General features: G+C 41.6%; 2 protein-coding genes across 2 annotated transcripts; one reads left to right on the forward strand and one right to left on the reverse strand.

Annotated features, from left to right (window-relative positions):
• The first annotated feature begins 2,394 nt into the window (after nt 1-2,394).
• On the forward strand, nt 2,395-28,085 carry STAT1 (signal transducer and activator of transcription 1). Its single transcript, XM_086466067.1, has 24 exons — nt 2,395-2,423; nt 4,373-4,501; nt 5,124-5,268; nt 6,522-6,620; nt 8,562-8,657; nt 9,408-9,486; nt 10,582-10,673; nt 11,276-11,427; nt 11,701-11,859; nt 12,878-12,970; nt 13,393-13,452; nt 14,656-14,685; nt 14,772-14,865; nt 15,736-15,777; nt 16,314-16,397; nt 16,935-17,033; nt 17,525-17,660; nt 19,085-19,140; nt 20,188-20,282; nt 22,529-22,668; nt 23,958-24,143; nt 24,781-24,856; nt 25,310-25,412; nt 25,999-28,085. The coding sequence occupies exons 2-24, from the start codon at nt 4,374-4,376 to the stop codon at nt 26,020-26,022; spliced, it is 2,268 nt and encodes a 755-aa protein (XP_086322193.1). The 5' UTR covers nt 2,395-2,423; nt 4,373; the 3' UTR covers nt 26,023-28,085.
• A 3,570-nt stretch (nt 28,086-31,655) lies between these two features.
• On the reverse strand, nt 31,656-95,178 carry GLS (glutaminase). The gene is made up of 18 exons (XM_086466220.1): nt 94,844-95,178; nt 86,534-86,630; nt 85,915-86,036; nt 79,691-79,820; nt 78,896-78,975; nt 76,820-76,983; nt 71,729-71,787; nt 64,020-64,052; nt 63,700-63,758; nt 62,530-62,596; nt 61,932-61,982; nt 59,328-59,504; nt 58,041-58,172; nt 56,251-56,343; nt 33,829-33,890; nt 32,804-32,880; nt 32,576-32,639; nt 31,656-32,220 (listed from the first exon to the last, which is right to left on the reverse strand). The coding sequence occupies exons 1-18, from the start codon at nt 95,176-95,178 to the stop codon at nt 32,064-32,066; spliced, it is 1,959 nt and encodes a 652-aa protein (XP_086322346.1). The 3' UTR covers nt 31,656-32,063.
• Between the last annotated feature and the right edge of the window lie 49,001 nt (nt 95,179-144,179).

The raw sequence follows: 144,179 nt of genomic DNA on the forward strand, positions 1-144,179 counted from the left end.
GCATTACAGTTTCTATGATTTTGCAAGGGGTAGGTTTAACATTTAATTAAAAGGCATATTACTTCAAATCAGTTCACTGCTTTACAGGAACACTAGAGTTATTAGTCATTTTCTATAAGACAAATGTATACAGCCTAAGCCTCCTTCAATTAAAAAAGTGTGAATTTTATCCTTATGCCACTATGAACAATAGGGTTCTCTAATGACTAGGGGAGAAGGGAGAAGAGAAAAACACGCTGAAAAGGATGCCTTGGATACTGCCAGAAGAAATGAAACATCTGCTTTTAAGTACTTTTACTAACTGTGCTTATACTTTCACTGTTTTGCAGCAGCAAAGTCAAAAATAACAGCAAAAAAAAAAAAAAAGTCTAATTTTTCTGCACTTCAGGTCTTGCTGCATCGCTGTAATGATTCTAACTAAACAAATGTAAAAACTGTCAGTTACCTTCTACTATAGCTTTTATTTATAGCCACATTGATACCCACTACTTGGTAGCATTTCATACCACAAAGTCTACTAAACAGACTTCCTATTTACTTGTTTCTCCCATGGGCTAAGAATTGTCTCCTTTATATGAGAAAAGGGGATACAAAGGATACCATAAAGGATCCAGGTATCTTGGGGACCTGCACCAAAACCTGGACATTCATTCTTCTGGTCTTTGTTAATACTTCATACGTGAGGCAAGAGAAAACAAGACCGCATGTGTCCAAGTAGCAGTAACAGTGTCCTTAGCAAATAAGACTGTTGCAAGAAAGGTGACATGAAAGAAAACTTCTTTATCAAGAGATACTCCCTGGGAAGAAATTTCCTCAACTAACAAAACACCAGCAATTATTGAAACACTCAGCTGCCTGGGGTTTATAAACATTCTTGGAAGTTTCTGTGACTTGGATGGGAATCTGGGTTACAGTTCATAAACTAACAATCGCGACTGTGTTTGTACCACCCTTCGTTGCACTTGCACGCCCGCTTTGCTCCCACGCAGCACGGCCGGCTGAGAGAACGGCCACCCGCACAGGCCGCTGCCCCAGCTGTAGCCGCCCAGGGCCAGTCCGACACTACGCCGGCTCAGCGCTTCACCAACAGGACCTGAAAACCGGCAGATTTTCTTACTGCAAAGGCGAGGAGCAGGTCGCTTCCTATTGCTTACAGCTCAGGCCTACTTCTAACCTCCAGTGCTTTCAACCCCGATAAACCGTGACGGTGAGGGAAACCCGCCCAGGCAGGGAGAGCCGGGCCAGACTCCGCCACGCCAGGGGCCGACAGCCGGGCCCCAGCCGCCCCCCCCTCGCCGCTGAGGCCGGCTGCTCCGCTGGCAGAGACAGGACGCTGCGGCGGCCGTTGGGCCAGCCCGGGGGAGGGCGGGGGCGGGTCCCGCCGCAGCTTTCGCTTTCGTCTTCCCCTCAGCCGGCCCTTTCTCGTTCCCCGCCGCCTTTCCCCGAAGTCACGTGCTGCGGCTGTTCGCGGCTCGGCGCTCCCCCTCCCGCCGCGCCTGCGCACTGCGGCTGGCCGGCCGGCGCGGCGGGCCCCCTGAGGCGGGCGGGGGTCGCGTCGGCGGCGGGGCTAGGCCACTCGCCGGGGAAGGCCCCCAGGGCCTGACCCGAGAGGGGAGGGCGGGGGCGGCAGCTGGCTTCGGGGGAGCCGGGGGGGGGGGGGGGGGGGGGCACGGCCCCCACAGCGCTGGGAGCCGTAACTGCACCTCAGGGCAGTGGGGAGCGACTGAACCCCTCGCTTCCTCAGACCAGCCCCGCTGGCTAGCTTGCCGTCCGCTGAGCTTCACTCTCCTGGGGCACCGGGAGCCATATCCTAACGGTCTCCAGTCCTGAGAGGGTCACCCGGCTTCCTGCGGGGGACAGCGGAACCGCATCACCCGACTGCCGGGCACCAGCCCCAGCCTTCCTTTCACCTGTACCATCTGCTCACAAGCCGTACTTCTTAAGCGTTTTCCCTCCTCCTCGGCAGCTGCCCGTTCTCTCGAGCCTTTCCGGACTCCTAACGCTGCCCTTCTCCCCACACCGCCTGGCAGCGCCAGAAGCCGGCAGAAACGGAGGCCTAGCCCCTGCCTCCGCCTCAGCCAGCAGAGCCGGACAGCCTTTCCTTAGCAGGTGCAGCCTCCCTCTACGATATACGCGAGGTGCCTCTGCCCGCCAGCCCCGCGGGCCGCGACCCCCTGGAGGCCCTCGCGGCAGGCGGCGGGAGGGAGCACCGCGGCGGGAACACCCTGCCACCCCCACGCGGAAGGGACAAGGGCTGTGGGCGGGGCAAGCCCGTCGCCACCGCACGCCCATTGGCCGAGGCCGCGGGGGCTGGGCTCTGATTGGCCCTACGGCCAGCCCCCACTACGCGGCCCTGGAGGTATTTCTCGGCGACAAGCGAGGGTCGCGGCGCGGAGTCGGAGCGTAGCCTTGTCCTACAGCGAGTAAGTGCGGGTGGGGGCGGGCCGGGGCTGGCAGGGCTGCCGTCCGCCCTCGGCGGGGGGACGCGGCGGAGCGCTGTCCGCCCCGCGGACCCGTTGAGCCGCCGCCGCGGCGGGCTGGCGGGCGGGTGGGGGGAGGGCAGGCGGCGTGCGGGGTCACAGGCAGCGGAGCCGGCTGTCCCCCGTGCTTCGCACCCGAGTTGCCGTCGCGTGGTGCGGCGGCGGCGACCCGGCAGTGACGTGAAGAACGGGATTGTTAGGAGGCGGCAGGGTCGAGCGCAGCCAGGAAGAAGCTCAGCTTAGCTGTGGAAGGCACCCTCGAGCACGGGGGTTGGAGACCCGCTCCGTTGCAAACCAACCACCTCCTTAGGGGCTTCTGGCAGCGCCTCTTTTCTCCGGACACATCTGGACTGCGACGCCCTTGCTCTCACCCAAGGGCAGGTAGAACAGCAAAACGGGTTTTCCATCCTGCAGCACCTCGCTCGTCAGTTTGCCAATGGCAGGCTGAGCCCTGTATCGCAGTATTGGTCTCTAATGCCTGTAACGACTTTAGCTGGCTTTCCACTTTTTCAGTATTTCCCTGCATGCATCCCCAAGGACAGCATTTGCTGCATTATCATATTGCTCTGTACCCGGCCCTTCAGATGGTTCTCTGCCACCACTCCTACATCCTTTCCCGGTCTAGTTTAAGACACAGAAAGATTAGAGTATGCCTTCATGTAAGCACTAGGGAAAAAACAGAGAGACTTAACTTCATGCATTGAGACAAATTCTTCCAGCTTTCCTCACCAACATCATGTTTAACTGTTTGCCTTGGTACCCTTACAGCATACTCAAATGCTGTTTTCCTGTAATCTGCATCCCATGCACATCAAAATCCTCAAAGCCCTCAACTTTAAACATAATTGCATTTTTAACTCTTCTTCACTTCTCACACATAGCTTCTGACAGAGCAGCTAAGGGAACTGGCATACAAACACTAGTGTATTTGGCAGGAAGCCATGTATAGTCCTTCACCCCAGTACTGTCGTATTCCTTGGATAGGTTTTAAAAGTTGCAAATGCGAGTGGACTTGTATCTCACCATCTGTGTTCTGAGCCTGGTCTGTTCCTCAAACATATCTGTACATGCCATTACTGCTACAAGACACTGACCTGCAGCCCAGTGAGGAGATGGTCCCTGGCTGCAGACCAGTTACCATATCACCACTCTGTCATAGAACTGTTCTTGTACAGTTGGCCTTCTCACAGTCTTATTAGTTCATTTTAAGTAGCAAGTGTCTGCTGCAGTGATAATTTAGCCCAAAAATTTGATCATGGGAACTAAAGCACATAGTAGGAAAAAAAAAAAACACAGCTCTCCAATACTTCTCCATTTAAAGTGACTTGAGATCTAGTCCACTTTCAGAGCAGGTAAGTAAGGACACAAACAGCACCTGAATGTGGGCCCCTAGACATTTCTTTGATTTTCCACTCGCACTTTTTCCACCTCGTAGTGACAGAGTATATCTGCACCAACAAGAGGTGAAAATCCACGTACAGGATATCAGTCCTGCAGAGTACAGGTATCAGACACCCAGATCCTCATTCCTATGTCCCTGCTAAGCAAGACAGCAGTAACACTACCAGTAGCCTAAATGCTGTGAAAAGGGGTTCAAAGGAAAAAAATATGCAAGTTCTCATAGGGAAGGGTGATAACAGCTTTGAGTTATTTTCCATGCCATAGCACACTTAACTTGCAATTTTATTTTTTTAAATTAAAACAAGCACAGAAATTGTATTCAGTTTTAGTGATTAGCCTTCTAAAATTGTTATAGCTGAAATGAAGAGGTTTTGTTTGCTGGAAACACTTTCCCTTCCTAATCCTTCACTTTTGCCATTGTTCATGAAAACTTTAAATGAGTTCCATTTTACCAGTTCAGTCCAACTAATTTTTTTTTCCCCTCTCCTCAGGATGACTCAGTGGTATCAGCTACAGCAACTTGATTCCAAGTTTTTAGAGCAAGTTCACCAGCTATACGATGACAGTTTTCCTATGGAAATCAGGCAGTACCTGGCACAGTGGCTGGAAAACCAGGATTGGTAAGCATAGAAATTTGCCTTCAGGTTGTGGGATAAGTGATGTTTTACACACACCAAAAGTATACTAGGTAAGCAAGCTGCTAGGTGAACCTTTGCTGGTAAGACAGTTCAGTAGCTGTGAGGGTGCTATAGCCTGTGCTCCTACCCTTCAGGGCTTTCTAGAGGGGCCTGACACCTAGAGTAACAAGTGTGCTATCTTTTATTTCCCTTGGGTGGTCTGTAACCAAAGTGGCTGTTTTAAGACCAATCAGTTACTACCTTGGCAGCTCAGTCTCTCACTGTTCATAGACTTTGAACTTTTGCCAAGATTTCAGTAGAGCATCTTCAGTTAGAAGAGTGGTACAACATGCACATGTATCAGGTTGACTTCTAGCTTCTTGGTGTGCATGGAATGAGTAAATGAAGTTGCACAGAATGTGGCAAGAATAATGCAGAGAAAACACTTCTGTATCAAGGAAAGTGAAAACAAAGTTGAGCAGATGAACTTGTCTATGTTTGAAGGTAATTCTTATTGCTTTCATATACTACAACTGGAGTTGGGGACTAAAAGTACTCCTGTATGCATTTCTTGAATGCTGTATTGAAAGTGTATTTAACACAAGCACGCCTTAAATTATTCTAGGGAACATGCAGCCAACAACGTGTCTTTTGCTACGGTGTTATTCCATGACCTGCTGTCACAGCTTGATGATCAGTTTAGTAGATTCTTGATAGAAAACAACTTTTTGCTGCAACACAACATAAGGAAAAGCAAACGTAATCTTCAGGTATGCCTGGGGTGTATGCCTATACATTTGGTTGAATTGCTTCAGTAGTGCAATTAGATGCCTCTAAACAAATTACCCTCACACCAGGGATTTTTGCAGAGAATGTGTGAGAATCCTGATTTAAAAGCCAGAATTCAATGTTGCTCCATTTTTTGTTTAATTGGCTACAGTTATAAAGTTAGTTTCATTACCAGTACAGTTACAGTTTGAGAACTCTAGGAAAAATAAAGTTGTGATCTGTAAAGCGTTTGTGTGTTTGGAGCTCTTACTCCAATGTAGCTTCAGTTACCCCACCACGTTCCTCAGCCAGTTTCCTCAGTGTCCTAATAAGCTTCTGATGCAGAAGAAACATGGGGGAAGAAATGCTTCTCATGGAACTGCAGAACTACAGTTAATAGCAAAGGACTTGTCATTAGGCAGCATTTCAGTGCATCATACTGACAAAGAAAAGCAACAGGCAGTGAGTGGCAGTGCAGAACATATCCTTAGTGTACTTAATTACTTTTGTTGTTCAGTCCTCCTCTCCCCTTTGTAGGGCTCTGTGCCAGAGGATCTTCCATAGAGTCCCCTTCACCACAGCCTATTTCCCTTATGTCTAGCTTCTCACCACAAGTTGGTGACTAGGGGACTGTTTTCTCAGGAGATGAGAATATGACCAGGCTGTACTTACCTGATAGTAACTATAGATCAGCAATGGAGATAAGTCAAGAAGGCTGGTGCAGCTCAGCAACCCCCCAGGGCAGCACCATCCTGGGCGAAGCAGGGCAGTACTCAATCCAGAGTATGTTTCAACTTTGCACACATTTAAACAGTTAAGGTTGAATTTGTATCCAGCCTTGACTGTGTGTTCATAAATGGCAGCCAACATATCTCCTTTACATCACTGAGCAAGAGCTGTACCTGTCAAACTAGAACAACAGCCCTTCAAAACCAGCAGCTATACTTCAAAGGTGTAGGAGGGTGGCTCTCAAGAGATGAGCTCTCTTTAGGACCATAGGGTAGCACCTCACTTCCACCAGTAACGTCTCCAGCCTTTTCCCATTGTTCTGTGCTGGGTCCCATCTCCTTGTCCACTAATGAACTAAAATAGAAACTTATTCTTGGAGAAGGCTGCAGCTGTTATGCTCCCCGTAGCTTTAGAGCATGCTATGACCAACATGTGCCACAATCATCTGCTAATCTTTTTGCCAATGCATTTACTGAAGGGCAAGAAATTACGAGTATGAACTTTAACAGACTGTCTCTAATGCCAGGATAACTTCCAAGAAGACCCAATACACATGGCAATGATCATCTACAACTGTCTGAAAGAAGAGAGGAAAATACTGAACAGTGCCCAGTTGTCAAATCAGGTAACAGTCTTAGAATGTCTACCGCAGTGTATCTACCCTTCCCTGTATTTGGGACAGAGGGAGTGAAAGAAGACTGAAAGAGGAAACGGGCTGTCCTCTCTCTGCCCAACAATATGTTTCTTAAAGACAGAAGAGTGAATACTCATATGTACCAGCTGGACAGTGTGGCTTGTTTGTGCTGACTGAAGCATTTGGAGGAGAAATGGCTAGGAAGTAGTTTTTATTCCTTGAGTGATGTAAAAGCTATGTTGTTTTTTTAATGCTTCTGTAGTATGGTCTGTGCTCATCAGATTTTCTAATAATTTAGTAATTACTGCTTGCCTTATTTCTCCAGCAAGGTTTTAGCTTTTTTCTTATGCATTTTACTCCGGAATTTGCTCTGCATTAAGCAGCTGAGCCTTGATACTTCTCTGGACTGTGTCTCTGGGAAAACAATGCATCATTCTCCTTCCAAGTTATCTCCAAGTATTTCTTTTTTTTTTTTTTTAAATGAAGCCCATTTCTTTCTGCTGAACCATAGGTAAAGCTATAGTCTTTCTCATCTGTTCTGACTTTTCATCTTTCTGGTTTTTTGTTTTGTTTTGGTTTTGTTTTTTGTTTGTTTGTTTTTCCTTTGTAAGGAGAACTGTTTTGCAATAAAAACCAATTCTGCAGTTGGGAAAGGCATGCAAACTGTATAGCTAGATGTAATCCACTTACGCAGTAATAAAGCAATGACTAACCAAGCCTGTTTAAGTTCTGATACTGAAATACTTCCCTTTAGGGCAAGTTTTGAGTGCCTGTTGGTAGAGTGGGAAGAGCACTTGGGTACAGGCTTTCAACAAGGGGCCTAATGCAACTGTGTCCAAAACAGCCCCTCTAAAAGTGTGACCCTGACAGAGCCCTTGTAGCTGCAGCACAGCTGTTCAGTTTCTGTTCTGGCACAGGGCATAAAGCACTCACAACTGCCTTTCTAGCACACAATATGTTTGTGTCATCAAAACCGGAAATAAGTCCTCCTATGCTTATTCTTGGCACTAAGTACGACACCATGCCCTACCTCTGCCTTCTGGTAAAGGTACTCATTTCCCAAAGCAGAGAAGATAAAAATGCAGAGCAGGCACAATTGTAAGCATCATAAAAACCAAAGGAGAATCCCAAATGTCACAGTATGCCAGATTGCCTTAATAGCCTGACTTAAATCTGTGATGAGGGGACCTTTGAGAATTTACCAGCATAAATACTTTAGATGACCTTAGCTTAAGTTGAAGCATTAATCAGAGCAACAATGCATACCCGACTGTTCTGTGTTGGAGGAACAGCAAGTTTCTGACACCAATAGTACTGTTAATGTGCGGAACAAATATATCCTGTCTTTCAAATTACTGCAGCTCTCCCTGAGTGACATCATGGAATAAGTTTCCTGAATGTTATGGAGGTCAGCTTTCAAAGAAACTACACAGATACCTAAAAGTGTGCTTGAATGCCCCATAGGAAAGAAATTGTATACCAAGTTACACCATTTTCTTGTACACAGACCTGTCTTGTTCTTGCTCTTAGCCTGTTTCTCCTAGTATCATGTATGGATGAATCTAATACTTGATGTAGATGTTGTCCAGCCTTCAGGGTGGTTGTTTTCTTGAAATACATTTAAAGATACATAAAGCAAACAAAAGAATGGTTTTGTGCAGAGAGGAAACAGAATATGTTTATAGCTTTATATTGCAATGATAAAAAAATGTAGCATCTCCACACAACAGGCATTTTTAATCCTCCTTTGTTTCTTGCAAATTCACCTGAACTCGATTTTATAATATAAAACTTTAGTATGATTTATCAGAACAAGCCATACTTCACCAGGTTGTCTGTCAACAAAAGCCACTAGCTTACATTAATGAAAAAAGTATTTGCTGTTGTGTGTCACACTGGTTTGACTTCTGTTGTTCTGCTTGCTTCCCTCAGATGGAAGTAGGGAGCATACAGAACACTGTGATTGGGATGCTGGACAAACAGAAGGAGCTTGATGCTAAAGTTAAGGCTGTAAAAAACAGTGTAATAGTAAGTATATAACTATTTGAAGTAGTGTTTGTTGATTCACAGATGTTGAAAAGCTTTCAGTACGTAAGACTTTCTAAAATGACAAATAAAAGTAAGGTAGTGATTTGGTTTTGAAGTCTATAACCAGTGATTGTCTGAAAATAGAAAGTAATTATTTGTCAGTAGCATCATAATACAGATTGGGATTTGAATGGTTTAGCAAGATCAAATTTCTTGGGCCTAAGTTTTAGCAACAAAACCATTTTACCCATCTGAAGTACTAGCAACTGAGGAAAAAAACCCTTAAGAAATGATATACTGACTAATTTGTTGTTAACTAGAAGATAGATTTTCATTTAGCATGTAGGTGTTCATTGTCTTAACAGTAAACTTACTGTCATGACAGAAAGCTTTTTTCCAAGCAATACCTAAGAATTTGAAAGTTTGTTTAAAGTGCTGTGTGCTGTTCCAAGTTTTTCCACTGTAGCCTAGGTTCTGCTAAAGTCTGTGAACTTACATGGCTAGACAATGAGGGCTTTTCCATATTTTATAATTAACAAATTTTAGTTAGCTGAGATGAGGGAAGGAGAGTGAGTAGATGGTGATGAAGTTTAGGGATCTTTCCCGATAGAGAGTTCCAGGAAAAGGCATTGCTACAGAAGTGGACTTCATCTCTGTAAAGGGCTGGTACCAGGCAGTTCCTAATCAGAAGTAGTCTTGCATTACATGACGGTATTGAATAATTGTGGCCACCTTCTTTGTGCTTTATAGGATGTAGAACAAGACATCAAGACATTAGAGGATATGCAGGATGAATATGACTTTAAATGTAAAACCTTGCAGAACAGAGGTGAGTCATTTATCAAGGACATATGCTATTGTGTATGGCTTGTAAGAGTAAAATCTGCTATCTTATGTCAGGAAACTAAGCCTAACAACGTGCAGCCAGACTACAGGTAACGTCCCTCGTTCAATTCTGCTTCATACTGAAACCTAAACTCCTGAAAATGCATTCTCTGCATCTGTCTGTTCTGACAAGTAAGAGCCTCTGTTAACACAGCATTCCTTTGTCCTTTACATCCCTTGTCTACTACAAATAGCAAACCCTATAGACTCTGACCATTCAACCATACACCTAAATGGTTACGTGTAGGCTTCTCTTCGCCATCTTGCATTTCACAAATGCCTGCCTGCTTCAAGTTTTATCAGCCCTTGTGCGCCAAGGAAAGCACATGCAGCTGCAGTCCACGCTGGTTTAATTATATAGATCTGTCTTTTTTGACTACTTTATTCTAAAAAAGGCTTCCATTTCCAACACAAATTGGCAGTTGACTGAAGGGGGGACATGTTCAGAAGATATTAAGGGGAGCATCGAGTCTTGATCTTGCTCTTTGTATGGCAGATAGTGCTTCCATGAGGTACCTTTAACTTAAGGTCAGTAGGCAGAGGTGGTAACTAGGGCACCTGCGTAGTATCTGCCAGCCTGGGCTACCCTCAGGAGGCTTTAAACATCCTCCCTTGAACCAACTTGGCAACAGAAGTAACTGTTAAGTAATAAGAATGACTCATGTTGGAAGTCAGTATGAGAACAAATTGCTCTGTGTGTATCTTTACACAACAACTATTTTAAATCAAGTTCTTGCTCTAAAAAGCAGGCAAACTCATATCTCAATTACTTCATTGGGATAATGGCTTTTCCTTGCATTAGTGCTTTAAGTGTAGACTCTCCTTTCAGAAGGAAGAAAGGAAGAATTAAAAAAAAATCTAGGAGGCAGTAAATGTTTCCTCCCTTAAGCTTTGAAGATATACTTCACTTGACATTAGCCAGGCAGGTCCCCTCCTACCCCCTAGTGTTTCCCCCCCACCCATACTTCCCTGTTCTCAGAAGGGCATGACCTGTTGCACTCCTTCAGCTTCACCTTCACAATTTGGACTTATTTTACAGAGCATGAGTCCAATGCTGTGTCACAGGAGGAATATAAGAAAGAACAGATGAATCTCAAGAAGATGTTCTTATCACTTGACCTTAAGAGAAAGGTAATGCTCTAGTTTTCTTTCAGAAGGCAACAGCACTTCATTTTTAACACATGTTCATTTTCATTGGGTTGACATGAAAACTTTTCTACTACTATCAGATTACCTAAGATTTCATTCTTTCCATCCTGACTGAAAATCTAGAATCTCCGTAAGCAATTAGATTTCTGTTTTAGCAACCTCTATCAAACTCTGTCAGATTTTGCCCCACTTCTGAAAGAACAATGAGAGGGAAAAGTATCATATCAAGAGTCATGTTCTTGAGGAAACACTGATTTAAAAATTTGCAACTGTATTAAAGTGTGCTCACTTGTTGCAGCACTCAAGTCTACAGCAAGCAGACAGTGATCTCAGATACACACTTGGGACATACGTGTATGTGAGACAACAGCTCTTCAGGATTTAACAATACTGAACATGCATTGTTTCTCCACTTAGTTTAGCAATTACTCCAGCTAAAAAGAAGCAGGTCTTTTAGAAAACATCCTCTGTTGACAGAAACTATTACTTTGAGGTCCTTGCAAAGTTTTGCAAGACAGATAGCATTAGCCAAAAGAGTACTTAGTTTTCCTGTATGAAGTATTTTAATTTAATGTTCTCTATAGGAAGTGGTGAACAAAATAGTACAGCTGCTGAACACCACAGAGCACACACAGAGTGCTCTTATTAATGAGGAGCTGGTGGAGTGGAAGCACAGACAACAGACTGCATGCATTGGTGGCCCACCCAATGCCTGTCTTGACCAGCTGCAGAACTGGTAAGTCCCTGGTCAAGGGCTGCATTGGACAGGAACTTGAAGTGTTATGAAGGAGCACCAGATCTGTGAAATATACTGATTATTTATATTAGGCATTTTCACTCTGTCACAGCATAACTACATTTCATTAATTTTGTTACCTCACCACATTTCCAATGAGCAAGAATTGTTCTCTGTGCACTGTCTAGTCCTTAGGGACAGTCACCTGGCTGGTGTCTCAGCATTATTACAATACAAAAACATGTTAAAAGTAATAAGACTCTGTAATTGTAGGTTCACTGTTGTTGCTGAAAGTCTGCAGCAAGTTCGTCAGCAGCTCAAAAAGCTTGAGGAACTGGAACAGAAGTTTACCTACGACCCTGATCCCATCACAAAAAATAAACAAGTTCTGCAGGACCGAACATACAGTCTTTTCAAACAACTCATCCAGAGGTAACAGACAATAACAGTCTTTTTGTGTTTGCATAAGATAAATACATACTAGATTCTCCAGCCTTTTGTCCACAGACACATCCTCTTCATCCCCAGCATAGGTAGGCCAGCCCTATCTCTGTACCATCTATACAATGCAAGTTACCGTAACTGGTAATTGCCCCACATAAGATCAGGATCCCATTCTGGAAACCTACAGTAGACAATAATTCATGCTTCAGAAGACTTGAAACTAGCAGATAAGAGCAGGGGCTTAGATACAGTAGGTAACACCCTGTATGGGGTTTTAAAACCCAGGTTTCCAGAGTCCCATTCAGATGCTTTGACCACCAGTCTTCAATTGGAAAACAGATACTGCTTTCAATGAAGTGAAGGCGATGAGGAAGAGTTGTAGAAATCCAGCTGCTCTTTAGTTATCTGTTAGCTGCTGTTTAGCTGTCCTGCCTGTGAGTGTAGCAGAAGGAAAAGTCTCCATGCTGCCTGGGACTTGGTAACAGTAGAAATACTTCAGGATTCACATCTACACAGCACAATACTACACAAAAGGTGCCCAAGACCAGTTCAGGGTGTATCAGAACAGGTTAGCTAGCCCTCATCAAATCCCCAGCTAGTTTATCTAGTTTTTGGGCTGTTACATAGCACTATAGTCATAAGAATTTAGCAAGTGCTGGGAACAGTAAACGAAGCAACACTTCTCACTTGGATTATGCTAGTTACATCAGTGTTTACACATTGATTTCAGGGAAATTTGAGGTAGTACTTTCCTCCCTCAAGTCATCAATATTTAGGAAAAGCCAGCCCTTATGAAATCACTTTATACTTGCAGTATTTTTAGCCCCATTGATAAAAATGAAAGAAACCAACATACAGACCTCTGTGTAGATTGAAACTGAATGAATAAAGTGTATAGTACTACTGGTAAATCACCATTCTTTTAAAGTTTGCTTTTTATGTAATTTCTTATTCTTTAAAGACAATACTGATAAACCAAAGTGCCTTTAATCTGTTCTTCCCATAGTTCCTTTGTGGTAGAGAGGCAGCCTTGCATGCCAACACATCCTCAGAGGCCATTAGTCCTGAAGACAGGAGTACAGTTTACTGTAAAGCTGAGGTATGTTTTCACCTTCCCCCTTCTTGTTTTGTGGTAAGCCTTTCATGTCACTGGCTTCATACAGCCAAGAGGATTGCACATTTACACAGTAGCCCAAGTGCTAAGGTCAGGAGAAAGAAAGTACCATGTGGCAGGGAAATATCTTCTAGCAAAGCTCAACATGCATTCAGCTTTTACCCTTTACCAGAAGTCAAGGGTATTGAGTGTATTAGCAGAAGACATATGCAGATCACTTCATCATGCAAAAGAAAACTCATTTGCCCATCTAGTTTCCTCTCTAAATGCTATCTTGTACAGAGCAAGCTTGGAGCCTGTATGTGGCCCCGAGGTGCGCAGCTTAAATATATCTGTGGTATGCAATGTGATAGAAGAGAACTTGTCTTTTGCAATTGCCATCATTTAAAAAAAATTTCTCCTTCCAGATTGCTGGTGAAATTGCAGGAATTGAACTACAACTTGAAAGTGAAAGTTTTTTTTGATAAGTAAGTTTCATTTTTCTCATCCCTGCGTATCTAATGGTAAGCAGTCCCCGTGTTCAGAAATCTGAAAGGCAGTCATATTGGCCAGGAGTAGGCTGGTTCTCCATGGCAGCAGGTACATTCTCCCTTTTTCTTACCTGTGCCCTTGCTTTAAATCTCTCTGCCATTAGAGACATGTCACAAAGTACAGGCAGCCTCAGCTTCTTGCCACCAGCTCCACTCAGGTGCACCAAGGGGAGCTTACACCATGAAATCAGTCCAGGCAGAGCGGCACTTGGGCAGTACATGCACTGCAAAGCCACTTCTCTGTTGTGGTTGTTTCTTTTGGGCTAGCCCTAGGTGAAAGCATAGAATTAAACTCCACTGTTCCCAGTCACATAATTCAGTCGTGTCTTTAAAACACCTTACTTTTTAGGAAGCCTCTAGCAAGGAATCTAGCTATCCTAAAGCTTGTCTTTGAATTAGGGGTATAAACAGTCTACCTTTAACATATGATTCTCAATTAGTGAAAAAACTTACAGTAATCTAAGCAGACTACTATCAATCTTTTGTAAGCAAGTTCAGCTTTTTGTAAGCAAAACAGTTCAGATGAATTTAGCACTTGCTTTAAGGGCAGGGAAAGAAATGTAACAGGCTCTCCAAAATCACAACAGTGGCTGTACTTTTAAGAGGGTATTTGTCTTCCCATTCAAGTCTTTAGGGGGTATTCTGTTCACTTGAAACAGCTCTAGGGTCCAGAAACTTTCATGGAATGGGGAAAAAGAAAAGAAATTCTTACGTGGATGTGGGAGCTGAGGCTTTGAGAAGTGCACTGGATATAACACAACTCAGTAAAATCCCAAGCAGTGGGAAAACAAGATTCAAGTGACACAGCAATTTATTCAACAAGTTGTGTTGTTTGAAAGCAAATTTAGAATGACTGCACTATATTTTTTTTTCCTCAGGGCAAGAGTTAAAACCTATATAGTAAAAGAAAGGACTGTCTGATTATAAAACCCCCATGGCAAAATTCAAGCCTCAGTAAAAGACAGCCTGTGTAGCACAATATTTGTTGACTCCTTGAACCAGCTGCCTCTTTCGCACAAAAAGATTTCACAGAAGCATTTTACCAGTGCTCAGTCAGCTGCTAAAACAAACATGCACTTTTTCTCTGTCTGTGGCAGAATCTTTAAAAGATTTTTCTCTTGTCTTTTTTATTTTTGACAGAGATGTAAGTGAGAAGAACTCAGTCAAAGGGTATGTAGCATTACACTTTGGTATATGAATGTAAGGTTCTTTCAATGATTTTGAGACTCAATTCTGTTCCATCCCTCTTTCTGAAGGTTCAGAAAATTTAACATTTTGGGAACAAACACAAAAGTAATGAACATGGAAGAATCTACTAATGGAAGTCTAGCAGCAGAATTCAGGCACTTGGTAGGGGATTTTTTTTTTTGCTTTTATTGACACATCCATTTAATTGTGTGGGTAGAGGGTGTGGTAGGAAGGAGACAAATTGCTTTTGTTATTGAAATCATTGTTTACTTTTGTGTATGAGGAACAGTGATCATCTCTCCTTTTTCTTTGTTTTTTCCCTTTTTGAAATGTTTGGCCTGTTTCAATTGAAATGTAATTGGGCCAGAAATGCAAACAGGTATTTGCTGCAATACAGCTTATGTTGCAATGCATTCTTTGGAGAAGGAAGAAAAAGCAGCCTAGAAATGCTGTTTTGGGCCTTTCAGAGGAAGGCAAATAAGTAGGAAAGCTTGGAGTAGTTTAAAGAGTGTTGAGTCCGGAAGATTAAAGTTGTCTAGGAGCATGCAGCTACAAGAAATTCAGGGCCTTCAGCAGACTATACAGCACTCTTGATCTGCAGACAGAGAGAAGTCAGGCTGGTTCCATTGTTACAACAGGAAAGAAAAAATGCAAGTCCTGAACCAGTGAACATGGAAGTCTCCCTTCCTCTCTTCACTATCCAGAACAGAATTTGGTCTGGAATTTGTTGTCCAATTTTTCATCTGATCCTTCCTGCTTTTGTGCTGCTTCTGTTCTTAAAAGGCCTCTTACATAAAAGCACTACATCATAACAGTGCAATATCTATTTTCACAGATGAATAGTTTGTAGAAGTAGTAGTTACCTACAGTTTAATCCTTTGCCTTCCACAGCTTAGAACCAAATAGATTCAGACAGTGATACAGCAAGTTTGCATACAGTTGAGCAGCTAGAGCATGCAAATGTTTCCATCCTCTCCCACTTTCATTTGTGGCAGAGGTAAACAAGTGACAGGTTTTCTTGTTTGTTTGCAGCAACTGAAAGAACAGAAGAATGCAGGAAACAGAACAAATGAGGTAAGCAGCACTACCCTTGTTTGTTAAGCCTTTTGCGTAATCTAAAAAGGCATTCAGGCATTTAAGACAATGCTCCACTCAGCCCCATGAAGAAACACACAGGATGACAGATCAGTAAGAGGAATTCAGTGTTTCTAGGAAGTGATCCATGTAGGAGGCATCTACAAGCAAGAACTACTGCCAGAATGGTTGTCCCTCTGGACTAACCCTCACTGGCATCAGCTTTAACAGGAGTTTCTGGCAAGGACAGATTTTTTTCCTATGGCTTTTAGGTAGGAGCCAAAAAAACCCCACAAAAGGTACCTAGAGTACCCATTCTAACAGGCAGTTTTAGGAAGTTAGCATTGTCACTTGACTTAGACCTGTAAATTGTTTCTGAGGTCTATAGCAAGTAACCTTGGGCAGAAGATTCCCCCCCCCCATGATAAATTCCCTTACTTTCCCCTCAAACAATTTTCAGTCCCTGAAATGTTGCTGGTGTGTTTTGGTTTTTGTTTGGTTGTTTGTTTGTTTTTTTTTTTTTTTTTTTTTTAAAGGGTCCTCTCATTGTAACAGAAGAACTTCATTCTCTCAGTTTTGAGACACAGCTGTGCCAGCCTGGCTTGGTAATAGACCTAGAAGTAAGTCTTAGATTAAACAGATGGACTTAAAATTGTGTATATCACTCATGCTGACAATTTAAACTTTAATTTTTTTTTTCTAAAGTAGTGGCATATCAAGCACTTTCAGTTATTTCAAACTACATGAATGACGCTTTACAACATCTCTGTATAGACACATACAGCAAGAATGCTGTCAAATCTCCGGGTAAATAAGAGTAGATGTGCTTTGCAAAGTGATTGATAACCAACCCTATGTTTTAAGCTCTTTAGGTGTCAGCTTCCATTTATTTCAGAAGCAATATGCTATGAACTCTACCATAGCTATCAGTGCTATCATAACTGATACTAAATGAGTCTTTATCAGACAAAATCACCTAAGTAGTCCAGTACTTCATCATACTGATGTTTTCACCCCCTACATACAAACATTGAGTGAAAGAGTTAAGACCATGCAAGCAGGGAATTACAATGGAAATGGGTTTGTGGGTGATCTAGAGGAGGACCTCAGCAGCAGTACAGGATAGTCTGACATGTTTCCTTTTGTGTCCCTTTCAGACCACATCCCTTCCTATTGTTGTGATCTCAAATGTGAGCCAGCTTCCAAGTGGATGGGCTTCTATCTTATGGTTCAACATGCTGTCTACTGATCCCAAGGTATTTGCAAAAAAAAAAAGGTATCAGAAATACTGTGTGTAGTTTTCAAGCATTGGCTGTATAGAAGTGGTTGCTGCATGTTTTCCATGTGGATTGCTCTCAGTGGCTTTTAGGTGTAGAGAGGCAGTGACTTCCCTGTCCTAAACAGAGCAATGTTTGAAACCCACATAAGGATAGCATACTTTGTATTCAGTACATGCAGTACACAGTGAGAAGCCATATAAACATTCAAGAATTCAAATACAGTGCGCTTGAGTAATCTAGGAATTCTACCCACTGAGAGAAGATACATCGAAAGCAGAGTCACAGAGATTGCTTTTCCTGGTAAGGGGTGCCTGTCAGAATAGTAGCCTGCTTTTGCAGAGTTGTCTGAAGCTGGCATCCATTCTTAAATCTGCATTTTGTTTTGGCAATACAGTCCTATAAATTCAAGTGTCGTTCCAAAATTAATGTTTATTAACTATAGATTGTATTTTTCCCTTCCATTCTAGAACTTGTCCTTCTTTCTGAATCCACCTTATGCAAAGTGGTCTAAACTTTCAGAAGTTCTGAGTTGGCAGTTTTCTTCTGTAACAAAGAGAGGACTTAATGCAGATCAGCTGAGCATGCTGGGAGAGAAGCTACTTGGTATGGTCTGCTTCCATCACAAATGGCCTGGTTGAATTGAAGCTAATTCTACATTTTTTTCTGCAATCTATTTTAATTTTTCATTTACTCTCACACCTTTTCCCCTCATACAATATCCCTTTATAGCAATAAAATGTTACCTGGTTTTCAACATGGTAGTTTGTAAATGAACATCAGGTCATGAAAAAATCTGCAGTTCTAACTTAGGTGTTCTGTGCATTAGAGCACTGCAGATCAGGGCTGCTTCTGCCTTTTGGAGAGCTACCCAAGTAATGCATATGTTTAGTTGATCTTAAAGGTGGCTGTTTCTTGGCTTTTTTTGGTTTTGTTTTTAAATCTATCTCCATTAATTTTAATTCCATGCACACCCTTGACTATAGTGAGGGCTTGGCTTTATCTGCATAAACACAGTTGCAATATAAAGTGCAAACACTATGGAACTATTAAACTAAATCAAATTTAACATCTCCCAGATGAGAGTGTTTAGTAAAAGCCTAATCAGCCATGAGTTTTGTTTCCAGACTTCTTGTCAGGTTGCCTGATAGTCAGGGCACTTGACACTGCTACTGAGTTTGCATAATAGACTCTAGATAAAAATACTGTTGATTCAGTATATTCCACTAACCTTAAGTTTCAGGAAGAATTTATATTTAAAGGTCTAGGTCTCTAACACTAGCAGCATCAGAAACAAGCTCCCTAGCCCAGTTTATTTTTAGAGAGATGAAAGGGAAAAGCAGCACATTTCTGACTTTATTGAAATCCATAGCATGATCTGTAATGAAAAGAATTTGGCTCCAAGTACAGTCAGGGTCTGCTCTAGCTACTGTAGTCACAGGATAGGATTATATTTGTGGTTTGGATGTGGTTATGAAATGCTGTTGACATGAAAACAAGGCAGAGGGAAACAATTGCACCAAGAATGAGATGAGTCTATGGTTGGGGCAGACAAGAGTTTCTGGGGCAAAAGCTTACAAGCCAAAATTGAGGCACAAAATTGTGTAACCTCAGAAGGATTCTGTAGGGTCTGCTGAGCTCCTACCAAAAAAGCGTATGGGGTGCAGTTTTCTTGTTTTGCTGGAGAAGGGATGTGCTGAGAAGAGATTTCAGTCTCCTTCCTGGAAGCATTTTGAAACTGGCAAGTGCTAAGTAAAGCACAGCATAGAAGGTGTCAGAATGAATCGGTTCCCATTACACAAGGTGTGTTTAAATACATTTGGTCATTCTGATGCAGTGAACTTCTCCAGAGGGGAGCACTGCAAGCTCTTCCTGCACTAGCTGTGAAAATACTGTAGCCTTCCGTTTCTTTTCTTAGTCCAATGGTTCAGAGTTGTTGTAAATAAGCACTCAGAACTTGGTGCTAAGTACTTTCCTTTCAGACTTAAGTAACCTATGGAACATGACTGAAGTCAGTTTATTCTATTCAGGGCCAACAAGTGGAGGATCTCACGATGGCCTTATTCCTTGGACAAGATTCTGCAAGGTATGAACAGAGTTTAAAAGTGAGATGGAAGAGGGAGCTTTGTCTTCGTTGGTTGTGGGGTTTTGGGGTTGTTTGTTTTTCCCAGGGTGCTTTCTTTTTCAGTACTGCACCCTAATTATTTTAGAGCTTACGTGGTTGTGGGAGGTTTTGGTGGTGAGGTTAAAGCAGCAGCAGAATGGGGGTAAGGGGCTTGTAATAGCAAGGAGTAGATGATTTTGAGATTGCTTTTGAGCCATGTAAACTATATGGAAAAATGCATCTTTCGAACAGCATCTTTGTTATTAATGCAGTTGCTATTAATAGAATAGTCCTCCATTTTAACTATTACAGAAAATGTCAAAAAACCCAGGAAGATGAGCAATTCTCCTCTGTCATAGTGACAGGCATTTCCCAGACCAGGGTCAACTGGATTAGGGTGAAGATTAGCACAGGGTGGCCAAGAGGGTGAGCCTGATGGCAGAAAGCCACATCAGGAGATATCATAACCCTGGCTGCAGCAAGACAGGAGGGCTCTTCACGTTTTCATCAGCTTTAGGCCCTAAGCAGGTATAGATAAGCAGACGACAGCAGGCAGGAGCAGACTCCAGAGGAAGAGCAAAGCTCTGGTGACCTACAGGTGCTCAAGTTCATTAATATGGGTGTCTCACAAGAAATTTGAGTCTGAACAGAACATGTCTCTAAGATGTTTTGCTAGCCAGCCGGGTTGAAAGCCCCATGGGACAGTCTGGATGTCCAAGAACTCCAATAAGGACAGTGCCCAGGCAGGAACCAGAGCCTTTGCTCTGCTCTTAGACCAGGTACTGTAGGCTCAGGCAGGCATTTGTCACACTGCTCTTGCCTCAGGATTCAGTACATGCTTCATTCTCAATAGTTTCTTTCCTTCTGGAGCAGAGAAGCAGAAAAAAAAAAAAACAGGGAGGGTGGGAAATAAGAAAGAGAGGAGAAAAGTGCAAGAACAAGTAGACATTGGCAGGATTGAGAGCTTGCTTCCTCTCTGCTTAAAGCTCATGTTTCATCATCCCTGCCTTTCTGTATTCTTAATTTCAGGAAAATATAAGTGATAAAAATTTCCCCTTTTGGCTGTGGATTGAGGGAATCCTGGAACTTATTAAGAAACACCTCCTGTGTCTCTGGAATGATGGGTAAGACCTGAGTGAAGTTAAAGATGTGGTCATTGCCTCAGACCCCTCATTTAAGCTAGTAGTTGCATCCTCAGGTTGTGAGGTTGTTTGTGCAGATATTTTGAATCCAATAAAGTGGAACTTACAACCAGAAAAATCCAAGGCAAATGAATTCTAACAGTGAGGAAGCCTCTAATGAGGCAACCACATAAAGCAAAAACATCAGATGACCAAGTTACAGAACAGGCCTTCGAAGGTTAGGTATTTTTTTTTGCCTCTGCTCCCACTCTAAGTAGGTTCTTTCCACACCGTAGAACAGAGCCTCTCGTGTTTGACAGGAAAGACTGAAGTACAACAAAGTACAAGTCAAAGTGATCGTCCATCTTAAATAAAAAGGCAAGAAAACCTACCCCCAAGCAAACATTATTGTGAGCCTCCTGTAGGTGGCAGCAGCCAGACTCTGAACTTCTGTATCTGCACTATGAGCCCAGAAAGTAGCCTTCACCGACTCTTACTAGTAAGACTCTGCCAGATGGAAAACCAGTTCCATTCGCCCTTCAAGAAAGTAAACTTTTTATTCTGTTATTGCCGATTTCAGAAGTAATTGCTTCCAGAAATGGGTTTAGCCAAGGTCACAATCCTGCATTTTAGGTTTAGCCACATTATGAAACCTAGTCAGCAGTGCACTCATACTAGAGCATGCTAGTATCACAGCTTGCAGGATCTACAACAGCAGCATTGCTCTGCTGCTACATCCAGCAGCAGCAGGCTTCAAATTATTACCTGCTAGCTCCAGATGAGTTCTGTCAAAGCCCTTTATAGTACAAGCCCTGTGTCACTGCCTAAAAGCTACATATTTCTTCACTAAATGGACTCCAGTTCAGTGGGAACTTTTGCCACCATTATTGAAGCAGAATTGTAGTTCTGTCCTATTTGGTGCTGCACCTCAGTATGGCTGTGTGCCTACAGGATTGGTTTTGCCAGTGGCTTTCATAGTGTACAGTCTTGAATAGCATTACTCATTGCTCTCCCTTATAAGAGCAACCCCCTGTTTAGGGTTTAACAGAAAGAAGAGGTGCAAGCTAAATCTTGAATGTAATCAAAACCAGAGATTTAATAGTATTCATTTTTCCTCTCTCAGCTGGCTTTGTTGGATAGTCACAGATCTTTGTTTCTTGGAAAGGCAAAAAGGGAAAACTCTTGCCAGCTGCAGAGATACTCAAGTGGGAGAGGGACAAATCTATAGTATTCATTAGATTAGAGACTCCCCTTGTATACAAAAGAAAAGTATTACAGCCTCAAGAGCACTTGTCTTCATACTTGAAGGATTGAAGGATGGGGAGGCAGAAGACTTATACACAGAATATTTACTGCCAAATGTTACCTAAAGCATGCCATTAAAAAAAAAAAAAAACAAAACACAAAACCCTCATAAAACAGGACAGCTTACAGCATCTGAAATTCTAGGTCAAACTGTGATTATTTAGTAGGTTTTGTGCAAAGAGCACTTTCCCCTAACTTAATGCACAGGACAGTAGTAGTACTCAAAACTTGATTATTGATGAAGTATTTTGAGGAATAAAAAACAGTGCAAAGAAATTTTGACTTTTAAAAAGCAGTTGGGGTTTGACCAGGGTTATGTCCTTGTGCCGTCTTTTACAACTCCCTCCCCAGTACCTGTTCAGGCAATCCATTTCTCACAATTACCACATTGGACTCCTTGCCTACACAATGACATTTGCTGAGCATAGTGAATTTGGGGGGTTGAAGTCACACAAGCTTAACAGCTCATCTAGAAAACATGCACAAGGAATAAAACAAACCCCACATCTGTATGGGTGCAGTCTGGCAGCTAGCAAACTGTTTCATCAGCCAAAGAGGAGAAACAACTGTTCCTTAGTATACTTTTGAAGTTAAAAATGCTAGCTAGGACTTGACCGTATTACACACCTAGAACTTTACTTCTGCTTCCATAGCCCAACTTTGACACCAAAGGACAACCTCAGAAAAAAGTTTGTATAAGCCACAGGCCAAAGGAAGAGTGGTGAGGGAAGCTGTGGTGACCCATGGCTTCCACAGGGCAGTTCCAGCATGTCAGTCCTACTGCTAGCTTTCTGGCTGTTCGGAGGACAATGCCCTCTGTGAGACTCTTAAAAGAGCTGAAGTAATTTTAAGTGACAAAAGCTTTTTAGCTTTCCTAGCTAGCACAGCACAGCTTAGATTTTATGTTGAGAAGAGAACTCAATTTTTTCTTTTCAACATTACAGCTGCATCATGGGTTTCATCAGTAAAGAGAAAGAGCGTGCTTTGTTGAAGGACCAGAGTCCAGGAACATTTTTGCTGAGATTCAGTGAAAGCAGCAGAGAGGGAGCAATCACATTTACTTGGGTAGAAGGATCTCAAAACGGTAAGTCAGTAACAGAGAACATCTTTGCCTTCAACATACAAGCTTATATTAGAACAAGAAGCCTTTATGCTCTTCTCATTCATACTGGGAACCAATACACTACACCACCCTAGCAGCCCCCACCTTACTAGCAACAGCAGACACATACCTTACTTGGTGTAGCTCATAAGCCACCATCCAATGGTGGATTGTTCAAGGTTTCAGCTAGGACTAGTAACACTTCCTGGGTGCTGCTTGTTGAGGACAGGCTACCTAGGCTGTCTCCCCTACCTCCTTAGGTTCTCTCTTAGCAAGACACATTTAGTACACATACACCTGCATCTCCCTCCAAACCCATATCACCTTCCCATCAGAGATTTCTTTCCCAGGAAAAGTTTGCTACAGCCACATTCAGCCCTCAGTATTGTTGTTCTCACCTACTACTTCACCTTCAGTGCAATGCTGCTTTCTCAAACCACTTTCTTTAACTCATGGTTCAACACATTTGTTCCTTCCTTCCTGCATTCTCTCTAGGTAAACAAGATATTCACTTACTTCATTTTCCAAGCAGTTCTCCTTCCTCCCATTTCCAGAAGGTCTGATGAAATGCTTGCTGCTTCAGTTAGCTGGGCTACTCTCATCTTCTCAAGGAAACCTAGAGACTCAAAACCTCCCACTCCAGACTCTTCCCTTATTATACTACTTAAATCAACCTCACCTGCCAGGATGGTGCAGCTGTTGACACTTCACTTGGATGAGCCCAAGACCTACATCAGCTGGGAGAGAAACTACTGAATGTACTAGAATTACTTGTTTCCCTTTATACCTGAGACATCCAAAAGTTAGGCAGAGAAAGGTGATATTATTTGGAGCATTCAGGGAGATGTTACCTGTCTTTCTTTATGATTCATAAGAGCTCCAGGTGGCGTGTTAGGATCAAACTTCCTAATACGTAATGCAGTTTGAATGACATGATCTGGAACAAGGTTGAAAAGGTAGCACAACTTCAATTAGTTAACAGAATATTGCAGTTAATTTCCACAGACAGGTCACCCCAGTCATTCCAAACAGAAAATACACCAAGAGCCATCAGTATATGCTATCTTCCCATAAGCCTTCCTACCCCACAAAACAATTGTGCTCCCTTTGATAGCCATTAAAAATTTACCTGCAGCACAGTAGATGTCATCAAGGTAAGTCTTTTGCTCACATGACCTCTGAATTTGTGGAAGTGGCTTCAGCTTTTCTGGACAGTTGTAGAAAAAACTTTGAAACCACCTTTAAAGAGTTGCTGCTTCTCTCATCTGCAGAGCCCCAGTTCCATTCGGTAGAACCATACACCAAGAAGGAACTCTCTGCTGTTACTTTCCCTGATATCATTCGCAACTACAAAGTGATGGCAGCTGAAAACATTCCTGAAAATCCACTGAGATTTCTGTACCCAGATATACCCAAAGACAATGCCTTTGGCAAATACTACTCCAGGCCTAAGGAGGGTGAGTGCTATAAATGGCTCATACAATGTGTGATGTTTGTTCTTGAGGTATTTGAGCACTGTGTAATTTCAGTGGCACAGAAAGAAAGGGTAGCAGTTGGACTGAATGTCTTGGCAGCCTATCCCGTGCTTGAGTGCTGCTCAGCTGAAAGGTGAGAACAGGCACCTAAGCTTTAGTAGGTTAAAAAAAGGTCTGTTTTTAGAGAGGCACAACATGAGATCTAGTCAGATCAAAAACTCAAATCATAATTGTTGCTGGCCTTCTAATTTAGCTTTCATGTGAGCCTGTGAGATACTTCAGAGATGTAGGTTCCCACTAACAGCTGGAACCATGACTTGTATTTCACTGTTACACAGGGCTGATCCTGGCTGTGTGGGCCCAGCAGGATGTGTTGATACACCTACATCAAACTTTAGGGGAGGTTTTGTTCCCCATTTTCTATAGAGGAAAAGCAAAAAAGGGAAAATGTGACTAAAAAGTGGAATGACTTAACCATAGTGCTGTAAAGTCCATGAGCGAGAGACTTGCACGTTATCTGGGTCACAAGCTTTATTTTTGGTACAATAAAGATGGCACTGTGAAGTAAACTTGCTTTAAAAAAAAAACCCACAAGCTTTTTTTTTTTTTCTCCTTGAAGCACCAGAGCCAATGGATTTGGATGGTCCCAAAGGAAACGGCTACATCAAGACTGAGTTAATCTCTGTGTCTGAAGTGTAAGTTTCCACAGAAATGCTGGAGTTCTAGGAACTGATCATAACTTTTTAGCTGTAGTTCATGTTTCTTCACAGTATTTAAGGTATAGGTGCCCCTGTCAAATCTTTCCTCCCTTTCTCTTTGAGGATCTGATCACACCACATTCATGCAGTGCTGTGTGTGAAACACCATTTTTAGGTAAAAATCCTAGAAACTTGCAGGTACTGGCAAAGAATTTCTTGAAAAGCAAGTTCTTACAGATGTGTTGGACTTACTTGATTAGAATGTAGATCACTGAGTAGTCCCAGTTTTCATTTAAAACCATGCTGGCTTTGCAAAGCATGGCTAATTGCTCACAGGCTAAGTCTCTTCCCAAGAGACCTCATTAGGGGCCCTTCTGGACTCAGAGCCAGACATGGTAGCCCAGCTGTGCCTCACTTAGTGCAGGTTTGTCTCTCCTCTTCTTCTATTAGCCACCCTTCCAGGCTCCAGTATCCAGACAATCTGCTCCCCATGTCTCCTGAAGAGTTTGATGAGGTGTCTCGGATGGTGGGCCCCGCAGAGATTGATACTGTGGTATGTATCATAAAGCAGCTTTTTGTAGGAGGGTTGAGCCAGAACTTGATTTTTTCCTTTTTTTTCTTCCCCTTCAAACACATCAGCCACTCAACATGAGCTAATGCTTTAGAACACATCTCTTCAAATGCATAGGAAAAGCTGGGAATTCAGAGTTAGACTGGGATTGCTGTTGTTCTTTCCACTTGTTTGCGGGGATGGCATGAAGAACAGGAGAGCAAAGCTGCCATAGTGTATCTTCATAAGCTTTCATAGTGTATTGGGGAAGACAGGCAGAGGAGGAAGGAGTAATGCTGTAGTCCTTCCTGTGGGAAGCTAGAGCAGGTGTGCAGCTTGGAAGTGTTGCCCTGCCAATGCTGGCAAGGTACTGCCTGTTAACAGAACAGCAGCATCTCCTTTTGGGGTGTACTTCAGGAAAAAAATTCCAATGAAAGCATGGCTTTCCCTACCCCCATGGCAGTTTGATCCCAAGATGTGAATCTGGTGCTGTTTGGAGAGGACATGGCTGTGCTCTGTGGTTAGCAAAGACTGGAGTATTAGAGGTTTACATGGCTTGTTTAGTTGAAATTTACTTTTCTCGTTGCAGATGTGTTCAGCATATTCAACTTAAAAGACGGGCTTTTTACTGCATCATTAACACAGCTGATTAGCTTGTGCATCCTGCTCTGCAGTCAATGACTTGGTGACACGCTTCACTTCAATTCTTTGGTTTCTCAACCTGAAGGTCCAGTAGCAATTTTTAACTAATGGGAATATAAACAGCACTCTTGAGTAGCTTCCTTACATGCACTGTTTTTTGTTTAGAAGTTCTCTGTTAAAAGAATTTCCAGTTAGCGAGGTACTGTGTCACAGTGGAGGAAGAGAGGAAGGCTAGGAATGAGAGGTCCTCAGCAAGAGTGGTGGGAGAAACATGCAGTTTTTGTTTAAGGGAATTTAGTTAAATTTAACATTTAAAACAGTTGACTCTACATAGAAGGCTTCAAAGGAAAGCTAGTTCTTTTGCAAGGTTCTGTTCAGAAAGCTTCCACCTTCTGTGTAACTATTTCTGAAGAACTTTCATAGCTTCAAATTTTCATCTGCATCACCATTCCAATCATCATCAGGAAGAAGAGAAACACTCTGCAGGTATATGCCACACTAATCCATGTGGTGCTGAAGTTCGTCTTGGTTTTATCTTTTCTAAGGGCATGGCATACTGAGAAAACATAAGCCAAACATTATCTGCATTTCATTTTTGCTTGTTTGTTAAGGCAAGGTCTTCTTGTGTGGGATGTTTAGCACACTCTTTCTCATAAAGAGCACTTCTTCGGACACCACCTTAAAGCTGCATTGGCATACGCTGAGCTTGCAACTCAACGCATTCAACCAAGACTAAAGCCTCTACAGACTGCAGCCATACTGTCTAGCATCATTACTGGACAAAACAAGAAGCTAATCTTAAACAGTGCAAAAGGGTTGGAGTATGTTTTCACTCACTGTGCCTAATCTACCAAGGTGAGGATCTGGTCACTCATTTACAATAATACATGCCCCATTTAGGTTATAACAGGCGGAATGGAACTTAATTTTCTCATGCACTAAACAGGGCATTTATTTAACTGTAGATTTGAATAGCTAGAGGACCCTACAGGCTTTGATAATTAAGTGTTTTTCTAATTAGGGATAAGGCACAGGAAAGTGAAGAAGTTCAGTTTGTACTGAGTCATGGCTGCAGGATATGCAATCTTTAGTACTTAACAGATGAAGTTGTGCTTCCACCAGAGGAGGAAAAAGTGTGTTTCTCAGCATGTTTGAAGATAATTAACTCACAGTTAAGAGGCAAAGTTGTCTTAAGCAGCTGGTCTCTTGGACTAAGGACATGTATTAGTCCGGGCTGCTAATCAACACGCAGCCGAGCAGAGGGACTGCAGAACACTCATGCTGCATCCCACACATTTAGGTACAGGACCTGGGCAACCAGCTCTAGGTGGCCCTGCTTGAGCAGGGGGGTCAGACAAGATGACTTCCAGAGGTCCCTTGTGACCTCAACCCATCTGAGACCAACACTGGTTGCAGCAGCAACTTCTCAGCCCCCTGCTGTCTGTTCCCAGTGCTCGGAGGGTGGTGGCGGCCAGCGTGACTCACGGGGACTGCAGGGCTACTTCTCTACCATTCAGAAATGCTACATCGATCAGCTGCTGCTTAGAAAGTAGCTGACTAGTTCAATTTAGTGTGTTGTGCCCAGGAAGACTGATGTGCTCCCTGCAAAAGCTCCAGAGAAAGAAAATTTGAGGGCCCTAGAACATGTAACACATGTTTAAATGGAAAGCATTGCTAAGCTGACTTGGTTTTGGTGCCCTGGGTTACAGAGGTTAACAGTGCTACAGAATAATCACAACTGGCAACTTCATGCTTTTATCTTACTATAACTAGCTGAATGTGTAGCTTGGTTGCAATACAAAAATCAAACACTTGTTTCTTAAGCTGTATCTTGTACTCGTGTTCTACAAGCAGCAGTTTGTTTTCATTGCTTTTATACTTCATCGACAAGGGTGAAATTTTCTTGAAAGATTTAAAGCAATGGCCTTATTCATGGCTTTGTCTCTACCTGGCCAGTAGTTCCAAAAGCAATGTTTTTTTTCCACGATGGAATATTCTTTTTTGCCATTTTAAATAAAAGGAAACATCAGTTGACACTTTTGTTCTCTTATGTGTGTTGGCTACTTCTGTTACAGAGCTGATGTGCCTGACAATAGTTACTGTGCATCTCATTTTAAACTTGTTTGTGCAACTAAACAGGTACAGCCCTGCAGCCCAAGGCAGCAGAGATGTTTTTCATGCACTGCACTGTTGCAGGTCAGTCTGCATTGTAGAGTTCTTAGAAGGTAGCTCTTAGAATTATTTTTTTTTTAATTATTGCTTGTATCACATCACTGATTTTTTTTTTCTTCCCCAACCAAACTTCAGTAAACTCAACCTGAATTTCTAATTAGAGTTGATCAGTAGGATAACTGAGCTACATCTGAACTGTGAACGATCAAGCCAGCCCACTGCTGCATCATTTTTCTCTGGGGCTGTGAAGTGACATGGTCTCTTGTCTCACACTTGTCAGGCTTTTATATTAACTACACAGACAGAAGAATAATAAAAACAAAGAAACTGCTGGCGAAATGAAGGATAGCAGGGGTGAAGAGTAGGGAAGAGAGACCTGTTGAGAGCACTTGGCCAATCCACTTAAGAGCCCTAGCATTAACAAAAAGCAACTGGTGAGAAGCCACAGCTCTAGAAGTGTAGGTTTAAAACAAACACACACCACCACAACCAGAAAAAAAAAAAGCAAAGCTCATTGTGATTTCCTTTAAGCTTTGCACAATGGAAATGACCAGAATAGGTTTTCCTGGACAGGCTTCCCCATGACCGAAGGCTTATTTTGAAAGCAGTCACACAGCCAAACAGTAAAACCCACCACCACCACCATCATCATTTTGGTATTTCCATTTATTATGCTGTAAAAAGCAACACTATCTGGATTTTATTTCTTAAAATAAATAACTTTCATTTTCAGAACAGTACAGCTCCAGTTTAGATTCATTCATGGGAAACTGCTAGAAATACATTCATCACTGTCTATTCCCCACAATACAGAATCTAGAAGTCAAGATCAGCCCAGTCAGTTACAATGACCAGAAGTACACTGCCAGCAAGTATAGTCACCGATAGTCCAGCTCTGAAGCAAAAAAATCTGATACAATACATTTTGTTCACAAAGATAGGCTAATTAATGCTAAGACTATCACAGTATTTCTGAGTACAAAGCATTAAGTTAGCTTAATGATTTTAGGTTGTGATACAGAAGAAACATATATGACATAAAAACAAAGGAGTGGGGAAATCCTCTTTGGAGCATAAGGAAATCAGCGTTTGATAGATAACCAAAAGCTATTTACGGTAAAATCTACATGTCAGTGTCATGAATGATAAACAGCCAAACCGATGTACTGCATGTATTTATATTTATAAATAACGCCATGTCTAAATAGCTGCATCGCTGAAGTGGACATTACAAAATAATGCATCTTCTCACAATGAGAAAATACTAAAACTAACCAGCAAAAATGCACTGAAGTGAAGACCAGCTAAAAGCATTCAGTATGATTCAGGAAAGCATTAAGTTTAGGGATAGCCACGATCTTTAATGTTAACTCGGTTAAAATCCTTCTTTGGGGTTTGGGTTTTTTTTTAATGTATGTGTGTTATATAATATACCTATCTTTTAAAAATGCCAGTTTGAGCAATGCAAATAAAGGCTGAATCAGGTATTTTTCTGAGAAGCCAAAGGATATGTTTTAATAGGGGGAAAAAAATCCACAGAAGTAGTCAGATTTAGAATACTAAACTAGAATCCATCTGAAAAATATCCCTCTACACTAAAGTTGACAGATCTGTTGCCAGAGAAAACGTGTCAGAATTTAGTTTAGGGTAGAGCAGAGAAGAGGCCTTGTGCTACTCAGTGACTGATGTGGCCCAAGAGCCAGAGGCCATTTCTTTTAGTTCTTGGTTAGAATTTGGTTACAGTGGCTGTAACACAGGACGTGAGAAGAACGGGTTAACAGCCCTCAGAAAAATAGCTGATCTTCAGGGGGAAAGAAAAAAAAAAAAAAACAAACACACCCACACACAAAAGAGCAGCTTAAGAACAGTAAGATTCTTGAGAAAAAGTGTTTGATAACCATGCGAGCCAGCTTCGAAATGCTACTTCAGGGCTTTAGACTTATAGACTCTTCCAAGATTTCATCACCATGAAGACAGTCACCGCTTGTGATGAGTATCAAGCACTTTTCCATGTGATCTGTCCTCCCTGCAGGGAGGCAGTATGGCGTGTTGACGAGAGACTGTACAGGAACTCGGGAGGATTTATTCTCAACTATACTGACCTGCTGGGTCACTCTGGAGAAATTACTTCTCTCTGTGCCTTAGTGCGTACCCATTTGCAAAAGGAGGATAACGTGGTTCAGATCATCTTTATAAAGTGCTCGGGCCATTGTAGAAAATTTGGGCATTATTTCAGGAGGATTTTGGTGCCTTAACACAGCAAATTTGAACTTTGAGATCTACCAATGACTTGTACACTATGTGCTAGGATAAAAATAGCCATAAATCACAATTCTCAAGTACAATCTACTTTTCCAGTGCTGAACAATTTTTGCCTAAAATTCTTGTGCTAAAATTCTTGCCTATGTCCAACAACTGTGGTGTTTTGTGAATATTGAACTCTTAACTTTAAGTGACCGCTCGCTTCTGAGGTTTTGTGCCATAGCGTTGGCAGAAGCAACTGCACATGGAATAGGGACCTGTCGTGACATTGCATTTCTGCAAACAACAAACGCCTGCATTTACATTTCCCACGACAGGGCATGCGTTGAGCTGGTGTCAGTGGCAAGGCAGAAAGTGCCACTGTTCACCACAAAAGGCATCACCTACTTGTGCTCCTGTTGCTGAACTGTTGTACACCAGCAGAATCCCACCGATGCAGTATCCTGCTCCCTGGTTGATGGTAGTGCAAGAAGAGAACATACCCAAAAATTTGGCTTATCTCCTGCTCTGCTCATGCTTTGATTTGCTCTATGCTCCTTATAGCTGTTTCATTCCATTCATGTTCCTTACTACAAGCCTAATTAAGTCAGATTTACATGTAATATTTGGTTTAGTACTTTGCCTTTCACATACTTCCATTCCCCTCGCGGGTTCCAGGTGCAACTGCCAAGAACAAACACCACACGTGAGCCCAAAAGGGGGTTTTTGCAGCTTGTCAAGGCTTGCTGTAGTGCAAATACACCTGCAAGGAACACAACTGCATAGAGTGGAAGCACCCGCTTTCCCCAGGTACAGGGGAAGTACTTTAGCAGCTGAACATGGAGAGAGGAGGGAGGCGACACAAAGGGAACTGAAAGAAACGCTACAAAACCGAGAAACCCACTAAACACTATTTGATGTTACAAGTCACATTCCCCTATGCCATTTGGTCAAACAAACCTTAAAACAGATTCCCTGACACGACAATCTCTAAGAACAAGCCTAGACCATTGACAACTGTCACCTATATACTCTGTTGATATTTATATTATGTAAACAAGGTTCTGTGGAAACTATTTTTTTTAAATTTTTTTCCCAAAGGTAAGTGCAGATCCTTACTTGACACACCCAGCCTAAATCTACATCAGCATCCTCAGCTTTTGAAAAACCTCACTGATGCTCATACTTGACAGTACTCCAGCTCATCTTGGCCATACTGGAAACAGAGGGCTATAGAAACAAAAATTCAGCAGAAAAATTCCTGACCATGGACTAGAGTTCACATAGAATACAAAAAATAAATTAAGTAGTGCACAGTAAAGCCAACAACAGCTAAATATTTTTATACATCAATTATATGCAGCATGAGGTAATATTGCTCACATTATGGAGGGAGATACTTAGTTGGTTTTGCTTCTTTTGAGATAAATTGGATTTGTCCTGTGCGTATAGAAACTCCTGTAACATAACACTGAAGTAACAGAGACTTCTGTAAAATATATACCACTATTGGATAGAAACACACACGCTCTTCATTACTTATGTATACCACAATTAAACAGGTAAGTGATTTGATTCTTAGGATCTAGCTGAAGATGATTATAGTAAGCCATCTAGATTTTTATGAACCGTTCGGTTCTCCTTCCCGTTGTTGGAATCCTCTGATGGAGTGTATTGGACCTGATATTCTTGAAGAATTTTAAATACATCATGGTGTCCAAAATGTAAAGCTTCATCCATAGGAGTGTTATTCCACCTACAGGAAGGGGAAGCACAGTATTTAAGATCAGCACGTTAAGTACAAAAGCACCAAAAATCTAGTTCTTTACATACTGTGCAAATAATTAAGCCCACAGACCACACGAAGTTCAGTAACCATGAAAATACATCATAAGCTGAGCATAACCTTTTAAATAATGGGCTTAATGGCTTCACCATGGTTTTTACTCCTGTTTGCTCTGCAGAACCTACAGAGAACCAGCAGGATCCTGTTCCTTCTGCTTCCAGCGCTCAACACATTCCACACTCATTTGATGGATGCCTCTCCTCACGGGGGCTAGGGAGATGCTGTTAGAGCATCTTTCCTCCAATCTGGAAAAAAACCCACTCACCTGTCTTTGGGGAAAGGATTCACTTTACATGCTTCTAGTAGAAACTTCACAACATCCACATGTCCTGTAAGAAAAGCAGGCTTGTGAGTATATATACTTACACATATCTATGCATACCCATACAAAGTTTTAAAAAGTAGGCACGCATATCTAGAGAGTAAAGGTACTCTAAAGAAAGCTGACCACATTCCAGTAACAGACAGCAGATCATAGATAAGGAGACATTACCTTCTGCAGCTGCTACATGCAGGGCTGTTCGTGAGTCATAGTCTCTCTGCTCCATATCCATTCCTGACAGAGCAAACCTAAAAAAAAAAAAAAAAAAAAAAAAAGAGGTTACAGAGAAAAGACTTATATAATTAAAACAAGTTACAAAACTAGCATGGAACAATACTCCTATGCTAAAACGACAAAACTTCTCCTGCAAGAGGATATGAACGGTAGCAAGAGCAGATTGTACCTTCAGTTATAACGAAAGGGGCCCTTATTCCTTTGGCTTTAAAAGAAGGTAGGGGGTTACCTTTTTTCCTGGTCTCTAGTTGTTACACAGAAAAATAAAATGTCTTTGCAGGAAACATATCTGATTTTAAATCTAACATAGACAAGCTAACTCATACAAGGCAAAGTAAATTTATGCCAGCTGAGGAAATCCAGGGAGGACTCTCAAGTCTGAAAATCCTCAATAGTGTTAAGCTATTGCAAGAGTTCCTTCATTGTGCTACGGTGCTCTGGGATAGCAGAGTTAAAACTCCACACATTTATCCACCCACTAACTATATTCAGATATATACTAGCCAAATTAATATATTTATCTGGTCTCTTACCATTATTACTTTAAACTTTGCCAGATTCTATTCCTGATTTAAAAAGCAAAGCTAGATTTTCTAACCCCTCCAGCAACAATGTGCATTTTCCAGCCTGAATTTTTGTGGCAGAATTGAATTACAAAGCTAGGATCTTCTGCCATCAGTATAAAAAAAACCCAAACAAACAAACTTATTATGGAAATGTATTTCACTATGATCCAAAGAAACAGGAAACAATGGGATTGCAGGATAGCGTGAGGGCACCTTAGCGATAGTTCGGTCTCTTTTAGTTTGTTTTTGTCTGGTGGGTTTGGGGTGAACATAGTCCATCTCCAGTGCAGCTCAGATGCCCCCAAATGGACACGGTGCACATGGATATTCGTAAGTAAACAACAGCAGGTACCAACCAAGCAGCATTCCTATTCCCAACCCTGCAGGGATTTTTACCTCCGGAGTGCAGACACATCCCCCGTGTAGGCAGCGAACAGCAGATTTATCACAGACTTTACCTACAAAGAGAGATGAAGTCCAGTTTATTTAGCTTCTCTCCTCCAAAAGCAAGCAAATGGAAGACCTAGAAAAACCCAGCATGGCCAGTTTGTCCAGTGCTTATGAACTTGTTACTTTTATCCCCTTCCATGGCCGCATTTTGCAGTATAGCATAAAACACTGGAAGAATTTGTTCCAGCTTGCTTTGCTACTGGTACTTTTAGGTCTGTCTTTCCAAGGTTGAAGTCGTAAGGACAGTAAAAGAATGGTAAAACGTGCATTTCTACTCTACTGTGGTAAAAAATATGAGCCATGCTGTATGGACAAGCCATATTTCTCTCTCTGATTGCCCAATGATACCGAGTACTGAATCACACAGACAGCCTCACTCTGCACAATTCATACTACCATAAACACCTCCTAAGATAAATTCATTCCAGAAAAGTAAATTTTTAATTTTTTTTATTCCCCACACACACACACAGAAGCCTCCTAATGCTAGGAGAAATCTATGTTAGCAGAAGGAAAGAAATGGTACCGGCTTTGCTTTGTATTATAGATTTTCTTTGCAGACATCTAATATGAAGGCCTTCTTCAAATAAACAATTTTAAGCAATTCTATCACATAATGAGCCGCTACAAGAAAAGCAAGGTCTCAAGGCAGACAAAAGTAGGATGCTTTTAGATCAATCAACATGGATAAAGTCTCAAGAAAGTAGTGCTTTTCTCAGCTATATTAATTACTCTAACAAGAAGCGATACTGTTGGGCTACACCAACCTTGTCCCATGCACCTTTTTAACACGTCTTGGCTGTAACAACTCCACAAGTTTTAACAAGAGCCAAAACCTACAAGTTAGATGGTTTTACGCATCCCACATCAGCTCCTTTCATGAACTGATAAAGCCACTTCTAGGCACCATTTCACAGTGATTTCCAGTAAACTTTCCAAATGCTGCATTGCTTTTTGAGCCTGTCACTGCTACCAGCCAAGCAAGAAAGACAAAGAAAACTGATGCTGCATTGACCTTCTACAACAAGGAGCAGAAACAAACAAACAAACAAACAAATCACCGCCTACAAGCAAATCTCCCACAGATTTCTGCAAAAACACTGGCCTATTTTCACAGGGCCATAGATGAGCCAATATCTGCACCTCTTATAAACCAAAGTAGTGGAATTGCTTATTATTTTTTACACCTTAAGTATGCACTAACGCGAAGAGGGACTGAAGCAAAAGGAGACAGAGCCAGGATGGAAACCGAGCCACACTCCTTACCCCAGTATCCACAAACTCCTGCAGCTCCTTTTCAGTTTGCACTGTGAGGCTCACAGGGCTTAGGAGCCTTGCACAGCGAGTGAGAGACCTGCTCAGCAGGATCTGCAGGTCTTTACCCCTTCTCAGGAGACTCAGTTTTCCCCAGGCTGCTCCTAAACCTGACTTGCTCCAAAGGCTGGGCCCCTGGGCTCCCTCAGCACTGACCCCAAAGCACCTGGGTCACCTTTAACTGTGGCGATCCTGGTATAATTTCCCAGAGAAGCAGTACAGAGGACAGGCCTGAAGTAATCCTGCTCCTCCCATGAAGGTTTTTTTTGTTTAAAGCTTCTAAAAACAAACAAACAAAAAACCAACCCAAAAACCAGTGACCAAGAATCCCACAGCATGTCAGCAGGGGCTTTGCTCTGGGCGCAGAGCCAGCCATCCCTGGGTTAGCCCACCCACCCCCACAGCCCTTCTCCTGCCCCTGCCCAGGGCAGCTCTTCTGCAGGCTGCCCCTCAGCCAGGCTCACCGCCTCTCCAGCCCCTGGCTCCGCGCAGGAGCTGGGGACCATGGGCCCAGGCTGCCACCAGCACCTGCAAGGATGTGGGGGCTCATCACTGCTGCAGTGAACTGGCAGGTGTCACGGCAGCAGCACCACTTGCATCGCCAAGACCAGCTAAGGGCAGCAAACACCCAAGAGCACTCTCATGAGGCTTTCAGTAGGAAACACCACCGCCACACCAAAATATTAAAGCCTACTAAAAGAACGTACATCTTTTATAGCTGCTGGACTGCAGGCTGTATTCAAACACAAGCACGAAAGGGGAATTTAGTTTGATAATCTCTAAATTTCATCAGGATGATTCAGGAGTTTTCCTTGCTGAGAGAGAAGCCGAGCATTGCTGGTGCCCTGAAGGCAGACCAGGCTGGTTGCACCCACACATTTCAGGTTCCTGCAGGTGCTGAACACTCTCCCTTTTTCACGATGTAAAATGAGCAAATGACATTATGTCTTCAATAAAAAATATTTCAGAGGTAACTGATCATTTTGTCTGGATTTCTTTTTGTTTCCAGAAAATGCAAATGTGTATCAAGATAATAAAATAAAAATAACACGCATTCATTCCTTACAAAAAAACCAGCTTTCCACGTGCAGCTGAGGCCAAGAATTCCTCTGGATTCAGCTGAGCATCTTGCTAAGAAGCCATTTGCATTTGCTATAATGGTGTGACAAAATGTAATTTGGAGATTCCTGAGGCTTTCTAACACAATAATCTTGAGCAATCTAAGAGAGGTTAAACCTGCTCCTTTCTCAAGATAAATAATGTAAAATCCAAGGCCACATTATTATAAAACTGAATTTCTTGACGGATCAAAACAAAAAGAAACACAAGTCCAGACAAAAAAAAAAATCTCTGCCTGTTTAGTTCAGAAGGAAATTTGAGACGAAATATGACTGCTCTCTGTAGAACAGTAAATGTAATGGGATACAAAAAGCAGGAGAAAAGCAAATTTAGCAGGACAATTACAGCAAAATAATTATCTAAAAGAGGGCAGGTATGAACTCAAGCTGGAAAAAAGCAGACAGAGCCTAGCCATCATAGCCAAAACAAACCTCACAGAGGGCTACCTGCCCCTGTTTCAAATGAGACTTTAACGGTTCTACAGAAGAACTAAGTTGGATTTGCTAGCAACAAAACACACCTCGACCCTTAACTGCACCCACCCTATCAGCAGCATAGTCTAGGCCAAAAAATTTACAAATTTTATAAGGTATGAAATGAAATTGCTCAAATGGCAGCCATAAAACCCAAAGATGGACACAAAAAGCAAATTCAAGAATAAAATTTAAAAATCTGCAAATACCAAATATATCTTCAATTTGAAGTAAGAATATACAGTTTCTAGCATCTTCCTTGGTTTTCAAGAGAACATTAATCTAAGGAGCACATATATTAACCATCATGTAAGAGGTTATCATTTACATTGAGAAAAAGTTACTATGTGAAAATAACTTGCTGCCAGGAGCTTTGTATCTGCACAAAATCTCACTTAGGCTGCCACAAAGTCAAGCACAACCAAGACTTCAAAAATGCAACTAAAAATTTTCTACCCCCAGACTCACAGACTACTAGCCTGAAAGAACAGGTCCATTGCAAAAATCAAAAGCCACAAAAACCCTACAGTGGGAACAGCAAATATATGATTGTGGGGTTTTTAACTGTAGTGAAAAAAAAAATGGTGAAGATGAGAGATGAGCTGTACCCATTCAAACTAAGCAGGGCACAAGGGACAAGGCAACTAATTTAAGTGTTCAGAGACTGTCACCGAGTTTCTCACCCAGGGGTTCATTACATTCTTTGTGCCACATTCAACCTGACAGCCACGTATTACCTTTTTCTACTGCACAGAATTCCTTAACTATGAAAATTTAATAAAATGAGAAGAGATGGAGTCCCTTCGCTATAGAGTTGGATCAAACATTACCATACAGCTACATAGCAGCACCAAACCCAGAGCAAAAACTGTCCCACCTCTATCAAATGGGAGATAAACCTGCATGCACCATACAGAGGAACTTAACAACTCTCTTGTCATTGTGCCAGAAACACAGAGCACTACTCACTTATCTGTGATGAAACTCTCTTTGTACAACCACTCTTTCCTGAGTGCTGGATATAATCCTTGTTATCCAGGTGGTGAAACCACCAAGGAAAGGTTCCTCAGGAATATCTGTGTCATGCAACATAAAGATCAGAAGTCCCAGACTGCACACCTTGCATTTTCACCTTCAGGTTAGGAGGTGTTAGAGGTCCCGGACTCAGCTGGATGAAGCTATGATGAACTCAGTGTAGTGCTGGCAACAGTCCTGCTTCACACTGGAGGTGGCCAAATGACCCCGACCTCCAGAGGTTCCTTCCAACTAACCGTTCTGTGAATCTGTGGGTAAGAACATGAGCAGCCCAAGAAAGAAAAAAACAAGACCGTTGTTGCTGAAGAACTACACTGAGGTCAAGTTAAAGGAAGGAAACACTCGGAGCTCAGAGCGGCAGGAAGCCACACTGCTGCGGCAGACATTTCAAATAAACATAGGGGTCTAAAGGGGAGGGGGAGAGAAAAAAAAAAAAAAAAAAAAAAGGAAAACCACACCAACCCAAAACCCGAAAAGCACAAACCAAAGTGAGACACAGCACTGAAAGTTACAAAGGAAAACTGAGCATTAATGTGGCTCCTAGTCTAAAGCTTTCATATTGCAGTTATTTTAGATTAGCTCCTAAGCCTGACTGTGCTAAGAGTTTCGAAGAAGTCTCCTTCAAGCAGCAGGACTCAGACGGGAAGCCAGCTGCACATGAATGGAGGGAGCGTGGCAAAACACAAGGGCTGCCTCAGCGTTTCAGGGAGCACATGCCCCATGCACAGCAGGTACATTGCTGTCCCCCATTTCTCTGTAAACACGTTGTCGAAGTACTTTGGTATGGCATGATAGGTTTTGTTTTTCAATTTCTCAGTGAAAAAAAAAAATCCAATGAAAAAATAAGTTTAACTTCAGTATTAATATGCTGAAGGTACTTATCGCAAGTGAAATTTCAACACAGCTAATTGATCTGAAAGGCTTGACTGGTACATGGGAACAGCCTTGGTGGAGTATTTGCAACAAAACAGTCTTCCCTAGTCTTAGTCTCATGATGGCTAATAGCAAATCCCTGTGCAAGACTGGGATGGGAATCACTTCTCTCAACACAGACCAGTTTAGAGGATTTTTTTTTTTTAACATAGAACAGCATGCCGACCGCTGCCTAGCTCTAATGCTATCAACAGATCTCTCCAAACGCTTCAGAGAGCAAGCTGTTATCGTTATCGGCACTAAGATGGGAAACTGAGGCACAGAGATGGAAATGAACCGCTACGGTCTCGTGGTGAGCACGAGTGACCCGATGCCTTCTGCCCACTGGCTCACACGCTTCAGCGCTATTATAGAACAACCAAAGCCCAAGCAGGGACCAAACCCAAGCAGCTGTCATACCAGCCCCGTGCTCTGTACCTGCCTGCACGCCCCTGACACTACGGGACAGTGACTCCAGTACAGCAGGGCGAGCGTCTGCTCCGTACTCTGCTTGGGGCAGGAGAGAAAAGCTGAACAGCTGTGCATGCAAAGAAAACAAATCCTTTAGAAAAACATTAATTTAGCTCAGAGCTGGATTAATTCTATGAGAAGCTCTTAGCTAAAAAGGATACAATCTGGATTTTAATTTCCTACTGTGTCCTGCTTCCTGAGAGCGCTACCCCCGCCCAAATTCTTTGAAAACATCACAGAATTTACAATCTAAAAAAAAAAAAAAAAAAAATGTTACTTCCAACCTTACTGTTTCTCCAGGTGGCTGAGGAATACAGTCAAGCCGAATAGTTTAAAATGGTGCTGCTAAAGGCAATATAAACAAGGATAAACAAACAAAACCCCCTAAAAACTTTCAAATGCTCTTTACATGGCATTTAGGGACAATGACACAGGATAGCCTTCAAAAGAGATGTTCAAAATATTGGGGGGGGAAAAAAAAAAAAAAAAAAAAAAAAAGGTTGTTTGAATGCATATCATTTCTCAAGAACTTTAAAAAGGTTGTTTGAATGCATATCATTTCTCAAGAACTTTGCCATATCTGACCCTTACTGTGCATCAGACCCAGAGACTTCCAAATAAAAGGGGGGGGGGGAACGACAGTAGAGCTAACTGAGAAAAAACAGTCACCACTCTCTTCTCACATCTCATTTTTTGTGCTTAAAACGGGATGCAAAGTTGCCTTTTGGGAACCCTGCCCTACTGGCCACCTGGCTTGAAGAACAAAGTTTTAAATGTTCCCTTGCACAGCACAGAGGTGTGGAGATAAATCAGAATATAAACTTCAGCTCTTGCAGCCCAGGACTGCCCTAATGACAAGCAAGTGTCATACCGACCCCAGGTCCTGATGCACTGGGATCTCAACAGTGGGTCCCAGATGAACAAGACTCTTGGTGCGTAACACCCGACCACCCAGCCCCCTGACAAATGCTCCCGGCTGTAGGAGAGCTGCACTGAAATGGCAATAAAGTTCTGCAACTCTTCGCCAGTGTGGACTGCACCGGAGAAATTGGACTGACTTGTCTGGTAGCGTCTCTGAGGCACAGTTCTCCACACCTCTAAAACCTACCAACGCTGCAGCACAATTGATCTGCATTTATGATACCTTGGCTATCTTCCTTTGGCACCTGCACCAACAACCAAGGATGACGCAGCACCATTTCCCTGTTTATACAAAAAGTCTGACAGATGTCATTTCAAAACCGTGGATCCTGGCAACACATCCGTTATGACCAGGAGAAAGACGAGAGTGCAAAGTGCTCAGTAACCTCTCCGATGCAGTCCGGGCTCTCTCCTCACCCTGCCGACGGCCGCCCCTGTTCGGCAGCTGGGTCACACGGACACGCTGAACAGACGAGCGGAGGCCCCGCTTGCCAAGAGACCCGGCGCCGCAATGCCTGCTGCAGCCGCGGCCCCGCGTGCCGAGCTCTGGCGCCCACGGTGAACAGCGCACGGCATCGCTAATCCGGCTCAGCGCTGGATTAACTCTGAAATGCAAAAAATAGATTTTTAAGCTGTCTAAAGGTGAGCGTTTGTCTAGTGAACGAGGATTAACGTTTCATACTGGGAAGAGACAGACTACTATAAACTCTTCCTATTCTCCTGACCTTTGCACATGACCTAGTACTGACAAGCAAGGCAGGAGCAAAGAGTTCGTGTGCAGTCCCTCTAGGCTCACAAAGTAATAAAAGCTCCAAAACCAACAGAAATTCAACTGTACAGTGACACTGTTCTACTTTTCCTAAAGCTGATCCCCCGATGATGGTCATCTGAGTATGTAGCAAAAAGCAACCATTCCTCTTGCTCTCCAGAAAAACTGCATGTTTTTAGATGCTTATTTTATCAATGGAAAAAAATTCCTGAAATCTAAGACACCAATATAGATTCTGAAACAGCAGCGGTGACCTTTCAAAACCAGAAAAAGTAAATCTAAAGCACAAATTAAACAATCTAGTCACCCAGTTTTTACACACTGAACTTGTAATTCAACTATGCTGAAGCACAGCCTACAGATTACCTTCTCCCTGCATGTAAGGTTTCAAAATAAAACAGAAAAACAAAACCAAAAAAACCCACAAACCTGCTCAAAATGAATTTTGAAGCTTCAACTTTGAAATGAAATCTAGAACGCAAGTAGTCCCTAAAAGGACAAAAATAAACCAGGGATGAAATCTCAAAGAGGAACGCAGGTGTCTGTACGTTCAGACACTAGACAGGACCACTTACTTTAAAAATCGACCACTTTTGTATCTACAATTCATTTGCAATAAACTTGAATCTGCTCTCCAGGGTCCACTGATGAGGGTAGTGTTGGAAAAAAAAAAAAAAATTAAAAAAACCCCACTGTTCTAGTCCGCAAGAGAGTGTCACAGTTTTCCTTTAAAGCATCATTCCTCAATATGAAGGTAAGTTGTATTTTGTAGGGAAAGAAATCTCAACTGAAAGTCAGTATTTTTGCAACTGAGCTTTTGCTTTGTTTCCCCTGAAATAAAGTGAAAGTTATTACCTAAGTGTAGGTAAAACGTTTACTTTTACTTAAGACTGAACTGTAAACAAATACCCAAGCAAAACACTATGGGTTTGTCAAAAGCACTTAACTATTACTCTGTCCGCCCACTTAAGTTTCTTATAGTTTTTAAAACTGCTAGTTTTCAGTCTGGCACAAACAGATCTCTCTAACATCCAGCGTATCTGAAGAACTGAAACTGGTACTCAGATGGCCCCTGTGCCGGCGCATCACACCTATAACACCTCTCAGGCAGATGTCTCCAAGCACAGCTCAGACCACCTCCATTTCGCAGCCAAGATGTAAATGCCCGTACTCACCCATGTGCCCCACTCCGGTGCAAGCAGCCTGCCAGGATACAACACCCAAACGTCAGTGCTGTGTTTTGTTCACTGAACCCCAGACTGCTTTAGGAGCCACCCAGGTGAGGGTCGGCTCTGAAGCGGTCTCAGAGCTCACCTGGTGAGGTTCTGCCCCCGAGTATTTCTGGGGATGGACAGTCCATGCAGGCACTCTAAGCAGCCTCTGGATTAAGCCACAACATTACCTTGTTCTACAGAAAACTAACAGTTACATAAGAAAAGACAGTTTCTCTCAGTAAGTTTCTGAAGCATGCAAAAATAAGTCTTTTGGCTCAAGAAAGAGTGATTGACAGACCACACCTGTCTCTGCAGCAACCCAACGCCAACTGCCTCTAACACAGCCTCTTGCCCCAACTATGAATGAACACAAGGCTCAGAAGAAGTTCATAAAGTTAGAATTCCTTGGGAAAGTCTTTGTTCCCATTACACTATAAATAATTAAGGGGTATGTGAATAAATTAATGCATACACTTACACACACTAATGACATACGGAAATATTTGAAAATACAAACCAAGGCTGGCTGCTCCATAAAATTTTCACTTCTTCAGAACTTTTCCTCCCACCTCTTTAGTCTATTTTATGCACTACTGATCCTTGTTTCCTCATTGTAATTTGAAGAAAGTACGAAAATAACTCCAGAATCTGCAACTATTTACTCTTCTGTGTTTTGAAACCCACACAGGAAACAAGATTTCATCAATTTTTTGTCCGGTCCATTTTCGAATGCACCAACTATCACTTCTTTTCCTCTAGATGGTGCAAGCTCCTCTTTACAGCTGGGGACAGAGGATGATACCCACCCACCTCCTTCAGTTTTACCAGCTGTGGGTGCAGCATTTATTTTTGGAGCCAAAGCTGCAGGAGTAACTTTCAAAGCTGCTACCATGGAGCTTATTTTTCGAGTCTCCCTCGTGGAATTAAATTCAAATGCTGCTTGCACAGCAATTATTCACACAGCCTGTGCTGTTGGTAGAAAACTAAACTTTGCGAGTTTATAAAACTATAAAACACTTATTTATTCCTCAGTAACCGCCTTACAGTTTTCAACAGCCATGTTCAGACACAACTCGTGTATAGGCTGAAAGCTTCTTCTCCCATGAGGTATGTCTAGACTGCAGCCACACACGAGGCTGTATTTTCATGTATACATACCCAAAGCAGCTTTAAACCAACTGCGCTGCCACGGCTGCAGAAATCTCAGGCAAGGCAGCAAGCCAGTTAGTTATTCACCCAGGGTCACAGAAGAGCTCCTCAGCTTCCCCTGGGCCAGATCAGACGGCCATACAGCACTACAGTCTTTGGTCTGGAATCGCTTTGATAAGTTAACTGCATTTACGACTGCAACAGAGACCTGTGCCAGTGCTCTGTAACCGACACACAGACTCTTACTGCATCTGGATAGCGGAGCTGATTACACAGAAACAAGGAATGCATTATTTTAGTTAATATTATGGCTTTTCCATTAATTTATACTTCAGTAAATGTGACCCAAATGTGCTGGAAAATTTTGCAAATTAAAAGGGTTTTTTGAACTTTAAATTATTGACCTAACTACAGATCAGGATGGCAGCAGTCAGCAGCTGCTAAGATCAGCTACGTAGGCTATGGGGAACAAACTGCTGCTCAGCTAGCAGCAAGTAAGTGTACAAGAGAGAATTTCAAAGGCAGCCCCCAAAGGGCTAGCGTTGCCGTTACTGCCTCTCACCTCAGCATCAGACTGCACTTCGGGCAGAGCACAAAGGAAGGTGGGATAACTTACGGGACAGGTGTTACTGTTTGCTAACAAACAGAGAGATTCAGCAGAAAAATTACATGACCCTCGGAATTATTTTTTTTTTTAATTGTGTATCAAGCTGGACAAAACTCCAGCTTATTGCAACTCAACTTTTAAAATTGTTTAAAGTCCAAATTCAACCTTTTAGAATAAAGCTAGTCATTTTCTTCTTCTGACTTCCTACATTTTTGAGTTGGCTGATACATACTGACAAAAAAAAAAAATTTCTAGGGTCATAAAATCATCTGTTTAAAATGTGAAAATGGAGCGAGGAGTTTTGGCTAGTGTCTTTTCAGGGACAGGAGCACTAACATACAAACAAGCTTGTACCAGTAGCTCAGTATTAGTACTTGTCACAGAAGCTGTGCATGTGGCTGAATATAACAAAACTTTAATTAAACCAAATATATACATTGAAGATTTGACATCCGAAAACAAATCATAAACCCGTTCCTTCAAACTAAGACCAACTGTCAATCTCCTTTACTAGAGAACATATAGGCTAGAATCACAAAAGGAAGAGGGCAGCCTTCCTGGAAGCGAAGGCTGAGCAGAGATGGTTTGCCATCCTCTCTCCCCCACTACTCATCTACCAGTTTCAAATGGATTTCTACCATTCATATTTCCTTCAGATTCAAACCTTTTAGAGATAGGTCAAAAAGCTTCAAGTACTAGATTATGTCACCCAAAAGTGCAAATAATTAGAGTATCAATATCACGTTTTACAGTAAGTAGAGCTTCTTTGCCCATCTCTGCATGAAGTCCTTTTTTTTCATCAGAATACTTTAATCTAGGTATTGAAAACTATCTAAAAATGATACTTGCTACAAACTAGCACAATATCGCAACCGTTTGCCCATCTTTCCTGGTCTGTAACCACAGAATCATGGAATCATTTTGGTTGGAAAAGACCTTTAAGATCATCAGGTCTAACCATTAACCTTACACAACAAAGCCCATCACCAAACCATGTCCCTAAGCACCACATCGATACGTCTTTTGAACACCTCCGTACTATTTCGCATAAAATTTTAAAAGCCTAGGGAAGCAGTTAATTGGCAGCAGTAAGTACTTTTTCATCCAATCACATTTGGAGCCATGAAAGACAGATTAAACCAGAATTCACCTCTTCCAATGCCAACCTCTTGCTCAAGACGGCCATCAAGTGTACACAAATTTCTGGAAAGAGTCTGTCTCACTGCTATTCCTCAAAACAACATCTCTCTACCCGTGAAAAGGCTAATTCATCTTAAATGGTAACTGGCAGGAGGTGCAAGCTCTTCCAGGAGTCAAAAAAATAACCTTTAACTCATACAGAAAAAAAGCAAGAGTCATAGATAGGACTGAGCTCAGTTCTACAACTAACTCAGCCACTGCATTCACAGAGATTATTACATTTAAGTCTTCTAATTTTTAAATCATGAGACTTAGTATCTTGCAAATGAAATTTAAAATACCATCTATTTCCAATATAGTTTATGAATCCATAAGTAATAGTCTACTTCATGCTATGTTCAGTTTTGCTCAAGTGCCTGAAAGACAGTAACAACAGCACTGATTGAACTGTCCTTGAAGATAGCAAGCTGGAGAAGCAGAGACCTTGCTTCATGACAACAAACACTGTGAATTTGCAACGACTTATTATTTACAGTTCTGGCTATCGATTAATTCTAAAGCATTAGCAAACTGATTCTGTTTAAATTACAGATAAGACTATTTAAATAACTCAGAGTTAAATAATTAAACAAAACGTTCATTACATTAAGTGAAACATCTACTTACCTTCAGTAACTGAGATTCTTTCAGAAAGACCATGCCCATCTACTCCACTTCCGAGATGTGTACACCCCATGGGGTGAGCGGAGGCTGTTTTGCCCAGCCACGTTTCTCAACTCCCACACTCCCACTACTGCTTCCCCCAATGGAGGCAGAACCACCAGTCCTTCACCAACACAGACTCCAGAACTTGAGCTCCAGAGGTGGGGACTGGGTCACACAAACCGAAGTTTAGTTGAATCCCTGCGTACAAGCCTCTCCCCCAAGAATCAGGGCATTCAAAATAATTTTTACTAGAAAATACTACGTAGTATTCTAAGAATGTTCAGGGTGCATGGGTGGGGCAGTTTCTCCTGCCCAGTACCATCATTAGGGGCAGACGGTACTCAGCAGGAGACCTTGTGGGATGAACAGTGTACAATTGGTTTTGTCTTTCCCCCTTTCTAGCCGTTAAAACCACCATTAAAGATGAACTGGTTCAAGAGGTATACAGAAAAAACCCACGTAAGTCAGAGCTCAAGATTCAGAGACATCAACTCCATTAGTATTAGACCACAAGATCCAAGGAACAGAAACGTCTCTAATTGGAAGACAATTCCCGTAAAAAGGCCTCAAGACTCCCTTATACACAACTATGGTACACAATACTAAGAAGAGGTACTAGGATGGACACAGTCAATATCACTCTGTTATAGATACCCCTGAACAACTCACAGATGATCCTACATTTTTCAGGAAAAACGGGAATTAAAATTTAATCATCTTTCACTAGACCCAAGACCTAAAGTTGTCCAATTCCACATACGTTTTAACAAAACAACACAAAAAAACCAACCACCTTTTCATGGGCATTCACAAACTCATAAATCATGCCAGCAAGCACAATATTTGAAGATCTAATAAGAAAAACTAAGTTACAATAACTATACTGAATCGGGCAGTTCCTGAGAGCTGTGACTTAACAAGAGGGAGTAACAGACAGATCCAACCTGGCTCCTGTCCTGAAGACAAAAGGCGTCACTGCTGTGTTGTTTGCCATGAAGAGTATGACAAAGTAACCGTAGGTAGCCAAATTATTTCAACAAAAAGTTTACCAGATCAACTGAAACACTTAAAGCACAGAGAGTCATAAAGACTTTCACCCTTCAAGTCAGAAGATGAAGATCAAGCAAATTTTCAGTTTTAGGTGGTATGTGTCTGCTGTCAGTAGTTTGGATGGAAATACTTGACTCTTGCTGCCATGTCCAAAGCATCAAAGCTATGTGGAAAAAAAATTAACGACTCTTTCAAAGGCTTTAACTTACTCCACTGTCAAACTTTTTCAGCATTCCTTATCAGCAATGATAAATTATGATGATTGGAAGTTCCAAAATGGTAAAATAATAATACTTGCAGTAAACTACTACAGGAATCTTACGGTTGTCATCATCTCATGATACAGAGTTTGGTAGTTCCTGTTCAGTCCTTTCATAGGCTAACCCCTGCAAAGAATTCTGCAACCAAGAGCATACAGAATATATACAGAAACCTTAACAAGGGGAATGAACACTGATCAATTGGCCCTTGACGCAGGAAAAAAAAAAAAGAGCCTTTGAAGTAGTGGATACAGACATTACTAACACTGCAAGATTTGGGACCAAAGGACTGGGATCAACGATAAGTCACATGAATAAAGCAGAATGCTGATGGGTGCTTTAGTGAGGCTAGCTGTATTAAGCAAAAGGACAAAAGAACGTCTGCCTTTTCAAGGACCCATTGACTACAACTGATACCCACAAAACCGGGTAATGCTCCCGCCTCCCAGGCTGTAGGTACTTGGCAGTTTATGGACGACAGTTTACTCTTAACTACAGCCCTCAGAGCCGGAATTATTCCCAAAATAAAGGAGGGTGCTCCCAAAAGGTATTTAGCAAGAGACTGACTAGACCCTACAGGCTGAAAGCAGAATAGGGGAAATCTTACAAGAAATTTGCACTCTACTCTTGTTGGGAGGGTTGTTTCTAAACTATTAGGAACAAGTTTCTCAAAACTTTCTTCTAATTTTAGACTATTTATTCAGTACCTGCTTTTTCTTGCATTGGAAATATTTATTAGCTGAAACAGATCTTCTGCCTTCATGGTTTTACCTCCAAACCCTGGGAACAGTCATATTATTCCCCATCAGTCTTTAGTATGTGGGCAAAATGTACTCAGCTGTTTTAGCCCTCTTCTCCAGGTCCTCTATCATAATTCTTAATCCTTTTGTGCAATGGCAAGGGTGTTTTTCTTAAAAACACATTTGATCAGAACAGTTTATTCTCAGATCACGATTACACTTTAATACGGCCTTACAACAATTACAGGTTGGAAGTTTAAAAGACAAGTGCTTTAAAAGAAGTGTCAAGTGCACTTCCCATACAGAAAGCTAAAGCTAGCCATATAAACAAAATCAGATCTAACAGTCCAAAAAAAATTTATATGGAATGAGTAATTCCTGAACAAACAATAAAGTTGCCTGCCTCAAGGAAAAAGCTGGACTAGTGAACGACAACAGGAAACAAGCAACATTATCTCTTTCTATCACTCCACTTGCGTCCTCAGTTCACTGTTTTGATAATAAGCGCTCTGATCACAAGGGGTCCTAATAGTAACGTGTTTCTCTCAGCAAATTTACTTCCACATTTGCACTCAACCCGTTATGCTTTAATAGAAAAATAAAGGGAATATGATATTTTCAAATCCTTAAATCACTTCATTTTCAATGATACAATCAAAAAATATTTAGGATCCAGTAGGAAAATACAGCAGGAAGTGAAAATGTTAGTTACTGCTGACCAAAAGCCATTTTTACCTATGCCACTCCCTAAAGGACAACAGATTTGCACAAGACAGTAAGCTCATCATGCACAGGGAAGACAGAAGTCACCATCTGTCTACGTTTAGCCCGTACTGGGGCTCAACCACAGCAGTTATTCTATCACTTGATGACCTCTCTGCAGTTGAGAAGGGGAATTGGGAAAAGAAGAGGAGATCTGAAGGTTGAAGCAAGGACAGATATAACGAAACAAAACAACAAAGTTACACTTGGCCTAGAATGTCTGGCCCTCAGAGTTCTGGGGAGCAGGAGGAACTCAAGGAGGAACCCCTTTCCTCAGCAGATCTTCCCCCTTTATAACGCCCACAGACATTATGATAGGGGCTACCCCTATAGCTCACTCAGGTCAGCTGCCCGGGCTGACTCCAAACTGCTGACGGCCTGCCTAGCATGGCTGGGCTGTGATTCTGTCCAGCCAAACCAGGTCACCATCACAAGCTGTAGAAAGGGAAAATTCGTTTAGGAAAAAAAAATTATTCGACCGAAGTGGTAAAGCACTGGGACAGGTTACCCAGTGACTTACAGAAACCCCATCCTTGGAGGTTTTCAACACTTGACTGGCAAAGTCCTTGAGCAACACAGCCTAACTGATGTCAGACCCTGCTTCAAACAGGAGGCTGGACCAGATGATCTCCAGAGATCCCTTCCAAGCTCTATGACCTTATGGTTTCATTCTTAGGTTGCTTCCAGTCACTAGATCTCGTGCACTTCATACAAATGGGTTATGATGATCACACCCAGCTAAGTAAAATTGACCTTATTAAGTAAAATTGACCTTATTTAAGAAAAGATAACGTATAAAGATAAATTCCCAATTTACAGTGCGCACAAGAATTTTGTAATAACACATGAAGACTTCAAATTCCACATACCAGCTGTTTGGCAACTCAAGTGACAAGTCTACTTAACAATTGCACTTAGCTATTAAAGAACCTTCCAAAGAAAATAACAGATACTTGCTGGCTGTATTACAATTACTTCAAATTTTCAGAAAATTCAGTAATGTAAAAGAAAGAATCAAATTCAAGCAAATTCACTGACAAATCATGATGCCAAACAGATTAACAGAAGTGCAAGTACAGGGGGAGAGGGGAAAAAAAAAAAAAAAAAAAAAAAAGTCAGACTTTATTCCAAGTCTGACCAAGTAACAATGAAATTAATGTACACTGATCTCGAACAGGAGAAGCACCACTACCAACTGCCCATAATTTACAAAATAATAGTGCTACTTAACTGGAGAAGATCTTCTGTAACTGATCAGATAAAGGGGTCAAATGAAATCTGGAAAAAAAAAATGCTGAAGACAGCTTTCGCCTTTTGCAAGCGTTATCAGGAAGGTACGCAGACGACACTACAGAAGGCACCAGCTATGTCCCAGCTAGGTCAAAAGCAGAGCAGAGCAGCAGCTAAAACAGGGAGTGTTACCTTACAACATATATGCTCCCTCGCATGCCTGCTGTGTAAATGAAATACATGAAAGTACAGCTGGTTGGAACACTTCTGAGGGTAGAAAAGCCTTCTAGGATTCCTTCTTTTTTCCCCTGTCTTTCCTTCAACCCTCTTTCCTCATCAGCCTTGGTACCAAGGTGTCAAAGTATCTATTATTCTCCCAAGGTGTAAATACACCTGTCTTTTCTTTTTTAAAAATTTGTTAACTCGAACAGCCTTACTCTAGGTCATGCATCCATGTCATTACCTAAAGTAAGTTCTGTTTAAACTACTTAAACTGGTGCAAAAAACCCCAAAACAAACCCAAAACAACAAACTTGCCACTGCCACACTTCTGCCAGCCTAAACTCTATGGTAGGGCTTTATTTATTTAAACTGCAGATTCAGATGTAACCATTACGTACGGCCTGCTTCGCACAGAAGAAACACATGTGCATTTTCAGAAGTAACTGAAGTATGTGCAGAGCTGTGCACTCTTAAGTCCTGTTCAAGTGATATTATAAGTCTGCATAAAGCAGTATTAAATATCAATAATAAAATTAACTTCTACCTGAATGAAAACCAAAAGGAAACAGGGCATTTTTGTTTTGCATACAATACAATGCTCTCTAGAAGGAGTAAATGGTAAACTGGAAACCACACTTGATTCAAAGTAGGCAGTTTAGTAATTTAGACTGCAACAAACTATTCAACATACCAGGACATAAATTCCTGAAAAAACAGGCCTGTGCACGACCCATCCTTTAAAAGCACATCATTACACGCACTACTTAGTCATGCATTTTCTAGACTGGTCAAGAAGTGTGTGAACAGACAAGACACTAGCATGATAAAAAAAAACTAATTAAGCTTTAATTAGTTTTCTACTTGATTTAAAGGCTCTTGCCATCTCCCTGCAACTACTATAGATATCTGTGACATTCAAATTCCTCAGAGACTCTGCACTGAAGATAAATTATTAGGTGTATTTAGTCATCCCAATAAGAACTCCGCTGAAAAAAGTCTATGCTTTTATCAGAATAACTGCTTCTGAACTCCCACCAGAAAACTACAGAAATATTTAAACAAAATTAAAAAAAATAAATAGTAAAAGCCTACAAACAATGTGTAGGATACTACAAGATTACATATAAATTATGAAGCTCATAATTAACTACTTGGCTCACCGCTAACTACTGTGCTTCAATGACATGTATGTATCAAGACCAAGAGAAACAAGAACACTGAAAAAAATAGCATACTCTGTCCCCTCTCCCACCCACCCTCTTCTGACTCCATCATTGACTTTTTATTCATCTACCCACCCACTGGTCTTTTGACACAAATGCGTAATGAAATCCAAAATACAAGAAACAAAATAATTCTACAGTAAATCACCTGTGGTTCTTTCTTTCTATCTCCTACTCTTCTACCTTTCCCTGTCTTTATGATTTTTGGAGAATAAACTCATTTGATATGTGACATTTTATGTACAATGAACTAATTTTAAAAACATAGTACAAATAACTGCACTTTAAAAGCCAATTTACAGAAAAGCTAAATTAATAACTACGGCCATCCTCAGTACAGGCATGTCTCTAGTGACAAAATCTTGCCTTGGAATCATCACATTATAAATACATCTACTACTTAGCATCTTGAATAAATTTTCACAGAAAAAAATATTAAGCCTGTGACAAAGGGGAAGTGCTTTGTCAGGAACGCAGATTCAACTAGCTGTTGTTCATACCCCACTGTTGCTAGTACAAGGATGTGGGTTTTGGACCACCTTCCTTGCTAGGCATGATTTATTACAAGGTGTATTTTTCACTTCAAACACTCAGGATCAACAGTTACCACCCTGGCATTGGTACCATTAACCACATATTTTCCAAGTGACTGAATTAGTATCTCCAAAACTGCAGAGATACATAGTGACGTTAATATCCTACTGCACCAAGACATTTTTATTAGAAAAGTAAGTTTAGCTACTTTGATTTTTGCTTTCAACGTTCTGAGATAACAGTTCAAAGAGAAAAATAATTAGATTACTGTACAAAATGTTTATGAAATCTTATGAAGGTTTTCAATGACTGGTTTAACTAAATCTGCTTATTCCAGCTACTTTTCCAGAATTTTATCTTTTTTAGAACAGAGTGCTCACTATCTCACTTCAGTCTCAAAAACGCATTTGAACAAATCTGTTCTCCATTGAGAGAAAAAAAGTACAATAAAAATCAGCTTAAAATAAATTTATTAAACAATACAAAAATAAGCATGCTGGAAATCAAGATACATAAATAACATACAATGCAAATGAAAAACGGAAAATGAGACAGGTAACTTAACAACTGAGCCAAAAGGTACAACACAAATGCTAAAATAAAATTTTAAAAAGCATTTACATTTCTAATGAAATGTTAATGATGCTGAAAACAAGAAAAACAAACAAACAGCTAAAATGCTTGAATATCAAGAATTGCTATTACTGTAGCACAGGTGAACACTAAAACCATTGCAGACGTCAAACATTCAATGACTAGCCTCTGTCACTGCATCCTTTCAGACTCGCTCACTACACAACACAGGCATGGGTACATCATCACAGCAGACCTAACTATGGTCTGAGGTATCTGTGTACCCTGCCACGAATAACAGCCCTCGGCAGACATGGCAGGCCAGAACAAGAAACTGCGAGCTAGGCAAGTTACAAAATAATTGGTCCAAAGGAGTCTCCTCCTGATCCCTCCTAACTAGAGGCTGGCTTAAATTCTGAGAGAGGCTTCAAAAGCATATATTACAGAACTGTAACATATATATATATATATATAAAGTAAAGATTGTGTAAGCTGTATCCTAAATATTCTTATTATGCATATTAAAGATCTAGTAGTTTCTTTAATTTTGTACTTCCTGTGCAGGACTTGCCTCTGCTACAAGTTTTGTATGTAACTGACAAACATAAATACGGTAAAGATTTTTATTGTCAAGTTGAAAGCCAGGATGGAACAACTTTCCATCTTCAACCATGTTTTTAGAATTAGTTTCAAATAGTACTAAAAATCAGAAAAATACCGAGTATAGAATTAGATTAAGCAAATCCTGCATCAGGCATTCTCCTTTTTTACTTATATCAGTAAATCAGCCAGCAACATGTCATCACTGTAAATACTTTCCATTAGCAGCACAGACACATTACGTTCCCTCTTGCAATTGAGGATATTCCAGGTAAAGACATGTAGCTTTGCAGGATCTGAATACTTCTTATGTCTCTGTAACTACCAGTTCACAGTAAAATCCTCAAACAGGTGAGACATTTTTATAATTCAAGACTTTGCCTTTACTTACATTACTTACTTTCGAGATAAGAACAGACAAACCTAACCCTGTCACCACTGATAAAATTAATAAACAGCTACTATTCAGCAATTTATGACTGACATTTATTACTGGGCATCTGCACCACAGATTTACCTCTTTATCCCAGGAGGACTTCAAATTCAACGAAAAATGACGTTCTGTATTGTTTTGCTTAAACATTTTAATCCTAGGCTTCAAAGACAGGAAGCCCATCCTTTTACAATAGACTGCTAGATGAAGATTATTCAGGGTTTAGTCAGAGCTTATTTCAAATGTTTATGCAAAACTAACAATACCTAAACAGAGTAATTAAGAACAGCTTGCTCTCTCAGAGAGATGATTTATGCATCTTCCTGAATTTATAAACATCCAGATGAGTCAAAGAAGGGGCAGGAAAAACCCTAACCCTCCCCTTATGCAAAATTCATATGAATGCACTTTTGAGTTTTACATAAACTAAAAAGGGAGAGGGATTGGGGGAGGGGGCAGGGAGAAGGGGTGGAGGTGTTACTAAGGAATTATCTGTCATTGTCTCTTAAAATCCTCAATGAGCTAATTCGATGTATCATTACTTGGGCAAGTTTTCCACAGTTTTATAAACAGGACTCTGCGTGATGTGTACTGGGAGTGGGATATATCAAATTATCTGCAAACTTACAAAGGTGAAAACTTTACAGAGAATACTTTTTCTCAGATTTTTTGCACCATTAAGAATTTAATAGCTACAAGCGTCAAGAATTTAGCAAGTCTGTGCCCTCTGTCCAGCATTGCCTATTGAGCCTATTCAAAGCTTACATACACCCAGTTCAAGCTACACCCTACTCAAGATACTCAAAATCATCAAATTATGCAGATGAACACATGCAGTTGCCTGCAGAAGAATGCAAGTCCTAAGGCAAGCTGACAGAGGTGCAAACTCACTATCATATTTAAATGTAGCAATTAACAATAACTTTTTAAACACTTGCTCATGTGTAAGTAAATGAAACCTCTGATCATATACATGAACATGCACACATATCAGTGGCTGAAAAATAAGTTAATTTTAAACAGTTTTAATAGTATCTACCTATCCGCTTTACTCTGAATATATTTCCTGCTCACTACTCTGTTACCGCTCTAAAACCAAGATTGCTTACGTTCCTCTCTAGGGTGGAGCACAGCATTATTAGTAAGGCAGACTTCTGAGTCATAACTACCAGCTGGCAGTACAAGCAGCTAGCAAGACACTCAAAATAGTTTGGGAAGAAATTTTTCTGCATTAGTTAACTTGCAAACAAGGCGGGATTTTTTCCCTCCACCTCCCAGACCTCAGCCATTTTTTGCTCTTTTTGTTTAAATGTTAGCATTAATAATCATCAAAGGTCTGATAAAACGAAAGAATCTTCATTAGCATGGCATACCCAAAGGATCCATTTCTGTTCAAAGCAATTTGAAAGCTCATATATAAAAAAAAGGGGTATGGTAATAGCATGACTCAGAACCTATCTCCACTTAACACACCATTATTTAGAAATTCATGAATTTGCTGTATTTTGCTGACATTATTTTACTTTATATTTTAATTAAAATTCTTCTATCTTTACATGCTGACCCTGATCAGAGGACACACTGTTAAGTTCTTGCTTAGCTCTAAAGTTAATTTACTTAAAATTCTCACATATAAACAAAAATAAACAGATATACACAAAAGTGGTATATCTTTGAAAACATTCAGATTTACCTTTTTGGTTTCTTTAAAGTAAACGTATATTAAGTAACTACAAAAGTCATTTAACAGTTTTGGGTTTTGTTGTTTGCATGTGCTTTTTCCCCCCACCGTGAACCTTGACAGTCTTTTTGGTATAGCATACAGAATTTACACAAAACGTATATATAAATGAAACACCAGGTGAACAATATTCAAATCAAAGTTAAATCTAGAGATGCTTGAGGGTTTTTAAAATGAAGAATTTAACGAAACTAGAACCCATTCGTTTAGTTTTGCTCTCCCCGACCTTCCATTCTATACACTATGGTTCTGGAGATGTCCTCGTTTGATTCAGGTGACACTTTTTTCCATACTGTTTCTTTTAAAGCAAGTTCTTGCTGGAGATTCTCATAGTCCATTGGTCCAAAGGAATGCTAGTTGTTCAAGCAACATACATTATTTATTAGTGTATTTGAAGGAAAAAAATCCATACTTGCAGTCAATGCTAACAGACTCAAGTTTTTCACCTCTTCACATAAACTGTTATTTTCTTTTTTCCAGTTATAAAAAATTCAGATTCCAAATTGGGTATTTTAGACATATACATGCAAACAGAAGCACTGTAAAAATCATTCTACTGTATCTTGTATTGAAATCTTCATGCCTTAGTTAAAACATTAATGGTAATAAAAGCAAAGAGGTTTTCCTTATCTCAAGCACTCTCACACTTTTATCTTTCGTACATGTAGCTGTAGTGGATTCAGTTCATGTGGAGAGACTGCTTAGAACGCTTCCTTAGTAACAGGCACTTGTCTACAGCACTGAATTCACTGCCTATGCAACTCTCAACAAGTCATGTGGTCTCAGAGACAGCACTGTGAAAAAATGCTAGACATACATTTCATGCATTGCAGCACAGAACAGAAAGGCTAAGCCCACCAGCTGGTCATATCTTTATTAAAGGCAACCAGTACAGTAAAACTCTCTGCAACTTTTGTCAGATATCATATACTTAGTCTAGCAAGGGAGAAAACTGCATGAAATGGGAGTTACAAATCTAATATGAAATTTCACTATACAAAACCCTGTGATAGTGTGGTCCACTCAGGTAAGTGTCCACTAATTATGTAAACTAGTTAACTTGAAAGCTTTGATGCAATACATGTCATTGAGCAGCTTTGTATTTAGAGAACTTTCCGTATTTCTTCTGATGCCTACAAGCAATACTCACTAAACACACATAATAACTTACCCGCTGATCACCACCTTCTCTGCGAGGATCAAGCTTTTTTGCGAAGTGTCTCAAATTATCGTAGTTATGGAAATTGCACAAAGAAACCAGATCCTGCAAATATTTAGAGAACATACATTATTATTTGCATAGGATAGTCAAATGCATAAGAGATTATAACACTACCACCTATGTTTTACATCATATCCTAGTAACTTAAAGCAGTGATAGGAGAAACTTATTTAATAAATCAATACCAATGTCTGTAAGGCCCTTTGAACGTAATACAATGATACGATTAAGTCCTAATAACACCTTTAAACTCCTTTTTAAAGAAGTACAAAAGAAGTAGCGATTTGCAAAGTATCTATTTTAATATATTTCTACCCCAGCTATATGAAACACTTCAGGAACAGGAAGAACAGTCTGGGCTAGTCTAATACATAAAGCTTCAACCAAAGGACAAAATAAGAAAATGTGTGCCATAATGGATTTTAATTGTGTGAATTACAACCTAGTAATTACAGAACTTTGCTATGCTGTTGTATTTTTAAAAATGAATGTTATGTTCATGTAATTTGCATGCCACGATCATCTATCAGTTTTTAGGTCTTGTTATAAACCAGAATAAATGCAGTAAATCCCTCACCTAATTGTTGTTCTATGATTTTATATTTAAATTATTGAGAGTATTTGACATGAAACTTTAAAGTATTTAAATTAGAATTAGCAACTTCTTAGTACTCTAAATTTGCAGATGTACAGAGGTTAGATAAACAGAAGCATGAAAAACTTTAACTGCTGCTCATCCACATGAGCTAAACCCTCACATACTGCAAGTGACATGCTGTTGTCAATAAGTGAAGACTAGTCATACAAGCGTTCACCCTAGGAACTGAAGTCCATTCAAACCAGTATCACTGCAGCTCAACTGCCATCACTACTTTGGGAGAAGAAATAAAGTGTCTAGTTACACCTTCAACTTCCAAAGCATTACCAATAATCTTACATTTCCTATGAGGCTCTAGGCAGCCTACTATTCTCTTTTTTGAGACACACCCCACCCCGCCATTTAGAATTACTTCATCAGTATTACAAGGCAGTTTTAGGGAGAAAATAAAAAAGGAAGACAACATTTTTCACATTTTCCTCTCCCACAAAACATCTTTATTAATCATTAGGAAATACTCTACAAAATCCCTCCTGCTTCTAATGCTGCTATAAACACGTTGTTCACAGCCCTTTCAAAAGCAAAGGAAAAAGCTATAAAGTGTTTGCCCAACAACTGGATCTGATCTATGAAGACATGTTTTATTGTTTACAGATCGTTTACAAAAAAATAGTTTAAAAAAATCCATCAGAACAGCAGTATTTCATTAGAATCAGCTTCTTTCATTGTAATGAAATAAGAGTTGCATTTCCACTGTTTTGAAAATTGTTTACTTTATGACTGGAGAGGAAGTCTATAAATAGAGCTCTACAGCTTCTAATGCAGTATACAAGAGACCAGCTCTTTCATTACTTTATGAAGTGTTCCTTTTCAAAGCTTTTCCACAACAAATTTCTCCACTGTTTCGGGCATCATATTTTCTCAATGCTCACTAAATTCAAGTGTTATTTATTACTAAAATGCAAATGTCTCTTCTTGGACTTTCACCCTTGGATCAGATGAAACTGGCTAGGTATGGAAGAGTAACAAATCACTATTTAATTCACTTAGATCTCAGCTATACTAACTGAAGCTCAGTAAGCATTAGCTGCAAAAAGAAAAACAAAACAAAACAAAAAACACTAAAGACAATGCTGCTTACGTGACAAAAGTGAATTCCTTTAACACTGTTGCCCATCTTGTCCAAAGGAGGTGACCAGCACATTAAGCCCATGACATTAGGAACAACCAGAAGAATTCCACCAGCAACTCCAGATTTTGCAGGAAGACCAACCTATAGAATAATTAGAGAATTACTGTCATCTGCTAACAATCTTAACTATTGTAACACAATGCATTAGCATTTTACTGAATATTATCATACAGCATTTATAAAACGTAGATCTGGAAAGCATTTCAGGCTGGGAAAGTGTTACTACTTATCTCTTTTTAGATAGACAGTAACATGAAGCACAGTTCATGGCAATCCGAGGTACACGATCACAGTTATTTGCTCTCAGTAACACAGAGAGTCAGTAACGTAGTGAAAAAGGTAATTTAAAACTTCTATAAAAAAGCAATTATTACTAAGTGGTAATATACCAGTGCACCTGTCATGAACAGTTCGCAACAAGACAGTAGTACAAAGCTATACACATTAAAAAAAAATCTTGACTGGAAAAGGTAAAAAAACCCAAAACAAAATTAAAAAAATGAATGAACAAGAAAACTGAAGAGTTCGCCTATGAAATCATAAAATAACCTACTTATTTACAATTTGGATAAAAGTACTGCTTTTTTCCAATAGGAACTAATATGTCATATGTCCTCATAGCTCTGTAAGCAGTAACTTTTAAGTCACACAAAGCAGCACAATCAATTTTATGTCTCTGCAATAAGGAAAAAAACTAGAAGTGCTCAAAACACAAATAAGATGCAGCACTCCTTGAAATACTTACATGTAAGAAACATACTGCTGGAAAATAAAAGCATGGTACATATGCTTTGTATGACAGCCACTTTTATAACCCATGAGGGAAAACTCACAAGCCTGAGTTAGTGAAGAAAAAGCAACTGTCTGCAAAGGCTTTCTGCTGTCCTTTACTCCCATATAGCAGGATTTCTTCAGTTACGCTGTTTCCAGTTAACAACTGCATCATGACCTGTTTCTCTCACAAATAGCCTTCCTTAAGGGACAGTGTTTATGTTTTGACATGAAAAGGATTCCCAAATGTGAAGTGGCAGAGAACAGTACATGCTACAAGATATGTTGCACTAGTAGTGCCATGAATTCTAGGTGAGATTTTCCCATATGGTGTGTTCAGTTTCTAAACAATTCATGTAACACCCTCTCCTCTGCCTCAGAAGCAAGCAAGCCCTGGAACATGGTAAACAATAGCACGGATTAATCTTCCTGGTCAGCTATAATTAATGTCTGAACACTACTTACATGAAAGGCAAACTGCCCTGAAAAGTCATACATGCCACAGGAATGCATTAAACTCAAGGTATTCCGGACTGCTTCAGGACTCAGTACTCTTTCACCAGTGATGGGGCAAAAGCCACCATTAGCCAGAGTTGCTGCCATCACACTTGCCGATTCACACGTTACCTCTATTGAGCAAAGCTTATGGAAAAGAAATAGAGATTATAAGAAACGATACTTCTAGCACAGTAAGGCCAACTACAGCAGGATCAACAATACGTCTCTATAGAAATTACATCTCATAAAATAACACGTATCATAACATTTGTTACAGATGACGCTAGTAGCATCAATATGGTCTGAATTGTCCTACTATAAAGATCCCAGCAACAGTGTTTGTAAGCCCTCTTAACAGTTCAGGACAGTATTTTTCACGGGTTAGTGTCTCTGCTTGATTCCTCCCCCCACCCCCCCTTACATTCCTTTCAGAAGAGGCTTGGAAAACAATCTCAGTATTTTGCATCTGCTTAAATGGCAAAGCCATAGAATAACTGTTTTTTTCCATTTGAGTTTGGTTTGTGGGGGAGGGTTTTAAGCCTTAGAAGACCCCCCCACATTATTAGAAGTATATTTTAAAGCTGCAAACTCTAGCACATGCAAGTCTTAACGCCAGCACTTCTGCTGATGCAGCCTTATTTCACCTTTCTCTCATATATACTTTATGATATATTAATGATACAACCACATGATAGTCTCTCCCAGGATCCCTGCTTCAGTACAGACTATACATACTTCGGTGACACATCAGGAAATGTGATATGATGCCATCACCTGATGCTGTCTCATTTCTGCAGAAACCAAAAGATAAGCTGGTTTCAACCTGAAGCTGCAATGCTACTCTAAAAAGTAAACAAACTAGCACTTGTATTCTTGCTTTTGCCAAACAGTCATTACATGATACTTCATGAAGTTACCTAAGCCAAGTTTGCATGAGTAGTTACTACCTGGAATTCTTATTTTCCGGGTGCCAAACTCAATACATCCTAGTCCAATCAACTGGAGTTGCAAATCAAGAGATTGTCAGAGACGCATCTAAAATGGCAACTGTGTTTTAAACATATGAAGTATTACATAATATCACCTACTTTGAAAAAAAGTGTTTCTAGGTTCTCAGTTTAAGCACCTGCATTTGTACCTCAGTTCTCTAAAATGAGAATAATCCACCCTCACTTTACAGAGATAGTAGGAAAATAAGTTTTTTCCTGTTCAGAAAGTTCCAAATGACACAAGAGACGAAGAAGCATCACAGAAAACCCCAAGAAAAGAACTAAGTAGCCTTTTAAGTAGAATCTTTAGTAGAATGTTGGAAAGTAAGCGTTGTACATGAGACGAAAAGAAAACACAATTGCCGCTTCTATATGACCTGCCCTTTTTCTGAGTATGGAGTGAAAAGTGGATTTTGCAAGGCAAAAAAAAGAGTAACACAGTCATGAAAGTAGAGACCATAATGCACAAAAATGAGGCCAAATTAAAATACATCAGAAAAGTTAGTTCTGGCATTTCTTAACTTATGAATAGCTTTGTATTCAGAAGTGTATCAGGACTTCAGGCAGTGGGACAGGAAGCATTTAAAAAGCATGTTTAAACAGTAAATTAAAATAAATTATCAGTTTTGTTCTGTAGTAACAGAAGTTCAGAGTAGGCTATTAGCTTGTACCTAGTTTCCAACTCAACAAGAGGTCAACTAAGGCTAATCGCATATGCCTTACTTCATAAACAGTCATTTGATCTGAAGATTAGAGCAGGTGTATCCCAATACAAAAAAACCTCAGATAAAATTTTCATTTTAAAAACTATTGTTTATAAATCGCGTAAGTAAGAGCAAGTCTCATGAATCAAAACCAGACCCATTTTGAGAACCAAATTCTTGATTATTTTTTTTCTTTTAAACTATCCCAGAGGGACTGAATCAGTAACACAACTGAAACTGCCTTTTGAGAACTATATGCAGCACAGTTGACTGAATTGTGAATGTTTTAACATTAGGAAACCCTTACTGAGGAAATACCTCACACTTGCCAAGTTCTCATTTTGGGACAGTTACAAATAATTTGCTGACAGTGAAAAAGTAAAAAAAAAAAAAAAATGGGGGAGGGGAGAAGATATGTGACTAGATTCTTTATTTTACTCATAAGCATTGAATTAAAAAGCAGGAGATACCTGTATTATGTCATTTATAGCACTACTTACAACAGAGCATGCATATACTATTTCAGTTATACATGGAGTTTAAAGTACTTCACAGTACAATAAAGAGCGGCAACCGAAAGAAGTAGAAATATTTTGTTAAACTCACTGAAGTAAGAAAAGCCATTTTAAGTTTCTAACTACTAGTATTTTAAAATCTACTGCTAGTTCGCATTAGCAATAAAGATACTTAAGTATATGACCTAAACAAAAGCAAAACTGGATACATCAAATGTACATCATTCATTTCCAGAGTTTAACAGAAGCTGACAAGTTTAACTATAAGCCATTAAAGTCTTCATATCTATGAACAAATCAGCTTCTATTGCTTATAATAGTAATTCTAAACCTATAATGAGTCACAATTTTAAAGTCAGTTACCTGAAAATAGAAGTCAAGTATAGCAACCATATCCGTGCCTTCAGGAAAGCACTGAGGAAGAAAAATAAAGAGAGTCTTTAGGTAGGGTTTTGTTTGTTTTTTTTTTTTTTTTAAATATCTTAGAGAGACATAAACTAAGCTATATTCTTGTCAGCATACTAAGCATTAGACAGAAGTAAAATTAAATATTTAAATGCAACAAGTAGAAACATTAAATCACATCAGATCTAAAAGTAACAGTGCAGTAAGATATTAAAATATTTTTCAGGATAGCTTTCAACATCTTTAAATCAGCAAATTGCAAAACAGATCTAGGAGTTTTATAAAGTCATCTGTACAGCACAAATTATGCATTTTATGACAAATAAAACAAACTATCATGGCTATGACAGAAAAAAATTATGGGTGTTCTATTAGAATTACGTAAGTATCACACTTCCTAAATGACAGCATTTTGAGTAGTAGTCAGAAAACGTAAACAATAATAGAATAATTTATGCCATACTGTACATTAACTAAATAAATAAAAAAATCTTCACAGACTATGAAAAAACCCACGCACAGAGTCTTCAAAATACAATAAACAAAAGAGATCAACCTTTTTTTCTTTCAAGTAATAGCCGATTGCAAAGTTTCTATCTCCACTCTCCCTTTCAGACTGGAACCTTAAAATAAGTTAAAAAAAATAAAAAAGAAATAAGACATGTCAAACTTTAAAGTTCAGCAGGTTTTTTTTGAGAGACACATAATGTAATTCAATAAAACTGCATGTAAAAGATACATTACTTCCGAACACAAACATTCTATTAATAGGACAGAAGTTGCCATAGAAGCTCATCTGAGTACACCCAGTTGTAGCAAATTAGCTTTGACATCCAAATACAAAAAGTACTGGTTACCGACACACACTGGGAGCTGACTCGGAGATAAGGCAAAGAAGGGTAAGATCCTACTCTTGGAAGCATTTCTAAAAAGGTCATAGTGGAATGAAACATCCCACAAGGAGCTGTAGTGAAAGTGTCATTCACTGACAACACTGACCAAACGAGAGAAGAATCTGAGGATCAAGCTGGAGGTCAGATAAGGATGAAACCTAAAGGAGGAATGTGTATGATACAAGGGTGGGTAATTCTCCCCTGTTTGGTTCTTTCCATAGTAAACACTTTTACATTAACAAAGCTCAGGAAAAAAACACTAGTTCTCATTCTGCTTCTCTCCACATCCATGCCAACTAGCAACCTGGAAGCAACTCTGCTATACGGAATCTTTATGATTTTCCCAGTGCTGCCTCAGAAAGTTCTCAAGATTTTTGGAATGCTGTACATTGAGTTAATGAGAGAAACTGTTTTAGAAAATAATTTAAATATGTGAAATAAAAAAGCATAAAGAGTCCCAATTGTATAAAGTATGCTTTCTGACCATTTGATACGCAGCCATCAACACCCAGGGTTTAATTTTTAATATGAATGCCAGGAAGATGAGAGCTGCACTTACAGCTCTTACTGCCATAGCACCAGCAGAGCACTAAGACAGAATAAGGAAATTTCAAAGAGGTAACCAACACTTTTATGTGAGATTCAGCCACACTGATGTCAGAAACATCCACAACTTTAGTTCTTGTAAATTTTAAGTCAAAAACACCCTCTAATATTAGGAATGAAATGATGGTTTCAATGTAAGTTACTGAACTTTACCATAAGCTCAATATGCCAGCTATCAGTTGAGGCACTTTCCACCCAACTTCATTAAGTAAATAAAAAATACTTACGTAGCATTACTGAATCCAACATACTCATTACCAGCCATTTTATTCATGAATTGCATCACCTGTTAGAGACAGAGAGGGGGGGGGAGCGTGCTAACATTTTCAGATATTGAAAAGTTACAACTGATGAACTTCCATTCCAGCCTTACCCTAAATCTTGTAAACACAATTTTACGAATGCAATCCAAACCACTAAATGTTTAAACAACCAAGTACAGATAAAAAGAGAAAACATTTGAAATCATTAAAATTTCACTTGCATTTCCCTTGCCATCTTGAGACTTTTACCACCGAATTTAGTTAAAAAAGGAATATCAACTTACATAGTCAAATTTTTCTGCATTATTTGCTCCTTGCTGCAAGAAAAGAAAAAATAATTTACAAATATTGTTAACATAAGAAAGAAGTTAGTTCACTTAACAGTATTAGGATTTTTAATGCATATAACTAAGGTATGAGGCTAATTAAGAATGAGGTACTACAATAATTTCATATATTAATGAAAAAATTAAAGTGTTAGATAAGTAAATCTTTAATTATCATTTAAATTAAATAATCCTTTAAGAATCTTATCAAACACCTGTATGTTGGAAATTAATTTAAACTGAGAAAGGTATGCTTTATTTTAAGTGCTCTCTATTCAACTTTAAGTGTTTAGCATAAGTAAATGTAGTAGTTAAAGCAAAAAATACAAAAGTAACTACAAGCAGGATAATTGTAACAAAAACACTAATTTTTTATAGATTAGTAACCCAAAGGTATTCTTATATTACCAACAGAGCTGAGCATAGGAAAGTTCAGGCTACTGAAGTTAAGACACTTCCATGGCTAGCACCCATACTAAGAATTTAGATTGAAGACTTCAAATAAAGTGTTACCCCTTACTATGAAAACAATTGTATTTAATCAAAAATATCTGATTTGATTAATATCTGATTAATGTCCTACCTATTAATTAAACTGTTAGAAAAATAGAATTTCACATCATAGAGTATATCATTGTGCTAACAATGTAAGGAAAAAATCTAAATCCAACTTAATAAGGATGCTACTGAAACTTAATTCCTGGGGTTGGTTGGGTTGGGTTTTTTTTTCAGGGGGAGGGGGGACGACAGGACAAGGGGTCTTACTTTGGGGTTTGTTTTTTTTTTTTTTCCCCTCCCCGTTTAAGAGCATTCTCAAATTTAACAGCTGCCAGTTAAAGATTTATTAATTCCTTACAGGTCTCCGACAGGTGACCTTCCACAAATTCCTACAGCAAGACGTCGAAAGGGGGGTGGGAGGTAAAAAGTAGCTCATGGACTACTGCGAGGTTCTTTTAATTTTTTGAAGTAGCCAAGTAGAATTTTTTGAGGAAGTTTAAAAAACAATGGCATCACATACACAAGTAGAAACAATGTATCTGAAGATGTTTTTCTAAATAATTTTAGTATTAAAGATACTCTATTTAGATAGCAAAACTCTGTTAACATCTCAAACAATTCAAGACACTACTTGCAGTGTGTTTAGTATGGGAATGAGGAAGGAAATGGAAAAAACCTGAAGCTTTCTATCAACCAGTATTTTACTTAATGAAACGCGTAAAGCCAGTCTCATTTCCCACTCTGTATGTGGATTAGGGTGTTGCAGATAATCTTTGAAGCCCATGCATCAGCTCATCTACAAGAGGATGTGCAGTCATACACGTACGATCACTAGCTGAAAGGAACACCACACTGTTTTGTCAAAATTATGCGCCAGTGGTTACCTTATGCTCAAAGGCTAATAACCTTACTCTTAAAGGCAATAATCTCTAGCTAATTTGCAATAAGATAAAAAAAATCATGATACATTTCATCAAAATGTTCCTGTATAATATACCAGAACACAAGTTTTAAAAATTTAACTCCAAATCTGTTCAATGAAAAATAATTAAAAGAAGAAATTACCAACTTCATTGAACTGTTGCAGTTGTCAAAATATTCCATAGATCCTAATGCTGTAAAATATGTAACAACATTTAAACCACAAAAACCTTTTCAACCTTTCAAATGCACAATGAACATCTTTTTCTGGGAAAATGGGTCAGCATTAGTTATGGGATGCTGCATTGATAATTGTATGGTTAGACACGTATAATAAATTGAAACAAGTTCTTTTGTTAAAAAAAGAAAGAGGGAGAAAAGGATCATGCTTTCTGCAAAAATATAAATACGTAATACTTCACTTTTTTTTTTGGTCCAGTTGAAAAAAAAATTTCCTAGCCCTTCAACAAAAACCTGGCTTTACTAGCAGCATATAAAATTGGTGGGCAAAAGACTCAATGCAAACTTTTTCCACATCAACTGGTTATGAAAAAAGGTTTCTTTTTAAAATTTACATATAATGTCATATTTGGGGAAGAAAATCTGTATACTAACTCAGATGATGTGTTTTTAGTCCTTGATGTTCCACACACTGGTATAGGTACTTTATATCAAACAGAAAAACACTGTTACTGAAATTAAGACTGCTCGTATACCTAAAATATTTGCCTAAGTAATCACATGACCAAGATCTCAGTAGGGATTTAACATAACGCATAAACTAAAACAGAAAACTTTGCTTTCGTACACGATGACTAAAACCCAACATACTAGTTTCCCTCTTTCAGCAGCTGACAGAGGTATGCTGCTCCTCCTAAAAAGCTGAAGAGACACAGAGGCAATACACATTCTATGATTAAAATTAAATTGCAAATATAAAATCCTAACATTCAGAATACTGAGCAACTTTTGCATAATAATTTAAACAAATATAAGAGACAAGAAAACTTCTGTTCTTGCACAAGTGCTTCTTATTTTCAGCTTGACTGCATGAGCCTATGAGGTTGGGGGCACTGCCACAATGTTTCTTTGAAAGCATTTTTATTTAAGTTCAGGTGCAATTCATCTGTCTAGAACATCAAAGGAAACGTTCCATGCACTAACTCCACAAACACTTAGTACATTTACTGAAACATATGTTAATATACACACTTACTGTACACATGCTTGTGTGTATATACATATGGAAAAACACTTCTAAATGAATACAAAATGAAATTGAAGATTTAAGATTGAAGCAGTTTGATAGGCAGAAAATTCAAACTTACAGAAGACAGCTCAATACAATTTTTTAAACAGTTAAAAACACAATGGACACTATGGCTGTCAATCAGAAATTTGAATTTTTTTATTGTGTCAGGTTTTGGTGATCTTCCCTTTCCCTGGCCCCAACAAGGTACTTTTACTATTTGTATTTCTACTAGAAAAATACTAAGCAGTTGCACAGGTTTCATGCCTACATGAACACAGGAAAGAGGAGCCCCGTGGATACTTACCAGAGCTTGCAACAACAAAATTAAGCAATGTTTATTATAAAAGTAGTTAATATTAGCTACTTTTCATTGATCAACATTCAGTGTTTATACTATTAGACCACATAAGCTCTTCCCATGTGTCTCTTGTTAAAATAGTTTTTCAATTTTTAATCTAAGCTAAGCTAATAAAAACTTCTGGATCATAAGAAGTTTATAATCTTCTAATAATAGATTATTTAATTTTTATTTTTTTTAATTTTTAAAGCCAAATTTATAACCTAACACTATACTGTGATGAAAATATCCAAAAAAAAAAACCTTAATAATGCCAGAGTGCAAGAAATTACTTTTTTTTTTTTTAACATTAGTGCATTTCACATTAACTATTACTGTCTTTATTTTAGTTTTCTGTACTTACATACATTTTTAATTTTATTTGTTAATCTGGGTCTGTTCTGTGAGAACTGGTGTCTTGACTGCTTAGCATGCCATTTTCAGCTCTGAAATACTTGAGAGCACACTGTCATGGACAGTACTTGACCTACTAAGACCAGTATTATTACTATTTCAAATGTAACAAATATTTTTGTGTCCTTCAAGTACTAAATACATAATTTAATATGACCACTGAAAACACGTAATTTCAAATACCACTACTCCATATCCTATGTCAAATAACATCCAATACATTTGAGTTACAACAAAAAATAAGTGCATAATAACATGAATGTACACTATCCAAAATTATTTACTGCAGGAAAATTAATAACCCAAGAAGAGAGGAAACTTCACCAAAATAAAGACAAGTATCTGGCAGAGAAGATTACAATGCCAAGACATGTTTTAAAGTAGTATGTATGTACACTTACACATCAGTCTATCAGGAAAGATAACTGGAGTGGGTATCATAGAGCAATTAACCTAAATTTGTACTATTTATCGTAACTATATTGTCAAATAAACCAAATAAACCATGTATTTTCCCACTCCTTAAGTACGAGACCATAACTGTATAGGTTTCCTAATAACTGTATCCTGACAACAAACAGACCCTTGGCATAGCTGGACAGCTTTTTCCACCACTCTTTGCCTCATTTATAAATTTTATGACTTATCAACATATTTAGAAAACTCTTAAGTGTTTCAGGCACATCTCTGTTTCATACAAAAAGGAAAAGCTTTCATTGAATTGAGTTTTTTCAGGGTCAGTAAGATCAACATTTTCTTTTTCTTGTACACCAAATTTTTTGCAAGGACTATGAACATTGCTATGCACCCGCCACCATTTAAATGCTTCCCACGTTAATTCATCACCATTAATACCTCCCTTCACCGAGCATTCAAGTCTATCATCACTGTCTGTGTAAGATTCTGCATGTGGTTGTCAGCACTTAGAGGATTTATATGCTCTATATTTGCCCAAACCTTTGCTGTTATACCAGGAAAGCTTTTATCTACAGATGGAATCTTGAAGCATACAATAAAAAAGACTTAAGATTAATCCCTTGTCCTCTGGTGATTCCTTCTACAGCCATCTGCCACCTTCTACGTCTTTCACTCTAAACACTTCCTCTTCATCTCATTTGCACCTCTAATACACCACCCTCCCCAGGCAGTACAGATACGTGGAAGTGGGCAATTGCTGGCACAACCACTGATATTCCTGGAGTTGACACGCTTTGAGAATTAAGTTTAAGGTTTAAGAAAAAACAATAGATCAAAGCATTAATATCTATCCATACTACAGGCAATGTGATGTACAGAAAGTTGCGTGGTTACAGGACACTGAATCTGTACTAAATCTGTACAGGAGCTAAACCTTCTTTCAAGCACCTGTATTTCCTTGCAGACATGGAAGAATTTACCATTTTATCTAACATCACCTTTCCACACACTCCTGTAATTGCCACTACAATTTTCTTTTGACAGCAATTATTTGAAAATTCTTATAACTATGTCATTTATCTAACTAGCAATAAAGGCAAATGGCTGTACAATTACAAACAAGGGAAAAGGTCCTTAGGGTTTTTTGAAAATTTTATTTCATTAAAACTGGACCACAGGGTGTCCTTTTGCTAAAGCATTCGTATTGTAGATAAATGCTTTACGTTGCTGGAACAGTCTGTGGAGTGTAATGCAAGTACAGTCAGAACAGAGCTGCGAGTTAAGGTACAAAAACGTAAACACGTCGCAGTTCCAAGCACATGACAGTAGGAGAATCACTTAAGCTGATGAAAGTATGACATAGTCATGCCTAAGTGAGCCATGCCTAAGTGAGCCAAACAAATGTACAACTTAACATGCATATATGGTTTATTATTATGAATCGCAAGGACTAAACATAACATTACAGTTTAGGTCTATGCTCTGTTCCAAGGTGCATATACCAAATTCTTAAGGCAGTCAGACCTGACTATGTGATGCTAAGAACCCTTTTTCCCCCTAAAATGTTAACATATTATGTACTCTGACAAAAAGAGTACCCCAAGCACCATTTCTTATCCACAAGTAACCATAGTTTGCATCAGATTCTAAGGGCAGTTGTGTGCAAGATCATGCATGCTAACAGCTACTACCTTCTGTACAATGTATATAAATTTTTAAAGACTTCTTATATATCTATTTCTCAGAAAGAGATAAAATAATAAGTATCAAAGGTGGTAAAAGTATTCTTAACACTGAAATACAGCAACAATCTCTCCAAAGCTATCAATATGCTATCATTAGACAAATCTGTCATACATGGTGAACTCAACCATGTTTAATAATCCCTTCATTTTCTTGTACTCTAGGAGCCATACACAGTCTTCAGCATATGCAAGTAACACCTTAAATAAACCAAATTAATGCAGAGGAACTGAGGGCAAAACATGGGTTAAAGAAGCCAGCTTTTCCAGAAAAAAAAAAAAGTAAGTCTTAATTAGATCACATATAAACGTGAATTACTTAAATCGTTAAATAGTTAGTAGGAACACTGTTAAGTTGCAGGTTGTAAAGAAGTTATTTCACAAAAAATACAACTATTAAGTATCTTTGTACCTGTGACCCTCTATGTAATTTTATTCAGAATATGTTTAGTTTGGTTAGTTATTCAAATGATAAATGGTATCTTAGTGAAAGCAGTACATAAAATAATCTACATTTTAATCACACTGAAAACAAATAATGGAGTGTGGTAAGTAAGATACGTGTCCATTAGACGTGCAGTTACCACATGCAAAAATATTAGTGCAATGCAATACTCTTCATAAGAACATTACAGAAAACAAAAACAAAATAAAAACAGCAAAACCAATCCCCCAACCTTCTAACAAATATCACAATTGCATGCAGTAAACAAATCGATGTTATCTACTCAGAAGTACACCATTTATCAAGAACTACGTGCCTTCTGCAAGAGGCACATGCTTGTGTTTTGCCTTAAGACCAGTAGGGCATGTTGTAGTAGGACTAACATTTTGACATTTCAGACAAATGTGTTAAGTCAGATTTTAAAATTCACTATTATCCAAGTGAATTTCAACGCTCAGTCAACCTTTAAAATATATTAAATGTGAATAAATTTACCTGTCATACTTAAGGCCATTTTCTTTCACCTACAGCTATTAAAGATAAATGTCTTTAAGCAGGAGTTCTTACACCTTCTTTAAATATAAAATAACAGAAAATCATGATCTAAGTAATTTTAAAATCAACAATTTGGAAATAGAAGGTAGGAAACACACTGTAGCTAATGGACTTTGAAACATAAGCAAGAAAAAGGCTGTAAACAAGATTGTTAGACCTCTAAAGTAACATTATTAAGTTTTCTGCTTCAAAACTCAAGGGGACTGACTTGTTCCCCAAAACTCTAAGCACATAGACTTAGGGGAAGAAAAAGGAAAAAAAAAAAGAAGTTTTTTGTACCAGTGGCTACCAAAAAAAGGCAGAAAATACAAGTAAGTATCTGGCAAACATTAGCATTACATGGAATTTATGTCATTTACAACTTCAAGATATATATACAGTTATTCTAATGAAAAAATAAAATACAGCTTTCCAAAAGTCTCAAGATCATGGACTAAAGATGTTAAGTCGTTACTCAGCTCTGGTTTACTCAGCAAAATATGGGTAACTGTTTCCAAACACAGTTATTTAAGAGAGCAAATTTAACATCCCAACAGAGACTACATAACATTGAAGTTAAACATAATTTAGTTGTACAGTATGTTAATAGTGGACAAATTCAGTATTACGACTGACATGAAAATATAGCTACATTGCTCCCGTACAAATTATAGTACCTTCCATTTCTTCTGCACAGGAGGAAATACTTTTGTAACTTTACGCTATATGAGAACATTAGACACTCAGAAACGTATTTCTGAGTGCTATAAAGTATATTCCTGAGGACATACTCTTAGCATTTAACAAGTATGAGGCAATCCCCTCAAGAGACTATCAAGTCTTGTGCAGTTAAAGGAAACAGAACTAAAAACACTAAGGAAAGAGTTTTTCAGCTGCATTGTTACTTTTTAGAACCTGCTAGTCTAATACTGCATTTGTTTGGAAGCGTTACTATTTCCAAAACATCAGAGCTTGTCTACCTGCTAATGAGTCAACTGCCATCAGATATCCCACACATAAAAATAAAAACAGGTCATAACCTGTGCAAGATACTTTTTCTACATTCTGTTAAAATACTCTGAGAGAAACTAAAAATGAACTTTTTACCTTGATTAAAGATGTGATCACAATTGCTCCAGCATTCACCATAGGGTTATGAGGCCTGTCTGTGAAATAAAGTTTTCAATTACAAATACACCCCAAGACACATTCGTCAAACATAACCAGTCAAGTGTTTAAGTGAATTAACTATTAATGTATGACAAAGCTATGACTATGGAACACAATCTTAAACTAAAAATACAGTCATCCAACATTATACACAATGTTTTACAACTCTGAGCAAAGTATTTTACAGCTTAGAATACACTGAGCCTTATGCTACTTAACTGTCCAGTAAATTAATCAGTTTGGCATCATTTCTTTTCTTGAAAATTATTAACCCTCTCCAGTGTTCCAAGATTTGATCAATGCAACATTTGCAAGTGGAACAAGCCCTAAAAGACTTTCCAATTTTTCTTCTAAGTTATCAAGTCTCAGTGATTTCAAAAGTGTTCAAACAGGCCCTTAATAAAAATAATTCCAAATAATTCCAGTTCTTTAACTTCCTTAATGCTGTACATTAATACAAAATCCGTATTCTTTTTAAGAATCAGAGGTTTCTATTGGCAGCTTCTGAAATACAAATAACAACGTACTCATCCTCACTAGAATTTAACTTGCTTTATAATTGTCTTGCATATACCTGCAACACTGAACTTTTTCATCACTAATCTCCACATTAACAGTATTTTTGCATCCCCAGTCATTCTTGGCTGGTCATGTGAATGAATCACCTCTTTTTTTCCTTTTCTTCTTTTTACAAAAAAACCAAACCAAAACAAAACAAAACACCAAACCTTCCCTTATCAGCTGTGTTACTTTTCCCAAATACAAGTTTTCATTCATCAACATCTACCTCCTACAGTTATCTTTTTTTTAACTAACATTTTTTGCTGTGCCTCTTAAATAGGATATTGATTTTTGAGGGTTCTGGCGTCTGAAAACCTCAACCAATTCTCAATACATTAATATCGTGACAAGTTTGAATTCTTCTTTTTATTTGCTGTTATATTATCTCCAAATTTGAAAAAATATTCATTTAAAAAAAAACACACAGAGTGTTCACTATTCTTATATATAACACACACACTCTAAAACAAACTTGAGATGATCGCTTTTTGGAGATCAGTCTGATATTTAGAGTATAGACACACACATATTTTCCCATGAAAACTACCCTGGTCATGGTCAATGGCACTTAGCCATCTATGACTCTCAGATAATCGCCAAAAACTAATCATCTCAAGTTCCTTTTAGTGTTTTTCAGAAAGTCAGTATTAAAAGGAACTTTTTAAAAAAATCAAGTTATTTATTAGTGAAAAGGTAAGACCAATACCTTCTGTCCAAAAAAGTAAAGCTCCCCTAAAATACAAACTTAGTGTCTATACAGTATTTTTAAAGTTGTTAGTGCCATTCATTCATTCTCTCTCTGAAACAAACTCACAAATTGTTCTGATTTCATCTGATTGGATTAAGATCCACCTGCATCTAACATCACGTGTCAATAATGCAAGCAACTTGGGTCAAATATATTTAACATTTGATCAAAACCAGATTCTGAGTAAGAAAAATGTAGCATTTCCATGGCTTTCTAACACTATCTCTCCTTAGGGACCAAAAACCTGAACACCAGTCAAAGGTGTTACAAGTCAAACAACTAATCACAACATCACAGACTGCTGGTCAGAAGGGACATCTGGAGGCCATCTTCTCCACCCTCCTACTCAAAGCAAAGTTATTGTCAAGGTTACATCAGGTCAGTCATGCCTTTATCCAGCTGAGTCTTTAAAATCTCTAAACGTGGCAAATCCTCTACGTCTCTAGCAATCTTGTTCCTTGTAGAGGACAAGTTTACCTTAATATCCAATCTGCACCTCCCAAGCCACAATGTGGGACCACTGGCCCTTGTTATATCATCTGCCACTACCAAGAAGAGTTACATAAATCTTCATCTTTGCAATTGCTCTTCAACCTCCCCTTTCAGCTGCTCCTTGGAAATTATGTGCCCTGGACCCCACAGCACTTTGGCAGCCCTCCACTGGAGCCCTCTCCAGTTTCTCAGTATTCTGCTTGAACTGGGGTTCACAACTACACACACATAGTCCGACACAACATTGGCCTCGTGCATGCTCAGAACTCACCATCACCCTCATTTCTTGCTCTAGCTACACTTCTCTTGTTTACAGCTTCCTCTCTTCAACATCAGGTATCATTCCTATCCATAAACATGCTAGCGACTTACTCATATACAACCCATTCAAAATATTTCTTGGCTCCTGATTCTTCTGCACACCTCTATGGTTTCAACCTGCCACACAGTACAAAGAAAAAAAAATCCCAAACACCACATCACATGGATATTTGAACAAAAAGGATGTGTAATGTTTATTTAGCATTCAGCAACTCAAAAGCTTATCAATGTAGTAAGTCCAGACAAAGAATATACCTTCGGAAATTCTATTGCATCTCATTTCCTTGAAGATGTCACCACCCACCTTCAATGTCACAAGGCATTTTTGGTAACCTTTTCCTCTACTCTGAAGATTCCTGTCTCTCACCACTTAACATCTCAAACACAATGGACCAGTTCTGGCCACTTTGCAACCAACACACCTCCATGTGCTACCCTCACACGAAGAAGGCCAAGAACCTTCTGATGAAATGGAACATGGACTTTCCTAAATGCACTTCTGAGAGGAAGCTGTGTTTTGTTCCTCCCTTGACAAGTTAGCAAGGAACAATCATTGTGGGAGCCTTAGCACCTACGGGGAGGTACAGCAGTCTTACCACAGACTAGCAAAAGCTCTTCTTCGAAGGTCTCTCCTACTGCTGCCTAACACCAGCACATCACAGAGCTGAGCAGGACACTTCCCATTAATCCACTGCTGCCTCTTCTAAGCAGAATAAACCCTGTCATGGTATCCAGGTCCCAGGAAAGCAATCTTCACTATTATCTCCATAGCACCAAATAATACTATCCAAACATTTCCCATACATAGATACCTGTAATTGAGAGATACCCTTCTATCTTGCCACAATAGCTACAGCTTTCCTAGAGAAGTGGTCAATGCCCCAAGCCTGTCAGTTTAAGAGGCCTTTGTACAATGCCCTTAACAACATGCTTTAACTTTTGGTCAGCCCTGAAGTGGTCAGGCAGTTGGACTAGATGATCATTGTAGGTCTCTTCCAACTAAGGTGTTCTATTTTACACTACAATGAAGAACCTCTCCACAGACTTAAGACATACTGCTCTGCTTTAAGGGCCAGGATGCCTAAAGAAAACTTTATATTCTGAAAGATTCCTGCTAATTTCAAAGAAGAGAAGTCTTCCACTCCCATCAATAATACTTCCATTCCTGGGTATTTTTTCACCTCTTAGGCATGTATAGGTTCTGATGCTACGTAAATTTTTTAAGGAAAGTCATACATAGGTCTCCTTCCAAAGCAGCAGCAACTACTGATTTACCTCACAGCAGGTGCCATCTGCAAGGGGATTCCACATTGTACAAAAACAAGGAATGAAGATTGATATTATAATTGAAACAGTTTGCCAAAGAGGTGAACATATTCATCTATTAATCTTTAGAAAGAGGTATCAAACTCTTATCATGTGAATTAATCTTCTCTATTAATTTCATGCACACTGGTGAAACTTTCAGTAATCCCAATTCTCTTATTGCCTAACAGTCTTATAAACACTCTTAAACTCTAACAGCAACATAATAAAGACTACTGGCTGACAATTTGTCTTCTCTCATAGTTTGATTTTAAAAGCAGCAATAAAAAGAAGAAAATAATTACTATACTTTGTCATTTCATTAAAAAAAGAAACAAAACAAAAACAAACAAACAAAAACAACAAAAAAACCACAAAAAACCCACAAACATAAAATCTATACTGATCCAAAGGAAAAAACGGGCAATTTTCAGCACCATCAAAACCATTTTTTATATGGAAGTTTTCTTAGGACATGAAAGGCAGTCTTCTTCATACTGTATGACATTGTATTCAGAAAAACTAGGAAAGCAAAAACAAAGACAGCAAAGCTTGACAACATGCTTAATTCCTCCTTGGTGATAGATATGTGTGTTGGTATTTCATTACCACTTAAGATAAAAAAAAGAAACTGTCAAGATCTATTTTATTTGTAAGTTTGGAAAGATGACTTTAAGGTATCTACTAAATACAATTATATATCATTAATATATTAATAATATAGATATTTAAGTCAGAATTCAATATAGTCCTTGACAAAAATACCATCCAAACCTTATGCTGTTAATTACGTATTAATGGCAATACCATAGCAACAGAAACATTGTCTGTTCTCCTACTGAGAAAGATCTGCTAGAAGAAACATTTGTGTTTCAGAGATAACATCCAGTATTTCCTCTAAGACTACATGAATCACCCTTCTCAGATTTTTGCCATAATGTTTTTGAAAATAACATTTTCATGCTTGAGAATATAACGCAAAAAAGAAATAATCTAGGTAAGTACTGTATAAGAAATTCTTGCTAAAACACTCCTGCCATAGAAAAAAAAAAACTAACCAAACAACAAGATCAAAATCAAAAAACCATTGTTTTGAATCAGTAGCCAAATTCAGTTCAGAATAACCTGTGGGAAGATGTGTTCAATTTCGGCTTCTGGAAAGCAGCTGGTGCTGGCCTTCGGCAGGAGCACCTGCTTCTCAGAGGGCTGAGATGGGAAGTGGTATACATGTTTCCTAAAAATCAATTTAACACCTTTGACAGAAGACATGATTAAGGAACACTTGCTACCAACTCAACTAAATAAATACACATTTCAAATACCTGCATTCCCAAAATTCTTTGTTTTTTTCCTACAGCTGGATAATTAGCAAATAGAACAGAAGTAAGTAATACAGCATCTTTTACTAGCATTCTAAACTAGACAAAAGTGAGTTACAAAGGATAAGCCTACCTTGCTGATGGCAAAATATTTTGGGACACTGTCTAATAATAAGACTTAAGAGGATACTGTAAAATAGTAACACTGAAAAAACCGTGTAGCTTGTTCTGTAACTTTCTAAAATTAGGTATTTGCATTATTAAGTATTATGTATCTCTTACCATCTTCATTCAGGAACAATTTGTTGAATCTTAATCCACTAGGCTCTTTACCAACATATCTGTGCACATACTCTGTGCCAAGATCATTAACAGCAATAGCATATTTCAAAGGCTTTACACAGGACTGAAGACAAAATGGAACTTTGGTATCGCCAACAGAATGCCTGGGAAAAACACAGATGAAGAGGTTTGAAATTTCCTGTTTGCCAGCGGTGGCAAGTACAGCATTAAATGCTTCATCTATTCTTCAAGATACTAGGACCATCAATGAAAACACCCAAAACCCCAAAAACGTATTATTACCAAGTCTTATTTTAAAGAGCATAACAAAAAGATTTAAAGGTTTTAACAACTGCCTCCATAATTTAAGTGTAACAAAGTCAGTTGTTGGTGATCACTGCAGATGTAACAAAATAAAAGCAAGCATAGAAATGGGTTTGTACAAGAGCAACAACAACAACAACAACAAAAAAAATCACCTCAGACCTCCAGTATTACACACCCTACTAATCTGCAAACCACCTACTCAACGGGATACAGCTGACCTGAGTACAGCCACTATACTTATTTATGTCTATATAAACAAAGCTGAGATCGAATCTGGTTCTGGAATTTGAGGGCAATAATTAGCTATATTTACATTCCCTTTGATAATGGCAACGGTATTTAATTACAACTATTAAGTTCTATCTTTTGGAAAGTTTCCTTTCAACAGTAAGTCAGACTGCATCAAAGAATGACAGCATACGCCCCAGCTAGAGCAAAAGGCTCCAAGCAACCACTTGCCTGATGGCAAGTCAACAGTGTATTTGCTTCTTTTCTTTGCAGAAAACATGAGACCGTTTCAGAGAAAACTCACAAAATTATTTTGGCACTATAAAAACTAACATTACACAACATTAATTAAACATTACAAAAACTAGCATTATAAAAACTTTCATTAGTACATGTTATAATATTCAAAACAAAGCAAAATGCCAATTTAAAATATTCAAAAAGGGAGAACATGTTTCATTTTAAAGCTGGTTTACTACAAATAGATTGTAATTCAGCCACTTAAGCAGGCAGCTGAAAAATACTTCAGCTCACTTGTACAGCTTTTCCCCTAGAGATTACAGAGCATATGGCTAATAAGAAACAAACCTACAGATTGTAACAGATCACATTAAAATGAACCCAAATCTAGTCATCATAAGCCAGTCTGACACTCTCTCAGGAATGCCCCATTGAACATCTAAAAATTATGGTGTTCAGAATATGCAGCATGACCATATCAAACTGCAGGCCAGCAGAGACATGCAAGCTGATGAGTATCTCATATTGTCTAGTCACAAAGGTGGACACAGAATAGTTTACCCCAGTTTTCAGCTAGTTGGTGCAAGATACTCCTTTACATTTAGGCTCGTAACTGTCTCTGCTACACTGAGTTAATAATAAAGAAAAAATAAAAATAAGATCACTCTAGCTATATCTAAGACCTACAAACACCCTTACAGAAGAAAGTTTAATAAACCTGAAAAGCAAAATCATGTTAAGTTCTATCCCATTTCCACAGGTTCATTTTCTTTTTAAAGAATATGGACCTGAATTTTTGTGGTGCCACATAGTGACCATATAACAATGCTACAGTAAGAACATTAAAATGCAGAAAAGGAACTAACTTTTAAGTGCATCGTAACCTACAGAAAAAGTAATACAGCTTGAGGCACAGGTACTATTAGACAAAGCTCTTCAGCTTCCAAAGATCAATACCACGTAAGCATTGACTCTATCTTGTCCTTTGGTAATCATCAACAACCACCCACAGCTTCATTATTGTCTTTGGATCATAAGCAAAATATAATCCAGCTTCAAATGTAGTACCTACAAATACTATTTAAAGAATATTTTATAATAATAGCAAAATAATTCAGCTTAAACAGAGAAGTTGAAAAAAAGTTAAAATGACCACGTGGATTTGACTTCCTAAACACCACCAATAAAACTTTCTTTACTAAACCATAAGATACTATGAAGTGCTGTATGTGTCAGATAGTTTAAATAACTAAATAGCAAAATCTGTAAGTTAGAATATACCTCTGTCCATCCACTGTGCAAAGTGAAACACCCCACAAATCAGGGCTGAACTTGGCCAGTTGTGGAATATAGTCAGCAACCTATCACAATGTGAAGTAAAGAGAGACATTACAACATCCAAAATATTTAACTGTATGTTAACATATGTTAATTAAAATAAATGTCAATGGAAAAGATACACAACATACAACTGAATTATTCCACTAATAATCACCTAGTATATCTAAAACTTCATTACAAATTATTATATTCCCTGGATCATTATGAAATAAAACATTTTTTCAAAGTACAAACTTCAGCACATTCCAAGGGGAATGTCTGTTCTGTGTTACAGCACGTTCAGCATTTTCAAATCATACACAATTTTAGCTTGTGATAGGCTGGGGTTTTTCAATTCATTTACTGAAAATAAGCACTAGAATAAACTTTAATTACTAACACCGGTATGGTGCTGACAATTATTTCTGTCACACAATCCAGACAGCATAATGCTTTTCTAGACTAAGTTTAGTCTGACAAATTTACAGCAGTCTTATAGTTTACATAAAATAAAGAAAGAACAACACTATTTTCTCATTCTAACCTCAAAACTCTACAAGATTGTTAGAGGTAAGGAGCTGTATTTCTAACACAGTTTAGAAGTTGCAGACATAACTGAACTTCCAAAACTCTTTCATCAAGTTATCAGTTTAACACTTTGCTAAAAACGTTAACAAAAAATCTGTCTACTTAACAAAGAACGTATTTGGCCAATATCAAGAAATCTATACAAGTAAGAATTTACAAACAGGTTACCTTTCCTCCAGATTGTTTTTTAGCACTTTCATATAGCTCATCAATATGTGAAGTAAACGACATAAAATCTGGAATGACAAACTTCCTCCTGAAAGCTTGAGTAAGCAACACAATATTACTTTGTACACACCTGCAAAAAGTTTAAAAAGTTTATTAGTATTTTGACAAAGTCAAAAAGCCTACTTAAGTAGCAATTACATGTTACTTAAATAAGGATTGTCAGTCCCTTGAAGTTATATGCCTACAAGAACAAGTCTTTATTAGAAAGAATTTTCATTTTTTAAAAAAATTATTTACAATTGTTTCATTAGATCTTTATGCTTTCTACTTAAAGTTCTTCTTTGAGGTTTCAACTGTGAGGTTGTACTGCAAGATACTATCAGTTTGCCTTCACGTAGCATCTAAGCTTGCAAAAGGGATCTAAGCCACCCATTTCTTAGGATCAAGACACGCAAAGGTCATCTAATCCAGCCCTTGTCCCAGGGACTGCTAATTTTAGAGTTAGACTGGACTTCTGAGGTTCAGGGTTGGATTCTCACTTCCAACCAGTTTCACCACGAAGCCAGCAAGAATGGTGCCAACAGCCCGAACTGGAATGAGTTTCCACTCTAAATAACAAAACCCTGTGGAAGTGCTTTATAACATCAGCTAAACTAAGCAAAAGTTAACAGTGAGCAGTACTGCAAGTCTCTTGCTTCAAACTACCACCAGTTAAGGAATCTTTGCTGCCTTTTAACCCAGAACACAGTTACATTATCGTCCACACCCTCTGAACACCAGCCCATCTGTACATTTAAAAAAACGGTGAGGTAAAAAGGAAAGGACTTAATCTAAGAGAAACAGAATGGAAGTATCAAAACACAAGCTGAGACATGCTGCTGGAAGTGATGTGCCTGTGGGTAGGGGGTGAGCACCAACAGGGGTGGGAATCAGGAGCCATTATCACGTCAGTTGAAATACGACCTGATAAAGGGTATTAACAGGCCTATCCCAGTGGAAGGAAGAGAAAGGGAGATTTAACACCAAACAAACAGTTTCATTAACACATGCATATTGTGCTTTCTAGCAGTGTTGACAAAAGCAGAAACATATTGTTAATACAGACAAACAGAAAGTTAAGAGCATCTGGGCCCATACTACAAAGGAGAACATATCCTTCCAACGAAACTTATTCAGAAAAGTAAAAAATTAATTTTTAGGGAAATATTTCCATTTGGAATAGATACTTCCACTAATCCTACTATTAAAAGTCATTATCAGTTCAAAACGACGAAGATGCCGTGAACGGACAGAATTATCTTCCCTTTAAATCTGCCTCACTTTTTTTAAAGCTCAGTTTGATCTCCTTTGTACTTAGGAGACTATCCCAAATTCAACTGACAGCCATTTAAAACGCTGGTAGGCACTACTCTCCAAGAGTGAAAGAGAAACAGCAGAGAAATTTCCACTGTACACACTGGCATCTTCAGAATTGCTCTGTCTGCAATATGCTGCTTTGTTACGTTAAAATTGCAGTTGAGTTGGTTTTGTTGAAATTTGTCATGCTTATCCACTCCTTTTTTACATATTTTGAAAAAAATCCTGTTTGTTTTTGTTCCCAGCAGCCTCCAACTACTCCAGGTGCAACAATCCCTTTTCAGAAGTAATTAGTAACAGTTATAGCAGCTATGTGTGCCCAAAGAATAACAATATAATATGCACTTTGACATTGTCTGTGCCACCTGGACAGCACTAAGCACTCTTGTCAGAAAAAAAAAAAATTTCAAGTTCCCCTAAACCCATTAGAACAACTCAATATGAAGTGTGGAAAACAATGAGAAGGCCACATGCACTGAAATACGGTCCTCCAATACCACATTAGGTTTCAGAAACAGAAAGGGTATTTATACACTTACTACTTTACACGAAGCCTAGGATGCTCACTTCAATAATTCAATCATTTTAAGCTAGACTGAAACTCACTGCAGAAATAGCTATGCTCATTAAGGACATAACCTATTTCTGCAAGAAGTTGTTGTTCCCAGACTTCTACCAAGGTCAGTGTCTGGGTATTTATCCTGCTACTCCTTAACCCTGGCAAATCAAATGCATTCACAGACTAAATTAAATACAGCGGTTCAATTAATCCAAATGGGTATTCGGAACAATTACTGCATGTACTAAATAACAGGGGTATTAGTAAGCTCCGGTTAATGGGGCAATGATATTCTCAGACAACAAAGGATGCTAGCCTTGACAGCCTCTAGTATTCTGCAACTCACATCTCCTCCCCACCTGAGTTTCGAACTGGTTTATGTTCCAGGTAACCCTTCGGAGACAAATGGTTTCAGGCTCAGGCTCCACTCAGAAGTGGAGCAGTAAAAAAGATCACAGGGAGGAATTTAAGTAAATTAATATATCGATTAATAAAAATCTTTTCTACAGTCAGACTTTTACAAACAACTTAGTCCTTATCTCCCACATACTTTAGTAGTGTTCACAATAAATACACTAAAAACTTCCCGCCTCAAATTCTTCCATTTCTCCAAACTTTATAACCTCACCCTAAAAAATTCTGTCTTGCCAAATTCTAATCCAAGCATTTCTTCCCCCATTTGAAAACATGTCTTTTCAAACTATAAAACTTCCCTGATATATTTAGGTTAGGGAGATTAGGATGCAATATAAACTTTCAGTGACTTCTATAATCCAAAAGTAACAGTTCGGGGGGTTTTTTTGAAACTGCATCTTTGATTTGTAGCATAAAGTTAGGATCACTTTTCATTTACCATACAGCTTGTTACATTTACCCATTATTTTTCAAGTTCTGACTCAGATTGCTGATTATCGCTTCCCCACACAAAGCAGACACCTGTTAAAAGCACAGTCTGAACTCCCACCAGTTCTGAAGAACTGTTCAGCTCCTATATAGCTGAATGGACACCTTTTTTTCCTGTTTAAAAAGCTGCAGTATAAGCACAACAGAAAGGAATGTGGAACTTCATTTCCAACGAGCAAGACTAGGTCTGTAGAAGTCTTCAATATATTTAGACATTTTAGGGAAAAAAAGTTACATTATTTTGACAAATGAAGTATTATTATTATAACATAGCAGAAGTCCTCTACATCTTCTGTCAAAAGCCTTCTAATTGCTCACACAGGACGAAAATATTTATTAATACCTGGGTTAAGCATATCTAAAACAAGTTTTCCTCAGGATTTGCTACCTAGATTGAGAGCAGCACAGCCACTCAGCAGCAAACAGATAACCCCGCATGAGAGCCAGCAACAGATTGTCACGTATATGTCTAGAACATAACATGCCCAGATTGATGCTTTCTACCCACAGATCAGAGGAGATTTGGCTAGCAAGACCACAGTTCTCAGTCAATAAAGCAGGACAGACAGCATCTTGTGACAAAGACTAAGTCTATAAAGCCAAGTAAGTTATTCTGAAAAACAATCAGGTTTAAACCTCCAAATTATAACTGTTACTCAGTAGCTATGATCTCACTCAAGTGTACACCATTTTCAAAATAACTCAATTCTGACTGCCTCATGTCTTTCCTTCCCCCACACTGACCAAAATATTGTAGTCAACAAATAGGGCTGTTTGCAAGTCTTCTATTTTTCTGTTAGGAATAAGCCGAGTTAAAGGAAAAGCTGAGAGAGGTAAGGAGTATTTCTTAGAAAGATTATTAGAAATTTTTCTACAAATTAGCTACAACGTCATAGAAACAGATCTAAAAAATAGATACATCAAATGTGCACACTTCATGAGGAAGATTAGCATGTACAATCTTCCATATTTGTTAAGTTGCCTAAGTTTCATCTAACAGTAGTTAGATACTATGACTACCACATTATTAAGTAGTGCCATAGCTACGGTACAAAAAACAAGAAAAGAAAAAAATCCACATAGCAAGCTAACTAGCACGCTGCACTGCTTCCAGTAAGCAGGCTATTCTCAGCATGCTACAAAGACCACGTGTTATGTTACATAGATGTAACATGAACAGCTAATTCAAGAAATTTGTCAAGCACTCTCTCTGAAACCTGCACCACTGAAGCCTTCAATGCAGGACACTCTGGAGATGAAAGATTAAAACCCCAAACTGTTCTGCCTGTATTACAGAGATTTCTTCCAAACTTTTATTTAACTGGAGAGCACAGTAAGGCCCAAAATCTTCAAAATAAAGCAATTTTAGTCAAATTGGAGCCTAATGTTTAAAAGAACCACTAAAAAAGTGTTGAAACTTGTTACAGAGACAGACATACAGATGCATTTTACAGGTCACTTCTACTGGACTTAGTCAAGCTTATGCTAGCATAACTCCACATCACTTATCCTTGATGCTTTACTTTATCTAGCAGCTTTGGATTCAAATTCCACAGGAGAATTTGAACTGAAAAGTCAGAAAAAACTGACTTTTACACTTAGGGAGCTGAAGCTTCAAAATTCTGAGGTAAGTACAGCTGAGCAGATAATTATACTTCACACGTTAAACACCTGAAGAAACAAAAATAATGCAGGAACCTTGTACCATAATCTACACAGCAAATGGCAGTGTGCCTAGGAAGAACAGGTTACCAAAGTTTGGGGGGGTTTTATTTATAAAAAAGGTAGACACTTGCTGCAGAGTAAAATCTGCTATGTGAAAAGAGATTCACCTCTCCACCCTCTGTACAGTGTTTATGTTCAAAACTCTTCCTACACAAGAAGCAACCATGTAAAGGTTTCTACAAATTATCATAGTAACAACCACTCCTCTAATGCAGAGGATCAAATCCTAGAGATGTAACGTAGAACACAGGCTAATCTTGCTAATTGGCAATCACTTGTCCTTTTTTTAATACAGAGCCCTTGCCTCAAACATAATTCATAGTTTACTATTACAAAAAAGCCTTCTAGTACAAATGTAACGCGTAACAGCAAAAGCATTTCCTTTCCAATCCAACCGTATAGCCAGGAAGGCTCCTGACTCCATAAAAATTTAGAGTTTTTACTGTGCTGACAAAAAAAAAAAAACAGCGAAGACCTGGTCTTGTTTAAAATACTGGAATAAAGCTAGTCCACATTGTACCTTTATGAAGCACCCCACATTTGATTAAGCAGTTGAATGGTTTGTTATTTTGTCACACACAAAGACATTCCTTTTTTCTCAGTGTACTTCCAAAAATGTTTACAACTATTAAAAAATATATAACCTATATACTTTGTTTATATTTACATAAACTATGTAAATATATAATATAGTACAAGCATATACTGCATATATTTTCTAAACTTGTATGTATATAACATAACATATATGCAATTATATGTGTAAACACACCTTTTTTATACACATACACATATATTTTACATTGTAACTGACAGGAGATGGCACTAAAAAGCATTAGTTCACAAATTCAAAAAATGCTACAGAAAACTGAAAATTCTGATAAAAGTATACTCTTCATGAAAGAAGCAAGTTCTAGATATTATGTCATTTACCCTGTAAATGGAATAAAAATAGAGACTCAAAAATAGTCTACAAATTTCGTTTCAGGATTTAAGAGACTTTAAACTTCCAATCTTATGGCACACAAAAACTGTAAGTAGGGGAGCAAAGGAGTGTGCTTGGAATGAACTGAAGACAACCTGAACAGCGCTTATATTGTATAGCTAACTGACCACAGGTTTTCCTTAAAAAAAAAAAAAGTAAAAAAACCACAATTACTAAAATACGGCACATAAATCTTTTCCAAAATAGACCAAAGCAGTGTCTACAGTCCTAACTTCTCTCATCTCCACATATCTTGAAATTTAACTTCACTCTATTTTTCATATATTCACTTCTAGAATTAACTACATACATACTCTGAACAACTCACTATACAGAAGCAGCATCCTGAACTGCAGATTAGGAACTGATGAAGCAGCGAGAGAGAAGTTTTATGTACGCATACTGAATACCCCATGCTGGATCAATTAATTTATTTGGAATCTGCCCCAGAGTTGCAGTATGGCGTCAGATACACACACAAACAACATTGATACATTAAACCCTTGGGGAGATCATACAAACGTCTGCAGCACAAAACCAGAGATCAAACTCATATGAAATCAGCGTCAGTGTGTGACTCCCTTTCTAATTAGACACTGATTTATATACCTTATTTTTCTCTTAAAATTTCAGACAGTAACACACAGAGAACATTCATTCCAAATTATAGAGCTACATTATTGACAGAAAGTTTACTTTTTAAAAAGGTCTTTGTCCAGCATAACACCATCTGAAGTTGTTTGAAGGGTCAGTCTTAACATATCCATGCACTCTTTCAATCGGGGATCAGATGTACGTAATCCTGTAGATTTGAGTGCCTATTACAATAAAACAATAGTTACTAAAATGAAAAGACATGCTATTACAATCAAGTTCTCTACTGCTCGATCTCATTTATCGAGATAAGAGACATCTGCCACTACACCATCGACACATGGACATTTTGACATCTTATCATTCTGCCATTTCCTTTTGCTATTTTGGCTGCATCTTATGTCAAAGGATTAATGTAATTTGAAATTCACACTGATCCAACTACATTTTACACAAGTGCAAATACTACCCAGCCCTGCCACAGACACAGGTGCTTTCAAGCACACTCTTTTGCACCTCGAAGTAGTGAGTAACAACAATAGGATACTCATTCTCTTACTTAATTACAGAAAGTGTGGGGAGGCAGGGAAATAAATAGTTACATTCCTTGCTGCAACTAAACACATATAACAAATTCTTTGCTTTGTACTCTTGCCTTTAGAATGTTGAAAGACCTTGTAGTAGTTAGCTTTCATACAGTGCTTTGGAACAATAAACTTACAGTTATGAATTTATGAACTGGTATTTTTTCTTGTCCTTCTGCAATAGTATAGAAAAGTAGATCTTCTAAGCTAGGAAGGAGACCTTGCTTCGTTTTACTGAAAAAAAAAAAAACACCACATGCATAATTAGTTTAGTGCTTATTTTTATTTATACACATTTTTTTCATTATTCACAAGGGAACACATTTTCACTACCCACATAACTGCTACCACTAATTTCAAAGAACACTTTTATCAGTGAAGACAAAGCTTAATTCAGCTTTAAGTAGGAAAAAAATGGTAATATTAAAAGTAACAAACATTCTTAACTGAAACGTAGTCATTTTTTCACTGACATACATTTACTGCTATGATTATATTTAGAAATTTTTTGGAGCAGATGCATCATGTTTTCCTCTTCTTGATGTTACAGAGGACAGACATGTTACTTGCACAAAGTATTTATCAGAATCAGAGACCTACATGCCTCATAACAAAGCTGCAGGAGCAGACTGCCCCAAAGGTTCCATAGGCAAGAAAAAAGAGATGATGAACATGCACTATTTTCCTCAAAACAGTTCTGTTTTTAGAAACTCCTAGAAGGAGTCCCAAAGCCCTTGTCCTTCTAGAAGGCTATGTAAGCCACATCAGTTACAGTGAAAGCAAGCAAAGCCATCTGCAGCATAGTACAGTAATCTGAACCAGCTGAGGCACCAGAAGCAGTAACTCTCATGGTGCATATTTGGCAAAGCTAACCTGCAATGTAGCTACATCTTTAATGGTCACTATGTTTATTAATGTGAATACACCAAGCATTCCATGTGTTAACCATTCTATTCTAAGATATGCTTCCTGTGTGCCTGCATTTTTTATAACTTATGTCTCTATTTCAAGTGAAATGCGAAAGAAACCTACCAAACGAAGCATCCACATTACTCCCACGAAAGAAAGCTGTAATACTGTCACCTTTTCCTCAAAGTCTTTGGAAGTTCTCTATTGGTTTAAAATCAGAGTTTCACCTCTCCTTGATATTCCAAAGCACCCTGCAGCAGGCAGGAGCACAAGTCTGTACTCTGTTTTTATGATTCCCCTTAAGTACAGCATTGTATTGGACAGCTGGAATGTACACTTCCAAACTGCTCGGGGCAATGATAGAAAAGAGCTTCAATGACCGATTCTTTTGGTCCCGTGAAGTCTTTTCTAGACAAAGTCAGTTTAGAGAAAGACGATGTTCTGATGTTTGACAAGCAAAAGTAAATAAAAACAAAAGAGTTCTCTAGTAAATGTAGACCTTAATGCAGCCTTACATTATTTTAGCCACCAATTTTAAAGCTCAGTCTTATAGTCTAGTAATATTGGCAGTATTTTGTTACTATACTGTAACATATAAAGGTTACTGCCCAAAACTAGAATGCTCAGTGACAATCTATGTATTTTTATACACGTATGCATGTGTGTACAAAAAGGAGGTCTAAATTCTAGTCACAAAAGTTTTCACAAGATTAGTAATTCTTTGTATCAGTACTCAACTATGAAAACAGAATACTGCAACTAAGCACAGACCCTAGGTAGGCCAACGCAGTCTTACAGACTGACATTTAATCCTCCCTCCTCTCCCAATACTAGCTTACTCTAGCTCAACAGGTCTGATTTATTATTATATTTAATAAAAATATTTCAAATTTAAGACAACCTCTAAACTGCACTTACTTCCCTCCTTTCCTCATAACTAGCAGTGAAAACCAGTAGTAAAAAAATCTCACTTCTCATTTTCCAATTTATTTAAAACACCGTACTTACATGCTAAGAACAGAAGACAGCTTTGTAAGCTAACAGAACTTTCCTTGTCCTCCAGTTTGGATTTTTTTTTTTTTTAATGATACTGGCTGACTAATGCACAGACAGCCTGGCAATTCAACCAAGACAAACTCTTGCAACTACCTCAAGAAAATTACTGAACACCCTTTTTCCTAAAGAAAATTCAAGTCTTCCGCACAGCACATTGGGCTTTCAATCTTTTGAGAACAGTATGTCCAGTCAAGCCAACAGAACCAAAACTAACATACCAATTAAAGCGTCATCCTGTATCTGCATCCTAACTCTGCAGACACGTACTTTTTAAAGCTATGCTGAGTTACATAGTCTACACCCTTACATCTTCCCCATGTACACAGAGCGTTTAACTAAGCTCCACAAAGCGTCAAGATTTCATGTTTTAAGGACTGTCTTGGCTACAAGACTCATTACCGGATTGCTGAAGGTCTGACAAGGGAAACTTCCATATTTCACTTTGACAAAATAAGATGGCAAACACATTGAGAAATTTTAACTGATAACCTATTTAACTACATGTTTCTGAGCTATTACTCAGAATTTTACAGCTGTTCCAAATGTGGAATTTCTATCTGGAAAGGTGCAGGAAAAAAACTTCAGACATTTGACCAATATTATCTGCCTCTTTGCAAGATTTTAATCTATTAAAGAGATGTGCACCTTTCACAGCATAAATTCTCCCTTGACATATTTTCCATATCTTTCACATCTGTTGCTGTTCAATATTGGGTCAGTCAGCCTAATTTAACAATGGATCTACACTGACTGCCAAAGCAAAGAAGATGGCATTCAATGTATTCACAGAAAATTGCTCTTTGTCAACTAGTCCATCTTTTGATAAAATTTATCAGCTAAATAGAGGTGGAAAGGCTTGCTCTGCAGTTTATCAGGTCAGTGATGTCAGTACCTAACGTTTGCTTAACCTAAAAGCTATGTTTTGGCACTGTGAGCACACTTAGCAAGATAGTGCTGTTCAGCACACATTGTAAAGAGCTGTTTTTCCAGTCAGGGAACTTGCAATTTCCACAGTCAAATTAAAGTGGAAATTCCAGTTCATTCCATTTCATGAGTATGACTTTTGATACTTATTCTCCTCCTTTTTTTAAAAAAAAAAAAAAAAAGTAAAATTAAGCACCAGACTATTACACAACTAGACTTCTTCAGTGGCACTCTAACCTGTGGACTAGAATACTGACAGATGCTCTTTAAATATAAAGAGAAAAAAGAATGCAGGAATTCCAAGCACAAGAACTTTGCAGTCTGTATCGTTCCTTCCTTCTGCATCAGTACAATGCTTAAACCAGATTCCATAGAGGATTTCATTTTAACAAAAGCTGAATTATAATTTCTACAATATAAAAGAGATTAAATTTAAAATACAGTGAAAGTTTCCTACTTTGTATTCAAGCTGTAACTGGCAAAATACAGAACAGGATTTACAGAACTACAAAAGATACAAAGATATGATACTGTTAATAACAGTTTCGGGCTTATTATTAACCGCAAGACACCAGTCAAAAATATGAGGTCACAACAACTGTCCCTCAGGGAACCATACTGTTTAATATCTTTATCAGTGACACAGCCAGAGAGATCAAGTGCACCCTCAGCAGGTTTGCAGATGACACCAAGCTGAGTGGTGCTGTTGACACACCTGAGGGACGGGGTACCATCCAGAGGGACCTGGACAAGCTTGAGAAGTGGGTGTGTGTGAACCCTGTGAAGTTCAGCAAGTATAACTGCAAGGTCCTGAACCTGGGTTGGGGCAATCCACAGTATCAATACAGGCTGGAGGATGAAGGGATCAAGAGCAGCCCTGCTGAGAAGGACTTAGGGGTGCTGGTGGATGAAAAGCATGAGCCAGCAACGTGTGCTCACAGCCCAGAAAGCCAATGGCAGCCTAGGCTGCATCAAAAGCAGTGTGGCCAGCAGGTCGAGGGAGGTGATTCTACCTCCCTACTCTGCCCTGGTGACACCCCACCTGGAGTGCTCTGTCCAGCTCTGGAATCCTCAGCACAAGAAATATATGGACCTGCTCATCACAAAAATGATCAGAGGGATGGAGCACCTCTCCTACAAGGACAAGCTGAGAGAGTTAGGGTTGTTCAGCCTGAAGAAGAGAAGGCTCCGGGCAGACCTTATAAAGGCCTTCCAGTACTTAAAGGATGGCTACAGGAAAGATGGTGGTAATCTTTTTAGCATGGCCTGTTGCGACAGGACAAGAGGTAATGGTTTTAAACTAAAAGAGGGTAGATTTAGACTAGATACAAGGCAGAAATTTTTTACGAGGGTGGTGAAACACTGGGACAGGTTGCCCAGAGAGGTGGTAGAAGCCCCATCCCTGGAAACATTCAAGGTCAGGTTAGACAGGGCTCTGAGCAACCTGATCCAACTAAAGATGTCCCTGCTCACTGCAGGGGGTGGGAGTAGATGGCCTTTAAAGGTCCCTTCCTGCCCAAACTACTCTATGATTCTAAGAAAGCTGCAAGGGCTGCAACCCGTAGTTGGTAGCCACTCTATCTAAAACAGGCATCTTGAAGTTGTCACCAGACTACAGATAACCGATCTCCAACTAAGAGATATAAACACCTGTCAAGTCACTACTTTCTGTCCGCTTGCATAGTTAGACACTGATCCCATTAACAGCGGTGCATAACCATTTACTGAGAACTTACCAAGATGCAGACAAAACTACATATTTATAAACATAGACAAAAGACGGACATGTTTTAGTAGATGTCAGTGTTTATGGTAAAAACAAGAACTGTTGCTTCAAAACCTTAGTCTCTAAGGAAGTTATGAAAGGTCTAATGAAAGCGCACTTCTAACAGTTTCTTGCATCTGTATGTATCTTCTTGCATCTGTGCGTATTATATCCACACTCTGACTAACAGGATTAACAGTGAGACGAACCACTGCCTGGTTACCATACGGTTATTCCTCCAGAATCTGGCCTGGGTGCAAAAGCCAAATTCGTTTTAAAAGATATCTCCAGAATTCATCCCTGTCCTTAAAAAGGAGCGCTACCACTCCCTTGACACTTCAAGGAAAAAAAAAATAAAATTAATAAAACACTTCCATTAACCATTTTGCTATATTCCATATACTAGTACCCATCAATACTGCAATGTAGCTATACTTTAAAGTCAGGGTTGCTCACATTTTGGTTCTCCCTCACCTTATCAAGGCCTTTGTAATTTAGAAATAGCCTACACTAAGATAAACTATGTTTGAATCTACTACTGTCCAGTGTAAGATGGAAAAACAACAACGCACACTTATACTGCAAGTAAAAGTTGTTCACTTTTGCAGTTATATTGAAAGTAGAAGTAAATGCTATTAAATATTATACAAGTTTATAATTTAGGACTGTACTATGTTATTGTGCTTTAATTTTTTATGCATGAACATAGATATGATTCCATTTTAAACCACAGCCTTTATTAATAAAAATTATCAGTCTATGACCACTCGCAGTTCAAGCTCAAATATTTTCCTTTCCAAAATGCATTAAGTTTCAGGTGAATACCCAGACTGAAGGCTGGATAGCAGGGATAAGGAGGTGGTGGAAGACATTTAAGAAAAAAAAGCAAAGAGAATCTGATTATGCAATGGGATACTACCTATTTCATCAGCCACAGACCTCATAATTTATTCCCTCTATGAGGAATTAAACTGCTCTAAATTTCTGTACAGTCTTTGCACAGAACATTCCAGGTTTTCACTTGCAACTCCTGCTCCCTGTATACAAGACTGTTAGGCAAGCAAACAAGCAAGAAAATCTTAGCACTGTCTTTTGACATTATAGGTTATTCCAGTATCCTACGACCATGACCTTACAACCAAATAGAAAAAAATAATCCCCCAAAACAAACAAACAAAAAGAAAACGTAAAAAGGACTACTGTCTTCCCAGTTGGGTCCACAAGCTGTATGCCAAACACAACTCAAACATTATACACGGCTGGATGGCAAAGTGCTGGAACTGGCAAAACACACAGACTGTACTGACTCAGCCCAGTTGTCACTTTAGTCCAGAAACCTGTCTTTTGAAGAACTTTACTTTCCTTCTGAACCCTGCACACTGTCTTAACATAGCAGTGATTTCCACATGCAATGTACCATTTACAAATGCTTAAGGAAGATTTTTATAGTTCTACATTAAGGACAGTAAGAATGAAAGCATCCAGCAGCCTGGCTAACGTGCCACTAGGAACTCCTGCCTAGCCTGAACCGAAAAGAAACTGTTTCCAGCTTTTTCCTTGTTCGTGACTCTATGCTATATATTTTACACAATTGTTCCTTCTTCATTTTGCAGTAAGGCTCAATGAACAAGCATCTGACTTTCAAATACATCCTTTTGTCAAAAGCCAAAAACTATTAAAAGTGTAAAACTGGTTTGTAGCTACACAGCTTTACCAGACATATTAGAAATTTTAGGATTTCCCTACCTGATGCTAGCTGTAGGAAGCTGTTACAAAAGCTCCATTCAAGAAAATGTTACCTCTTTAATAAATCACCTTTTCAACATCGTCAAAACCCCCTCACAGTTGGCATACTGGTTTTTCCTAAGTTTTTAATGGTAGTGTCTGTATTTTTCAATGAAAACGGAAGTACAACCTTTATAAACCACGCCTACTTGAGCCACAGCCGACTAATTTTTTTGTTCCAAAACATTATGTACAGAGCTAATTCAAAGAGAAGACTTCATATATGTTGAACAATAGTATAAATGTAATGATACACAAGATCATGCATTATATTGTACATGGTTATATAACCTGACATGCATGCATTTCTTTAAGGAGTTTGACAGAAGAAACCATAAGTGATGCCTTTAAAAACAACCTATATCCCATTGAAACAAAAGGCTTGAACTGAGCTGAGCAGCTAAGACATTTCATGGGAGCTTCTTTCTCTGCCTGCCATGTTGAAGGAGTACAAGTTCCTAAAAAAAAAAAAAACAAAACAAAACAAAAACACCCAAAAAACAAAACCCACAACCCAAAAGCAGAACTACTAACTGGCCTTGTGGAATCTTTTCAAGACTTCCTCTTAGCATTAGTCTAACAAAGACTTTGCTCAGTGTTAAAACAAGGTACTCATTTCTTGGCCTTACTTCCTCTGCCTTTTGCTTTGTCCATCTAGGTAATAAGCACAGCAAAGCCTGGGAAAGTGGCTTGGCTTTAGATTTTAATTATGCCACCCTATAATTGGTGCAAAGAAGACTCATGGGCGGCCTACATGAAAGCCAAGGGGCATGTTCCAAATGTGCACAAAGGGGATGGGTCTTCATGGGGCTTTAAGTTAAGCTGTCAAACTTCTTGTAAAAGGCTATCAGAGACACTAAGTGTACCCACATTCAAACAACCAATGGGCAAATTGTCAGATGGGGGGGAGTGGGAAATGAACAAGACTTTTTCAAGACCTGCATAATGCTGAGGACTAACAGAGCAGAGTGCTAAGGAGAACCATCAATCCATTTACCTCATCGTTATACTCCATCCGTGGTATCCACTACTGGTCATCACCAGGGACACAAACTGGAGCTGATACACCTGTCCTTGACCTATTTTTTTAACAATATTTCAGGTTCTAAGTGAAGGAATATTAACTTCATAAACATATACAGTCTTATCATTCTATTACCTGCATGTACTTTTGTCACTTATAGACAGATGAGCACCTCTTGGCACAGGGACACGTTCCGCAGCACTTATGGACATTTGTACACACCACTAACAGGTGGTAATACCTATCCCTAACTGCACTCGATGTAGGTGTAGAGAAGACAGTGCTGCAAAACTTCGAGCACAGAACTACAGTCCACTTATACTGCCTTTAATAATTAATGTAAGATGACACAGCTTTCACTTCTCTTGGAAAATATTTTATGCAAGTAGCAGCGCTAGAAAAAACACACTAACGCACTGTCTCCTCTGAGCCAAACGCGGGCACCCTCCACACATACCACAGCCTTACGTGGGAGGGACCCCAAGCCCTGTGGAAGCTCAGGGCGTGGACAGGATCCCAAGCAGCGCTGACGGCAGCCCCGAGAGGGGCACACGCTCCCCACGCCACGCGTCTGCGCTTCCTTCCCGCTCTGAGCCCGCCTTCCACGACGCGCGGGACTCCAACAGGCTGGGCAGCCCGGCACCTCGACACCGGGCGGGCGCCCCGAGCACCCACCCGGCGGGACGCGGCAGCCGGGCCCGCACCGCCCTGCGCACGCAGCGCACAGGCGCGGCCGCGCCCCTCCCCGCGCCCGGCCGTGACAGACCCCAGCCTGCCGCGGCAGCGCCCGACAGAGGCGATGCCCGCGCCGAGCGGCGGCCCGGCCCTCGCACCTGCCGGGGAAGCGGCCCGGCGGCCCCCGCGCCCCGCCCGGCCCCCTTCCGCAGGCACCACGCGTGCGAAGAGGAAGGCGGCGCTCACATGGCGCCTCCGCATCCCCCGCCGCCCGGCCCGGCCCGGCCCCGCCGCCCCTCTCGCACTCACTTCTCCCCCCCGCCGCCGCCTCCGGCCAGCTCCTTGCCGCCGCCGTGGTTATTGTTGTGGCCGCTGTCGGCGGGGGGCTCGCCGGGGGTCGGCGGCGGCGCCTGCGTCCCCTTCCCCGGCTCCTCCAAGGCTCCCTCCGAGCGAGTGCACAAACCCCGCGCCGAAGGCGGCGGCAGCCCCGGGCCGCGGCGGGAGGCGGGCGGGCTCGTCCCGAAGGCGACTAGCGGCGGCGGGAGGCGCCTGGGGCCGGCGCCGGGACCCGGGCCGCCGGCCGCCCCCGGCGGGCCGAGCAGCAGCAGCTCCCGCAGCAGCGCCGAGCGCCACAGCCGCATCATGCTGCGCCACTTCCCTCCGCCGAGTGCCCCAGCGCGTCGGCCTGCGGCGCCGCTAGCGCCCCGCCGCGCCCGCCCCCCGCTCACCCGATTGGCGGCGGCTGCGTAACTGTCAGGCACGCTGCATCCTCATTGGCCAGTAGGGCCGCCACTCCGGCCGGGCCACGCCCCCGGCACGGGACGAGCCGCTCGGGGGCTGCTAGGCTCTCGGCGCGCGGGGCTGGCGGCGCAGCGGAGGGGGGCGGGAGCTCGTGGGGGCCCGCGGGCGGGCGGCGGCGACCAAGGCCGTAGGCCCGGTAGGAGCCACGGCCGACGGGGCGGGAGCAGCACCCCCAGCGGGCGGGCCCGCCGCAGGGTCGGGCGGTGGCGCGCGGAGGGGAGCGGCGGGGCGGCGGCCCGTAGCGGGCCGGGGCCGCCGTCCGCGTCGAGGTTAGCCCGCCCTTCCCGCCGCCTCCATGTTCTGTCGGCCCCGGCGCCTGAGCGGGGAAAGTTCGAGTGACGGCCGCCGCCGCGGGAGGGCCCCGGCCGAGGCCCAGCGGCCGCGGGAAAGGGGTGCGGGGCGAGGCCGGCACCTGCGGGGCGGCGAGTGGTGCCAGGCGCGTCCGGGGGTCCCCGCGGGCCCCGGGGCGGCGCGAAGCGCTCCCAGCGGCGCTTCCCTCCGCTGAGGTGTGTAAAGGGGCCAGAAACGGGCTGGGCTTCGGCGGTGTCAGGTTCAGGTTGCCATGGCTGCGGGCGATTTTTTGAATTTTTATGGTTTTACCGATCAAGTGCACTGCCTCTACCGGGGCAGAGGAGCGGTCGGCCACCGATGCAGGCCGGAGCGGTGGGAGCAGGACGCGGCCGGCTGCAGGCCTGCGTTAGCCACCCCCACCCCAGCCGGCGGGGCTGTAGGAAAGGGCTGAGGATACCAGAGCGGGTTAGGAATACCGGCAGGGGGAAGAGCCATTCCCCAGCTCTTTGGCCCCAATGCTTGACTTAGTGCCCAGATCTGCTGCTGGGCTTCCATGCGCTTGCAATAAAAATGGCGTTGCGTAGCTCGTTGCCAAAACTTTTGGTGGAGGCCAAAGCGTACAACTTCAAAAAAAAAAAAAATACAGATGAGAAGTAAACCATCTGGACGGCTAGATGAACTGGATGTGGCTGTTCTTTATGTTCACATCGTCAACATTTAATCAGAGTGTGAAAATTTTGCTACTGCTTGTCTACAGGTCTCAGCATGGGAACCAGTGACCCATAGTAACGCAACGGCAAAGGCCAGAGCAGGAAGAGCAGCAGAAAATAACTGTGGGGTTTCAATGCAAGGTACAAACGTAGTTCCATACGTACCCTTCAGCCTCTGTTACAGCATCCCAACATGCTGGCATGCAACACCTTGGAAGTCACGGGTTTTGCAGTTACTTGGTGAAACGCTTTGCTCACGTAACCAATTGCTAAATTTGCCCTACATGAGTACAAATCTGTATTAGTGAATCGTGTCCATTATGGGTAACAGAAGAGGAGATCTGTTATCCTACTTCATCGGTAATGCCAACATGGAAACCACTATATAAATTGCCACTAGCTTTCTCACTTCAGGAATTGTAATTCTCTGAGCAAAAATGTAAATACTTCTGGAGTTCTGAGTCTATTACTGCTAAATTTCCTTGTGAACAATTTCCTCATGCATTATTTCTTTTGGTATGTTTATTATGTTTGGGAGAAGGTGGGGGTGGAGAAGTTGTAGTTCTGAGTTAAACTGGTCTTGCTGCACACTTTATTGGAAGTGTTTTTCTCTGAAGGTACTTTTTATTTTCCACCACCTCTCCAGATTGAAAAGTTTCAGCTGCCTAGGCATAGTAAATTGCTCTTAAAGAACCACGTAAAACACAGAGGGGTTTTTGTTACCTGTTTTCCACACACTCTGAGTTTGAGATAATCGATACGAAAGGCCATTCAGAATAGCCTTTGCTTATACTTGTGCCATAGCACGAATGTCTGCAGGAGTTCCCTATGCTAATAAATTGTCACAACAGCCATGTGAGTTTTTGGAAGCAGATTTAAAGATAGCTGATAATCTATACCTATAAAATGAGCCTCAGTGCACCAATGGTTTTCCTTCCCACTGAACAAGGAAACTTGAAATATCAATGTGGGATATGTAATTCTGTGCTGCAGTTACTTCACACACATAAAAATGCAAAGTACCTGCAATTCTCACATACTTATTACATTACCTATTATATTTCCTGGAACTAATACTAGATTTCCATTTGCTAAGTCTTTTTGGCAAGCCAATAACTGCCTCTCTTATCCTGCCACCCAATAACAATCTTTCTCATTTTTAAAATTCTGTTAGGTAAAATAAAGAGAGAAGTCTCTCAAAGACCTTTTCCATTCTCTCTACAGCCATAAGACCAGAGACAGCAAGTGCGCTTCCAGTACGTGCATTTGGTCACTAATTGAACATGCAGTTCTGCAGACACTGTCAAGATTCCCCGCTGATTTCTAGTGCCAAGGTGATATTTTTGGTGTGCTCTTTCACAAGCTAGCTGTTTAGCAACAACCTTGGTTCAAAAACTCGTCTAATTTATCTCTTATACGGGACGGGGGGAAGAAGAATGCGAAATGTAGTGATCTAGATCTTTCCTTTTAGTGCTTTGTTTTCAGTTCGGAACGTTGCAAGTAAGGTTGTGGGAAGAAAAAAAAAAAAAGTACTACATTAACAAAAATACTTGCCTTTCATGACAGTACCCCATGTTACACATTCTTGACCCTACATGAACTCTATAATTTTACTCATTTAGGTTTTTTTGGTTTGGTTTGTGTTTTTTTACTTCCTATGCTATTGCCTTATTCCTTTATTTAACCTGTTAGTATCACCTTCACATCAGCAATCTCCCAGTGCAAGTATTCTTCAATAAACCTTTTCTTAAAACTCACTTTGAGAAATTAATCTTGAACTTCTCTCCCTGGAATTTCCCTTGTGTGTGTTTTAGCTCCTCAGGGCGGAAAAGGCAAGTTGCTCTGCATGTGGAACTACAAATACACAGCTCAGGAACAATGCAAAATGATAAGTATCGTTTCAGATTCGCCAGGTTCAAGGGCGACAGTGACTCATTCCCTATTCTGAGAACTTTTGCTGCATATTTCAGGCCATCGCTCTGCGCCTGCTATGACTAAGCCTAAGAAGTTTCACCCAGTGATTCTTTCCTCTCCCAAAGGTGCGGGTCTTAATTTAAAGTTGGAAATTTTTTTATAACTTTTAAAATAAGCCATAAAAATGTGGTAAAGATAACATCAGAAATATGTTTATTTGCTTGTAAAGTGTTACATATTAAACCTGTTAAACCGACTCCAATTTTTGTTTTGATCCAGGTGTTAGACTGGGCTTTCCCATACCTCAGAGAAACCCCCTTTAGTCTTCCCTCTTGAACAGAGTGGTGTTGTTTATCTCTTTGGAAAGAGAAGACAGGCCATCTGCTCTGCCATTCTGTGTTTCACACAGTATCCCAAGAGAAGCAGAAAATCACAAAAATGATTTCCAACATAGTGCAAAGAAATTTGAAATTAAAATTCCCTATAGCTTTGGAGTTGGTTACACAACTGGCAGTAGCCATAAGCCAACGATTCTCTTTTTAATTTCCATAACTATACTTGTACTTTCGTAAGACAAAAATTATGAGAATTTAAGACAACATGGCTCTTCTGTAAAGGAAAAAAAAAAAAAGAATCTTTTACATAGGCATTATTTTTTAAGTATTTTCCTTAAGCTGTATTGTAGCGAAATATTCCTAGTATATCCTTCTAAAAATAATCCATGTTTCAGAGGTTTTTCTTTCTAAAAGGGGCATAGCAGTGTTAATCTTCTAGGAGAAGGGCTCTGAAAGCAGGTGGAAAGAGGTCTTCCCAGTTCAAGCACATACACTGATAACAGCTTTCAGGAAGGCTAAATCCTCCCATCAGATCGGCAGGACAGATCTCAGATAAGCGGCAGAAATTAAGGATTATCTTGACTATGACATGAACTGTTTACTTTGCTATTTTAAATGGTTATGTTGGCTCCATTTCATTTGTTGCTGGGTAATGCTTTCCAAAAGAGAACTGAGGACTAGACACTGCAATTTTGACTTGAGTGTTCCTACCGATTCTAGCAACAGTTCCTAAAAATAAATTTCTCTTTTGTGAGACTAATTTGCTGCACATTTGGGTAACATTTCGATATCGATTCAAATGAAAGGGGCTCAGCCACAGGAAACATTCCCTGTTGGATTGTACAGAGGATAAGGAACAGCCGCCTCTGAGCACAGAAGCATAAGTAGTAAATAAAGTAACTATTTAATCTAAGAAAATGAAAGTTAAAACGTTTAGGCATAATGGCTCAGAAATCCAGAGAGGAGGTAGATATTCAGAGAAATAATTTACCTGGAAGACAGTAGTTGAGGGAGTGACCTCAAGTAACAAGCAATAACAAAAATTCAAGATCATTTTCCCCATGTAGTGTATCAATGAGACCACAGCTCATTTCTCATCACTCTCATTCCAGGCAAATAGCGGCAGTGAGGAATTAATTCAAAGGAAAGCAAGAAAAATATTTGGAGGATTTGCTGAGACTGACATGAATGATTTGCTGAGACTACAAGGGCCTGGGACATTCCCAGCCTGATTAAGAGACAATGTGTGATGTTTTCTAGTGTGCGTGACGGAGCAAGCAAATAACAGTAGGTTTGCTAAGGATGATCTGCAAAGACTGGTGCATTTTTTTCCCCATTAGTCTATTTCTTAACCCACTTCCTTTCATCTTTGCCAGTGAGACAGAACCGTCGTTCCTCATGCACGTTATTGGTTATAGCACTTTTTGGGTGCAAAATTCTCTACACATCAAAATATTTACCTTCAGAAGCCAACAGCTTACCTACCAGAGAACTATCCTCTGCTGCATCCAGCACACTGCATATTATTTGCACTATAATATACCTAAAACATAACGTTGCGAACCCTGTAGATTCCACCTACAATCATATTTAATGCTTAATTCTGATGACACCTATCAAACTACAGTCCAGGTATTGATGCCACAGCAGGCCAGGGAATGGGAGCAAACTTGGATCTTGTTTGTGTTCCCGTTCCTCAAATAATAGCCTTGGTAACCCTGCGCTAGCAAACAGAAACAAGCGACAACATCATCTGGCTGCTTCATCGTATCCCAGCTGTCTGCACCAAGTGTGCATGAGAGAGCCTGGTAGCTCAGGGGAACCTGTGAACTCAGGTCTAGATGCTGTTGAGAATGGACACATAAAATTGCGGCCTGCATTTAGGCAAAGGTCAGAGCACTTAGGCTGACCACAAGCTGGCTTGTCATGTACAAAACGACACAGTGCTGAGCAATTGCTGGCTGACCGTTAACATCTGCATATACCACCCCAGCCCTGAAGTGATGGAGATGACTGTGTGTTGCAGCCGCGCCTCGTCCCAAGCTGGTTGCTTTCAGCTCTGAATTCCAGCACCCTGCAGAAAGGCACTTGGAGAGATACAGTCTTTCAGTCAGACACACAACTGAATCCCATTTAATGGTCCCATGTAGGAAAAACCCTCTCTCACACATCTGGTTTTGCCCTTTCACAAATCGAGGTTGAAATTACCTATGGCCGTGTAGAAGCTTAAGTTTACAGGGACAGCCAGTCTTAGAAGCAGGGCTACCCATGCTGGAGGAAAATAAAACAAAACAAATTAAAATTGAGGAAGCAAAACAAGTAGTCAGACTGTAATGGAAACTGACTCATCATAAATGCTAGTCCGAACAGTTTAAAAGTCTCCGGAAGGCTGCTCTGGAGTACACAAAAACACTCCGAGTGCAGGGAGTAACACTAGCACCGACAAAACCCCACTACCTATGAAATGTCAAACTAATCAGTAAAACCACACTTTCTTTCTGTTATTTTTGGCACCTTTTCATTTCTGTTGCCACACAAGGGAAGAGGAGTGGACACTTCAGGTGATTAGGGCTCAGCCTTCCTTTGCAGCCGCCATGAGCTGCAAGTCTCCTTGCAAGTTGCAAGGCTGTTTTAAGTCTCCTGTTGACTAAAAAACAAACAGTCCCATAAAGACTAATGGGAAAACATCCAATGTTTTGTAATTCTTGAGGGAGGTAACCTTGAAGGAAGATTTTTTTTCCTATCTAATTTTCACTTTATAAACACCTCACTTTCTTAAGGAGGTGAAAGGAAGGAGGCAAGGAAGCATAGCAAAGCAGATACTCTTGGTACCAGTGGGTGAATCAACTGCTGGTGACTGTGGACACGCTACCAGCAGCGCTTCCAGTAACGCACAATGTACCATCACACTCCAAGGGTATTTAATATTTAGACAAGGACTTTTGCACAGTTCTACAACAGTAGGCCAGTGTGGAGTGCAGATCTGCGAAACTGAGTGCAAAGATTAAAAAAATGGAGTGAGCAAAGATGTAAATTAGCCCGGATTAAGCATGTATTTTTGCTAATATCTAGTTTAGTGCTTAAACATGTGTACGTTATCCTAACTTCCAAGAACAGAAACATTCAAAATTATTGTAAATTTTTTTTGGTGCATTTGAAACATTTATGAAAGCGCAAAATTTGTGTTTCTTTAGAGTCAACTGCTGTCATGGAACATCTTCACATCATCTCTAACTGCTCCATAATGCTCCATCTTTTCAAACAGGGCTTGAAACAACTGTCACTGAAGTGCGGAGTTGATGGGAAACCACACAAAAACAGAATCTCTACTTTTTTAAATGGTATTTTTAGCCCTCGGCATAGTTTCCATAGCAGTATTAGACCAAATTATGTGGGCTTCTGTCTTGACTGACTGGGTTGTGCTGTTGAAATTCGGAGCGTTCTTAACATTATGTGATCTCTGGTGGCAAAGTAACTCATTCCCATGCACATGCCCTGGCTTGTCACCCCCTCAGTTGTTCTGAGACAACTATTGAATTGGGTTGTGCTGAAAACTGCATAAGTGAAACAACCTGGGCTAAAAATTGATGAGTGCTAATTCTCCTCTTTGAGAAAGAGGAGTTTCACAGAATAAATCTGTGAAACATATCTTGAGGAGCTTTGAATTAGAAGTGCCATAGGGTGACTCAAAGGAAGAGCAGTAGCCAAGAAATTTTGGTAATTTTGTTTCTCTCTGTATACTTGGCCTTATACCACAGGAAAGGGATGTTGTCAGACATCAGAATTCATGGCCTTCCTGTCACAGGCAATTTTTAAACGATGACCAAGCGCTTGGATATTTTGAATATTTAGATAAAGTTTAATTTGGCAGCTCTATCAATGAGCAGAGCTTCAGGCAATTAGATATCCTTACAATAAAGCATGAAGCCAAAACAGTTGTCTGTCTGGATAATATGGTTACATTGATTTTAGGAGGAAATAAAAGCAGTCCTGGTATTACTAGAACATCCCTTATTCTGTCACATACTTGCACACAAGGTAACCTTGTAATACCCTGTGGTAATCACCCAAGACATCATAGGTAGGGCTAATCTGAGAACAAATCTAATAGAGCCTACCAGTAGCCCATTTGATATGATTTTTTTTTCCTTCACGCTCTTTGCTATACATGCCGCATTAAACTAAACTCTCGTTAGACAGTTGAGGATCAGCTCTGCTAAAACAACATCTGAGCAACAAGACCAGAACGAAACTGTGTTAAGGAGGATATTTTGAGCTAAAGGGACTTTAAGAGAAAAAATGAACTATGATGAGTATTTGGGGCCTGCAGAAGGCGTGCAGAACAGACACATGTAATTATTCACATATCTATGGTTAGGAAAACATCACCCAGACACCTTTCTATTCCTCCCCAGCTTTGACTTACTGCATCTTGTCTGCGGCAGAATTACAAACTCTCAAGATAGGGCACATGTCTTCCTATTAGTCATGTTTAATCAAGAAGTTAATTTGGTTTATTTCTTGGATTTTCATTATGTGTATTCTAGTGCAGTTCTTTTATTCCATTTATCTCACCTTGTACATTTTGGTGAGTATTTCCTCTGGTTATCTATCTTTTAAGTTGTATCTCTTTGTCTTTTGATTGATATACCTCAATAGAGAAAGCATGATCTAAAAAATAAAAATAAAAATAGTGACTCATTTTGTTCTGCTTTACCTATTAGTTACATTATCTGATAGGTCAACATATTTTATTAATATTAAAGGTGAAATTCAGAGTTGAAAAAGCACAAGCCATAGAATGTATTGCCTCTTTACACAGCAGCACGATTGAAGAGAAAGGTAATAACTGCTCAGCATGGCTTACTTAACCTGCCTTGGCGTACAACCAAATAAATTCTACCCTTCGAAATAAAAAGTAATTCTTAAACTACTAGTAGTTGTTAATGATTACTGGAACTGGAAATAATCAATCAAAATCCACATGCTAGTGAGTGATAATCTTCTACAAACATCCTGAATATAGAGATTATACCCTTTATTTTAACAGCTAACAGGGAAGAGGTTAGTTTAAGTCTCAATACTGATTTTCATAACAAGAAACATTAACTTATGAAGTTAATGAGCTGATACATCCACCAGCTCAGTCCAGTGACCCTGTACTTTGAGAAAAGCAGAAGGACGTGTGTGGTGGAACACTGCTGATCATTTCTGAAGAATCTGGCTCAGTTCTGGATGCCCAGTGCACTCCAGCTGAATGGCGTTCAGCTCTGCTAAGGATTACCATCGGCTTAAGCACTTGTGTGGAAAAAGAAAACTACGAGAAACAGTGCTCTTCCCACATAATTGCTCTGAAAAAAGATTGCTAGCATATTTTTTGCATCCCTGAACAGACTGCACACAATTGGCTCCAACGCTGTCTTTTAAACAGGGAGGAGGAAAGGAAGGAGCACCTTTAATCACTACAGCTGTGCTTTCTACCTGCTTGTTTCTGTCGCTCGGACACTTCTAATGTTTGGGCAACATTTATTGGCATGTTGAGACTGACATCTTAAAAACTGGAAGATCATCACATGCATGAGATGAAGGTTAGGCACTGGATGTGTACCCAGGGGTGGCTACCCTTGTGGATGGCCGTCACCCAGCTGGACAGTTGTGAACCAAGTTCTATGTCAAGCACTGTTGAAACTGAACATAGGGAATTTTGTGTTCCACAAAGAGTAGCAGCAGAGCAGACTGGTTTCAGGTCGCTCATAGCAGGACAAAGCCAGTTTCTCTGTACCTCTGTTATGTACTGGTCTTCCGAGTGCAAGGGCATGGGTAATAGGCAGCTGTGCCACGGAAGTTACAGGTGTAACCTTTGAATGCATATTCCAGAGTTCATGTATAAAGTCAGCCTGCCTTTTCCAGCTGGAACTTGAACTGCTTAACCTTCAACTCTTAGAGGCTTTCAGATTGGAGCTGCAAATGAATGGAGAAGATTATTTCCAAATGGTGTGGCAGCCTGTTACACATTTTCTCGAAGTGGAGTGGGCAGAGGGACAGCAGGGCGCTCTGTCTCAAGCAGAAAAGGATGTCCTAGGAAACAGTCAGTCCGCTGGGTCACAGCTTGCGTGCATGCAAAGGTTTGGGCAAGTTTGTTAAAAGGCCATGCAATGCCCAAAGAGAAGGAAATTATTCTTAACCACTTCTCTCTTCCTCTCTAAAGAAATACGTACTTTTTTTTTGCCATGTAATAATAGAGTGACAAAAGGAGAAAAGCAATGAGGAATGATGTTAATGGTAATCATGAGGCACCTAGCATTTTTAACAAAGCTAATTAGTTTTGGTTTTATAGAAAACACCCTGTGATCCATGTTCCGTAAGTGATTCTATAGAGATGAACTATGCCATATTCTACTAAAAATAAAAAATCCAGAGCTCTTTAAGTGCAAGCTTATGCAGAAGAGCAACCATTTAAAGAGGTATTTTTTTATTAAGCAAATATTCTGTTTACTCTCATTGTTGTGAATCTTTTCAGTTTTCAGTCATATTAGTGCAGCAGATTGTACATGCCTTTGCATGGGAAAGGTTTATTTCCCTAGCATTTTACTCATCCTCAGTAGAACTGGCTACAACACAGGTACATTTTAATGGCACTGCCAATCTGTTCAGTTTTTGTGTGACATGAGGCTGCACATGGGAGCACTGCTCCCAGCACAGATGCAGCCATTGGTGCTCTGTGTGCTGCACTGAACCCCAGGAAAGCTGGGCTTTCGGAGCTGGGGCTGGTGTCGTGAGCAAGTAGAAGCAGACATGTTTTTAACAAATAGCCAAACACAGAGGCAAGCTTATAATTTTTATGCTAAACCTTGCTTATAGCAACTGTTCCAAGAACACACACATACACAAAAAAAAAGCCTTTAAAAGCCTTTTGTACCGTGAGGAAGTTCATCTTTCATGAAACCTGGAGAAACAGATGTTACTGTGTTCCCAGGCAAGTAAAATCTGGAAGGAAATGAACACCATTATCCAGGAAATAGAAATGATTGGAAGCAGCTGTAAGCTGGAGCCTGCTGGCTCTCCTTGGCAAGATCTGTGGCCGTTGCTCGTCCCAGCAAAGTGGGGCTTTGGTGTCACTTTAATTCATTTTACACTGTCGGGGCCACCCCATGAAGGCTGACTGCTGTGGCCTCGCTAGCATACTTGGAGATTAGTTTAGGAAAAGCGCAGATGCTGTCCTAATTCCATGTGGAAGCCATGACAGAGTGCAAACCCCGTGTTACAGAACAGGGTCCCTTCTCTGACTCAGTGGAAAGGATTTGCTGGATGCCCAGGGCAGCGTTTGGTCAGACACAGGGAGGATATGCAAGCGAGCGGGAGCGTGGCTCAATCAGTTACACCACAGACATGACCTATCCAAGCGTTTGAAATAAGAGTTGCTGGCACATTTCCATGCTTCTGGGCAGCCTTCCTGCCCAGGACCGACACGCTCGTTGTGAACCCATGCAGTTATCTGGCTCTAAACCCTAAGGATTAAAACAGAGCCATGCAATCCTTCCCCTCAATGTTCTCAGGTGTGCACAGCCAGGGTTCATGTACCTGTGCTGCGTGCCTGGCTCCTCCACAAAAACTTCCTTCTTTGCTGCCGGAGAAGAGTGCCACGATCACCCTCACCTCGCAGCCATCTTTTGCAGCCTGGCCAACAGCCATCAGCAGTTCCAAGGAGCTGAAGATAAATGAAGCGAGGGCTTTCAGCAATCCGACAGTGCCACAAGTGCACAAAGCAAGGTGCCTGATAAAAGAGGCAATAATACTACAGCTGTAGCAATGCAAATGCAATGTCCTGTGTCTGGAAAGCGTTTGCAATAATATGGATGGTGTTATTATCCGCTTGCATTTTTGGGCATTCTAAATCATCCCACAGGCTCTGACACAGGGCAAATGGAAGAGATCCTTTTGTGTTCATCTGGAGGTGAACACCCCCACCCCCACCCCTCCCCGTGTTCATTTGAGTACTCGAGCCCTGCTGACAGGACTACCAGCAGTCAAGTGCTTCATCAGCTGCTTCGGGACACACAGGCGACATCAGCTGCGGCACTGAAGAGACTGCACAACAATAGCAAAGAAAGCAGGAGTTATCTTGAGCTAGCTAGTCCGTGCTCTCCAGCTGGCTCCAAGCCCCAGCTCAGAAGGTCACATAGCTGGCATATCATCTTGTGAGTCATCTCCTGATACTGTGTGTGTGTCCAGCATAATTCATGTGGTTTGTCAGCATCAAGGGAGTGTCTTTCTCCTTTCTTGCTGCCCAGAGTCAGTGTTGCCCTACGGAACATACAAGACAGTAAAGCCTCCAGAAGATATATGTACAGCAACTTGACCATCTTGCTAGTCATCATCACCTCTGGAGTGGCAGCACCAGACAAGATTCATGCCACAAATGTTCCTTGCAAAACTGTCTAGATTGAGAAGTATGTATCAACACAGCCAAAATACATCTACCCACACCAAAAATAAAAGTTTACAGCCCAGGTCAACTAATTGACCTACTCTCTCTGAAGACCCTGCTTAAATACCAAAATGTGTGCAGATCTCAGCCAGAGACTTAAACAACAGACATATTCACAAAACATGAAGATAGATACCTGGTCTACACAGCACTGTGGAGTCAGTCCCATCAGGTAATACAGACTTCATTCACGGTCTGCACCGTTACACCCTCTGAGTCACCTCCCTAACCAGACAGTAAAAGTACTGGAGACATGACTGGCACCATGACAGCACTAGAATATTGCCAAGTGTCACTCCATCAAATGGGTGCTCAGTCAAAGCCACCATTCTCCCACAAAACCACCATTTCTGCTCAGGCTGGCAGGTACAGGAGCTAAAGCCACAGCCTGCAGCAGCTGGCTGGAGTCAGCTGGGAAAGGAGGCACTGAAGATGCACATAAAAGTGATGGGGTACATTAATCACAGAGAAAGGCAGGCAGAAAGCTCAGATGCAATAGATCTTCTAGCAGGAGATGGAGCAGTGGGGTTCGTGAGCAAGGGAAGAAGAAAACAACGAAAAAGAAACTATGCAAGTATATGTGAAGATTTTAGTCCTCAGACTAAAGTCAGGCCTGAGACCCCTGAATGTCGGCTAAATTTAAACATGATAAAAATGTATACACCAGAGGAAAGACACACTGTTTCAGGAGCAAGGAACAGACAGATGAAAGGAGCAGAAGCAAGGTGAGACAGGAACCTCCCCAGTTTGCCGGGTGTGACTCCATCCCTTCCAGACAGGCACTGCCAGTTAACCTGGAGGAACAAATGCCATGTCTGGAAGGAAAACTGCCTTGCTAGAGTGTGCAACAGCATCCAGCATATAACTTGTCAATGTAACGACAACAAAAGCATTTTGTTAATAGGCAGGTAGCTATAACGAGAACAAAGTGCACAGTACATCTTCCCGGATGCAAAAAGGAATAACCATGGTTGTTGAGTAGTCTGTTGACCATACAGATAGATGTTTAAGATGGATGCTCAGAACTGATTTTTTTTTCATGAAGAGCAAACCAAGCAACAGTCTTACATTTTTTCTGTCAGGGTAATGTGTTGATTTTCCACAGGTTCTGATGACCACCAGCTCAAGAACAGCTGGGATTTTTCTTCTGCAGTGAAAGAAAATATATCATACTTTAAACTTTTAGCTGAAAGCTGTCGTCCTGTAACGCTGGGTAAAGTGCTGCAAAATGCCAAGGCTGTTTCATGCCACTGCAGAGGCAATGCATACCTATGAAGGCTGTGCTAAACCAAGAGAGATGCTAAGCCACGAGGCTACTGGAAATAGGGCTCGCTACATGCCGCACCGACTCTGGTTGGTTTTGAGGCCTGTTGCAGGAGCAGTGCTACCAGCAGGACCTCAGCGGCTGCTTTTGACCATCCTTGCTATCACGTTAGTGCTGCAGCCAGTGCAGCGGCTGCCCTGGGCCTGCTGCGAGTGGCAGAGCTACCTGCTAAGTGCTTTCCAAGCATTTAGAGATCATCGCACTGAGGGGCTCACAGCCGGAGGAGTTTAGCATCTCTGGCAGACACCAGAAGCACATCGGCTGGTGCTTTTCACCAGCAACGCAGGTAGCAGATCCCAGGCCACATAGCTGTGATGCTCGAGAGGACAGCACAAGTGGCTGCCACCATCACCCCAGCAGACACTGCTGTTTGAAAGAGCTTGACCCGAGTGGAAAAATCAGCCCAGACGAGCCTGTGAGTCAAAGGGAAGTCATACTGTACACCTGAAACAATGCATCCGTATGATTGTTGACTCCAAAAGGCTACATTATGCATTTAGGGATAGATGCTAGGTGGAGAAGAGTGGTTAGGAAAAACACACACAAAAATCACAGGTTAGAAAAGAGATGCTCAAGAATACTTTTCTAGATGCTGCAGTACTTTCAAGAGGCAAAGCTGAGGGTTTTAACCAAGGCTTATACAAAAGAGCTTATACCGTTACCTGAACACAATGCTAAAGTTACTCATTAGCAGTTCACATTCAGACATAGAGATGTTTGTTTGGGGCAGGAATGTATGTTTGGTTTTGTTTTCTCAGAAGCATGTGGCTTACATCTGAGGAAGATCAATTATTAACTCCAGCCTGAGGTGGAACTGTACAGGTTTAAGTTTCCTGAGGGACAGATACCTCATCATGTTTCTAGATCTGACAGGTTCTGGTTTGGCTTGCTCCCACAATGGAGGTTAAATCCGGCACACAGTGAAGCGGTCCTACTGGGAGAAAGGATATCACACTAAGTGCTGATGGGGATAAGATAGGCATTGATTTAACTTAAATTCGAATTTTTACAGCATTAATAGAAACAATGTAGTGAAAAAGCATTTATTATTCCTAATTATTCCTAGGGCTTAGTTTTTGCTAAAACGTGTTCAGAGTTTTTGGCAAGGTGCAATGTTCCTGCACCTGTGCTCCATGGGTGATGTTTCAGTACTCTACAGAGCCACTTACGTACGTACGTATTTAACATGGGGAAACATCCTTGCACTCCTCAAGACTGCTCTTGAAGTATAACTTTAGACTCGTTTATCAAACCTAATTGAGCTCTTGGATATCAGATGTTTCTGCACAAACAAAGTTTTTCCACACACAGCGGTGTATATATGTTTTTACCATCTTATACGTCGATCCTTTAGTGAGGGGAGCTGTAGCTTTCATTTAATAACAACAGCTTTTCATTGTTAACACCTAAAAATTATCCCAGCTTTACGGCTGCGCGACAGAGTAACGTCACCCATACCTAGTAATAGCAGCAGCAGCAAATGGTATGCAAGTGCTCTCAAAACCAGGTTTCGCATGTTACACAACCACTTGCCCTCAAGGTGTATTCTGGAGCTGAACCTACCCCCCCAAAAGTCTTAACCAGGTTCAGGGTATCTCTGATATCTACACTAAACACCTTCCTCCGAGGTACTTTTCCTTTTGAGGGAGGACCTGTTTAACTCCAAAGCGGTGGGGCTGATTCCCATAGCGTTGGAGGTCTCTGCCCTGTGCTGTGGTCTTCAAAGTTGGGCTCAACACCAGGGAAGGTCAGGCAAAGCTCCTCTGTTGGGTGATAGTCCACACATGGCAAGCTAGCAGTGGTTTCTCAGTTTTGGCCCTTCTTTTCTAAAATGAGCAACGGAACTTCCCCACATCTGCTTGTTTGCAAATTCAGTTTCTGTCTGACAGTAGGTTTTACTAGCCTGTGATCACGGCACCGGAGCAAGCAGAATCAATGCCAGAGGCTGGAGTATTGCCACAATGCTCTGCTTTGGGAGGCTGCCTTTCATACAAAGAAGACCTTATACTCTCCCACTAAGTCTGCATTTCATCCCTCCCCGTCCCAGCAAGCCCTCTGCAACCACTGCCTCGCAGCCGAGACATCGAAACCTGGGGGAGTCACGTGGCTGCGTGGCAGACATTAGCAGATCTATTTAAATTGATTATGCTTCAAACAAGACTGGTGCTGTCGATGTCTATTTACATTAAGGTTTCAAGAACATTTCACAAGCACTCACCCTTTTAAATAAAAAAATGAATTACCTTCGTTGCTGAGCCAGCAGCCTTTGCAAAGCGTCTTTGCTGTCTCTGTGACACCACATTAACCTGTCGCACAAGAAGAGGACCTATCGGCCCGATTTCCCCTCTCAAAACCAGTGGGCTGCTGGGGCACGTCTGCAGATGGGTGAGGCTCTTGTGGACTGCAGCATGAATGATCTGCTCCAGGAGTCAGAGAGGGCAGCTCGGACTGGGGGACAGGGTGACAACAGGGAGCTACAGCCAGGAACGTTTCCTAAACCAGGGGAAGGAGGTCTCTCCATCCAGCTGAAAATGCCTGGTAGTGTTTATAGCTTTCATCTGAGGAGAAGTCAGCTAAAGTACCAGTCTGCAATAGAGACTCTGCACTAGCTGTTATAAAGGAGGCTCCTGTTCAGGCAAACTTGTAGATGTTTCTTTGGCATGACTGCACACACTGCTCTTCAGAAGAAACCTGGTGGCCTCCTTCACTCTGAAGTTTTGCAGAGTTAATTAAAGGAGCGTGATTTTTTCTGGCCATCCCTGCAACCTCCTCTCTGACACATCACCACGTTGCTTTATGGATTTCTCTGCCGAGGAGAGGCTTGCCAGAGAACTGCGCTTTCTGGCAGTTCCCTTATAAGGCAAAGTTCCAGGCTCAGCTGGGCTTAGCTATTCCCTTAGTCTTTAGTCTTCATTGCAAAAATAGACTTGCACTCGGGTATCCATTGTACCAGTGTCAAACTGGAAAGGAGAAAACATAATTCCTCTTTTTTCCTTTGCTAAATGCCAGCTGACTTCACCGTTGAAAAAAAATCACCCCACCCCCCTAAACCCAAACAGTGCAGAGAGTGTGTAATGTTTGTACCATTAGCTTTGCCCACCAACAATAGCTTGCAAACTCTTCAGTGCTTGTCTCTATCACATGTTCATACAGTGCTTAACTCGACAGAGCTTTGCCCCTCATCTCTGATCCCTGGGCATTACAGTCATGTAAGCACTACAGAAAATAGGGAAAGCCTCATCAAACAATGCCCTGCGATGACTTGAGTTACCAGGAGACTGGGCTGGGCCTTTACTCATCCCTCCCAGGGGCCCTCTCACAAAGAGTACCAGAGAATTGGTAACAGCATGCGCACCAGCCCCACTAACTCCCTTTTGAGCCTTTAGCCAAAAACAACTATTGCTTCAAACCCAGGGATGCAAAGCAATTTGAAGACGACAAGCACTTCAGTTACTGCAGTAGCAATCCTGAGAAGCAAAAGGAAGGGACAGAAGAATATTCAGACAGTGAGTACATATATATTTATGCTGCACTCAAGTTTGAAGCCAGGCTTAAGCCCGGCTATGTTTGTGCTTGAACTGATAAGGCTCAGCCCAGATCTTGATTCCTACATTTTCAATGGAGCTGCAGAGATGTAAGTTTATACTTAGTTCTGCACATGATCATGATGCCCTGTGTGAAGTTATTCTCTGTCAACCATGCTAATCCATAAAGTCTTAACAATTAACACCTCACTGTTGTGTAAAGTGGATTAAACATTTGCCCCAAAAATGTGCTTCTCTTAAAGGAAATCTAGTGCCCAGATCCAGTTTCAGGGACAGATTCAACCAACAATTGAAGCAAAGTGTCAGAGAGGATGATGATCTTCAGCAGACAGGGCAGCTGAGGATAGCAAGCCAGTGGCCAAAAGTATCTTTAGTCTTCAGCCTTCTCTGCCTAAGCAACAGCAATTACTTTGGGATATCAAAATAACAGAATTTATAATTAATTTGTAAATGATTAGCAATAACCCCACTGATATTTCTATATGCCTGCCGTTGGTCTGCTTAAAAGTTGACAACTGGAGCTACAAATGCAAGTCACCCTGCTCTGCAAGGCAATTGAAAGGAGTCATTGTGTGCTCCTTAACTTGGAGATGACTCACTTCCAAAGCTGAAATGCTATTAGTTATGTGGTGATTTCTCAAACCCCAAGAGCATTCAGTTGGCATAATGTCATGGGGAAAAAAAAAGTCATGCTAGCTGAAGGGACAAGCTGAAATCTGTCACCATGCATATGCTGCTGACTTTATTTGCTACCTGCTTTGTGGAACATCACCTTAACAAGCGTCTTTTCCTTTTTGAAGGGTCACTGATGAGCACTTTACAAAAACAGAACATAACAGACTCTCCCTCCAGAGTCCTGTGATCCATTTTCCTCCCCAGGAAAACAGCTGTGCAGCAAGGAGGCCCCACCGCCAGCGCAGGGCTGGAAGAGAAGGGCTGCCTGCGTGTGCTCCGGCGGCAGCAGCACATGAGCCCTGCTGAATGAGTGCCTCGGCGTGCACAGGGTCAATGGGGGATTTAGCACTCCACCCAAAATTAATCTCATAATAATCCAAGGTATTTGTACATCAGTGTGCACTCCACTGTAGGTAACCAGGGCTACTGTGTTACAGGAGGCTTGTCTATTGGACAGGGTGCATAGTATCTCCCATTGCTTTCATGGGTTATCTTACAAACACTATTGCAGCGATCAGAACAAAGGCCAGGAGATCATAAAAACTACTGGAGGACAACAAAGATATTTTTGACTGGTAGGTTTGTAGCGTGAGGAGAAAAGTTGTGGTGAACTTTTTTTTTATTTGTTTACTTCCTTGAGTAGCACCACCATACATACCACAGTGATGGCTTAATCCAAAATAACATTTTTTTGTGTGTGAGAGAGAAAGAGGAGAACTGAGACAGGAACATGCTGTAAAAACAACGCAAACTGGATGTGCAAAAACGATGGATATTTTTGTTTCTTCTACAAAGTCATTAAGCAAAACAAAATAAAACCTGTTGTAACTAAATTCAACTTGTTCTGAGCCAATCTCCCTATTTCCTCCTGCTCCTGCCATATCCACATAACCTCTCCATTTAGCAGCACAAAGCGTAGCCCTTCCCTACTGTAACAGCAAAATCAGCCCAGGCTTTTCACCGCATTTCACAAAGTTTGAAAACTGGCACATTATCAGGCAAGGCCACTGACAGGGATCTTTCATCATCAAAAACAAACAAACAAACCAACCCCTCAACCAGAGAATATGTATCGGTCCCAGCATTTTCCTCATGCCACTGACGTTAATTATGCAAGCGATAACATTACTGCTCAAACATCCCAACTGTATCAGCCACTTCCTTGCTGCCCTTCCCATGAATGGCTGTTTACTTTGCAATTGCTGCAGGGCAAAGATCTGCCTTCCAAGGCTTTGAAGTGCTTAGCACACTGTTGGCATCATATAAAAGTATCATAAAATGTACACAAGGATATATCTGCATAGATTATTATTATTAAGGCTGTTGCTATATTTGCTGGTTATTTTACTGTGCAGTGGCTATCTCGAACTGATTTATTGTAAGCTTGTTATAGGTTTATACAAATGCAAAGGTAATCTAGCAAATGCAAGTGATTAATAATTTCCCCAGCAAGTATAATCTGTGAAAAGATAGAAAGTGCGTCATTTGACAGGGCAAGCTGAGGAGAGCGATTATAGCTGATGAGAAAAGCTGTCCAGAAGCACAACCTGCAGGTGCAAGCTGATACTGCACTTCAGGCTACAGGGCTGAAACTGAGCTTGTGCTTACGGAAAAGCAGTTTGTTCATGAAGGTAAAGTCCTCCTCACAGGACAAAAATGGATTACGGATATGAAAGCTTCATGGTTCCCAGGGTGTAGCATCCAAATGCACCATCACAAGACCAAAGGCCTGCCACTTACCCTTTCTGGGGAAGGGGCTGAAAGAGGATTTCCAAACCAGTTGTGAACACAAGGCACTGTAATTCGTGATATCACCTCCTTCTCCAACAAGTCAGGAAGACTTGGAGTCCACGCAAGCATTATTTGCACTGGATACAGAGACGATAAACGGTGAAAGGAAACATGGCTTACCTCCAGGTGAGGCTCCTGGTATTCAGGGAGCTTCCCAAGCAACTTTGCATGCAGCCTGCTCACCCTGCCAGCTACCTCTTCCGTCTCCATCCACTTTCCCATGGTGATTTCACAAGAAGTCATCCAAACTCCGTATTCCTGCATCCCTTGCATATCACTTTGATTACCAGGTAACACCAAGAACACCCCAAAGAATTTTTCTGGTCCTATCAGCATACCCAATGCCAGCAACCTCGAGCATAAACCCAGCAAGCTGCTATAGCCAGGGGACCCAGGGGCTGTAAAGCCCCCACCTGTCACGAGCTAGGCTATGCTGGTACCAGGTTGCCGTGCTTATCCAAATCATGGGTGGGGGAAGAAGAGTAAAGACTCTGGTGGGTGCTAATGCTCAGACAGCTGTGGTCCCAGGTGTCCTCCCTGGGGGTCATACTCCAGAAACGAGGGGTCCTGTCAATTCCCCCCTCCCTGGGCAGCTCTCTCTCAGTCTTACAATTCCCAAATATATGAAAATTGCAGTATGTGTCTCGAAAAATGCAGGCGTTCAGTCATGTCAGAACAAATGAACAAGGGTCTCTCTGGTCTGACATCTCTAAAAAGCCTGATTTTCAGCTGCATAGCAGTTTTTCAGAATTGCCTCCACTTGAGAGGATGGAGCTTACTTGAGAGGCACGGCCAACGGTCGCCCATGACTCTTCAAAATATCAGCCTTAATATTTGCCCTGTGAAGGACAGATACTATTTGAAGACACTTACTTCTCCCAGGTAATTCAGTCATGCTGTTAACAGCAGCAGGTCTGACTGCTGAAATTGACTGGAATAACTATTTCCAAATCATTTTGTTCAAGGATAAAGGGAGCGTTATTTCCTTCTTTTTTTTTTCTTTATTCTTTTTTTTTGTGAGTGGAAAGTCATATGGAGGCAGTCATCACATGGGCATCTGGGAGAGATTCCAGAGCAGAATCAAAGAACAGTTTTTTCTCTGTTGCTATTCTGGTAATTTTCTTCATGTGGAAAAATCCTGACAACCATCAAGTTCTCAGTGTTGCTTACCTCTCCTGGGGCATGGAGAGGTGTCACCTACAACCTACTTCAGATCTTAGCTGTTTCAGCTACACAAGTGATAAAGCCATTCTGGCAGGCCCACAGATCTGGTAGAGATTTCCAAAAGCATTGGGATCTGCTGCAGGAGTCCTCCTGGTCAGGCAATCTCCTTGACTTCTACAGATCCCTCCTTAACAGCTCATGCATCACTGCTTGTGTTTTCAGAAATTAAAACCAAGAGAGACACGTCATGGAAAAAAAGTTAACATAGCTTATAGAAAGACAGGAAATCTGCCTTTTTATAAAGTATTTTTGTATATGCATATATATATATATAATTTCCTTTGCACTCTCCCTACAAACCAGCAGGGTGTGCCTGCGGACCAGCTTTCTTATGCATACACAACTTTTTTTTTTTGCCTTAAATGATACAAAGTCTTTTCTTTATGCATCATATCTTTCTTCAGTCAAGAAAAAAAGAGGCTATGCACCCAATTAAACTAACAAAAAAGGGTCATCCTTGCTGACACTACACCACCTTTCCATAGTTTCTCCGTAAGAGTACAACTAAACTTCAGCAATACATAAAATGAGCAGTAAGCCAAGAAACAGAAATCACCTCTGGTTATCTAATAAACATAAAATACTCTCAAACTCCTCTTTACACTGCCTGCTCTTAGGCAGATCATCTTGGCAGCCTTCCCACCAGGACCTCTAAAACTAGATTTCGTGGGAAGGCAAATGAGGGCACCACAGCTCCTTCTTCCACCCTGGTCCCTCCAGACCCTGCTTAGCACTGCTAAATTTAGTGAATTCTGCAGCTCACGAGGTTGAGAGGGACCATGCCTCTGAAGTGCCCCATCAGCAGCACAGCCAAGAACTGGACACAAATGTTGAATTGCACCACACTGGAAGCTAAATCTATGCAGAATAATACTTTTATAACATCAGGAAATTTAGTTTATTGCTGAGACACACAAGGAATTGAGCTGTGCAAAACGACATGAGAAATAGCATTTCAAGCCATTTAAAGGCACTTTGTGCTGCTAAAAGGAATGCCTTTTTTTTCTCTGTCACTGCATATTGCAATATTGTGCACATCACTCTGTGAATTTACCCCCACTGACCCAAAAGAGCTGCAGCTGGCATTTGATCTATTTTTGACACTAATGCAAAAAAGCTGTTCTAGATAACTAGTGAGTACCATCTGCTCTTTGCAACTGAAGTGCCATCAATTCACACACCAGGGCCAAGAGTCTCAAAAATAGCTAGTCTAAAGTGAGATGCCTTGATCCATATTTAGGCACCTGCCTGACTTTCAGGGAGAACTGATCATGCTGTGGCTCGCATTAACCTGAATCTGAATTCGATGCCTCCTGCCATTGCAGCTTTAGTGGTGTCCTCTCGGTTTCTCCAGGCTCGGGACTAGCAAAAACCCCAACTGGTTTGTACTAAATGCTGATTTAGTGGTCTTCCAAATGAGTGAAATTCTCCAAAACATCCAGACAATCAAAGTTTGAAGTGATCGGATTGCTACTGACTTTCCCTTTCTTAAGCTAGAACTACCTTTCAGCTCAGTTTCTTTTTAAAAAATGAAGTTAGAATGGCAATTTTCACCTTACAGAAATAATAAAAGACAAACTCCAGTTTTAGTGTTTACAAGGTGGGGAAACAGTTTGCAGAAGCGATGGGAATGCGATGCTAAATTTACAGCTACAGTCTGTTGCACCCTATTTACGTAAAGGACTTTCAAGAATGTCCCTGGTCCTACCACAGCGATATCCTGTATTCATTTTCTTCTGAATGGGACCAGAGAAATGCAGTCTCATATCTACCATGTAGGTCCAGGAAGACTTTTCTGTACCAGTGGAGATCTGGCATTTATACAATGCAACATAAAAATCCTGAAAGCTATAAAAGATGTTTTCGCTGTATTAGTGACTATCATTTTGATGTGAAACCTGCTTTAATGAATACCTGACAACTAAACCTTTTAAAGGAATGATTTTACTTGACATGAATGTATTCAACTACTGTTTGTTGAATGATATTCTTCTTAAACAGCCAGCCAAAGAATATAGTGACAGTGTAAATCAAGGGCTTGGAACTTTTGCAGCACTCAGGACCACGTTTGAAACCTGCCAGTGCACTCAGGGCGATACTGGATTTAAGAATAAGCTTAGGGGGATTTGCATAAGCAGAGAGAGGCCTTCACCAAGTCGGTATTTGCAGCCAAAGAGCATTCCTCACCACAAACATTATCAAGTATTGTACACAGAATATTTTTTTCCAGCCAGTGCATTTATTACTTTCCATCAAACATGGACCGACACAAAGCCAGCCTCCATGGGGCAGGTGCTCACCACCTTCAGGTCAGGCCTGGCAGCCTGTAATTCCTGCTCATCTCCAGCCTCGCCTCTGCAGCTGGAGCAAAAAACTGGCATGTAAGTATGCCTTGCAGCTCTGTGGCCCTTCCGGGCTCTGCAAAACGCCGTTCAAGCACACTTTGACTGAGAGGATCCCTCCTGCACCAGAGCAGTGCACCAGATTTTTGCTGGGACTGTGAAGGTTAGCAACCTTGCAGTCATGGGGGACTCCCCGCTCCTACTCTCCATCACTACTGCCTTCCTCCCACAAACGCAGCAGGCAGTTAAGGTAACATAGAGGGCAGAGGTTGCACAAAGCTGATGATATCTTTACAGCAAAATGATAAAGCATAAAATAAAATTTGCTGATGTTCAAGAACTATGTTTTGATCTGAAAATACAGTCATGTATCTTTATGGTAGTGGCATTAAGCTACATCGCATTGGTTCACATTCAGAGCAGTTTCTGTTGCTGCTGAAACAATTTGAAGTTTAATTAGCTCAGAGGGTGGGATTTTGAAAGCTCATCTTCTGCAGAATCAAAGAATCTAACATCTAGATAGATACGCCCGGTAAGTGCCTTGGACAAGTACTTTGCAACCTGCCAAAATGAGTCAGAGTACTGAGAATATCAACTCAGAGCACCGAGAAACCCCATACGGGCAAGCGGTAAGAGATGCACACTTTCTGGAGAAATAAAAAGCCACGAAACAGAGCTTGTTTCTAAAGGGAAGCCATGCCTTTTTTTACCAGCAGGTGTCATATGGAAATTAAGATGTCGTCTCTGCTGACACCGCATCCCCTGCCCTGGGGCAGTAAGCCTGTCCCCAGTTCAAGGTGTCTGGGGTACATGGTCCTGACAAGGAGATAAATGGAGTTATCTTCCAGCTGGGCAAGGACCGTGATCGTTCACAGATCAGTTACATCCCACGTAGGGGACCTGGGTAGCATTTCAGAAGCCGCCTCTCACTAGGCAGTTCCCTAACGGGACACATCACCCTTCCTTCTCAGCTGAGTAATTACTGATACAGGGCAAAGATGCCTGGTAACTGACACTTAGCTGCTTCATTAGGGGCATTAACATTACCTTACATATGCCTTGTAAATTTTTCCCAGGAGATATTGCTGTTTTGTGCCACTTCAGCTTGCATTGCTCTTTGCACTGGATCACAGCCAGGTCCTATTGGCTGGCTGGTGCCAGGCTGCCCCACTGCCCCTCATAAATACACGGACGGACATGTGAGAGCGAGTGTTTGAGTGGTGTTTCTTTTTTGGAAGCACTGGGATTCCGAAAGTGTCCCTTTCCAAGTTGTGAATGGTGAGCAAAAAAATACAAGCAAATAATGATTTCCCATCTCATGGCAATTTCTCAGTTTCAAGTAAACTCTATCTAGGTCATTTTTAAAAACACTTCAACAGCTGCTCTCACTCAATGGGGTCCTATGGATCTCAAATCTCTTCTCAATCAGCCCACCAGAAATGCTGTGGGCCTCAGCATGGTTGCACAGCAGCTGCACTAACCCCCACCACTTTCAGAGCATCATCTTCTGGAAGAAAACATTCATGGGTGTGTGCAAGAAACTCACCCAAACCTCTACCACCACTTGCACTGCAGAGTCCCCTGCTTCCAAGGACTTTGCAAGAGGGGCTGTGATAGGTAGAGACACGGACAATTTAAAGTGTCAAAATCCAATGCAAATTTTATTATATTAGCAAGCGAACAAGAGCAAAGGCAGCGCTGGGCGAGCCAACGGCTCGCAACTTCCCGTCTCGTGTAAGCACATTATATACAGTCTCATTTCCTGCATTCGTGATGTCGCAATCAGGTCGATACTCTGCGCATGTTCCTTCTGTTGCTGGGGGGTCTTTCTCTGCCTCCTGGTGATCGTAAGGATGAAGGCTGAAGGTCTTCCTCGTTGCCCTGTGGGTGGACTTATGCAAGAATGTGACTACTCAACCCCCTCAGCTATGAGTCCTGTTGACTTATGCAAGAATGTCCTTCGGTTGGGCTATCAAGCCTTGCGGGCACATAAATCTTCCATCCATACCTTCCCATACAGGTTTAATGAACAAAGCACAATATGTTACTTATTACAGGGCTGTGAAAGGTGTCCCCGCGTGCACCATGGTCTGGGGGACCTCAGTGACAGCCACACTGCATGACCTCAGCTTTGCAGGGGAAACCTTCTGTTGGCCAGCGGCACAGGGACGAAGGGAATTTGTCCCTGGGTGAGTGCCTTCAGCTCTGCTGGACCACTGGTAAGAGGGAGTGACAACCACTGCTTTGCCCGAAATGAGAGACCTGAGCTTTAGTTCTTTAGTACCGAGAAAGCAAGCATTAATGCAGGAACTCTCCACATAAGCAGCCACTGGGCCACGAAGTGTCATCTGCTGAGTGACTAGGAGTAAAGAAAATCAGGACAATTATAATTCTATTAAATATAAACATTGATTAGTACAGTTTATAAAGTCAGGAATCGTCTTGAATTATGCCATGTGTCTTGGTTTTGAAAGACAGGTGTCTGCTGAGGAAGGCAGGAGCCTCCCTTGAGATGGAAAACGCAACCCCCTTCCCTCCAAATTATTATAATTTTGAAATTAAGAGGCCTTCAGGCAAAGATATGGGGAATAGCAATAACAGTTCTTTACTAATATATATATATATATACATAACACAAGGCAGAAAAAAAACAAACAACCCACTGGTTTACACTGACAGAGTCAGAAATACAACCTGACACCCTGTTAGGGTGGCAGTAGCAGTCCGATAAGATGATGGCTGCAGTCCTCCTGAAGCGATGGATGTAGTTCTGTTGAAGCAGCGATCTTGCAAAAGGGTCTGGTCTTCCTCCGAAGGTCCAGTGGTAGGTAGGTAGCTCTTGTCCTCTGGAACTCCAGTGGGGGGAAAAAACTCCTCTGGGAATCCAGTGGAAGAAGGCTGCTAGGATGTTCGAGATCTCAGTTTTCATTTAGCATGGACTGCTTGGCTCCTTCCCCCCGGGCGGAGCATCTCACAATGGGATGGGGAGTCGGGAGGCAGTTCCTTGATGGGCCATTAACAGAAGATAGTCCAGGAGCGAGTTATCGATGGGTCAGGCGATAAGGCATTGTTGTGCCCATTAGCAGGAGATAGTCCAGAGGGGGGAGGCAGGGAGCACCGCCCCACCTGGTCTCAACAGCTCCTGAAGATGGTAATAGAACACTTTGGGGGGGGCACATCTTACACTGTAACCTAGGACACCATGTTATCTTGCTTTGGAGATAGGTTTTGCTTCTAATTTTGCTGCCAGAAAAGTGGGCAGCCTTTCCAGAATCCATACAGCCTTGTATTTTGTTCTCCTCCTGGAGCAAATACAAAGGGGAGGATGGATGCTTCATATAAATCAACTTTCAACAGCCCTGTGAAAGTGTGGGAGTACAAATGTCTGACATCCCTTGCATAGCTTCAAGCATCCTTAGGCCCATCTACTGTTTACAGGCTCCATCAGCCTATGCTAACCTGAAATACCTTGAAATAGAAATGATTCATTTCTAGAACTGGTAGTTAGGGTTTCTTCCATCAACTTTCTCTAAGCAAGAAAACAGACTTTCAATAAAATAAAAAAAATCAAGAAAAGCATGGGTTTTACTGAAATGAAATGCTCCAGCAAAGCTTTAAAACTTAAGAATTAAAACAATAGGGTGACCAACATACTTGCTACAGCTGGGGTGAAGGAAAAGATGACAGAAAGGAGGTCTATGTTTCTGGCCAATGCTCTACTCGTTGGTCACAGGATTTGTTTTCTTTTCACAGTCTCCACTAAACATGGCCAACACTTCACCAGGACCTTCCAAGCAGTTTTGTTGCTGGTTTACAGCACCTCTTCCTTGCAGCTGAACTGTTCTGCAGTACCGGAGTGGCAGTGCTGGTTCAGGCATGACCCAGCACTTGCTTTAACTGAGGTTTGGGTTGCCAGCCCTCCTGTGGCTTGCACCTCCTCTGCTCTGCGTGAGGCCAGCCTGACAGGAGCCGGTCCTTCGCTCTGCACTTCCACTACAGGATGGCTTTTGCTCCCTCCCTCCCCTTCTCCACTTGGCAGGCAGCTTACCAGTACAGATCTCAGGAAAGCAAAACACAGGAGATTTGTTCATCGCCAGCTTTGAGCAAGCGAACAGCCCAGATCAAGTAGCACAAGCTGCACCGAAATGCACGTGGCCCTAGCACTGCTCTGCAGTACTGGGATGGAAATGACCCACACTCATTTTTTCCAGAAAAGAAGCAAGCTCACAACTGAAATCATCATCTCAGGATGGAGATGCTCTGTCAGGGATGAAGGGTGGGATTTCCCATGCATGCACACAACATGCTCATCGGGGAGAGAAACAGACAGAAAACATGCATGCAGAAGCATTTATATGACCCCCATGGCTTTGCTTGAGTGCTGCATGGCCACATCATTCACACCATCTAACTGTCCATTTACTTCCCCACCAACTGTTCCCAGCTCTCCCTTTCCAGCCCTCATTCATCCTGGGACCAGTAGCTCCAGGAGGCTCATGGCAGGGAACACGTCCTTGTGCGAATTCACTGCAGTGGCTACAGGCAGCAGACAAAAACCCAACTGTTCCCATCTTCTTCTCCAGAGGATAATTGGCTTTGACACCCCGACAAATATCAATGCCCAAGTAGGGGGAGAATAAGAACCTTATTTAAATGAACAAACTCACTCTGTATATGCTATGGGTGGCCAAACTGGATCTCGCAAGGCACATGGAACTGTTCCTCAGCTGGTACAAAGCATATCAGTAAAGGATATTTGCTCTGAGATAACAGCCCTAGGGACTGACAGCCAAGCCTTGTGACAGGGCAGAGATAAAAGTGATTTGAACTGAAAAGAAGAGGAGGAAAAAGGAAAAATCGGAAGAAAATTAAATGTCATCATTTTCAACCACATATTAATGGACATTGAATGGAGGCTAATGTTACATTGAACAGCAAACCAGGTTTTGCCTTGAAGCGGTCACTTGTGCTGTAGTCTGACATATTTTTTCAATTACTGATTATTTCCTTGTGCTTTTTTCATCAAGTGCAGCACCATCAGTGAAGGAACCAGCATTTGCCCCTTCCTGGGGCCCAGAGGACCCTTCTCCTTGCTCAGAGGGGAAGAAGAGAAGGGGGCTGCAGAGCCAGGGCAGCTCAAGTGCCTCTGGCTTCATAGCCAGGGCAGTGGGGCAGGCAGTGGGGATGCCAGACCCTCATAAGGTGTTGCGTCAGATGAACTCTCCTCTGCTCCAGTCATCCTTATAAATCACAGCTGGAAAGGCACCAGGAGGAGCACAGTTGTGTTTTGCTCCTCAAATTTCTCTTCTTCTGCAGAAAGACCAGACTACAAGCACACAGATCATGATTTTCTCCATACTAGTCTTTCCTGACCAAAGCCCACACTGCCAGAAATGTGGCCCTGGTTGCTACATATAAAATGACTTACCTGTTACCCCCTTACAGAAGGGGACCTGTTATCATTAAAAAACATTTCTCTGTATACTTAGATGAAAAAAACCCTTGTTGTTCTTATGGTGTTAGCCATATATGTCAGAGCTTCTCTTGTCTTGGCCAAGCTAATAGCCCTGCAGCAAATTTGCTCCCACGGTCACTTGGGTCCCAGCGCAGCAAAGCCCCTGTACATCAAACACTTATATTTACAGACCTTTACCTCCACTGACATCTCCACATGCTCAGTGTTTGCTGTGAGCCCGGGGCAGCCTTAGCCAAATTGCTCAGCTGTATTAGAGCTCTGCTGGGGCAGAGACAGTGTCTGGTGGGAAAGAATTAGCCTCCCACATCCATGGCGTATCACCCGTCCTGTTTCTTCCCTTCTTCATCTCAATGCTCCTTTCAATTATAAATGTTTAAATTGGAATTATTTATTTTTTCCCTAACCCAAAGCCCCCTTTGCCTGCACAGCATAGGTAGCAAGAGGTGATCAGAGTTTTACCACCACCAGATCTTTCTGCAGCTACTTGGTAGTGAAGCCCCAACTGGATACCCTTTGATCTAGGAAAAGAGATGGTTTGGAATCAACGATTTCCAATATGTTGTAAGTCGAATGTTTTAACAATTATGCAATTAAGACATTGAGTAGAAGTAGCATAAACATAATACTTGGTTACATTTTCTAAAACAGAAGAAAAAAAAAAATGTGTATTTTTTAATGGGAAATAATTTGTGTGAATTTGCAGAGGAAGAGCACTCTCTTCTTGTTCCTCCCCAGCTGCTGACTGCAGCTGGTCCACCGGCGGGTGCTGGCAGGGGGACAGCAGGAGCAGCCCCTGCCCCTGCTCCCTCGGGAGATGTCCCCCCACCTGTTTGTCCATGCTGGGGTCTGTGCCCTCACACTGCACTCCACTACAGGGAATCACCAGGGTGAGGTGATACTCCCCACTGCCCTTTTTTGTGGCTTGAAAACAGACACAAAGCTCATTGCCATTGAGTTTCCTGCCTTGAAGAGCCCACCAGGCTGCTGCCCTGTGTCCCACCACCTCCTTCAGCAGAACGAAAGTCAAGGGAGGTGCTGGCCCTGCTGGGCTGTGGGATCCCAGTGCAAAGGGGGCCTGAATTTTTAAAGATCACAGGGATCTTGGCACCATTCCCTGAAGCATCTGGACAGATCCACAAGCCGGTCAACATCTTGACCAAACCACACGCAGTACGAGATGAGAAATCAGCATGGCAAGAAGCTGCTGTTCACTGTCATCCCAGGTGCCTGAGGGAACCAGCAAGAAAAAATGTTTTCAATTTTTAGCTGCTTTGAGAGCTTTTAAAAAAAAAAAAATAGACAGACAGAGGCAGGGAGTGGAGAAGCAGCGAACAGCAGCATGTGAAGGCGCAGCGGCAGGAGGATGAGTCAGTGTGAGCAGGCCGGGGCAAGAGCCGTGCGTGGGACCAGGGGAGCAGGGACACAGGTGGCACAGCATGGCATGCAGCACAGCCCCGCAGGTCCGGAAGCCTGCTGGCTGGCACGCCCCAGCGAGATCTTGCTCAGGGTCCTCACAAAACACAGCTGCTCTAATTGCCAAGGAAAAGTAATGATAATAAAACCCGATTTTACACAAAACTAGAAAGGAGAAAACACTACTGATTAGTGGCTCTGGGCTCTATCCTTCATCCTGGATGTTGAGTAGTTTTGCAGTTATCTCAGTCTGGTTTCAAACCTGCACCACTTCTCCCATGAGATGCAAAGCCCTCCTGCTCCAGTGCACAGCCACCACAGCCCAGCCCATGGGGCAAAGCTTTGGGAGAGCAGCCCTGGCTCCAGGGAAAGCCTCCAAGCAGGAGAGGGCTCAAAATGCCCCCTTGAAATAGCTTTCCAGATTGATTGATCATTGTAATTAAAACAGAGTCAAGTGTCATGGCAGAGCAGCAGCTAAATTACAGGTCTAAGAGCTGGGGAAAGGTACGCATCTGACTGCCTGACAATCAAAGGTAGTAAGTGAAACTCTGAGTTCCAATACACTGTAATTGCACCCCAATCCAAGAACAGACAGGAATATAAATTTGCCTCCAAAAAAGACATGTTGCAATTTAATTTTTTTTTCTCCCATTCTAATCCATAGTTTGAAATATAAGTATTTTAAATTATGATGGCTGATATCTCCATAGACCAGAGATTGTTGAAAAAGAAAAGGGAAAATAAAAAGCTATGTAATAAGTAAACCCGTGTTATCTCCATTGACTTAGATTACATGAAACTGCCCCAGGCATTGCAGCAAGTAAGGGGAGCACCAGGGCAGCTGAAACTACCAGAGTTTCAGCTCGCCTCCATACAGTTCCTCACTTCTGCACAGGATATCCACCACCCAGCCTGAAAGTCTCCCAACTCCTCACTGGGTGTCTTCTGGCAGGGATAACCAGCTGTAAATATATCGGGCTGGGCAATCGTTTCAGTGAGACCTTGTTTAGCTACAAAAAGCAAATTTGCACCTAGACTTCTCTAGAAACCAAGTGAGATTCGGGCGCTGGAGCTGGCGGTAGCCGTGTCAGCAGTGGCCGTGCACAGCTCTGACAGCCCTCGGCAGAGGACGGTGTTGCTCACACATGCTGGGAAATGCTGCAACTGCGTGGGCAGCGTATGCTACAGTGGACACATTTAGAAGCACTTATACTGACACTTTTAAAAATACATTAATTTTACACATCTACTACTTCAAGAGTTGGGGTTTCATAATTATTCAAAATAACACGTTTTCTCTCTGCTGAAATGTGCTCTGTGTAGCAATCAGAGTGAAGAGTAATCCTTTGGTCCCTCGTCTGTGCAGAATATCTCAAAAAAAGTGTCAATAAATTATAAATCCTCCCTTCCATGGAACAGCCATCTGCTCTGAGAAGGAAATCCCCACCATACATGTCTCCTTGCAGGGCCAACTGAGGCAGGTACAGGGCAATAATAAGTATTTACCAAGCAATATCTTAAAAAGGAGCTATAGAAGTTCTGTATTAAAATAACACTGACAGACATGGGTAGTTCCCACCAGAAGTTGAGAGGTTTTCTAGAGCACACAGGTAATCCCAAACTGGCAGATCGGCGCAGTCTGGAAATGTGCAGGAACACACTTGTAGGACGCGAGAGGACATCTCTTCTGGGAGCCACGTTTCAGCATAAGAGCCTTATGGCTCAGGAGATGCCTGAGCCATTTGCCCTTGTTGGCAGCAAATCTAATTACAATTCACCATTAAATGCAGCAGCACAATACATAGGAAAATATTTCCCTCTCATCTCATTTCTACAGAATGGCAAAGCTGGCCTTGGAGGATGACTTTTTAATTTTTTCCCCCACAAAACACAGAAAAATTACTAGCAGACTCAAGAGAGTTGACACTATCAATTAAGTCAGCAGCACTGTTACATGGAAATGAACCTTAAACATGAAAAACACAGACATCAGTCCAAAGCAGGTATTTGGTACCACCGATCTCTTGTCCAGGTCACGAGTGGAAATTTAGCTGGATATGCAGGGTTGTGGCCACAAGCTTTGCGTTTCCTTCGACACTTACTGAATGAGGCCTTTATTGATTTATTTGTTTTAACCAGATTTCTCTCATGGTGTGCAGACTTATCAGCTCTGAGTGGCAGGGCATGAAATAGCAATACCTACAAACCGTAGCAAGTATCGCTCCACTTCCTCCCCAAAAGCTTGTGTACGGGGCTGCCGAGAGGTGGCATCCCACAGGATGGTGTCAGCAAGCCAGCGCAATACAGGCACTATTGCCACCACAGGGGCACCACACCGAAGGAGCCAAATCCAGGTCCCTTGGAGGCAGTTAATTGCAAATGGTTTGCATGTGCTGCAAAGGCAGAGGTGCAGCTCAAGAGCAGGCTTTCTGGACTGGATTACTGGGGTCACAAGGGAGATCCAGTGCTATATTTAGAAGTGATAGTAATGGGTACCATTAAAAAACCCAAAACCAAAAACCACCCAATAAAACAAAACACCACCAACTTTAGCTTTTCTGTGAACTCTGGGTATGATCCTAGTCCCACAGAAGTATGTGGGCGTTTTGAAACCATTCCCAGTAAATGTAGATCTGTCCTCCTCTCCTTGTTCCCTTGCCAGCTCTGTGTGGCACTCCTTCCTCCTCCCAGCTTTCCTTCCCCCGCAGGAGTTTGACGGGGTCAGTGCCCGTGGCCCTGGGCAGGACTCTACCACCCATCCCCTGCCCTCCTCAGGGTGTGCACGGCAGCTGGAAATGAGCCGGTTTCCAGCAAGCAGCCACCCATCTTGCCTCCTACATCAGCCGGGATAACTGGCTCCTGGAGCGGAGCATCGGACAGGAAATGCCTGCCAGCCCCGAGCTGCGAAGAAAGAGCTGTTTGGGAGTGCTGCGTTTGCAACCTGCGCCTTTAAATTCATTTTACTATTACAGTCATTTCACTAACTACTTAATTGCAGCCATCTATCTGCGTCTGTCTCGGTCCGACACCCACAGATGCAGCCGCCCACGCAGACACCCACGCCAACCCACGCTCTGACTCATACTCCAAGCCGTTGTCAAAAAAAACCCCGCTCTCTCCTGAACGCAAACGCTCTTTTCAAACGTGTGCTGCTACTTTGATCTATTTCCATAGATTCCTGTGAGTCATCTGATCCGTCTCTGATCTAAACCCAGTAGACTAGAGCCTACATGTATGTTGTTTTTGCATGAATTTGACTTGCACAGAAAGCTGACCCTGCTGTAATGCACAGGCATGCGAGAGCAGAAATTTCCTGGGAACTTCTTCCAGGAGCGAATTGCTTACTTATCCAAAAAGAAAAGCAATTATTTCCTATTAAAAAGTCTAAAAAGTCCTATTGTGTTCTGAAAAAAAAATAAAATTTTATATATATATATGTATATATATATATATATATATATATATATATATAGTGTGGGGATAGCATTTTGAGCCCTTGCAGGGCTTTACCACGCAGCCTTTTCCCGCCCCTACCACCTTGATACCCTCTCCCTCACTTTGCAGATGGCGACATGGTGGTGCCAAACCTTAACATGCCCATTTCAGCAGGAGCGGGAGCCAGCCTGCCACTAGCAGCACAGCTTAATTAAGGCGGCGAGGATGATCGGTCCCGGGCACCTCGGGGGCTGTGCGACTTGGCTGCTGTCACAGAGGAAGGCAGTAATGACACCCAGGCTACCACCGAGATGCCGCATTCGTCAAAGCCTTCACACCTACTTTCTGGCAGATTTGTGGTCCCTCATTATCCCAAATCCTGAGAGCTGTGTCCCAGCGGTACCCAAATTCCTCCCGAGTGGGTATTTTTGCCCAGAAATCTACCCACACATAGCACTTGTGGGTGAATCCATGAAAGCCATCAGGGAACATTTCTAAGCCTGCGTTCTCTTCAAGCCATGACATGGTTTGGGGAGGATGCTGACATGGGTAATTGTGGATACTCAGGGGATGCTCGTTCCCACCTGGAGGCTGTTTGCCAGGTTATGCCAGCCTGTGCCTTAGCTAAGCCCCCTGCCTCCCCTGGCTCCCAGCAGGCAGGGCCACTGGCCATGCCTGCACTTGACCTCGCAGATGTACCCTTTGCCAATATTGCTGCTAAATCCGCCATTATTATTCTCATTGCCACAGCCTCTCTGCATGCAGCAGGCAGGCAGGATCCCTTCCTGAATGCTTTGCAGGCACGTAGCAGATGATGTCTGTCACTAAAAGCAAATAAAGGCTTTAGTGCCCTGATTTATTTGCACAAATACCACCTGAATTATCGAGGACAGGAGGCCCAGCTAGAAACGCCTTTCTTAGTGGCTTTGCACTCAGTGGTAATAAGCACCGAGCACACAGAGTTCATGCCTTTACAGAGTGTATGTTATATCACTATTGATAGCTTATTTAGATTTGCACAGATGCATTTAAAAAATAATTAAAAGAAAAAAAGAAAAAGAAGAGAAGGCAGATGGGTTTCATGAAGTTGTCACAAGGATCATTCCAAGACATGTCTAAAATGCTAAATATTAAGAAAAAAAAAAAAAAAAAGATGTGAAACTTGGGGCCTACACCTGAGCTTCCGAAAGTCAGTGGGAAAGCTCCTGTCATCTTCCTGCAAGAAGAGGGCTGCAGGTATGTAATTACAGATTGGAAACCCAGGGCTAAATTGCTTCCTTTTGCCCCCTGGCAAAAATCCAGATTAACTCCCTTCCGCACAGCAGATTAATGACTGAAAGCTGAATCTTGGTGCTAGTTCAACGTTTCCCAGTATCTGAGGCTTGGGCTCACCCATTTATTTTCCCCATCCATCCATCCTCCTAACGGGTCTCAGCATTGCCAGCATGCCTGGCACCAGTGGGGTGGGGGGTAGTCGTGCACATCCATCTCCACATGCAAAGTGCAGCTCAGTTGTAAAGAAGCTCTGGGAGCCAGAGGTTTATTTAAACAAAGTCATCAGGGCTGGGTGCTCACTGCACCAGACATGGCTGATCTCAGCTCCCCCCAGCACCTGGCGAGAGAGGTAGCACCGTAGCATCTCCCAGCCACGCATCATCACAAGCACTGCGTGGTGCACTACGGGGACCGCTCTGCCGGTGTGGAGTGGGTTATTATTTTAAACATCTTGGACTAGTGAAGCGTAAATTTCAATTGGACAATTTGTCACAGGAATAACATCCACATCAAGAGCGTGACCAGCCCTTACTGCAAAATACAGCTGTGCCCTAATCCTGAACACCCCAAAAAGTGCCAAAAATAGGCTGAGCAGCCTGGGGAGCACAGCAGAGCTCAGCAGCCAGGGGTAACACTTCACTGGGCATTTTTTCCAGGAAACCTACAATTATGCAGCAGTTCAGTACAGAACACCCCCCTTCTTCCTTTTTGCCTTGCTTGTTTTTATTCATTTTCTTTCATTTTGTTTTTGTTTGTTTTCAGGAGAACCGGGGGAGGAGGAAGAGAAAGAGGTAGAAAAAACATTGCGTGATTTGATTTCAATTGCATTGCACTTTCCCTGTGCTTTTTTATGCTCGATGGGAGTGATGCATGCAAGTCCAAGAGAACAGCACATTTCACCAGTCTGAAAAATATTGCCTTGGGCCTAACCCAAATTTTCACCACCTTCACTGTAAGTTGAATCAAGTCTTTTGAATAGCCAGAGCAGAAATCTGTAGTGCCAAGGGTTTTAAGAAAAAGATACTACATAGCAACTCATGTCTCAACAGTCTCAAATATTTTTAGCGCATTGATGGCCATCAGCACTGCTGAGCATCGCACTCAGAAAGCGGCATGCAGCCCTTGCAGTGCTCCCGAGCGGGAAGAAATAAAACAAACAAGGCTCAAGAGGGAGACTTTTTGTCTTCCACATCTATAAATTATATGCAATATATTAGGAGAATCAAAAAGAATTGTAAAAAACACCTGGAAACTGCCCGTTTTCCCCTCTTACTCCTAACACACCAGCTCTAAATGATACACCCCAGTTAAAACATGGTTGTTTATTCAATTATTTCCATATGCATCTTATTTATTTGAGATCAAGACAAATACTACTTGCATGCCTGCTCTGCTGGCTTTAATCATCTCCTGCATCCCGGGCTGCCGGGGATGCAGGAGGTGGAAGGAACGTGACAGCCGCACGCGTGGGCGGGAACGGAGGTAGGTGTTTGCCTGTTGGAGCAGAGGTTTGGAGCAAGCAAGTGTGAATGTTAAAACTCAGAGCCTTCCCAGGGTCTTGCACAACAGTCCCTGTTTTTTTTATTTTTAAAAATATCTTTTCTTTGCAAATGTATTTGTGCTCAAGATGCATATTTTTGAGGGTTTTGGCTGATCCTCTCTTGCGATAAGATGAAATATTTGTTTGGGGGAGGCTCACACATTTGTTGTCTTCAAATACCTATTTTCAGGCTTGCCTCTACTCCACATCTGTAGCGTCTTGGCACTCGACTGCTCTCACCACGAGCCCTCCCTCTCCATTCAGAGCCGCTGAAAGCACCTTGGCCACGTCTGAATGGGGGAACATGTGTTCCCACTTGCTACGGCACAGGGAGAAAGCTGTATGTCAAGAAACGACATCAGAACAGCATGCAGAAACCCAATCAATATAGCCTTTAACAATGCGGGCGTGTAAGCACGGGCATGGCTGGCACCACTCGCAGCAGGAATTACATCAATTTGGAGGAGCGAAAATACACTTGTTGAGAAGCACCACGCCATAAGAGCCATGGCATTGTTCTGCAGAGGGGTGGCAGCCTGCAGACATTCGATGCAAGGACGGGACATATGGTTTTCCCTCCATCACCAACTCTCTGTGTTCCCCCAGCCACTGACTCTTAAACCAACCTGAACTCTTTCTTGAACATGTGCTTGGCTTGAGAACAGCTAATTTCATTTTGAAGATGGTCCTAGTCTATTTAAGTAATGTCAATTAATCCCATTTCTAAACAAACAAAGGCAGCCAGAAAGGCTTTTGCACCAACACTAGTAAACCTGATTAGGGTGAGCCTGATTAAACGCTCCTAAGTTAAACACCTCAATTAATCTGTGCATAGCCATACCTGAGAGTCAGCCCTTTAGATTAAAGCCCAGTGGCAGCATACACCTTATGGGGTACTAGCCCACCTCTTTAGTATCTGAATGCTACTTCTTATTTATCTTAGAATCATGGAATTATTTAGGTTGAAAAAGACCCTTATGGTCATTGAGTCCAACCATAGACTTAACGCTGCCAAGTCCATCACTAAACTATGTCCCTAAGTGTCATGTATCTTCTTACCTCCCATCTAGTTACAACAGTGAGGAAACCCACAACATCTCCTACACATGTAATGCCTGACCCAGCTGCATGCACAATGAACTAGGTGGCTTTTTAGCTTGGCCAGCAGAACCACTCCCCTCCTCGGGTACTCTCTGCCATGAACAGAGCCTGAATTGGTGTTGCAGGACTGCTGATGTCCTGCTGACATGAAGACCAGCCTTGCACAGGACGAGCCAACAACAGGCAAAGCTCACACAAGCAGCAAAGCTCACACAAGCAGCAAAGCAAAAGCCAGTCTCACCCGCATTTACCTTCTGCTAATGGCTGCCAGTAACAGCAAGGGAGGCTTTAATCTCACCAAAGCCTTAGATGGTGTGATAGCATCCATCCTCTTACATTCTCCCTTCTCTATCCTTCCCAAGGAAAGTCCTCAACCTAGCAAAGAAGAAAACAGGTCAAAACATAACAACTGCTTAAATATGCTTCTTGACTTCTTTTCAGAAGAGAAATTTTAGGAAAGACTCTGAGGTGGGAGCCCAAGGAGGGACAGGCTGCATCCCACCCTGCCCGAAGGAAGCGTAATCAGCAAAGCCCCTGGAGAACAGGGGCCAACTGTTGTCCCTCTCCTGGCTGTGCCAGCACCATCACTTTAGTTTCAGCTGGGGGGCTAAATGTAAAAAAAAAAAAAAAAAAAAGGTAAAAAATGAATAAATAAATTTACTTTGTTCCATTCACTGAGCAACAAAAGGGTAGTGTGGCTATGGCAAGTGGGAATCCAAGGTGATCTGCAGAGGAAAAAGGGTCTCATGCCTTGTCTTCCTTCTTCGAAATACATGTAAAGAACAGCTTTAAAGGATAGTTCTTCTGTTTAACAATGGAAAGAAAAACATAAACTCGGCATTTTTGCCTTCAACCACAAAGACTGCGAATTTATTCTGGGAGAAAGCAAAATGGCATTTCAGAGCCTAACACATTCAAGACTCCAAGTGCTCCAAAAATAAACCTGAGTATCACAAGGCAAGCAGCACTGTAAGCAGGCTCTGTGCAAGGATCGCCTGCCCCTGTCAGAGCAGATTTCATGAGGCTTTATAGCAAAGTCATCTGGTGAGGACTCTGCTGTATAATCCGCAAAGCACACCTGATGTTGTAGGAAGAAATCTTGGATGTACTCAATATTCACACTGTCAGATTGGGCCACCATGTAGCATCAGGAGCCCTTTCCAAAGAGCTTAAGAAAAAGTGAGTGACTGGGGAAAGAATGAAAAAAAAGGTAATAAAATACAGGATGACACTTATATAGATGTAACAGCTAACAAATGGCTTACTTGCTGCCTGTAGAAACATGCCTGTTGAAAAATACTGGGTCAGTTGTCTCCCAGTTTTGGAGGCTCTACTGGACACCTTGTTCTTATATGAAGCACAAGGTAAACATGGTCCCTATGGCAGAAAATTGGTGAGGTTTTGTTCCAGCAACAAAAATGGATCATTTCTGGAATTAATACTCAAATTTGACATAGTGCTATATATATAAAACACATGTTGGGCTTCCTGAGTAAATCAGCATTTACACAATGCAAGCAAAAGGGGAAAATTCCCTAAACACCATTGAGGAATCAGCTCACTGGAAAAGCCCCATTTTACAAAGTTAATTTGTCATTATCAAGTTAGTCTTGATAGAGAAGCTCTTTGGTGTGTTTCCTGCACTCCTGGAAGTTACTGTAATTTTGCGGGGACCGGATGTCTACTGACCCCAGGTGTGATGTATCGTTGTAGACAGCCCCAGCAAAGAGCTGTCATTCCTGCAGGGAAGAGTTGGAGCATCCTGCTGCCTCCTCCTCCTCACAGCTCAGTCATCATCGGCACGACATCCCTACCGCTGCCAAAGATAGAGAGGTGAGGATCTCCGCTGCGTCCCTGTGCAAGGCTGAACCACAGAGCCCCCTGACCCTCACAATTTACCCCCTTTGCACTGCTGAAGGAAAGGGGGGTGTTTTGGGGACACAGATTTTGGCCCCGTCAGAGCAGCTCTTTCATGAGACAGGCAGTCTTTACTGCAGAGTGTCCTCTGCATTTTCTCTGTTGAAGTAGATTTCTGTAGAAATAATGATGTTATTGTTACGGGTAGATGTTAATAGCAATAGCTAGACAAACAGTGTAATTTCAGATATGTTAAGGTTATGTGCAAACATAGATGCAACCATCTATGCTCCTGAGCACGGTGAATAAATACACGTAGGTCTCCATAGGACCACCCCTCTGACTTGCTTTTTGTCCTAAACCCTGGTGAAATAAAAGGGACCATCACCTCCACTGCAACTCAATATTTAGGCTTTGTGGAAAACCAACAATAAACGTTTACACTCACTGGAATAGCTCAGGGGTGGGGTGAGGATGTTATCCAACATCCCCTGGCCCCATGCCCAGCCTCTGCTCCCGGCCCCTCTGTGGTGAGGAGACCAGGGGTCCCTGGCCTCCAACTGGCCATGGTAAACATGCTGGGCTCAGCACGGGCACCCAGGGCTGTCGCTGTTCCTGCTCTGCATTACACCTGAGCTTTTCTATTTGGGAACGCTGTACACTCACTAATTACTACTCTGAGCAGCTTGATGGATTGGGATGGGTTTAGGCTTTGGGAGGGGGGGGTGTTGTGGTGGTGTAGAAACAGCAGTTCAGTGCGATATGGCTTTCATGATGTCTGCGTCTCTTCCCTCTCGCTCTGGCGGAAAACAACAGCCATGACAAGCGGGGGTGCAGCAACGCCCGCTGCCTGCTCCCACTCGTTTCAGGAAGAAAACAGCCTGCTCTCGGTTCCTTCTCGCTTATGTCGGCTTCCAGCAGCACTCCAGGCTTCCAGTGAGGTGGGGAAGTCTTGTCAGCTGAGCAGGTACACCTCTACATACCTGAGGAGGTCACAGGTTAAATGCCTTATTGATTCATTACCAAGGACAGGCATTATAGGAGTGCTTGAAGGGGTGGCAAATTGTCATCATTACAGGATGAGGTTCACCTATAAGGAGTAACTAGCCATGAGCAGAGAATGCGTGTCAGAGTCACTTGCTATTTATTTCCCTGGATTTCCACAATGCTAAGGCGGTGCCCATCCAAAAAGCTCTGGGCTTGGTGCCTTTATTTAAAACACATACATTCAAAGTTATCCACCCCCCAGCAGCCTCACCTCCAGCAGCACCCAGCTGCGAGCTTCAAGGGTGGAGGGGGAGGAAAGGAAAGGAAAAAAAAAAAGGTAGAAAAGCAAAAAGCAATCCCAGTGCCTGAGGCCCCCCTTGGCCATCATGCTCTTCTCTGGGAGGAGCCAGGGCCTCCCTGTAATGCCCAGCTCCTCATATCCTCTGCGTCTGCAACTGGCCACTGACTCAGTACACAAGGCAGAGCCCAAACCCCAGCATCAGCTGACAGCACTGCCACAGCCTTACCCTGCAGCCGGACTTAGCTGAGACCTCCTCATGTCCCTACAGGTCACAGGGATGCAGGTGGCAATGCCAAAAATGAGGATTTCTAAATCCTGGTTTCTGAGCAGTTAAACCAGGACAAGAAACTGTCTGCAAGGCGAGGGAGAGCTTCTTTCTGAGCCAGGAAAGGGAACGGTGCCTCTTAATATAGCAAGGAGAGTAATATAAAAAGAGTTTTCCCTATCTCCCACCTCCCATCCCTCCTACAGACTGACTTATTTTAGTGCCTGGCTACACCCCGGCATGCAGAAAAACCATTAGGGTTGCCAAACGCCTGTTTCGGGAGACAATTTACATACATACACAAAATAATTAAGGTTTTATTTGCTGCTCCTCACCAGAGCACCTGAGGCTAAGGCTGACCAGAAACCCCACTGACAGCTCCTGAAGTTTCAGCTAACTTCACTGGCTGGTTGGGAGCAGACTGACTTTTGGCTCCTTCCCCAAATCCTGGGAAACTTCTCTGGTCCTGGCTGTGCCTCTGAGTGTGCTGGCAGTTAGACTGCAGGAGCGGGATGCTGCAGGGCACGGGGAAGGGCGCCGTCAGGTCCCAGCCTGCCCCGGCAGCCTGTGAGGGGATGGGGGGGTGGGGCGGGGGGGCACATTCAATGGCTCGTGGCTACACAACGCCATGGCTGTGGCAACACAGAGTCTTTAAGTTTGGAGTGAGGAAAGTGAGACTCCAGCTCCAGTGGGCTAAGGAAACCTCCCCTCCTGTACCAGCTTTCTTCAACACCATAAAGTAAGACCACAAAGTCATAAATTAAAACCACAAAGGCTGTTCGCATGCAGTTTCAGAAAAAACCTGGACAAGTAAGCCTCTCTTGGGAAAAAATCCTGCAGCTTCACCACTTTTTAATGGTTGTCAGCACCCCCCTCCTAGTCCCAGCAGAGTGAAGCTCTTATACTGTCCGCTGATGCAGGGCGCATCTGCAAGAGCATCTCTGCATCCCAGGCAGCTGTGCACCAAGGACTCCAGGCTAATGAGAGCCATTTCTTAATTTTTGATCAAACTAAGTATTTTCTGTCACAAGGGCAGTTGCAACAGAATTCAGTTGTTGATGAAATGTGTATTGACGAAAATTGCCACTTTATAGATGAAGGATTCTCCATTAAAAAAAAAAAAATTCTTATTTGTGCTGGTTTTGGCTGGGGTGGAGTTAATTTTCGTCACAGTAGCTAGTATGGGGCTGTGTTTCGGATTTGTGCTGGAAACAGCGTTGACACATGGGGATGTTTTAGTTACTGCTGAGCTGTGCTTACATGGAGTCAAGGCCTTTTCCACTCCTTGCACCACCCCACCAGCGAGAGGCTGGGGATGCACAAGGAGTTGGGAGGGGACACAGTCAGGACAGCTGACCCCAACAACCAAAGGGATATCCCAGACCATCTGGTGTCATGCTTAGCATATAAGGCTGGGGGACATTCGGAGTGATGGCGTCTTCCCAAGTCACCGTTACAGGTGATGGAGCCCTGCTGTCCTGGAGATGGCTGGACACCTGCCTGCCGATGGGAAGTGGTGAATGGATTCCTTGGTTTGCTTTGCTTGAGTGCACAGCTTTTGCTTTGCCTATGAAACTGTCTTTGCCTCAACCTATCAGTCTTCTCACTTTCACCCTTCTGATTCTCTCCCCCACCCCACCAGGGGGGAGCAAGCGAGTCGCATTGTGGGGCTGAGCTGCCAGCTGGGGTTACACCACAACAGCTTCCTTCTAATATTATTTTTACCTACTAAATTACATGTCAGAAGTAGTTATTGTATCATGTCATATTATGACAAGAATAATAGTTGAAACATTCTCATTTTATTTTCGATTACAATCACAAAGAGCAGCTGTTATCTGGTACTATTCGAGACATCTTTTTATTGTTCGAGATCAAAGTGGCTCCTGTTTGTGCCCTAGCAAAGCCATCAAACCGTTTCATTACAACACGAACAAGAGCCACTTTGATCTAGAAACAAAGACAAGGTAGTTTAATCAGTATCAACTCCAAATTGCTCTTAATTAAAAAATAAATATTGTTGAAGCTCTTGTGTCATATTATGATGTGTCAGTAATGGTAAGGAATGTAACGTGCTGCCTTCACAGGTATGAAATGAAAAGTTGGAATGACAAAACATCCCCATGCACTAACCAAATTTTGAGATGCACAAACTTTCCTCAAAATTCTAAAAAATAATAATAATAAAACCCCAGATTTTTCCAAAATTCCAATTTATTGAAGACTAAAAATATTTGGTTTTGTTCTATTCAGCAGCTCTAGAGCATTTTCCTTTGTGACATTTCATAAAAATCCTGAAATCTGATGAGCTTTATACCTCTATCTCTTACTGATTTTCCAAAACATCATCTTCAAATGACTTCTGCTAAAGCCTAATTTATTTCACAATGTGTTATCACACAAATTTGCTGAATTCTTTCTGAAACAGCAGATCATCATGGGGAATAAAAAAAAAAGTATAAAAGCACATTTAGTGAATCTGAAAGTTTTGAGAAGGTCAAAAGACATTTCAGAATCCTTAATTTTTAGATTATAAGGTTACAAGTTTAGTGACAAAGTAATATTCCGTTGCTTTTCTCATCAGCTTTGTTGGCCATCTCTTTTGCTGAATAGAGAAAGGAAAAGTCCCATCATCTTCACTGTGCAGAAAAGTTTCCTTGCTGGAGCCTGCAGTGGCAGCAGGGGAGCTAGGAAGGAGCATGGGTTTGTGTTTTCCTCTGGGGTACAAAGCTCCTTGAGAAACATCGTCCCCTGCCCTGTACTGTAGGGCATCTCTGCTTTCCCTTTTGTTTGCCACCCCTCAGCCTTGATCATTGCTTTCATTTATGCAAATTTAAAGCCACATATTTTAAATGTGACTTCTGTGAAAATGTGACTTAAATGTGAAAATGACTGTTTCAGCACTTCAGCAGATGCAAAGCACAACAGCTGGATACTAATGCAGCTTGGCATCACAACAATTTTGGGGCTTTTATTTTTTTTTTAATTAATGCTCTACCGTATTACAACAAGGAAACATTTTCTTTTCTTTTATTATCGTCCTAACCCCAAGCCAAGTAATTTAATTAGTTCTTATATTCTCCTCTCTTGCAGGTTTATTCAGTAACACAAGGTTCTTACCCAGCTCCCTTTCTTGCAGGCAGATAAAAATCCTGCTGATGGTGGTGGGAACACATCAGACACCTAATTTACATGCAAGATGTGTTATTGGGTTATGAAAAGTAGAGATATTTTCAACCAGTCCTGCGGTTCACCTTTTGCTCTGCTGCATGTTCACAAGCTGCTCCACTCTATGTGCTTTTCTGCAGCACATGGGGACATCACCAGTGCCAGACCCCATGCTCAGCACTGCGGGGCTCGTCCCACCTTTGGGTCACTCCTGAAAAACTAAAGCTTTGAGCTGTGGGTTCAAGGTTTATATGCTGGCATCCCCTTATCCTGCTGGCATCATTCCTTTCCCTCATGCCCAGCTTTTCTACTGCAGACTAGATGAACCAGTTTTCTTAGCCTTCTGTTTTGGAGTAAGGCTCAGTGGTCCTAGGAAATGCTTCCGGTCTCCTTCTCAAGCGCACTCCTACTTGGATGTGGACTTCTGGCATTTTCAGCCCCACTGGGCATTTGCATCCAGAAGACATCCTCCCAGCTTGTTCATGAGACTGCCAAGTAGGAGCCCACCAAAAGCCTTGCTGAAGACAAGGACCACAGCATCTATTGCATCCCCACACTTCACCATTGAAAAAAACCTCAGTTGGGTGGCTGCTGTCCCCCAGCAGATCTATGCTCAGTCTATTGAGAGGAGGCTTCCACCAGGATTTGAAGACATGAAGTCGCTATTGCATGCGCCCAAGGTAGAAACCAACTGAGTGGGACCTCGAGGGATGGGGCTGCCAGGACAGAGCTCTGCGAGGGACACTAGCTGCACGAACACGGGTTGGAGCAGGAACGAGCCTGAGCCTCATCCCAAGAGGGAAGAGCTGTGAAACACCAGCTGTACCTCCAACGCAGCCTCAGATGCTCCCCAGTGCTCACTCGGGGTGGTGAGCATAGCAACTGCAAAGGATGCTGCTGAGGGCTTTGACACCACCAATATTTTGGCACTGCTAACCATGGCTCATCACCTTGATTTGTCCCATGGGTGACCAGCAGCAGCAACACACACTGGGCAGCCCAGACTGGACGCGGCTTTAGAAACTTTGTAGATGTTTTTGCTTTGGAGTGGGTGTCTCATCCTTTTGACACAGCAATAAATAACCTAAATGTTGCCATTAGTCACTTAAAGTCAATTGACGTTGACAGCCACAGCCTGGACAGAGCACAGAAAGCGAAGCCTTTGCAAGGGGCCCTTGAGAAAAGGAGGCAGTGTCATGCCATACGGATCATCTTTGGGGAGTAAAAAACTGTGCCCTAAGCTTATTAGCTCAGCAGTGCCCAATCCATAAAGCACACGCTTCTAGCCGAAAATGGAGAGCATCACCTTGAAGCAGCCAATTACAGCAAAACTCAGAGCCTCAGGACAAAAGCACCCAAGAGGATGAGCGGTACCCAGCTCTGAAGGTTTTGTTCAGTCCAGAGCAGAAAACCCATAAGCTGAGTCAGGCTGTTCTGCTGTGAGTCACATCCACCGATATCACAATACTCCTGCCAGCAGGCTTGCCTGAGCAGGGGCTAAACCCTGCCTGCTGCCAACCGCTCTCTGCCTGCTCTGCCCTCAGCACCCAAATCACCCATGCCTCCAAGCATGCTGCCTGCAGCAAAACAAATAGCGATGCTCCAAAAGTAGAGCAAGGAGAAGTTTTGGCCACAAGCAGTAGCTGGAGGAGATGTTGAACAGCGGCAGCTCTGCAAGGGGAAGGGAGAGATTGATGGGAAGATCAAGGAGTGGGGAGAAGCCTGGGCAGGAGTGGGCGTCTGGTCCAGGTACTGGCGACAGCATGCCAGGAGGCTTTTGAGTCTGTGAAAAGCACTCTGCGAAAGAAAAAAAGCATTTGAGCAGCAAGGTGAAAGGTCTGGAAAAAGCGGCGGGCGAGAGGGAAGGAGGAGGAGGAAACGTGGGCACAGAAGTAGGTGGTGCCACATAGCAAGTTTCTGATGTAGCCGGGAAAGGCATTCAGAGCTCCCGATTCCCAGTCCCACGCCTTCACCAGGAGACCATCTGTCCTCTCCTGGGGGGGAAGGAGCCCCCGGGTCAGGCGAGAGCGCTTTGCTCATCGCGTGAAAAATAGCAGGCAGCACTGAGCCTCGGCATGGCACCGCTTCTTGGGGTGCCTGCTCTGGCAGCTCTGCTCCAAGCTGGGGCTGTGCCTGTTGGTACCCGCTCTGCAGGAGAGTAGCATCCCTCCTCTGGGACCTGCTATACTTACCTCTTACCTGCCTTCTAAAATGGTGGCTTAGCAAATGCTTTAAAAGCATCAGATGATAGCTCTGATTTCAACTCCCCCCGGTGCACAGCCATAGCTAATCAAATTCCTCCCTCTGGACCATTTTAAAGAGGGTTTGGAGCTGGGCTTTCGTCTGATGAAAGGCTGTCTTTCAGGAAAACAGGCATTTCCCCAAATTCTGTTGAACACAGACGGTAGAGCAAAGCAACGAAACAGTTCAGTGATGGGTGTCTTTTTCCCCTGCCAGCCTTAATTTGAAGGAAAATTTTAACAACTCCATACAGCGAGTCTTTTTCCTGGTATCATTTGTGCTTGTGAGAGCAGGCACAACATTCACCCATTTCTCCAAGTCCTGACGCTCAGGCACTGCTGCAGGAGGACTCACAAGCAGTTCTGGGAACGCCTTCAGGCTTGTCTGCGCTGCTCAGCTGCAGCGAGGGCACATCCCCATGGCACTGACTTCATCCCCTGGAGCTGCCAACACCCTGCTGATCACTTGCCCTTGCCCTGCCTGCACTCGCCACAGCAGGTACTGGTGCACTGAGCCATAGGGGTGACCTGCAGCAGCTCCAGAGTGGGGAGGACGTGGTCCGGACAGTTTCTTCAGGAGGGTGACAACCTACTGGCATGATCAAAGGGAAGCATGCTGGTGGCTTAGGGGTCTTCTGTCATGCAGGCTGTGATCCAGGAGACTTCTCATCTTGAGTTTTAAGAAGCAATGAGCCGTAAGGGATGTCTATATGGATGTTGGGTGCACAGGGCTTCTCATCATCATCACTCTCTAGGTATATGAGGCTAAGTGTCTGAGATCAGGAGACTGAAATATTACTCAACGGTTCTGAAAATCAAGGTGTAGCTCATCCACAAAGAACAAGGCATCTCTGGTAGGTAGTTTAGCAGCACCTTGTGGGGTTGGGAGCAGGGTAGGCAGCAGCAGGTAACACATCTCATCTCTTCCCCAACGCGGCTGCAGAACTGCCCAGAAGCCTGTCTATGTTTAGCCTCTACCCAGGGCTAAACTATAGCAGTCGCTCTATCACCCGATAACCCCCTCACCATCCAGGGAGCAGAATTGGGAAAAAGCAGAGCAGACCCACGTGTAGAAGTGAAACAGATTTAACAAAAACACCACCAATACCAACAGAGATATACTCAGCCAAATGAATATGCTCTTGTCACAAGTGACCGGAGAGCAGCCCTTGGGAGAAGCCAGAGGAGGAGCAGGAGGAACCCCAGCAGGAATCCCACAGGAGCTTCCTTTCCCCACCAAACCTTCCCCCCTTTATAATGACCACGACACTATGGTAGGGGCTACCCCTGTAGCTCACTCAGGTCAGCTGCCCTGGCTGACTTGGAACTGCTAACAGCCTGCCTGGCATGGCTGGGCTGGGATTCTGTCCCAGCCAAACCAGGAGAAAGCCCTTGCCAGCAACGCATGTTTCAAAAAGTGCTTTGCAAATACCACAGCCTGTGAAGAGCACAATACTTCACATTAATTTAACAAATAGGGTGCATAGCAGGGGGCGGATGGCTGTGCTCAGCCTCACTGCCAGCCAGGGATGGGCCACAAGGAAACATAATGGCCTCAGACCAACATCCCCCAGTGTCCCCTGGCAGCAGCACACACACCTCCTAGGTGCCCAGGCGTGCCAGCAGCTCCTTGCACAGCTGCAGCAAGGAGCAAACCAAGTCAGTCTCTTTCCATCCCATGGGAATGCAAACTTTTGATATCGTTCAAGAGGCTCTGTCAATGTAAGCCGTGCATTTACATGTCTCTGCTTTCCCCCCGTGAAATGCTAGTGCCAATTTTGCTGTGTTACCAGTAATAAGCTTTTAATGCCACATATTCAGGATCGCTTGTTTGCCCTGTAGAAAGTTTCTCTTCATGCATCAGACTCAGAGAACAAAGCACAGGCTGTTTAGCCGCAGGATTTAACCACTTGTTGTAATACTTCGTTGATCTAATCTTTTGTTTTAATTAAAAGCCTTTCAGTTTGGTTTGCAGGTTTTTTTCCTCCCTGCACCAAATGCAGGCTTGGCACCTGCTTCACCAGCTCCGCCTCAGCCATGGAGTTCGCATCAAACCTCTTTGATTGCCCCCAAACACATGGAAATGGCTAGGAAAAAACCAAAACCACCCCAACAAGCATTCAGCCTGAGACCCAGCACCATCCAGCCACTGCTCAGTACAGTGAAGGGACTATTAAATCGCTCCAGATAAGCAGGTAGCCAGCAAGGCCAGTTGCACGGTGTAAGAGAAAGTAATTTGCATGAGGACGAGATTTAAACTTGGTTTCAAGCACTGACACGAATACTTCTCTATCTCATAATTAAAACATCTACAGTTACATCAGAGTTCTCTTGCAATGGATGCATACTTTAAAATGGCCAATTTGAATATCATTCCAACTTTTTCCTCTACAAATTTAAATAAAACTCAGACTCCACCAGCCAGCAGAAGTACTCTTTAGCCTTTTGAGTAGGTCACTCCAGAAGAGGAAAATCTTCAAATAGAAAAATAAGATTTCAGAAGATGCAGAAGAAGAGAAAAATCCATCCACAGAGATGCCACCCCTGCTGAAGCCATGCACTGGTACTGCCTTCCCCAGCCACTCATGACATCTCCTCAGCAAGAAGATATGATCAGTCTCCCTCCCATTTGCAATTCATTGTTCCCATCAAGCTACAAAGGCTTTTCTTGTCTTTCTGGGAAGTACAGTGATAGCCCTTTAAAACTGGCCACGTGTTTAACACACCAAAACCATCTGAAAACTCTGTATTTACACCATTTCTGGCATTTCACTTTTCAATGCTAGCTATACAGTAGGGAGCCCTACGCAGTCCCAACCAGCCCTAAGGAGTCATATTCAGCTAACATAGCCACTGTGATCTGCAAGAAAAAGTCTAAGACTGCAGCAAGGCTTTGGGCATACCAGACGGCCACGGTTTTCCATGCCTTTCTCCCTGCTTTGGCAAGCGTTATATATTAAAAGCCAAGACACCTTTGGTGCCATCTCCATCCACAGCATCCAACTTCCCTGAAGGTGGGCTGCTGCTGAGAGCTGGTGGGTCCGGCTGGCGAGGTGGCCAGGGCGTAACAGAGATGGCTGCTCCGTGCCGTACCGTGTCATGCTGCTGAGACCTGTCAGGATGTGTCACAACACACGGCGTGTCGTG

Source organism: Leptosomus discolor, chromosome 5 (genome assembly GCF_034619465.1).
Source record: "Leptosomus discolor isolate bLepDis1 chromosome 5, bLepDis1.hap2, whole genome shotgun sequence".
NCBI lineage: Eukaryota > Metazoa > Chordata > Aves > Leptosomiformes > Leptosomidae > Leptosomus > Leptosomus discolor.

Coding starts and splice junctions, on each gene's coding strand:
- STAT1 (XM_086466067.1), top strand. CDS start 4,374: ATGACTCAGTGGTATCAGCTACAGCAACTTGATTCCAAGTTTTTAGAG. Junction 19,141..20,187: donor CTTGGACAAGATTCTGCAAG/GTATGAACAGAG, acceptor TCTTAATTTCAG/GAAAATATAAGTGATAAAAA. Junction 22,669..23,957: donor GGTAGAAGGATCTCAAAACG/GTAAGTCAGTAA, acceptor TCTCATCTGCAG/AGCCCCAGTTCCATTCGGTA.
- GLS (XM_086466220.1), bottom strand. CDS start 95,178: ATGATGCGGCTGTGGCGCTCGGCGCTGCTGCGGGAGCTGCTGCTGCTC. Junction 76,984..78,895: donor TGCACAGTGGATGGACAGAG/GTATATTCTAAC, acceptor TGTTTTTCCCAG/GCATTCTGTTGGCGATACCA. Junction 58,173..59,327: donor CAGGGCAGTTTGCCTTTCAT/GTAAGTAGTGTT, acceptor ATTATTCTATAG/GTTGGTCTTCCTGCAAAATC.